The sequence below is a fragment of the Thermobia domestica genome, chromosome 6 (genome assembly GCF_964235325.1).
Source record: "Thermobia domestica chromosome 6, izTheDome1.hap1.1, whole genome shotgun sequence".
In the NCBI taxonomy this organism is placed as follows: domain Eukaryota; kingdom Metazoa; phylum Arthropoda; class Insecta; order Zygentoma; family Lepismatidae; genus Thermobia; species Thermobia domestica.
The window spans coordinates 252,145,240-252,289,418 of record NC_137459.1 but is presented as its reverse complement, the minus strand read 5'-3'; the positions used below and the strand labels follow the sequence as shown (position 1 = coordinate 252,289,418).

The 144,179-nt window shown below is 35.6% G+C and overlaps 1 protein-coding gene across 5 annotated transcripts; it reads right to left on the bottom strand.

The window, feature by feature from the left end:
- Positions 1–27,857: 27,857 nt before the first annotated feature.
- On the bottom strand, positions 27,858–139,068 carry LOC145688479 (store-operated calcium entry-associated regulatory factor-like). 5 transcript variants are annotated; one of them, XM_081762766.1, is made up of 7 exons: positions 138,639–139,066; positions 106,971–107,046; positions 68,209–68,396; positions 58,743–58,853; positions 51,794–52,008; positions 46,406–46,633; positions 27,858–29,258 (listed from the first exon to the last, which is right to left on the bottom strand). In XM_081762766.1, the coding sequence occupies exons 2-7, from the start codon at positions 107,032–107,034 to the stop codon at positions 29,114–29,116; spliced, it is 951 nt and encodes a 316-aa protein (XP_081618892.1). In that variant the 5' UTR covers positions 107,035–107,046; positions 138,639–139,066; the 3' UTR covers positions 27,858–29,113. The 5 variants fall into 5 exon arrangements, with proteins under 5 accessions (XP_081618892.1, XP_081618891.1, XP_081618895.1 ...); XM_081762765.1 differs by having other exon boundaries at positions 138,720–139,065; XM_081762769.1 differs by lacking the exon at positions 68,209–68,396 and having other exon boundaries at positions 138,639–139,068.
- Between the last annotated feature and the right edge of the window lie 5,111 nt (positions 139,069–144,179).

Below are 144,179 nucleotides of genomic sequence, written 5' to 3'. Positions count from 1 at the left end.
TAAAAAAGCGGAGAAGCTCTATTTTTAAATAGTTCAGTATTTATGTACATTTTGTACTACTCAAACGAAGGATTAAATTTTGATGTTCTACTTTCTGTACCAACCAGAGAAAAACAAAGAAAGACCATATTCTGCTACTCAAACAAACGAAGGAATAAGCTCAGAATTTCTATACCTTTTGTTCTATTCTAATAAACGAAGGAACGAAGAAGGATAATTTTATATCCTTTCGTACTAATCAAATAAACGAAGGAATAAACTTATTCACTTTTATAGCAAGCAGAAAAAGCCTTTTTAGTTTTGTACTAACCACGAAAAAAAGGGAAGAAGGCCCATTATAACAAGCTCGGTATTTTATACCATTTTGTATTACTCTATTAAATTTGGGTGGTCTATTTCATTTTTGTAACAATCAGAAGAAACATTAGGTATGAAAAAGCTGAGCTACTAAAAATGGTTCTTTGCTTTTCATCGAATGAGTACAACACCTTAGATTACTCAAGTTATCCTCAGTTTTTCATGGTACAAAAACGTATAAAATTGCTCTTCTTTGATTTTCTTCTGATTGGTACAAAAATAAAATAGATTATCTAAATTTATTCTTTCGTTTATTTAGAGTGGTACAAAATTGTACAGAAATATTGAACTAGTTAAAATGGTCCTTCTTCGGTTTCTCTACAAAATTAAATAGCTCACTCATATTATGCCTTCGTTTATTAGACTAGTTTAAAATGATATAAAATTCGCAGCTAGTTAAAATGGTCCTTTTTTGCTATTTCTGGTTAATATAAATTTATTCCTTTGTTTGCTGAAATAATACAAAATGGTATAAAATACTCAGGTAGTTAAGATGATCTTGCTTCGGTTTTTCAAATTAAATAGCTCACTCAAATGCATTACTTCGTTTAATTGGTTTAGAGTTGACACAAATTATAAGTCACTCAAATTTATTCCTTTGTTTATTTGAATATTCCAAAATGGTGCAATTTCTTTGTTTTTCTCGGTGGTAAAAAACTAAATACTCCATTGTTTGAGTAGTAAAATTATATAAAATAGTCCTTCTTCCCCTTTTTTAGGTTGGTACAAAACTACTGTAAATAGACCACTCAAATTCTGAGGCAGTTAAATATGGCACTTCTCGTTGGTACAAAATTGAGTTGAGTTGAGTTGAGTTGATTTTAGTTTAGCGTCCCTTTCAGCAGCAAGGCTATATGAGACGTGGACCTACTGATTAACGTGGAATCCGAACCACATGAGCTCCCGCCGGGAATCGAACCCGGGTCTCCCACGCCAAAGGCGCGTACGCTAACCGCTTAGCCACGGACGAGCTCGAGGTACAAAATTGAATAGGTCACTTAAATTTATTCTTGCGTATATTTAAATAGTAGAAGATGATATAAAATATTCAGCTAGTTCATTTTTTCTCGTTGGTATAAAAAGTAGAACATCGAAATTATTCTTTCGTTACAGAAATTATAAACTTGTTAAAATGGCTCTTCTTCGTTTTTTATGATTGATACAAAAATAGAACATTCCAGTAGTTCAAAGTTACATAAATTCCGAGCTAATTAAAATAGTCAATTTTCGTTTCTTTAAACAGTACATAATAAGCTAGTTAAAGTACCTCTTCTCTTTTCCAGTTGGTACAAAAGAAAATAATCCACTTAATTTTATTCATTCTTCACTTCTTTTTTTCTAGTTGGTACAAAACTAAATATTCTATTCCTTCGTTTATTGGAGTAGTACAAAATGGTATAAAAGTCTGAGTTAGTTGAAATGAACCTTCTTCGGTTTTTTGTTTATTTGAGTAGTACAAAATGATATAAAATTCTGAGCTAGATAAAATGGCATTTCTCGTTGGTACAAAATTGAATAGGTCACTCAAATTCACCCCTTCGTTTGTTTAAATATTAGAACATGGTGTAGAAAATCTAGACAAGTTTAAAATGGCATTTCTCATTAGCACAAAATTGAATAGACGACTCAAATATATTCCTTCGTTTATTTAATTAGTACAATAAAACATATAATTCTCAGCTAGTTAAAACAGACCTTAGCACAAAAAGGCACAAATTCTGTGCTAGTTGAAACTGCATTTCTCGTTGATAGAAAATTGGGTAGGTTCCCTTTGTTTCTTTAAATTCTCAGCTAGTTAAAATGGCATATCTTTGCTTTCTTTTTCGTTAGTCCATCCAAATTATTTTTTTTCGATTATTTTGAATAACTCAAACAGGTACAGAAATTCTGAGCAAGTTACAAATGAGATTTCTCGTTGGTACAAAATTCAATAGGCCACTCAAATTTATTCTTCCTTCACTTTTTCTGCTTGGTACAAAATTTTCCGTCGCTCCGTTTACGAGTTATTCTGGTTTAAATATTTGACCTTTTTGGGGCATGTAGTTGCTGGTGACCAATTAATTACTAAATGTGGAAACACCACCTCAATATGTTGCTTCGTTTACGAGTCTGATTTTTTACCTCCATGGTAAGTACCTTTAGGACATGTAGTAGTTGATGACCTGTCACTAAAATGTGGAAACCGCCCCTCAATATGTTGCTTCGTTTTCGAGTTTGACCTTTGACCTCGATGGTCATTATTTTTGGAACTTGTAGTAGTTGATGAACTATTACTAAATGTGGAAACACCACCTCAATATGTGGATCCGTTTTCGAGTTATTAGGTTTTAAGTATTTTGACCTTTGACCTCGATGGTCATTACTTTGGAACTTGTAGTAGTTGATGAGCAATTACTAAATGTGGAAACGGCACCTCAATATGTTGCTTAGTTTACATGTTTGATATTTTATCACGATGGTCAGTACTTTTGGGACATGCAGTAATTGACGAATGCTATGTTACACAGGGGGTTGATAAGAGGGAACGAGTACACGCCCTTATATTTTTGCTATGCGCAAACAGGGGTTGAAAAATAAGCCATGCTCTTTTATTAGCTCTATGTTATACGTGCTATGTTAAATAGGTGGATGGAGAATGTGTTATCTGCTCTGCTATGTGTTCGTAAAGTGCTCATAAAAGGGAACGAATCTTATGTATTATCTGCTCTGCTATGTTACGTAGTCTCTATGTAATTTCTGCTATGTTAAGAGTGCTCATAAAAGGGAACGAATCTTATGTATTATCTGCTATGGTATGTGGCCTGTTCGAAAGACCCGATATCAAGAGGTGCGCGGGCGGGGGTCCGGCGCCAGCCAATCAGCGTTAAGGGGGTGGGGTCCGGCACCAGCCAATCAGCGTGAAGGGGCGTGGTCAGCCAATCAGCGTGAAGGGGGCGGGGTCACGTGACCTGTACCAGCCAATCAGCGTGAAGGGGCACCGTCGAGGGCGGGGTCAAGTGACCTGCGCCAGCCAATCAGCGTCAAGGGTTTGCGCATGAGCAGTAGGAAAAAAACAGACCAAGTGTCCCCTCCCTACTTATGTGTTTATGTTTCTGCAAAACGAACTTTCTTCACGTATCGATAAGCTTGTATAATATATATATATATATATACAAAGCGAGTAATTACGAGAAGTTTAAAATAAATGAATAAATAAATAAATAAATATTCACTCCTTTCCACCCTTTCCTGAAAACATCCTTGAGTCTCATATAGGGAGATTTTTTATTAATGTTCACACATTTTTTTAAAATATTTTCAGAACAATTTTAACATATTTTCATTCGAGTTTCCATTTTTAACATGGAGTTTTATTGTAAATAATACGAGAGAAAACAAATAAGTTAACAGTGACTTCTTCATAGGATCACAAATAAATTTGTTCTGAGCTTCATACGGCAAGCGAATCTGTTAATAATACAAGTTAAATAAGAGTGTTCGAGTAAATTAGGGGGTCCTTGGATGGTATAATCACATTAATTATTTTTATTTTAATGGTAATTTTTAATTTGATCACAATTTTAGCACGTTCACACATAGTGTTCGAGTAATTACAAGAGGTCGCGTTTCAAGAGTCATGAGAGCCTTCTGATGGTTTGATACACATTTTAATTTTATTGTATCATAGTTAAAAATTAATTTTAGATTAAAGAAGCTTGTAGGATCATGTTCCAGACAGCAAAGATGTCATTCAACCCTTCCAGGTCCACCTCATCCCTTCTAACGGTCGGGTAATAAATCCTTCCCCCTCCCAGGGATACCGGGCCTTCAGACAAGAGAGTGGTCTCCCCAATAAAATAATTAACAAACAGTAGGCCCACTGTCTACCACTTTACGCTCCCTTTCTACTCTTCCTTATTTATTTCATAAATATCGGTCATCCAAAGTTAAGCTGTAACTCTAAATCTCTCACAGCTTTGATACTGAGGGGTTAAATTCCAAATCAACCGACCAATAAAGAAGAGTTCATGTGAGCGAGGTATATTTCACTATTATGCTACTCTTATAATACATTCGAAACAGTAATTCACTTATCTACCTTTATAATGAACTCAAATTAGGTTCTTCAGATAGCTTAACGCAGAAGGTAGTTTCATGTGTATGATAAGGAATTTAGCACTCTTACCTGCTTAGATGCCGTGATGCCATCAGCGGTTGTACTCGATGTGCAAACCATGTCTTTGAAGTAATTTGATCAAATGCCTCATTCCGTATCGGTTTGTCTCAACGCAACTTAAAATTGTCGCTTTAGTTTTAAGATATTCGAGATCGAATGCCGATTTTCCAGTATGACGTCAATGATGCACATTTTGCGTTTTGGAATCACCTATATCTTCCCCATTTATTTCACAGATTTTCAATCAAAAGCTCTTAATGCGTTCACTACGTTGCGTTGCAGTCCCCAAATTTTGCGAAGACTAATAGGGAATGATACCTTAAGTATGTCCCATTCCTCTTTAAAACTTTCCAAAGATCCTCGAATGCGCGGCTGTCACGATCTAATATTCGTTTCAACAACGGAAACCCTGAAAAATTAATGGGGTATCCATTAAGCAATTTCACAAGAATGCATGTAAAGAATGAATTCCAGTTTCACATGCCATTCACATGTCTTTCCATTCACTAGTGACTTCGTCGTACAACTGGACGCCTTGCCCTGATGAACGACAACGCGAGATGTATTGCTGTCGTATAGGAATGGGGCATCATGACGGTATAGTGGCTCCAAAATGTCAGCTTTCTAATAAGCTGCATTGACTTTAGCTTTTCTGTCCTTTCCCCGTAGTGTAAGTTTGCCATCATAGCAGTAACCGAAAGCAATAAAGCTGGCTCGAAAACTTTCCACACACTGATGAAGTTAGATATATCCATGCCTCATCCAATCACTACCAACTTCCACCTGTCCTCTTCAAGATGTCATACGTACAGCTTCAACTGCTAAGTCTATCTGTCCACGATACATGAGGGAAACTCGAGCATTATGCTTCTTTACGACTTGTAGACAGTACAATTATGCGACTTACGGTTGTGGCGGAACGTTGTACTGCCTTTGCTATTGACTTTAGGAGACCGTAGGTTTTCCCATAGCACCAATGAATGCACTTTTTGCACCATATTGAGGACACTCAGGCCTTCCATATCTACGATGACCAATGTTCGAGATTCCAACAGCGGCAGAGGTGCCTGTTAAGTTGTGATTCAGCAGGGATTTTGATGATCACTTACTTTGATACACGGATTATTTGTCACACATTGTCTACTTATTTGGAATCAATGTCGAAAGGAGTACAAACGGAGCCCTTCCAAAACGACGAAATATTTGCAGCTATATGACATACACAACAGACATCCTTTCTAGAAGTCATTACACAAAGCTTTCGAACTACCCGTAATAACTTCTCAGGCATGTTCACGCGTTCTGCTATCTAGTGATCACATTCGTTACCATAAACCTGAAACGGTCTTCTGTACAAGTGTCCTTGGACTGAAAAAGATAATTGCATTTTTATAGCAAGGAAAAGCGTATTTTGTACTTTTAGGTCTATTCCTTTTCGAAGAAGTGGTATTTCTATTGCCTGAAAGCTTGAACCCAGGAAAACCAAGAAATTCAAATGACAAGGTGTGTAATATTAGTAATATTGGGCTTCATGCAGAGTCGTTTTGACGTATCATTAGCGTCATACTAAAGACCTGACTATTGCAGAAAACATGTTAGTCGAACTCTTTAGAATAGCACTAATCACGCATCAGAACGACGCTGCATAATGCCCATTAAGTTCTGATAGGCATGTACTAAGGCAAGCGAAATAGCACCAAGAGAAAGTTAGATTGCTGCATAGCCCTTTCAGGCAAACAAGATAATGCCAGTATAACTTCATATCAAATATGCAATCCACAAGTACTTACGCTGTAAAGATCCCTTAACTGCACTCAAATTCTACGATACGCTGTAGATACATTAAGCTTTCACATTCACACTCTGAAGCCTGGAAAGTCAGGCATCTGAATTGGTATAATGATTACTACAGTGGAAGCATTTTTTAATCGTTGTGCAATTTTTTCCTGCATTGTAGGCCTACTAGTTGTTTCACTGTAGAAATAATTTCAAAAAGAAGAAAATATTTGAAGTTAGTGGGAAGAAAAGCAATAAGAAAGCTAATCGCACAAAGCTTCTCCTCCAATTTCTTAAACTACATCATGTTGTACTAGTTTTTATTGGATCCTTTTTGTGTGTGTGTAAAATAGGAACAAAATTCTGAGGCGTTTTCGGAAAACTTTACCGAAAGAAAATTCGTTCCCAAAAGTAAAGTGTCCCTTGAAGATTTTTTTTTCTATAAGAAATAACTTATGCCATATGATAAGGTTATTAATGAAATATTTGTTTATAAAATAATAATAAAATCGCAGTCAAAAACAAAAAAAGATCATCCTAAGAAAGGTCATCCTTGTGGAAATGTTCTTATTATAAAACTGATTTATGCAACATTATAATAATAATGAAATATTTACGAAACATGACCAAAATCACGTTTTATTTATTTATTTATTTATTTATTTTTTGTTTGTTTGTTTGTTTGTTTGAGGAAATAGCCTGAAAAGGAACTCATCCCCAAGAGTAAACTACCCTTTGTGATTTTCTTTCGTAAAAAATAATTTACCAAATATTATAGTTATTTATGAAATATGAACAAAGTGATATGACTTGCTATGAAGAAAATCCGAAAAAAAAAAAAAAAAAGCAATTCACCCCAAGAATAAATTAATGTTTTCAGATTTTTTCACGGCAAATGAGTTATGCCAAATTGTCAGATTATTAATAAAATATTTACTTAGGAAATATGAACAAAATCTTATGAGCAGTTTTTCAGAAAATTGTCTGAAAAAACTCAGTCCCAAGAATAAACTTCCCCTCGTACATGTTTTCAATGCAAATGAGTTTATTATGAGTTAATTATGAATTTATTATGAGTTAATAATAAAATATTTATTAATAAAGTATAAACAAAATCGCCTTTTTTTTGTGAAAATTGTACAAAACTGTCACCCCACAAAATAAACTACTATTCGTAGATATTTTAGCACAAATGAGTTATGCTATACTGGCAGGTTGTTAATGAAATATTTATTTATGAAATGTGAAAAAAATCCTTAGTCATTATTGAGAAAATCATCCGAAATATTCAAGAAAAATCACATGAATAACAATGTATACAAGAGGTTTAATACCAGTATTATGAAAGAATATTTAAAAAATGTAATACTGTTTCATTTCTATTGCGGGACACATCTTTACCAAGAATTATTATCGTGAAAGCTAAGTGAATTACACACTGTTTTACATTCTATCGTATGTTAAAAATGTGAAGGAAACATCGTGGAAAAGTGTGTTCCCACAACGAATTTTTGTAGAATGTCAAAACTTATCTTACTGATGGTAACCAAAGACTGATCTCTAGTATTAAGAAAGAAAAATGGGTCATCACTATTCATACGCACTAAGTCAATAAGGCACTATTTTCAATCAGATTTTCTTCATCAATCACTTTGCCTACGCAATGAATCATCATCTTTTCTGTTTCAAATTCAACATGACTACATCGCAAACTTTCCAACTGGTATCGAGATGTGGGATTAGTCTTTAGCGATGCACTTCCCTCCTCTGAAGATTCATGTATACACCAGCAAACGAACCTTATTCTTACCTATATATCAAGTTAAGATAAACGAGTATGATATTATATTGTAATCAAATAATATTATTTAATTGTGAAATCAGTGATTTCCATGGAGCACTTTCGAAATTATTCAACTCTAAATGTAGAACAAAATTTCAAGAAAAATGCACAAAATCTTTACAAAATAACTCACAAAAATATATTTTTTGTATTCTTTGACATAAATAGTTAGTAGGTGTTTCATTAAATTCACATAAAGTAAGTAGATGAACCGAAAATATTTCCGCTCTTATCAGAACTGTCAAGTTTGCTACTCATCTATAAAATTAAAGTGTTTTCCCAAGAAAAAATAGGGGATGACGTTCCGTGAAAATTCTAGACAATGACATATGCTGACTAAAGCCCTGTACACGTTAATAAATATGGGCCAATATATTATTGGCAAATTGCATTTAAGAAACAAATGAAAAAAGAAACTGCAGTTCCATGGTGTACTGTCAACTTCATAGACAGCAGTGTCCATGGAGTGTCATGGAACTGGCAAAAGTGTGTTTTGGGCATTTTTTTTTTCAATTGCGGTTTCGATTATGATTATTATCAAAACATTTTTTTAATGCCTTCCTATTATAAAAAGAAAACGACGCAATACGTATTCTCAATTTAAAACACTATTTTTTTTAAATACCACGAAATTGACAGTCTAAATGGGACATAACTGAAATTAAAACAAACGTGGAGAAAAATCAGGAACCTGCAGCACAATCTAATCGTTTCTCCTCTAACCAGCAAACAATATGTGTGCTTACTCTCAAGCAGGCAACACGTTTTAAGTCACTCTTGCCAGAGAATAAAAATATCAAAATTCCCATTTTACATGAAGCTGACCCACAATTTAGTTAAAGGTATTCAAAATTAAATACCTGAAAACCGAACGAGATAAAAAATATCATCCCAACCGTTATTTTTATTTACCAGATAGCTATAACAGGAAAAGAAGAAAAACACTTTCGTCAGTCTGGATGCAAATATACAGAAATCAATATCTGAAAATAGGTTGGGTTACACGTCATTTCTGACTTCACGATAAAAATAATAATAATAATAATAAAAACAGCCGTGTATGTCTATGTAGAAAGCTCAAATTATCAAAAATCACTTCAGGTCAACTAGAATGCTAAAATATCCATCAATAAGCAAAATTAACGTCAGTTACATCAAAGGTACACTTTCTAGATTACCCACCTATGAAATTTTCAATACATCTGTTTTGTTAAATAAAATGCTTAATAAATACTAATTCATAGACATCGTCCAGGTACCGGCTGAAAATCGTAAAATGTATTACCATGCTCTGAAATTATTTTTCGTATTAGTTCTTAATTACTAATTAGTAATCTGTATACTGAGATCAAAAAGTATTAACGAATTACTATTTCAATTCCTGCCTAAAAATGATGACAAAAACAAGATAAACTGATTCTTACTCTCATATATTTCAAAACTAGCATATATTACCCGCTTCACTGGGTTGAAATGAAAATTTAAACGAACAACTCCGTATCTCATGTGTGTATACCCGAGAAATATGCTGTTTTCGTTTCAAATGGCATCGATTTAACTGGTATCGGAAAGATCATTGATCTCGGCGATCCCGAAAACCATGGATTCGACACTAATATTGGTCATTTTGATCATTTATATATATTATATATATATCAATCTCCCCATGTTGCGGGCATGGCATCAGAAGTGTGGAAATGTCACCGTTCATCTCAGCGACCCCCAAAAATCTGAATTCAGCACTAATATCGGTCATTTTCGATCATTTTTAATTTCTTCCTCCCTTCCCCCAAGTTGCGGGGTTGAATTTGAATTTAAACGGGATCAAAAGTATCACTGTTCATCTAAGCGACCCAGAAAACTATAAATTCGACACTGATAGTGGCCATTTTCGATCATTTTTATATATCTCTTTCTCCCCCTCTCCCAAGTGGCGGGCTGATTTTGGATTTAAACTGGATCGGAAATGTCACTGTTCATCTGAATGATCCCAAAAACTATGGATTAGACACTAATACTGGTCATTTTCGATCGTGCTGCGGCACACGGCATCAGAATTGTCACTGTTAATCTCAGGTACTCTTAAAACTATGGATTCGACACTAATATTAGTCATTTTCGAACATTTTTAAATGTTTATCCCCCTCCCCTTCCCAACTATCAGGCTGAACTTGGTTTGAAACAGCATCGGAAATGTCACTGTTTCTCTCATCGACCCCGAAAACTATGGATTCAACACTAATATCGGTTATTTTTATAATTTTTAAATTTCTCTCCCTCTCCCCTACGTTGTATCATCAAAGTGAATAGCCTAAAGTAATCCCTGCCCCTTTACTCATGTGTGTTGAAAATTTGATTGAGATCGGTCGGGTGGTTCAAGAGTGATGAAGTCACAAAGGTAGTCATTTTAATTATTATTTATTTTTTTTACATATATCTCCCCCTCCCCTAGGTTGGCTCGTCAAAGTGAAACGATAAAGAAACACCAAAGGCCCAACCCTCATATATGTTGAAAATTTGATCGAGATTGTTTTTGTGGTTCAAAAGTTATTAGATTTTATTAGTTTTTATTTATACGTCCCCCTCCCCTACGATCTACCGTTAAAATGAAATTACAAAAATGTTTCCAGATTCGAACCTCATGTATCTTGAAAATTTGATTGAAATCGGTCGGATAGTTCGAGAGCTGTTAAGTTATAAAAATAGTCACTTTCAGTCTTATATAAATTGATTTTTATATATCTCCCCCCCCCCCTTCTTCTCCCCTACGTTGCTCCGTCAAACTTAAATCACAAAAACGATCCGAGGCCTGAACCTCATCTATGTTGAAACTTTGACCAAGATCGGTCGAGTGGTTCAGAAGTTTTATTTATTTTTCTATACCCCCTTGCCCTCCCCCATCTCTCAGTTCTACCATCAAAGTGAATAGCCTAAAACTAGCACAGTCTCCAACCTCATGCATGTTTCAAATTTGATCGAGATCGGTCTGGAGGTTCAGGAGACTTAGGGTTACAAACATAGTGATTTTCAATTTATATAGATTGATAAATTTCTTAATTTCTTCTCTCTCGTTTTTCAGTTTCTATTGCAATATCGTTTGTTTCTACCCGAGGTTACGAAAGGAGTCATGTGCCTGAAGAACCTTGGAGTTTTCCCAGATTATTGTTGAGGAAATACTTCAAACTACAAAGACAATTGAATCAGTGAGTAGAAAAAGGAGAACATTCCCCAACACCTTACTTTTGAAAAACGAAAAGTTAAACTGCTTACTGGAAATACCATTGCTTACGTAAAAATATCTGTATGGGAGATTTGTAGCCTATGTTAAGACCTTTCATTTCCCAAAATTCCAAAAATCATAATGGGATTGGATATTTAGTTATAGAGAAATTGTTATCGCGGAATATTATCCTTTATTTTTGGAATGTTCTTCTTTTTCTCCTCACCGATTCAATTTCTTTGTCGTTTTTTTTTTTTTTATTACTTTTAATTATTTATTTTATTTTAAACTGTTTTCATGTTCCTTCTCCACCATTCTAAGATCTTTCAATTTGCAGTTCACCATGTCATGCAATGTACTTTGAGAACTAAAAGCACTTTCGCAACGTTCGCAAAGACTTCCTTCAATTAACCCAACCAGAATTAGCATTAAAGTTTCCATCTTTTTCAATGTTTTTGTCGGTATACATAGATCGATTTTCAATATCTAAATCTGAATACCAAAAATCCTATTGTAAACAATTGTTAGTTTGAAAATTATGATTTTTTTTTTTTTTTTTTTTTACATTTATTTAACAATACTTTTATTTCATATAACAAATACAATTCAATTTTATATACAAATTTTCCACTTGTGTTACACAAACGCACAAAAGTTGTATGGACCATAAAGGAAAACCATGTGCACAACAGCAACAACCAAAACCAGAAAAATAATTATACAGAATCATTACACTAGTGCCAATCTTTCAAACTATTTTACTATAACAAATATACAAACACCGGTTTTGCGAATAGCTGTACAATGGAGTTGTGTCCATTTCTTGCTTCTATAAAAGTTATATGTCATCGATGGTAACAGAACTCATGATAATTTAGAAAATTTTGTCACACGTTTTCTTTAAGAATCCTCTATTTACGGACAAGTAGATAGTTTGAGTCAAATTTTGTCTCACATTTTCTTTACAGATATTGATATTTATTATCACCTTTTGACCACACAAGATACAAGTAGATTCAATAAGTACCCAAATCACGCAAACAGAGGATAAGACAAAAAGTTACCTGATCATCATATATAAAGGGTAAATAATTTAACATCTTTCTTTTAAATATAAACCTAACAGGTAATTATGATGTAGTAAGATTTTTTTCCTAATTTAACCTTTATGAAGAAATACTATATGAAAATCATCATCATATTATCCTTGGTGTTTATTGGGCCGTTGTAAACTGGTTGTAGGTTGTAAACTTAAACCTGCTTGTTGTCACATGAACATTTTATTGATTGTGTGTATTGTACTGATGATTCTTGTTATTTTCAGCCTTCCAGCAAAGACGTAATAGAATTTTTACTTTTACTAAATTGAATTTCTACTAGTTTGACTACAATTGTGACAATACATTATTTTCTGTTATTCGATACAACACAAATATTCTGTTAAAAGGAGAATTCTGAAATCTCAATTTTACTTTAGTTCAAGGTAAAGAAAACTCATTGCAAAATATGCAAATATTATCAAAACCTGTTCAGACAATACTTCCAAATGTGATGTTTAGTCTTTATACAACAGTCTAAACATTTTCCCTTTCTTAAAAAAAGAAATAAAATTAAAAAAATAATTTTAAAAACTATACGCAGAATTATAGCAAAAACAAAAGAAACCGTTCGACTCTTGAAAACAATTAAATGAAATTTTAGTTTAACGCCCACCATCATGTCCTTTAGGCTAAAGGAGACGGATGGCTAATGAAAGTAAATGATTCAGAAATTAAGTTTCTTGTGCTCCCCTACCCGGAATCGAACCCAGGACCACGTGCACCACAGACGCATATGCTAGCCGACAGATCAGTGGGAAGAGCTCTTCGAAACTTTGATTACAATCTTAAAACTTCAATACAATCTACCTATAAGTGTGAGTAGAAGATTTACAGAAAGTAAATGAACAATTAAGTAAATTACAGTTGTTAAACTTAGCTATCTGGCTACAAGTGAGTTTCCTCTGAGTCCCCCTGAGCAAGCGCAAAGCTATATAATTACGTAAAACACACTTTCATAACTTTTAGCGCAGAATTTACTAACATTATTATAGTACATGTACCAGCTTCCTACCTCATTAGTTTCGAGAAACAACAAAAATGAATTTACGTTTTAAAAAGTTTCAGATTGGAAAGTTTAACTACAGTAAACTAGAGAAAATCGTATGAATGAGTTTGACTATCTACAACCACAAACAATTTAAAAAATGTATATAAAATATGCTACTTCTGTCAATAACTGTACACTCACAGGCAAACCTAACTAAACACATACATCCAAATGTGCAATATGTACAGTGCACACAATTTAAAAATTGGCACATCGTGGTGCTTTAATAGAAACTCCGTGAGTCATAGGAACGAATATACACAATAAACCCAAGTGTAAAACAATCATATGCAATAAAAATGACTTAGTGCTAATCTTTGGTATATTTATTGCTGAAATAAACACCAAAAGCAAAAAGAATACGAAACGTTATAAGCAGAAAATTTGAGAGATGAAGGTACTGTTTAACACAAAGTCAATCAGAAACAAAGGATCCACTTTTTTTTGGAGGGGGAGGGGAGGGTCGAGTCATTTAAATCTCTAACAACGAATTTCGAAGTAATGTTGTGAACGGCCGAAAATCGTGGAAATAGGCAGTAAACAACATTTCATATCGTTAACTATGTCGCTTCAAACTGGGTATCATATTCGATGTCAGAAGGATGGACCATTCAACATGAAAGGCCGTGAAAATTTTGGCTTTTCCCAATTGTAAGAGCGGATCATCAGCATCACATTAAGAGGCATTTATTTTCACATGCGTTGACCGGTGAACGAAATACTCACACGCCCCAAGCTAGGCAAAGGCTAGTTTAAATTATACAACTCTTGATGCCAAAAGTATTCTTAGAAATCGTTAAAATTTCATATATATATATATATATATATATATATATATATATATATAAATGTTAGGTGTTTGATAGTGATTACATCCCAAACGCCGCCTGACTTCAAAACTACTTCTTTGTACATTGTGTACACTTAAATTTCTCTCTTCCGTACCAACTGTTCGTAGAGCTTCGTTTATATCCTTGACAATAATCTTATGACTGAATTAATAAATCTTGCACAAGTCCCGATTTGTCTTCTTGCAGATATTATATATATATATATATATATATATATATATATATATATATATATATATATATATATATATATACATCGTTGATATTCCTCGCATCTGGTTTGTATCGTACTACCCATTTGTACTATATATATATATATATCTCAGTCCATATTCCCAACGAACTGAATATATTCCTGATTTATCTAGTATTATTCGACTCTTCTTGATGGAAACCATTTTTTTGAATGCATTTTTACATTATACAGGGTGCCCCTTAACTAACAACACAAAATTCAGGTGCTAATTCCTGAGGCCCAAAGGAGTGAAAAGATTCATATGAGCATAGGTGTTTAAAAGCCTCTGAAAGAAGATATTCAAGGAAATTGATAAAAGCCCGATAGATGACAGCATCAGAATTGACACTGTTCGAACATTGAAATTGAACATTTGACTCTGATTTTCAGTTTAGCGTTCCTTTCAGCAGTGAGGTTGTATGAGACGTGAACCTAAAGCTTAACGTGGGATAAGAACGGCATGAGCACCCGCTGGGAACTAAACCCGGGTTTCCCAAGCCAAAGGATACTTGTTTAACAGTCGAGAACACAATTCTGTAGAACATGACAAGAACGATGTTAATTATTCTTCCAGAAAACGGCCGTGTAAATTAACGATCTTTTCTTCAATTTTAGTGAAATTCATTGTGGATTTCGAAAAGCACTCAGGGTTACAAATAAAAACTTTCTGTACTTAAGTGCCATGAATGTAGCATTTAAAACTGTTTCCAGCGTGTGTGGTGAGGTGAATAAATGTTTATTTGTTTTACATTTGAACTCTTATGAGGTATTAAAAGACTGTTGCATTAAACGTGATGATGCCATACACAAACGAGCAACTAGCGGACATTCACTGCATGTATGGATTGGCCGATTGTAATTGCCACCAAACACGGACGTTATACCAGCAACGCTTTCCACTCCGTCTAACACTAAATGTACAGACTTTTCAAGACGTTCACCGCCGTTTACATGAATTTGGTCAGGTGCATCAACCACGTCAACATCAAGATCGACCATGACACCACTCCGTGCATCAACAATGTAAGATATCTGCTCTTGAGAGAAACGATGAGGTTATTATTCGACAATTGGAGAAGAAACCACGAAGTATCACGAATATCAGCATGGAGAATACTAAATGATTAGCACATGCACGAAGTTCACATACAACATGTACAAGGATTGGGACCAGATGATTATCTGACTCGTGTAGACTTTTGTAATTGGTTCCTTCAATAATGAGTCCTTCCAGATTTTGAATGCTGAGTTCTCTCTACTTACGAAGCACCATTCACAAGAGGAGGAATCTTCAATATTCACAATCAACACCACTGGGCTGTCAATAATCTCCATGTCATGGCGGAAAGCAGTCACCAAGTGAGTTTCCTCTGAATGTATAGTGTGGCAATGTTGAAACCACTTATTGGAAACATTTTTTTTTTTTTTTACCACGACAGCTCCAAGGGCATTCTTACCTTCGTTTCATAGAAAAATAACTGCCTATGTCTACGGAGAACGTTAATCTCGCAGCAAGTCAACATGCTTCATACACAATGGTGCTCCACTCCACTATTCTGTGCAGTGAAACATTTTCTTGACCTGCGGGGGGAATTAGGCATTAGATTTCTGGGATTTACAGGATTTAGGATTTAGATTTCTGGGCTTTCGGCATCTAAGGCCATTTAGCCATTCACGTTTTGAGGGATGTCGTCCTTCGGCGAGCACACAATCCAGGGAAAGGGAAGGAAGAAGGGATTGGGGAAGGAAGGAAGCGGCCTGGGACCTATAAATTAGGTACCATCCCGGCATTTGCCTGGTGTGAATAAGGAAAACCCAGGAAAACCTCACTCAGGCTGGCTGGCCTGAAAAAGCGTTTTACACTTTTTCGACCGAGTGCTCCCACCGGGAATCGAACCCGGGAAAGCTAATTTCTGGGCTTTCAGCATCTAACATGTTAGCCCGTCACGTATCAGAGATGACGTCCCTCGGCGATCACACTATCCGAGGAAAGGGAAGGAAGCGGCCTGGGATCTATATGCTAGGTACCATCCCGGCATTCGCCTGGTGTGAATGAGGAAAACTTAGAAACACTTCACTCAGGATGGCCGGCCTGAAAAACCTTTTACACTTTTTCGAACGAGTACCCCCAGCGGAAATCCAACCCGGGACTGCTCGCACCAAAGGCGAGAGAGTTAACGACTACGCCACGCAGGGCCACTTCTTGATCTGCGTTATCCCAGACGGTGGATTAGTCGTGGAGGTCCAGTACGATGGCCCCACGATCATCCAATTTGAATCAAATGGATTTTTGATTTTGGGGATATCTTAAGCAGCTGATGTATAAACCCATTCCTAATGTCGACGCCCTCAAGCAACGTATCATTGATAGTTGCAACACCATTCGTCAAACCCCTGACATCTTCGGTAATATACATGTGTCCATGGGAAAGCATGATAAACGTACACTCGACCTAATGAACAACAATTTGAGCATATTTTGTAAACGTAACTAACATTTTGGCTTCATGTGCTCCATTCTTTTCTTTCTTTTGAATATCTCCTTTCAGAGACTTTTAAACACCATGAAGCTTCTCACTCCTTTGGACCTCAGGAATTCAGATCTGAAGATTGTGTAATTAGTTACAGGACACCCTGTATATTTTTTGAGATAGAGAGCCCGAATCAACGACGTTCAAAACATCATGTAAGAATATGTTTAGGATATAATTTTTTGTGCACGATGGGATGAATCCGCTATCTGTATGGGTCGGTTTCCTACACTCACTGTGTATACATCGATCATATTTTCTGATTACAAGTACTAAAACAACAACCATCTACCTTTTCCCTATGTCCATAGTCTTTCTATCCTGATGAATTTCTAAAGCAATTGATTATGATTTTCATGAACACTAAGTTAACGATGAAACATTCAATTTCTTGAGAATGTGCATATATATCTATACTAGCCAAAGGCTAGTCTATCTATCTATCTACTTATATATATATATGCGGCAAGCGGGTAGTGCGATACAAACTATGCGCGAGAAACATCGAAAGTATACTCTGAGGCAAGAAGACAAACCTGGATTGTTGCAATACCTGTTAACTCAAGGTCATAAGATTATTTTCAACAGTAGATACAGAAAAACACGATATTCTACAATAAATTAACATACACGTGCAATGACAAACAACTATTAAAATTAAGCAGTATTTGGAATACAAAATTGTATAACAATAATCCAAACTTGTTGCTACCAACTCTAGAATGTTAACAACTTCTAAGAATTCTGCTGACGTCAACAGTTAGAGCCTTTCTAGTTTAACTATGTCCTTGCTGGCGCTGCTATTGACATGTGATTTCCCGTACCTTCCTCGAACGAGGAGGGACAGGTTGCTGCGGCCGAGATCTTTCAATTGTTGGATGCGGAAGCGTTGCCACAATGAATTATCTCATGGAATTCGCTGTGCTTCGTCTTGTTAGCCACTTTAAGTAGCCTACGATCTTCACTCGTCAAGACCAAACGACTAAATGACAAATTGGCAACACAGCTTAGGTCATTCACTTCTTTTCCCTAGCCAAAGGGAGGGTTTCGTCCGCCAGAGGTTGGTGGGAGTGGAGCCGAAATTTAGTTCGCATAGTTTCCGAGGGCATAGGTGGAACAGACAGACTATACACGATTTAAATATTTTAATTAGTTGTAACAGCTCAAACGATGATAAGTCATGATTTCTCGAAACGTGAGCATATGGATTTAAAGTTAAATTATACACGGACGGTACACCAAAATTGTCACAATTACTGCAGGTTTGGCTTTCTTAAATATTAAGTCATGTTCAATGACTGATAATATTTGAATCACTCCCTATTCCTTCATTCTAAAGAACAATATTTCTGCTACAAAGCGATTTCGGATGTACTAAGATGGTTTCATTATTATTATTTATTCGGACAATATTTTTCATCTCACGAATTCTCTATGTATCGTTTCTCGTGTTTCCACATATTTCTTTTTCTTAGTTTTTCTTGCGTACAATATCCTGAAACATGTAAAATTAATATATAAAAATATATATGTATTTTCTTCCAAGTTTTATATGGTATGCACATTATTTACACATCAGATTTTTATTACTATTATTAACATTTATTTTTAATATATTGAATCTGGGGTGGTTTAGGGTGATATCAGCGTTGTTGCAGAATCTGAAAAAGGCAATATAAAATAAACTCCTCCAATCATCAACAACCATTGTTGGTTGTCATACTCAAATTTATATACAAAGACCGTTAACGTGCTCAATGATGTACTAAATACAGCCGGAGGCAAGATTTTATTGGTTCAAGCCTCCTGCCCATTCTAAACTTGATACTTCACATGAAATCCAAAATAAAATAGCCTTTAGAGAATACTAGACGAAATAAAACTTTTTCCCGTATTTTGCAAGCTTGCACGATCAGCCGTCACTGAAGGGACTTAAACACAAAATGTGTTACTACTTTTTAAAACTAATAAGCAACCGTATTAATAAGAAACGCAAGGTAGAACTTCTTTTCCTGATTTCCAAGCCTAACGATATCAAAAGAAACAGCAACCCCTCGTGTGAAAATGGAGGATAAGAAAATTATACGTACAATCAGTAAACAGAAATGACGAATTGGGATTAAGCAGAATTTGACATACCATGCTTAAGAACAACAATAACCTAACCATTCCTTAAAAGCGCTGTAACTCTTGAATCGTCAGTTACAATGAATGTTAAACAAATGGAGATGGTGAAACAGGCAGAGCCGTAGCTACAGATTTCAGCGCCCGGGGTGAAGTAGAATTCGGCGCCCCCTACACTCACCTTATCAAGCTTTTTTTTTTTAACATATAAGAGAAGTAGCTTTTGTTGTTATGCTACGCTGAGTTTTCATCAAGCTGCTTGGACAGACCATTGTAACAGTCGAAAGCGATCATAATGTATTCCTTTAGAAATAAGAACTATTTACAAGAGGCTTATTTTGGGACTTTTGTTCAATTTGACAAAACTACCTTTGGTTGTTTACAAATCCACTTGGAGAGCAGTTGTGGAAATTTACAACTATTTACAACGTTTCATACTATCGATAAGAAATGAAATTTCAATACGTTAGAAACTATGTGCTTTTAAAATATTCGAAATGAGTGACAGCATTAATTTCCAGTAATAATTGTAAACTTTTGTAATTTTATTTGTATATGGTCATTCATACAAACAGCATTTTAAGTTCGATTACTTTACGGTAAAAAATATTTTGTGAAATAAGTTGAGAAGGGAGCCTTCTTTGTGAATTTCTCATTATTGATCGATGGAGGTGAAGAATATGTTCAATGTTTGTACTTAAAATCCAAAAGACAGTTTGGCTACTTAATGTGTTTGAAATTATAGTAATTACTTAAATTCTTAACGAATGAAAATTCTGAATTTAAGGTCACTTGTTATTAATTAACATATTAAAAATACACTAACATATCCACATTATATATATATATATATATATATATATATATATATATATATATATATATATATAATATGTGTATATATCTTTTGTATGTAGATAGATAGATAAAAATATCACAAAAAATAATACGTATGAACAAAAAAAAAAAAAAAAAAAAAAAAGAAGCCCTAGCGATACAAGTAGTTGATGGAGAAATGATTCCAATAAATTACTTCGAATTGGAAACTTTCAAATGTCAATGGAATAAAAAAAAAATAAAATAAAATAAAATAAAATAAAAAAAAAAAGTCACTAGTACTGATCAGTCTTTGAAAAAGACTAAATTCATTGGGTTAAGTTCTGAACCGTTAAGCCCCTATTCTACAACTGCTTCAATTTCGAAAATGTCATTTTTCCCCTTGTTTATCTTCATTTCTAGTATTCTCGTGCAGACAGCAGCTTGTGTATGTCTCTTCACTTTTCTCATTTTTATACCTTCATTCTTACCGTCGTGATTAACTAACCAAACTCCTCACCTTTAAGCGCAGAATACGTGTTTCAGATTTTGAAAACACTGGTGCGTTCACTATAAGTGATTACTCGGCACCTTGTATATCACATTGTCATTAACAAATCATATATAATAACTTCCTTTAAGTAATAAGTAAAAACTTGTTGTGACTCTTATTGGAATGTTTGGGTTATGATCAAAGTGAGCAAGAAAATATTTATAAAATCTATTTCTTTGCAAACCGACAACACTATTGATTTAATAGGGCGCTAAGACTTTTTCGGGGCGACACATCGTTTACTCATTTCCAACAATTTCTTCTTGCTCGTTCGGCGCCCTTTTGCTATCAGCGCCCGGGGCAACTGCCCCGCTCTCCCCCCCCCCCCCTTCTCCCTCACACACACTAGCTATGGCTCTGCCCAAACAGGCTATCAGTACGTTTCGAACTCCATTTTAATTTTCTTATACACTGTTTTTTATTTCTTTCTTTATTATAATTTCACTTGAATTTCTACGAAAAGAGAAATTATGAACTGCATGGAAAATGTTAAGATAAATCTGTAATATTCAATCTGGAGCTTCCAAATCCAAATAGTGAGAGAAAATCTGTTTGCAACGATCAAATACAAATACAAAGGAAAAGAAATTGATTAAGGAATTATTTGAACAGTAAGAAACTGTTTAGTAGAAGATATGGTGGAATAAAAAAGAGTGACACGAAGTATATTTCAATTGACGCACCATATTGAATAGTTATTGTTACGACAAAACAAAGAGATTCGAAATAATAATAATAATAATAATAATAATAACTGTGACTTACAGACAACAAAATCATCCAAAATAAATGATAATACAATTTGCATATATATATATACTACAATTTGAAACAATGATTTACAACTCTCATTATCTGAGCTTTCTAATATTAAGTAGATATCTTAATAATTATGAACAAAATATTTGCATGTTTGGTATAAATCACATCTATTTATAACCTTAAAGGAAAATTTTACACTTGACGACGCAACACGAGATTGCAATACAGTTGTCAAATGAGGGGTATCATCACTTAAGCCACAGTGAGTAGTCTAGTCTCAAGCAACTAACATTGAAGAGCAATACTAGATGCCATAATGGTAACTATCATTTATGTATTGTAGAAAGGTAAAACCACAAAATCTCTTCATTACATAGTAAAGGATGTCCCCATTTGGGACAGGTTAAAATACCTTTCGGGGATGTAAAGATACGGCTTTACATTTTCTTGACTTTGACATATACAGGAGGCAATGTAGCATGCTCCGGCATCTTTTACCCTCAATTTCCCAAGGTGACTATTTTAGAGGGCCTTTGAGTCGTTTTGGAACACTGCTGCTCTGCCCCGTCCCTCCGGGAATCAAACCTGGGCCGCTCGGTTGATAACCTTACCGACTATACCTCCTCGGCTTTAAAACACAGTACTGAGTCTTTTCAGTTTGAAGGGTACACATATGTAGTTCTATTCAAATAAATTCGTCACCTTTTCGGGAGACATTTATGAAGATAATGTGCGCTTTCTTCCGTCGCTTCTCAAGTTTTCAGTAAAAGATTTTTAAAACAAAGACTGATGGTCATTTACTTCTTTAATTATACATATTACATTTTGTGTCCAAATTATTATGCATGGACAGTTGTTCATGTTCACTAAATGAAAAGAAATATTTATCATCTGTTTGTTCCAAGTATTCAATGCAACGTTTCGAGTTTAAGCGTACCTCGCCAACTGGTATGTTCAGTAAAATACAAAGGGTGACAGGAAGTACGGGTAAATATAATATAATATTAATATATTTTAATATATATATTAAAATGTAATGCGATAATTACACGTAACTTTGTAGTCCTCTTCCTACCATACTGTTTGGAATTAAGAGTTGTCCATAACTAAATCATTGGCATGCCTTCCACTTTCCGAAAAAATATCTATACTTGGAACCGATCATTTGTGCTACTGTCCCCTGTCTAAATCTAAACGAGCTCTATTAATGGTTGCGTACAAAGCATTCCTACTTTTTTTTTTTTTTTTTTTTTAACACACTCCCGAAACATAAGTATTGTAGGAGATTCTTCAGCATTCTAGTTAAATTCTCATCTTCTAACTAAATTACTTCTCCGTGGTGTGAAAACCAAAGTTTTTAATATGTCGTGTAGTGGCGAGTCATCAAATGTAAGTTTCCGTTAACTTAACCTTTCATATACTTATCTATATTACATTTGCACGTATGAAGTTCACTTTAATCGCTGTAGTTGAAGTTCGGAAATATTATGAGTCAAAAGCAGCTGAACAAATATTGAATCACTTCACAGTCTGAAGTTGAAATATTCCGTCTGAATTTAATCACATTTCTCAATTATATTTCAAAAACTAGCACTAACTTGGCTCCCACACAGAACTGTATATCTTGATTTAGAAAACGTAGGTAGTTATTTATAAGTAACAAAAAACTCAAGGAATAACAAGTGACTCATTCATAATAAGAATTTTTCCACCCTATGACTACTACGAAGGCAAGATACTGAAATTTTAGAAGAAAAAACTCTTCTTTTGTCCTGGATTCGATTCTTAGTGGAACTTCAATCTCCAATAAAATACAAAATATAGTCTTACAATGGAAAACTTCAAATAAATATAGTTTTTATTAAAACGATAAATACTGGAAACATACAAAATAAAAGACGATTTGCTCTGAAGCTGAAATACAATATACAATGCAGTAATGACGGATTACTCTGATATTTTTCGATATTATATTTTTAGTGCACCGCGCAAACAGTAGTTTAAGGTATGACTGTGCAATGTGTACTTACATCGCTTTTCGCATGTACTAAATAATATGGCAACCAATTACTCTGATATTTTTCGATATTATATTTTTAGTGCACCGCGCAAACAGTAGTTTCAGGTATGACTGTGCAATGTGTACTTTCATCGCTTTTCGCATGTACTAAATAACATGGCAACCAATCAGGTTTGTTACCTCATATGGAGACTGTATTACGAGAGGCAGACGCGAAAGTACTACTAAGCAATAACTACTTTTATTACACGCCAATGTACTTATTAGTTGAAATTTTGTACCTTCTCTCTCAACGAATAATTACGAAATGTGTAGTTTACAAAGCTTAAGATCATAACAAATACACAGTTAACATCTGAACAATAAATTGTGCATTTACTATGTCTTCCTTTTCATCTCCAAACTGTCATGTTGTTAGAAGCATACCAAAGAAAACATTGAAGCGAAGAGGAGTCGGTGATAAACGATAGTAAAGGCAGTGAATCGAAAATTTCATTTAGCTCGGATTAAGTTAATATTTTTGATGTTAATATGTGAAGTACATGCTATTTTAATTCTGCCTTTTATATATTATCTCTCTCTCTCTCTCTCTCTCTCTCTCTCTCTCTCTCTCTCTCTCTCTCTCTCAATATATATGTTATGTATTCTTTAGATGTTCCCTAGTTTAGTTGTTCTTATTGTTCGAATTTTATCTTATGTACCGGTTTTCTTTCTGAAGCCCGGTTCGGCAAGAACTGGACCAAGAACCATCTAAAAAAATTATCACAGAATTGTGCTCGGAATATTCGAATCTGTGAATTTCATTTAGTATACAATAAATATGAGCAATATTGTTTGTTTGTTCAAGTTTGGCATCCCTTTTTATCACTGAGGCTATACGAGACGTGGACCAGTTTAAAGTGGAACTCAAACCAGTGTACTGCATTCAATGCTTTTCGACCGGGAATCAAAAACAAGAATACGCGCAGCAAAGATATACACACGCTGACCACTATACACTGGATAAAATGGGCTTCAATCCTGCTTTACCCTGGATAAAGCGGCAAACTATGGTTTAGCCCCTCCCTTGATCATATCCTGGATCCGCCACTGTATATATTTCTAATTTTATATACGAAATAAAAATGTTTCTTTGTTCCATTTAAGTAGTTTCTTTTCAAAGAACACTGCTCAATTTTCCTACACCTTTAGCTCAGACACGATGTAAATGGAATTTCATCTCACGACATACATAAAACTAGCATATATTACCTGATGGGTTGAAATAAATAATTTAAATGCACATCTTTGTATCTCATGTATTTTATTGCCAATTATTTATTGCAGCAAGCATGTTTACACAGTTTATGTTAATGTTTGGGAACGTTATGACGTAGTAACAATATTTTCTCTTAAGTTGTAAATTAAGTGTGATTCGTGTTCTAATACTGCAGAAATAACTATTTTTTTCTGTAATTCAATTAGTGTCACTGTTCATCTCGGAGACCGCAAGAACTATAGATTAAACACTAATATCGGTCATTTTTTACCATTTTATAAATATATATATATATATATATCCCCATGTTGCGGACCATGGTATCGGAAGTGTCACTGTTCATATCAGCGACTCCCAAAAATGTGGATTTAGCATTAATATCGGTCATTTTCAATGACTTTTAATTTCTCTTCCTCCCTCTCCCCCAAGTTGCGGGTTTGAATTTGGATTTAAACGGGATCGAAAGTATCAGTGTTCATCCAAATGATCCCAAAAGCTATAGATTAGACACTAATATTGGTCATTTTCAATCATTATTATTATGTATAACTCCCCTTTCCTCCTCCGTGATGCGGCACACGGCATCAGAATTGTCACTGTTAATCTCAGCTACTCCTAAAATTATGGATTCGACACTAATGTTAGTTATTTTCGATAATTTTTAAATGTTTACCCCTCCCCTTCCCCAACTATCAGGGTTCAACTTGGATTGAAACAACATCAGAAGTGTCACTGTTTCTCTCATCGACCCCGAAAACTATGGATTCAACACTAATATCGGTTATTTTTCATCATTTTTAAATTTCTCTCCCTTCCCCTCCCCCTACGTTGCATCGTCAAAGTGAATAGCCTAAAGTAATCCCTGCCCCTAAACTCATGTGTGTTGAAAATTTGATTGAGATCGGTCGGGTGATTCAAGAGTGATAAAGTCACAAAGGCAGTCATTTTTATTTCATTTTTTTACATATATCTCCCCCTCCCCTCCCCTACGTTGGCTCGTCAAAGTGAAACGATAAAAAAAAAAAAACACCCAAGGCCCGACTCTCATATATGTTGAAAATTTGGTCGAGATTGATTGGGTGATTCAAAAGTTATTAGATTTTATTAGTTTCTATTTATACGTCTCCCTCCCCTCCCCGAGGATCTACCGTTCAAGTGAAATTACAAAAATCTTTTCAGATCCGAACCTCAAGTATCTTGAAAATTTGATTGAGATCGGTCGGATAGTTCAAGAGTTATTACGTTACAAAAATAGTCACTTTCAGTCTTACAATAAATTGATTTTTATGTATTTCCCCCTCCTCCAGCCCTTCGCTGCTCCGTCAAATTTAAATCATAAAGTCGATCCGAGGCCTGAACCTCATTTATGTTGAAACTTTGATCAAGACCGGTCGAGTGGTTCAGGAGTTATTAAGTTTTATTTACGTTTGTATACCCCCTTCCCCAAACCCTCAGTTTTACCATCAAAGTGAATAGCCTAAAAATCAGCCCAGCCTCGAACCTCATCCAAGTTACTAATTTGATCCAGATCGGTCGAGCGGTTCAGGAGATTTAGTCACAAACATAGTGATTTTCAATTTTATATATATGGATTATTCCATCCATTCCTCCATATATGATGTTGCTAGAGGAAAGTCAATACTCGTTTATGCAAGTTACTTTTTCAAAAGTTTCGGAGATGAATCGGCAGATTTGATCAAAGCTTACTGTAGCTTGAAGGAAACAACGCTCCATGTAAGCTACATTAACTTTTAAATAGGTGTCTCCATTCTGAAATTAGCAACAGAATAAATTGCATACGCGGATATTTTACTTTTTCTTGACAACTATACATTATGTTGGGAGTTATCTATTATAAATAATAATAATACGTTTTTTAATCTTATGTTGACTAATCTACAGTGTAAAACTAAAGTGTTACCAAAAGCTTTGTTAACGTTAGTACATTAATTTCACACTTAACTTCACGTACGGATATGAAATAAATGTATGCGCGTTACCTTCTTCTGACACACAGTAGTTATGTAATTAGTTATACAAAAATAGTTTTTATTCGTGTTATAACAATGACAATTTTTATTTTCTGTAAGCTTGCGGATATTTGTTCTTACGTAAAACATACAGATATCAACAATGTAATGGAATTTGCGGTGATTTGAAGATTTTCCTCACTGGTCCATTTCGCTTAGTATCTGTAATTATACTCACAACTCTCTTTCGAATTCTAAATGTGTTCATATTTTTAGAGAAGTTTATCTACAATAATATCTCATGTTTTACTGTGACCTCTTGGATAGGTTAGTTAAAATTTTCAGCTTATTTCTTCTTCTTATCACCCTGATGGCGTACCATATTTAGCTTCCTAATGAGATTTGTGGTATGTGTTGTCCTACTTCTGACTTCACAAACAGATGATTATTCTAAAATAACGTAAAGCCAGTGAAACAACAAACTAATGATTTTCAAAATTTATCAACGTGTTATAGTTTCACACCAAAATTCTTATTTATTCCAAATTAAAATTCTATTTCAGTATCATTGTTAGTCACGATCAGGCGGATAACACACATGTTTCGCTTAGTAGACGACAGATAACAACCAAAGCATCTGAAGTGAGTGGACTGAGATGTGTCTCAAGATGGACAGAGCACTTAAGTATGTAAGCAGTCATATTGTTCCCATAAAACATAGGATTTTAATTGACGTTAGCAGATTTCAATGGACTAATGACCTTCCAGGAAAGGCATAGTTTGAGTGTTACACAGTATAAATGTAACACTGAATAGCACTGCGATATTATTCTGTATCTGCATATCCCGATTACTAAAATGTATAAGCTGCAAACAAATGCTTCATCACTAAACAAGCTAAGGCACAACATTCTATATGAAACATAAGCAAAACATACAGTTTACAAGGTTCAGCAAGTGTTTGACCATCACCGTTGACGAAATACATCTTAGTGAATTGGACTCATATGCAACATTACTCACAGAGAATATGATTAAGTAAAATAAAACTAAATACAATTTGTAGCGTGTTTCTACATGTGAGTTTTCTATATTATTGTATTAATAGCAATCTGTTAAGTATTTAACTTTTAGTTACGGATAGAGAAACAAATAGTCGAACTGTATTTCGACGGCTTGTGAATAATAATAATAGATATTCATACTTATAAGACTGCTAAGTTATTATTAGTTGCTATTTCATTATTTTCTTGTATTTGTAACAAAGATATGTATTCCTGATAATAAAATATTAAGTGTAAAAGTGCTTTTTTGTCCCAGTGTAAGGTGTTGCCGGTACCCAATGAAGGTGGCAAATTTTTGCGAACAAGATAAGTTTTTCTGCTATTTTCTTCTTAAGTCTTTGATGGTTTATAAAAGTAACTGCAGTAACTTATGATGGTATTAATTTCAACTAAGAAGATACGTGTACATGTCATTTTGAAATTGACGATTTATTATCTAAGGGGGAAAATCTCGATTATAGGCCGCACCATGATTTTTCAAGCCAAAATTTAGGAAATAAGTGCGGCCTATATTCACGCAAATACGGTACATTTTCTATGGTACATTTTCCTCAAATTTTAAAATTGCTTTAAAAAATGCAATAAATAAATAAAACAAGGAATGAACTGAAATTTGTGGGAATTTGTTCCGAAACTATGTAACTAGAACAAAATAAAGGGGAAAAAAATGAACAAACAACCACCAGAATACAAATCTGATTAAACTGCTTTTCATTAACGTAAATAAATAAATAAAAACACAGAACGACTTAACGCCCACACAGAAATCAGTGAGTCTATTTCTTGTTAATTTACATCCACAGAAATCTATGCAAGGCACAATATTATTTTCATGTTTGATCTTTCAAAAGCATTTTCCAAACCAAAATAGAATTTTCTAAATGGGTAACTAAAAATAATTAAATTATCAAACCACACATTGCGAAGTGGCTGAAGATTTGCCCAGCTGCTTTCGCTTCCCCCTTTTTTTCCCTCTTATAAATTAAAATTTGTTTATGCACTATTCCTGAACAATTTATTAATTGTACACTCATGTCCAAAATTATTGTCGCATATCTATAAATATGTTGTGGTAGAAATATAATTTGATAACGAATTCGCCCGGTATTTCTTATAATGTTAGTATGTGTATAATCGGCAAAGACATGTATGTGGCAAATTTCATGTCAAAAGAGCAGTAAATAAGAACGATAAAATGAAAATAAAACTTTCTTTTCCATTTAGCAACATTTTGTTTTACTCATTCTAATTTTTGTATTTATAATTCTTTTCCTATGAAATTTACCACAAATATACATTTCCCGATTATACACATAGTATCAGCATAGTATCAGCAAAATCATTATCAAAGTATATTCTTACAAGAAGACAGTTATAGATATGCGACAATCATTTTGGACATGAGTGTACATTAATATTAACAAATGTCTTATCTTCTTCTTGTTTCTCCAAAGCCTGAAGCTGTTCTGGTACCTGACGATGATGAACCACCTCCAAAAGAAGTGGAACCAAACGAACTTTCGAATCCTCCAGGTGAACTTCCAAATCCTGGCTGTGCGTAGTTATAACCAGTGCTAGAATAATAATATTAAGCAACAAGATTAGAACCTCTACTAAATTAATACAAGAATCGAAATAAAAGTTATTTTGAATATCGTGAATAATAGAGATAACCATCGAGATGAAGTAGCACATGAAGGGCATGGTGAATAACTACAAATATAGATCAATACTTATATATATTTTCAAGAGCACATATGCTCCAACAGCTACAGACACTGGATTAATACAGAATGCAATCTCCACTGAGGTCAAACAAGCATTTACTTTCGCAAGAAGATGATTACACAGAAAGCGAGTGTCTGAACACTTAACACAAGAAGGCTGGTGCCGGTGGAATCATTAAATAGTTCTTTTTGTCCTCTGTTACTCACACTGGTGACATGTGCAATTTACCTAATTCTCCGTAAAGTTATAACTCCCTTTAAAAAAAAAAAAAATGATGATTCCATGTCCAATTATGTCTCATATGTGTTCACTGTGGAAGCCATTAAAGAAAATACCAGTCTGAACATTCTGAAAGGCATGTTGAGTAATATTGATAACACATGGCTAGGAGTTTAACCTGTAGGAATAGCGTATTGTGCACCTCCTCCAACGTGTGCAGCTTCCTGATATTTCTATCTAGCCTCTCGAAACCTTACAATGGATCCGTTATATCAAAAGATATTGTCTGAACAAAATATGCACGTATGTGTCCTAATAACACGAACTTTATTTTGTAGGTACATTAAATCATAAAATTTATACAACGTGATTGCTACGACCATACCTATTGATTACTAATTTCCAATTATTAAGACACTATCCGCTAACATCCACAAGGTTCACTCTAATCTTACCTAGCATAAGGCACCATGGTCTTGCATTTTTATTATCATAAGCGCACTTCATAATTTTCAATATAATGCTTCCCATATTTTATTCTAGGTATGAATCATACATGTAGTTCACTCCTATTTGTAACATTCTGTTTACGCATAGTCAAACCTTCAAATGTGAATTATTGAAACCATTGTGCAACTAAATTCGTAATTAAGAAATTTAGTGCTGGATTTTTTCTAATACTTTCTAACTGCAGCTTTGATATTTCAAGAACAGAATTTTACGTACAGTCTTGTTAGAAAATAATTGCTTAGCTTCTTTTCAAAACTTCTGTTCTCTCAGTCATAAGTACTATGGCAACATTTTATACGTAGTTTAAATCTTTATAGTTACGTCCTTGCATCAAAACATTGTACCAGAAAGTAAGGCCAGACGTTTCTAAAACATATATATATATATATATATATATATATATATATATATATATATATATATATATATATATATATATATATATATATATATATATATATATATATATATATATATATATATTAATTTTTACATTTTAGTTTCTTTGTTTTTCTAGTAGTGGTGATTTTATTCTCGATATGGAATTATACAATAATTTTATAAATGAATTATAACATACAATAATTTTACAGATATTTTCTTACGCGAACTATATGATTAACAATTTTTATGTACAGGAAAGGTTGTACATGAAGACAGGGCCGGCCTTAAGCCGATTGGATCGATTGCTCCCAATCGGGCCCCGCGCTAGTGCCGTCTGCTCTACTGTCCAGGCTAATCTACTCTCCAGTGCCGTTTTAACAGTGTATTAGACCCCAAAGCAAACAAGTGTGTTGTAGTCCCTATGACTAAATTTTGCTCCTAAAACATATAATTAATGCATGCCATTCTGCTCGCGGGGCCCCCACCCAAGTGGCTATGGTACCGTTAAGATGACTCAGCTACTCTCGCTTGTCAAGTACACACAACATATTGCAATACAGGTACATCGATGGATTCCACAAGGAAGGGTATGGCCTCTCCCTAACAAGTACGTGAATAGTTTGTATTAGGTTTCCGGGCATAAGCAAATATTTTCTGAATTTAATGCTGCAGTAGTTTCTTTATTTCTTTAGTTTACAACTTATGTTGTAAAAATAAATATTATGTCCAGGGAGTATTCTGCACACTTCCCCAAATTTCCTTACACACATCCCTGAGAGTAAAAATATTGTTTTCTTTGAGTTTGTATAAAATATGTATATCGTTATTCTGGGTGCACACCCTCTTTTATTTTGAACACCCCACTAAGTAAAAGTTCTTGGCGTTCTTACTGATTATGTCATGTGATACTACCGTGAATACCGAGATGGTATCAAATAAATCAGCTTCAGTGCGACTTCTTTGTATATTCTTTCTCTTATTATAACTATATTAAAAATACAAAACTAGAGGACAAACTAAGCCCTCCTGCAAACAATCTCGTGAATGCATTTATTTTATTTTATTTATTTATTTTTGAAAAAAAAAATCAAGTCAGGAAAACCGAATGTACTGAATAGGTGGCTACTTATGAAGGTTTTTATCTTCTAACTCGAACAATCCAATGGAAAATATGCCATCCATCTTCCATCAGTACCTTAAGATTTGTGATTGTCATCACCATTTCATTTTGTCTGCAGTGGATAATGATTTCAAGCTAATTGCAACTTTCAGCTACCTACGATGTTCTTACTAGTGTACCTTAGGTTTTCCTGACTTCAATTCTTTTCAAAAAGATACAGCTGTTAAGAAATCTTTGGACCAATAAATTCATGTCAATATAAACTTATGGAAACATAGACTTCACCACTGTATTTCTCGTAAAATTCTAGCCCAATTTGATATATTCATGACCCCTACCTATCTCAAAACAAGTCGAGCGAGATACAAGACGACCGACCATGATGAGCATACCCTTAAATAAATGACTACTTCCTCCTGGTGTCGGTTAATGTGTTTTTGTTTTTCATCTCTTTATCTGTTTTACAAATAAAATACAATTTTCAAACTTGAACACGTTGTTATGGCTTATTCTGGTCAATCAGGTTTTTGGACACTGCAGCCATCTTTATGGACGGAAGCACTTTAAATTTTGCTTACGCTTGTTTCTTGATATCCCACACTTCTCTACCAAGTTTGGTCAAGAAACTAAATTTCGACATCGATAGGTTTTCTTGTAAGAGAAGAAAATTATGAAATACTGGTACAGAACCTTCTTAAAAAATTGCGAACCATAAGGGTGAAATATGTATTTTAAAATACATTCACTGTCTGCACTTCCATTTGACTTATTTCTCTGAAAAATTAACTGTTATAAGCAATGAACAGGGTGAGCGTTTTCACCAGAACATTTGCAGATGGAAAAATGGTATAAAGGGAAATAAATGGGTATAACCATTAGACCTGCAGGGAAAGCGTAATTATATATATATTGATTCAACAGATCTTGGTGCAAGTTAGTTGTAAACCTGGGCACCGCAAAATGTTCCTAATCGGGCCTCGCACCACCTAAGGCCGGCCCTGCATGAAGACAAGAAAGTAAGCAATGTTGCGAAAGGATATGTTTACGATACAGTATTATTTTACGAACCAATATATTATATATATATATACGCATCGTTCTTTCAAAAGCCCTGTATACTTAATACACACTGGCCAACCAAAGCATTATCACCACCTACCTAATACATGGTATGTCCATCTTTGGCCCGCAGGACAACAGCAATGAGGTTCAGCATGAATGCAATGAGGCCTTGATAGGTGGCTGGAGGTATGGTGAACCACATCTGCACACACAAGTCACTTAATTCCTATATATTCCACGAAGGGAGGCGATGAGCTTGGATCTGACGTTCAATAGTATCACAAACGTGTTCAATTGGGTTAAGATAGGCTACTTTGGGGGCTATTGCAGCAATTAAAATCACCATTGTGCTCGTTTAATCACTGCAGCCTTGTGAAAATGAGCGCTGTCATACTCAAAGATGCAATTGGCAGCTGGAAATATGTCCCACATGAATGGGTGTGCATGAACAAGAATGACCTGTCGATAATTAGAGGCCTTCATGGTATCCTCCACACTACTGGGCCCATGGATGGCCATGTAAAGGTTCTGCAAGCCATAATGGAGCACCACTGATCTATCCTATCGTCGTCTTACTGTGCACGTCTCGAACAACTGTTCCTGGAAGACGATAGATTCTGACCCGGTGATCGATGTGATGAAGGCAGTATCGTGATTCATCGGATCATGCAAGGTTATGCCATTGCTTGGCGGTCCAATGATGACGGGCTCGACGATGACACGCGGTTAACAATGGTACACGTATGGGACATCGGCTACGGAAGCCCATATCTAACAGCGTACGGTGAACTGTGTGCTCAGACATATTCGTGCTTTGTCCACTGTTAAAGTCTGCTGTTAGTTGTACCAGTTTGAGTCCTATCCTGTTATATTATAGTCGATGACGTTGGTATTTTTAATTAGGTGTGGCCGCCTCAATTCTTGTGGTTTGGTGCTAGTTTCACCATTAAGTCATGGTATTTCCGAGATGCTCGTTCTCAGCCGTCTGGCTACAACCACTCTGATATATCGCCGGTCTTCCTCATTTTACTTACGCACAAGCATCACATTGACTGATCAAGTGAGATTTCTGTCACCATCTAGCGAGCGATTCTGATGTGCCCCGTGCCTCTTATGTTAGTTCAAAGACTTTATAAAAAAAAAAAAAAAAAAATAGCGGCTGGTTCGTGTAGGTTCATGGGAATAAATAACGAATTTCCCTGAAAATAAGCCCTAGGATAATTTTTCAGATTTTCGTAATAGAAGCCCTACTCCAAGGATAAGCCCTATCCTGAAAACATGGCCTAGAAGTTGCAGGGCTCGGAACGAAATTACTTTATAATAATTTAGTTACATTTCTATGTGCAATTAGTGGAGTTTTTTTTTCTTTCTTATTTCTTTACCTCATTTGAGATTTTATATCTTCAGTTAACATCTAGATCCCAGCCACCTATATCATTTCTTTTGTAACATAGTAATCTTAATGTAAAAATTGATTAAAATGATCTGTTTCTATTATATTTTAAAGTAAATTAATATTGTTATTCCGATAAACCTCTCAACAAAACCAATTTTTCACGTTTCTCGCAACAACGTTATGCTCCTAGTCGGCAGGCAGAGAATTGCCAGATGTACGGCATTTCGCTTATTTTACCTAATCTTTCAAATTAAAGACGCGTTGAGTTTCCTGACGTTAAGCTCAACTAAGCTGAATACATCTTAAAATAAACACATAATACATCTGTATTTTGTGTATTTGAATTGTGAGCTGAATACATCTGTATTTTGGGCAAAAAATTATGTAAAAACTGGTCTTATTTTCGAGAAGACGCCATAGAACAGAAGGCGTAAATGATAAAGTTCTTCTCGGGCAATCAGCCAGGTGAAAACTGGTGGATAGGCCAACGTTTCGAGAGCTGTCATCGTTCTCGTCATCAGGGCAATTATGTAGAGATCAGCGGATATAAGTAATATATACTCTTCTGGGCTGGAGAAAATGCTGGTTCCTGATTGGCTGAAAATGCTGGTTCCTGATTGGCTGGTTCAATCTGAAAAACTGGAGCTGTGATTGGCTGGCTATGTTCCGTAGTCCGTGCTATTGATTGGCTGAGGGTTATCTGGATGTTTGTGTGTCGTTTTCTTTGCTGTGGTACTGATGACCGGGTTCCACAGGGGGCTGAGTTGAAATCCAGTGTCTCTATTAACGTTGTTCGGTTCATGAACTATGGCAAGAGATTCGGCTACTATCCTGGTCCAGTAACTGGTGCTCTTGGTAATGATGGATGTGTCCTTAAATAAAACTTTATGGCCTTCTGTTAAACTGTGTTCAGCTAAACCTGATTTTTCTGGATGGAATAATCTAATGTAAGATCTTTCCAGAAAGTTGTCCAGTGTATGGTAAAACTCACGGATTCTGAAAAAACACAACATTAAGACCATACATAAGCCGCCACCAAAAATCAGGAACTTACTTCGCCCGATCAAAGATGACTTGGGCTTAAAGACACCAGGCGTGTATCGTATACCCTGTGAATGCGGAAAGGCCTATATAGGACAAACAGGACGCACCATTGAACAACGTTGCAGAGAACATGAAAATTACATTAGATTATTCCATCCAGAAAAATCAGGTTTAGCTGAACACAGTTTAACAGAAGGCCATAAAGTTTTATTTAAGGACACATCCATCATTACCAAGAGCACCAGTTACTGGACCAGGATAGTAGCCGAATCTCTTGCCATAGTTCATGAACCGAACAACGTTAATAGAGACACTGGATTTCAACTCAGCCCCCTGTGGAACCCGGTCATCAGTACCACAGCAAAGAAAACGACACACAAACATCCAGATAACCCTCAGCCAATCAATAGCACGGACTACGGAACATAGCCAGCCAATCACAGCTCCAGTTTTTCAGATTGAACCAGCCAATCAGGAACCAGCATTTTCAGCCAATCAGGAACCAGCATTTTCTCCAGCCCAGAGTATATATTACTTATATCCGCTGATCTCTACATAATTGCCCTGATGACGAGAACAATGACAGCTCTCGAAACGTTGGCCTATCCACCAGTTTTCACCTGGCTGATTGCCCGAGAAGAACTTTATCATATACGCCGCCAGGAAAACTTCAAATCTTACTTCAGAAGGCGTAAAGTTTTTAACTTGTTAAAATCTTTCATTGGTACTTACGCATCACAAGATTCTATGGGTAAGTGTATTCCCAAAGAAATGATAATTTTTTTTTTTTTTTTTTTTTCCAAAACACGATTGTACTCTCCTGTCACAAAAATTTAGACGCCTTTCAAAAATTCCGTCCAAAAATTGAACCGAGATCCTTCCCAATTCCCTCGGGTTTCTTCAGATGAAAGCGCATTTTCCCTACATTCTATCACAAAGGGTAACATGCAGGGTTGGCAAAAACCATGTTTTTTTTTTTGTTTTTTTTTTTGTTTGCTTGTTTAAACAAGTTTTTTTTTGTTTGTTTGTTTAAATAATTTGCTCTATGTATTTATATTACATATGGACAGAAGTAAGTTTGTTTCGCCTTGCTGTTATTATGCAACAACAGTGTTAAACTGGAAGGGGTCTTATAAGCTTAAAGCGGGATCCAAACACCTTTCCGGCTTACATCCGAGAGAAATTGTCCTCCATTTGGACTCGAAACCGGGACTAATTGGCCACAAATTCAATGAGTCTGCCGACTCACTCACGAAGGACTCCTGATAAAAATACGTTGTACTGATCTTTACATACTTGTTAATATAATTGTCAAGAGTCATTTCAGGACAGAAAGATAAATAGTTGCACAAGTGAAACCATTATACAGAATTACATATAAATCGGGAAACTTCCGCGTTAGCCATTGGAAAAATCCTGTTATTACTTTAAATGCAAAGCAAATTCTGTTATTGTTTTGCATGTAAAATATAAGGTCAACGTATAATCAGTACGCTAAAACTGAGGTATTAAATTCCAAATTTAGTATGTAGATATCATTCAATAAAATTAAAACAAGTCCAATCAAAGCTAATGTTGGAAGCTACGTACGCAGTCGATAAATTTTGCCAATGTCTATCAATATATTTAGGCAACCTTTGCTTCTTTATAAAACAAACATTCAGGCAAGCAAAAACATACAATTTGGCTTCGTTTCGTATGTTTAGGCTTAACATCTTTATGTGATACCGAGGTTATAGAGAAGACTTTCGCTTTAAAGTGACATCCAAACTGCTACTTGGTTTACACATGAAAGTAGGGTTGTGGTTCGATCGAGAATTGAACACGGAACACCTTGATTAAAAGGTGAAAAAAATAACACAAAAGATTATAAAAGCCAACACTAGCATATTGGGTGATAGACGATCTAAGTCTGCAGACGGTCGTACGATCAAAACAGTAACAGAGAAAGACAAAATTTTAAAGTGGTGCCTTCGTGGTGTAGTAAGTAAGGTTTCGTATGTCATCCACGTGTTCACTTTAGAATGAGTTCAAATCCTGTTCGCAAGCTTTTCTTTTTCTTCTTTTCTTTTTTGAATTACAGAATCTGTTTTACCTTGACAAGAAAATTGCGTGTAGGAATGTAAGACAATTATAAAATATATTACGGTTATGTAATACAGTACATTTAACATATATTACCCTAACAAAATTATAACTCCTTTCCCTTTTCTCCCTAATGTGTCTCTAAATCAATACAGGAAGATGTTTATCAAATGCAAAATAGTACTTCATTCTCTCGCAAAGCAGGAATCATTAAGTAGGAAAATAACTTGCCACAATAATAATAATAATAATAATAATAATAATAATAATAATAATAATAATAATAATAATAATAATAATAATATCATCATCTTCGAAATTAATACAACTATAAAATATTTCGTATTTTACATATTGAACTTCAATTACGTTGGTGTAAGCAAAACAGCCACAATCTGTAATGTTTCTTAGTAATATTGCAGCATTCGTTTATTCCTGATAACTAACGAAATAATTTCATGGTAGGCAAAACCATACCGAAATAATCACGTAGTTATATAAGCTTTTATTGTATAAGGTGCTAGTTTTCTTCAGGCTGTTTCGCTGAGATCAGTTAAAGAAAATAAAATTTTAACTCAAAGTTACAAAAAATCTAAAATGAAAATTAATATATAAGGAGAAATAGATACAATTGTAAGTAATAGAGCAACAGTACAACAATGAAAAATTTGAGCGGAAGCATGAGCCAAATTTGGCGATAACTTTGCCAAAAATACATGACTTTCAGTAAACATGGCATTTGCCTCCTTTGCATTTTTCAAAAAGGTTAACTCGGTGAAGGATAAGGGATAAATTCCTCCTAAGATAAAGCAACTTTCGTTTTTACAAAACAAGGGTAACTTTCGTAAAAATAAATAAATTAATTTAAAGAAACAAAAATTAAACAAATAATAAATACAATTATTAAACAAGGCGAGTATCTCTTTCGACATTTAAGTACTCTTTTGCATGGCTATGAAATAGGTGAAGTGAAAGGACATTAATTCTTCCAACATAAAGCATCCTTCGCTCGCTTCTATTGTCTCTCAGCTGCTGAATGTACCCAAAAGTGTCGTCTCTAAGTGTGGCATAGGTTTAAACTATCAAATGTGTCCGACGTTGATCCACATCAAGTTGATCACAAGTCACAACTCCTTCGCAAGAAGTTACCTGGTACTAACAGGAAGGCATTATCGGCGGATGTCTGCTGGCAACTGGCACAAGAGCTTGCAGCAGTATTGTGACCTTGGGATGTATACCGACGGATGCATACAATTGGTCTCTACGCAAGACCAGCCGTAGTGTGTTTCGCTCACCCTTGCGCAATGGCGGGCTCACTTATGAGGGAGCGAGAAGCATCATCACTTGACCAGGGATCAATAACGCCACTGCTCTTCTACGAGTGACGATCCAGTTTATAGATTGATTTACGACGCATGTTGGTTTGTAAAGAACAGGGGACCCGCTCCATTCCTAATAACATCACAGAAAGAGACCAGTATGGTGGTAGTGTATTGGTGTAAGTGAGCACAATGCTCGATGAACATACAAAGCTACACACCTTCGAGGACTGTACAAAGACGAGATGATGGACCCTCATATTCGGCTGTTTTAGAAGCAATGTGTTCATTGTTCGTATTCATAGATAATAACTCACGATGTCGTCGAGCAAATGTGGTGCAGTAATTTCTTCAGGTGGAAGATATTCAATGTATAAAGTGGGCGGTGCGTTTACTGGACTTCAACCCATTGAACATGAGGAGGAAGGTTGATCTAGACAGTCGCCTTCACGAATGATTTCGAAGCTTCATACTTCCCCTCAAGAGCAGTGGGAACGTCTCCAAACGGGCCTCATTCACGGCCTTATTGCACGCATGTCACTTTACTGTGAAGCCTATGTATCTACCAAAGGTAATCCCATTTCATATGATATTAATGGTCAGCAAATACCGCACACTCCAGTTTCTCCATTTTCTTGTGCGCATAGGTAACGCCCACTTGGGGTAATTTCTTCTTAAACTAATTCCTTGCCCTAGATCTGATTCTTTCTGTTCGTCTTTCACCTGCTCTTTCATACACACATATAGTTTGTTGTGCCTGGAACCGTTCAGGTCTACGTTTTTGCACAAACTGTAATTATGCTATACTTTTGGACACTAGTGTATGAAGGTGTATAAGAGCCAGAATTCTACAATTACGGTTTCATAAATAGCGATACCGCAAATGGTAGTAAAATTACACTCGTTTTGGATTCGAGCTAAGAGTAGCATTTCATCACTTACCTCGACGGCATATAAACTTATGCGACACAGAACGATAATATTTATTGACCTGAATATATATACACAAAAACACGAAATGGATCGTGCAGTAACGAAGCTGCTGCTCCGAGTAAAGTATATAACCGTGCCTTAGGAAATCTTCTTCGGACATTCACCGATAAAGTGGATGCACAATTATGATAAAATGAAGAACTTATGGAGGGTTCCCACTCATTTGGTGAGCACGAATTCCCTGACTTTTTCAGGTTTTCCAAGTCAATATTCACAAATTTCCAGGTATATATATAATATAAAAATACAACTGTATATTTCCCGAACAGAGGGTTCCTGATCTTCTATGCAAGTTTATGTACAGAGTTTATATGTATGGCAGTGTGTAGGTACACAAGTTTTCAAAAACTAATTTATTTTATAAAATATTCCCTACCAAATAGCAGGTTAAGTCAAAAAGAGACATGGATTCTGTGAAGTATAAATCCGTACTTAAAATTCCGTGACTTTTTCTGTTTTCCTCAGCTCTTCAAGATATTCCCTGACTCTTCCAAGACCTTTTTATGAGTAAGCTGAATTCTCTGACTTTTCCAGACTTTTCGGATTTTCCAGGTCGGTGGGAACTCTGTTACGGAAAAAATTGACGCCTGACTCCTACGGAATCAAGAGAGTTTCGATAATAAAATGGACAATATTAAGAAGTGTAATGAAACCATGAACTAAGAATTTTTAAAAATCATCATTTTTATTCATAAAAGTCATAATGGCAGTTCGGTAGGTGAAAATGGAGCGAAGTTTTTTGTAATATCTTAACTGTTGGATACGTGCATAACATTAGTTTTAAAAATCACAAGGACAGTATTTGCAATCAAAAAATCGTTCGAAGAAGAAAAATTGTCAAGAATCACCTATAGTCAAACAACAATGTTTTTCAGTAGTAATTAACAATTCGGATAAAATCACAAAAAAGGATGAAAACAACCCTCAGGGTAAATTGAAGTTCAAAAATACAAATTTTTACATCATTAAATGATAACAATATCTTTCAGAAAATGTAATTAGGACTTTCCTAAGATTTTGTAAAGTTTTATATTGGCTTTTGGCAAAGTAAAAAGGAAAAATAATTAAGGCAAACAAGGACAATAGTCCATATAAAATAACAAAGTTTGCAACTAAAAGATTACTCTGGATTCTGCATTCTGGATCCTGCATCAAGCATCGAAATGGAAAATTCTTTAATAAAATACAAATATAGAAAGAGACCACTGTATGATTAAACCTAAGCAGGATCTGCAATAAGGTAAAGTATGACTACAGAGAACTTTAACTGTCTATTTGCATGTGACATGATATTAGGAGGTCTCTGAAAGTGGCAGGCAAAAATTTGAATGTTTAAGTAGTCAGCTTATTTCTGTTATAATTGGCTTAACATTGAGTGAATATAAAAATTATCTGTTATACCGTTAAGATAACATACTATGTCTGGTTTTGAACTCAATACTCTTGGTTGTTCACAGTTAAATAATTATATTGTTACAAAAAAACACTATACTACCATTGTAAGCTAATTGAGTCATCAATAAAATATTGTCATTCGTAACAATCAGAGATTCAACCATTCGTTTAATTTTACACTCTTAATTTGAGGTACGAATTCACTCTTCCTTTTGTAATTGATATAACACAATTTATAATATAACACAATTTATTTTCATCTTTATTTCTTTAATATTTTAATTCTTTTGGCTTACGGTACAGAAGAAATATGTTTACGATGAAATATCCTCCGTTAAAGAGATACTTGTCACTTTAGACGAGAGAGTGGATCAAAATCAAATTTCCGATCTTCGGATGGAAGTGACTAATCTGTAACCATATAGGCAGGAGGGAGCTCACTGAAAAGTTAGATTAATCACACACGAGGCATTACCGAAGATGAAAAGTCCAGAGGTAATTTCAAATGTTGAATGACCGTAGTTATTCCGATATATGTTGTTGAGAATTTCCGTACTAAAGTACATTATTATGTGGCAAAGCAATTGCATTACCATCATATCATAAATGTCTGAAGATGAGTTGTCTGGCACACAGAGAGAAGGAATAAAAAATTCCCCTCATATATTTTTTCTATTAAATAGTGATACAAGTTACAGATAGTAAGTTCCAGTTCTTTTCTGAAATTTCTGATAAAGCAAAGGTTCTGGAAACTTTAGATATATAGATGTTGAAGTACGTGTAATGTTATATGTACCCAAGCTAGCAAATCTCCTTGCTGGCTATGACGCAGATATCAAGGCCAGACGCAGATATCTGCTACCTGAGTGCGCAGATATCAAGGTAGTCCAGTCAATTTAGGTGAAAAAAGCACTAAACATCAAACTAATTGTAAAAGAAATAAAATAAGGTTGTTTAGACTAGAAATAATATCCCAAACAACACATTAAAAGTCTAGAGAAATCCAAGCACGGGAAAGCGGCCATTACTCGCCAAATCTATAAAATGCAATTATTACACAAACTAACTTCAAATTTGTATCGAATAGAAAGTTTTTGGAACTAAGAACGTTATTTTAAGCCATTTACAAACATTTTAGCCAGTAGCAAGCTTGAGAAAAGCATTTGATATGTTTGTTGGGGTCTTTTTCCTCATTATAATACCATGCAGTTTTGTACCATGCAGAAGATGGGTCATGTACCTTATTACAAGTAGTAAACTAGAAAGTATCAAGGACAAGTACAAAGCGGAAAGCAGAACCGATAGACTATTGGTGTAGTACATGAAAACGGTCGAAATTTTAAAGAATTTCCTTCGGGCAGAGCGTATCGGCGACTGAAATCTACATTTGTTAACTTTAAAGGATATGCTACCATACTTTGCTGCAGCAGGACACAATTTGTACATAAGCACAGTGTATGTACACCTTCAAAAAAAAGTCTCGTGTACGGCGAATTCCAAAAAGGTTGCTCGTCGTAGTAATGAATATTGGGCAAGTCTTTCCAGTGATCTTATCATTGAACAGGCACTGATGAGAAGCATTAAGTCTACAGGAGGGTTAACTAGAGGAAGAGAAATGTCAGAAGCACAGCGACAAGTATGGGTTCAATCCATGATTCCTTGTACAGAAGTCAACAATGCCATGCAAGAGTTCACTGTACTGTCTTGTATAATACCAGTGAACAACACAAAGAAGCTTCATACACCAGACAGACAAGAGACTGCTTAGATATCAAGAAAATCTTGACATTTCTATTAGATTGAAGCCCATTCATTCCTGATGAACCTTTGCGTGATGTGGCACCAAGAAAATAAAAAAAAATGAAATCTTTGAGTTTTACGTCCCACGGTTATGCCGGTTAGGCTAAATGAGACGGTGATGATGAGTAATGAATGAAATCGTGGAATGGAGAAAGTGGGAGGAAACGGGAGAGCCCCGAGAAAACCCACGCACACGGTGTTTGTCCACCACAAAGTTAACTTGGCGGGGACTGGGATCGAACCCGTGACCCCAAGCACCAGAGGTGAACGCTCTACTACTGAGCCACCGCGGCCCCATGTGACACCAAGAGTAATTGCTCATAGTAATGTCAACGCTGACAAAGCAAACAAAGCTGGTGATCTAATTATCCAGTCCATGCAGGGTCAGAACATTTGCAACTATTCGTTCAAACGAAATTTACAGGCTTTTACCATGGGATCGAAATGTCAAAGTTGGTGAAGATGTCGTCAATATTGACCCACAATTGCTATTCCAAAGACTTGCTTTTGTTTCTGAAAAACAGGACATAGATAAAAGGAGCATATTCAATTATGAACTTTGCAGCTATCCAGCATCTTTGTTTGTCGATTCAGTTCTTTTACGCAAAGCATATAAATCGGTTCTGGCCAAATGCCATTTGGGTCAAGGTGGAGAAATGTCAAATGCCCGCAGCATAAACCCACTTTCAGATCTCCTATATGTACTTGGAGATGCTTTACTACATTGATTATCATAGTCGGTTGGTATGCTGTTCTCAGACATCTGCAACAGTTATACAAACTACGTTCTGAAAAGGTATGGTAAATTGTTTGTGATTGTGTTTGATGGATATTTGGATGGTTCTTCCATTAAGACGTAACTCACATTAGGAGAAGCGAAGGTAAAGGTTCCCCTAACGTTTTATTTTCTATACATATATGAAACTGACAATGTAGAAAGTTCTACTTCTGTCAAACAAAACGAATAAGCAGCGTTTTCTGATGATACTTAGTGATAGCTTTGGAAGTATTGGATGTCAGACAATATTTGCACGAGGAGATGCAGGTCTTCTGATTGCCCAGACAGCAGTTCTTGCGTCTGAACAAAGTGATGTTGTTGTCACTGCAGATGACACTGATGGCTTGATACTCCTATGTTTCTATGTTAAAATGGAAAGTAAAAAAAGTATACTTCAGACCAGAACCAAAGCGTGGTGCAGCCAACATCCGGGAATGAAACATTAAATCTGCTAAGTCATCATTAGGATTAAATGTCTGCAACGGTTTGCTTTTTATTCATGCGATTTTGGGATGTAACACCTCGTCACAGTTGTTTGCAGAAAGGTAAAGGTCTAACGAAGATAATGAAAATTCATAATTCATGGAGTATGCTGAAGTAATCAACAATGCAAACAGTCTGAAAGAAGATAATGTCGGGGAACATGCTATTTTGACATGCTATTTGTGTCACGATGAAGGAAAGACATGTGATACCTTAGATGAACTCAGATACAGATGTTTCAATACATAGGTTGTTAATAAAAATATGATTCAAGCTGTTCAAGCCCAGTCACTTCCACCGGCTTCAGCTGCTGCTAAATTTCATAGCTTATGGGTCTACTACCAAGTTCAGAATTGGAAAGGCAATGCATCTCTTCTACCTAAAGAATTGGGGTTGACAGTTACAGGATGGGCAACTCCTTCCAGCACTTACTGATCTTCCACCAGCTCTGCTAGATAAAATAAGATGTAAATGCAAGACAGATTGCAGTACTTCAATGTGTTCATGCAGAATGCATGGTTTGGAATGTTCATCAGTTTGCAGTGAATGTCATGGACTATTCTGAAATAACTCCAATAGTGTACACAACGATGTTTTTTTTCTGATGGAGAGTGATAATGTTGGAAATGACAGAAGTATCTTACTTGTGTTAGTTACTTGTGTTTTGTTAGTATTTTTAAAGTGTGTCTGGTAATTTAAACGAGTCTGTAGAAGTTTAACCATCTCTTACAAACACTAATACCGTATCCTTATAATGTTCATAACTTTACTACCTATATTACTATCATTTTGTAATAAATGGAATATGAATAGAAACACAATTGGATGATTCGTGGTTTACAAAGCCATCCATCATTTGATAAATATTTCAAGTAAATTGCAGCAAAATTCAAAATTTCCGGATTTTGAGAATGAATTCAATACGGCGGCTAATATAGTGCTTTCCCCTACTTGTATTTTTCTAGACTTTTGATATGTTGTTGGGGATATTATTCAAAATCTTAAAACTTTATTTCTTTTACAATTAGTTTGATGTTTTCACCAAAAATGACTGGACTAAGGATGACAGTCCTGTGACTGATTTTGCATTTCAAGAACCTGAAGATGGTTTTCACACTTTTTGTTATTTGTAGGTTACACGAAGTTATGATGAGAGCTTGAGCTACGCACTTATCACAATGTATTAGATTAGACGAAAGTACTTTGAAATTAGACGAAAGTACTTATACAGGGATACGGTTTTCTTTATCGAGATTATATGTCCTCTGAAGTAAGATTTGACAATGAATCTGAGAAGGAAAAAAGCGCCAGCAATAGCAGATTTGTTGTGTATCTCCATATTGAAAATGTTTTACAGTGAAAAGATAAATACAATTAATTGGGTAAGCACGACCTGGATGATTATCCAATAGATTCCAACAAAAACTTTGTATGTTCGTATGGAAAACTTGGATGTTACATTCAGATCCCTAGGGGGCGCGGTGGCTCAGTGGTAGTGTGTTCACCTCCGGTGCTTGGGGTCCTTGGTTCGATCCCAGCCCACGCCGTGTGGACTTTGTGGTGGACAAACACCGTGTTCGTGGGTTTTCTCGGCGTCCTCCCGTTTCCTCCCACTTTCTTCATTCCACCATTTCATTCATTTATCATCATCCCCGTCTCCTTTAGCCTAACCGCCATAACCGTGGGACGTAAATCTTAAAGATTTCATTTCATTTCATATCCCTAGATTCACGTAGGTGACAGTATTTATACCAATATTGTAAGGAGCAGATGCAACATGGCCTGAAAGATGGACCAATGTGCTTCTTTGCGTTTTAATCTCTCGATCAGAAAATTCAGTCAAATGATGATACCGTGTTAGATAATCAAATTGTTACTTGACGTATTTAGATATACAACTCAATCTTAAGTTGGAGGTACATTTCCACCCGACAATTTTCAAGTTTAATTGCTTCAATTTACTAGGAAAAGAAACAGGAAAATGAAGATGACTTAAGTTCAACACAATGTGTTGTTTGGCTTGCAGCAGATGGTACTGATTTTGTTGTATCTTAATACCTTCTTTCACAAATGTCTAGCAGAAGGTCTAAAGTCAATGTATCTGGAAGTGACAACTCTACTAATACGCCGGTGGAGACGCGAGAATTTTTGTCAGTTACCCTCTCTTCATGATGTGTACTGCTATGTGGGCCAGTGGAGGTAGTAGAGCCATAGGCTGTACTTTGTGAACCATGGAGGATTAATTTTGTCAGGATACTGAAACTCAAGATGTTCTGATGTACTACCTACAGTACTCAAGGCTTTTTGAAACTATGTATATGTTTATTCTTATGTATGAAATGTTGTATACTATTAACTAGCACAAATACAACTAAATGTATTTAAATACTAGTCCCTAGACTTACTTTCTGTTACTGCCAAACATGTAGCCAAGCATTCCACCGGTAGCTAGCCCAGACCAAAATCCGCCTCCGCCTCCTTGATGTCTGTGTCTTGCCCCTGAGCAACTTGCATCATCGTAGTATGTGGATCTGCCGAAACCTGAAGAAGGAGGTGCTCCAGGCATTGAACCTCCGAACCAACCATAGTCAGGTCGTCGCCTTCCATCGTCCGGATAATCATTATTTGTCGGGCTAGAAAAAAACATCACGAAAATATTAAAAATATTACAACAGCTACAACTATGATGGACACAAAACTTACCACTAAGTAAAGGTTTAGATATCTGGTGATTTCTTTTCAAAGTACATGTTATGTTGAGAATGACAGCCCATTCGTGCCCAAACAAATGAAAGAACCACGGTTACATACCTCAGCGATACGAAATGAATCCTTTGAGCAACGTTCGGAAATACTGAGAACTTATTTCCGAAGTGAAACTTATGTTGTCGAAATAGTATGAAATTTGACAAGAAAATTCATTCGAAATAATGCAGCAACCACTCCTGCTGTACGCAAGTTTATCCAGAAAGTTCGTGAGATTGATATGTTAAGTGATAACACAAGGTATACTCGTGAATGGCCAGTGCGCTCAGTTCAGAATACTGCTGTTGTTACCGAAAGTATGCGCCTCAACAAGAGAACCTCAACTCGCCATAGACCGCAGCAACGCACTAGCTTGAGGCGAATTCTGCATAAAGACCTCGGATTATTCGCATGGAAGGTTTATCTTATTGAGGAATTGGAACAAAATTACTTTCGTTATCTCTTGCCTGGACTTCAAAGAAGCTCGAAGTTGACGTCGGTTTTGCTCATACAATCATCTTTTCGGATGAGGCACATTTTCATCTCGGCAGATATGTTAACAAACAAAACTAACGTACTTGGAACTCGAAAAATCTACTCGTCGTCGTCTCGAAGCCGATGCATCCTCAGTGTGTGATTGCTTGATGTGGTTTGTGGAATGGTAGCATCAGTGGTTCCTTTTCGTTCAAAGATGAAGATGGCAGGAACGGTCAATAGGATGTGCTACAGAAGCATGCTCACCATTTTTTTTCTTTCCAGCAGTTTTCGTATTAGACATGGGCGAGCTTTGGGTCCAACAACATGGCGCGACATATCACACAAGCCGTCCCACAATTGCTCTTTTGTGCGCTAAGTTCAATACTCGTGCCATCAATTGTTTTGTTGATGTAGCTTAGCCTCCGCGAAGCTACAATTTGGTGTCATTAAATCTTTCTTGTGAAGTTCCGTTAAAGATAGATATATGCTGACAATCCAAAAACAATTCAGACACTTCACCACGACACTGATCGAGGTACTCGTTAAATACTGCCATAAACCATTGAACATGTTCTGCAAAATTAGGCTGATACGATGGGCTACTTGCCAACCGAGGTGAGGCAGTCATTTGAATAAAATTATCTTCCATATGTAATCGAAAGGTGTATTCTCTTCAAATAAAATGAAATTAAATATTTCAGTTTAACGTCCCACGATTATTATTAAAGTTGGTCCAAAGCCACGAAATAGTGTCGTCAGAAGGAAGTACAATTTTACGTTCGCAGAGGGCATAGCTTTCAGTTTTTACGAAACTTACAAAAAAAAAAAAAAAAAAAAAAAAAAAATAGATCGCAGTGTTGTCGAACCCAATTTGGAAGATAGGACAAGACCTTTGAGTTAAAGTTTACCTCCCCTTCTTTATTTTTTTCCTCGCGAAGAATGGGGCAGAGGGTGTGAGATGTCGTTTGTCTGCGACTTTCGTAGGAATTTTCTTTTTCGATACTTCCATCCCTCTAAGTAACCTGACACCACTGACTACTGTCTAGTAATCTGCAGCTTATGCGGAAGAGGAGTTTGAAGCTAATCGTTCCATTTCTTGTAAAGAACGCTGAACAGCGAAAATGACGATTGCTGAGGACACTTTTTTTTTTATTTATTTATTTATTTATTTTTATTTGCAGTATATTGCTTGTTTTTGTTCACGTGATACTGGAATTGCAATTAAATACATTTGCTCAGCAAATCAAAGATGTCATAAATGACAACTCAAATTGAACACAAGAACCTCCAGTGGCGTACACACAACGTTATAAAGAGGAGTTCAAGCACCCAAGTTCATATCGTATACGATTGATCTGCACTTGAATTCTTTATCCAGCATAGGAGTTTTGAAATGCTTTACTTAGTTTTAAAACTTCATGTACTGTCGGTGTGGAGTAATAACGCTATTTAGCAATGAAGACAACATACAAAAGAGAGAGAAAAATGGAAAATAGTTTTAACAACAAGATTAGCAAGAGAGTAGTGTTGTATTTAAGAAGATACAATAGTTATTATCAAATATTTGGAATTAATGAAAGAAGTAGCTAAATTGTTAGTCCATTTTAGAGTGGCATCTTATTTACGAAATATCAGTATATAAATTATAGCAAATCACTTCGTAAATAAATATTTCATTAGATCCCCCACAATATTACATAAGTTATTTCCCATGGAAAGGAGTAGAATACACTTTGGGGTGAGTTTTCTTCTGACATAGTTTTCCGAAAACGTCTATTACGATTTTGTTCATATTTCGTAAGTAATATTCCAGTATTAACTACAGCATGTCCTGATTTAATTTTAAAAATCGGTTTGGGTTTGGGTTTGAAGTTTTGTGTTTTTCGTTCTTATGCAACAATGCAACTTAGAAATTATAAAGAACGGAGCTAACTATTAATTCCGAACCACAAACGGGAGTTGAGTGCTGAGTAATTGGCTAGTGCATAGATAAACATGAAAGATCGATCCTCACAGTGTATTCCATTACCCAACATAATCTCACGTCCAGGAAATATAAGGGGAACGAGACCCGTACTTTTTATTAGTTTTTTTCGGATGAAGAAAACAAGTATAGTGAGATTTCTTGCTAAGTTTATTCTTATATATAAAAACTATACTCTTACATGTTAGAGAGTATATTTTTATATATGAACTCCCTTCCTATGCATTATAAGATGCAGAAAAAGATGAAAGGTGTAAATTCGATTTTTTGTTAAGAAAGCATGTAACGTAAATACATACAATTAAGCAATAGCGGTGGGCGTCAGTGTTGTATTTATGGAGAAAAGAGCTGTTACAGTGTATCCATTTTTTTTTTCAAGGTAGTAATTTAGATACTATATGCCTAAGCTATGTAAACACAAAATAGTCTATAAGCTATTGCCTATTGAATATTCTATTAGCAAGATTGACCCCACATGCAGATTAAATTATTGGAGATTATCAGTGCGGATTTACACGAAATTGATCAACTATCGACCAAATATTTACCATTCACCAAATACTCGAAAAAAAGTTGGAATACAATACCCCGGTACATCAACTATTTATTGATTTTAGAAAGGCATACGACTCGGTTAGGAGAGAAACATTATACAACGCTCTTACAGAACTTGGAATATCGAGAAAGCTAATTAGACTAATTAGCTTATATGTTTAAATGAATCCCAAAGTTAAGTCCGGGTAGGAAAATTTTTGTCCACGAGCTTTCACGTCGAAAATGGCCTGAAGCAAGGAGATGCGTTGTCGCCATTATTATTTAACTTTTTTCTTGAATACGCTATAAGGAAAATCAAAGATAGCAACCAGGGCCTAGAGTTGAACGGTATTCACCAGGTTATGGCATATGCTGATGATGTAAATTTAATAGGGGATGATAGGAGAACAATAGAAAGAAATGCAGAGATCTTATTAAACGGTTGCAGGGACATGGGTTTAGAAGTAAATGCAGATAAAACTAAATACATGGAAGTGCGTCGGGACCGTAATACGGCAAATTATGGATGCGTTAAAATATTAAATAATACTTTTGATAAAGTGGATAGTTTCAAATATCTAGGATCAATGTTAACATACGAAAATCATATTCACGAAGAAATTAAATGTCGACTGAAAGCAGGGAATTCGTGTTACTATTCAGTTCAAAATCTCTTGTCGTCGCGAATTCTGTCGAGGAATTTGAAGCTTAAAATATACAAAATGATAGTCATGCCTGTTGTTCTGTATGGTTTCGAAACATGGTCGCTTACACTGAGGGAAGAACATAGACAAAGTATTTGAGAACAAGATTCCGAGACGAATATTCGGACCCAAGAGGAACGGGAATGGGGAATAGCGGAAACTTCATAACGAGGAACTACATAGTTTATACGGTTTATCCAACATTGTTCGGGTCGTCAAGTCTAGGAGGCTTAGATGGGCAGGCCATGTAGCTAGAATGGAAGAAAGTAGAAACGCTTTCAAAGTCTTGACTGGAAGACCAATTGGAAAACGACCACTAGGAAGACCTAGGCGCAGAAGGGAGGACAATATTAAGATGGATCTCGCAGATATTGGAATGCAAAGTAGAAACTGGATGCAGTTAGCTAAGGATAGAAGTCAGTGGAGGGCTTTTGTGAACGCGGCATTGAACCTCCGGGTTCCATAGGCCATAGAGTTACTTAGTTTATGTATTTGCTTATTACATACTACATGAAAGAAGAAAGAAAACACAGATCATACATGAATTAAAAACTGCAACCGAAAGTAGGCTCAAATCTTGCAAACGGTACGAGATATTGAAAAAGTAATCGAAAAAAATCTCCCCTTTACGGTATCTCTTGCCGATTTTTACCAAGACTTCTTTCACTTGTGTGTGCAAAGGGACATGTACAGATGTGAGGAATAACAAGGAGATTCATGCTCATATATGAATGATGCGCTGTGTAAAGAGCGCAGGTTCTGCTAGTCTATATAATATTTAAAAAGCATGACCATTATTTCTTTATTACATTTTTTAGGGGTACACTGAAAGTGTTGAAATTTATAAAAAGTAAAGCACCATATCTTACGACTTGTACATTCCAACACCACATATATATGGCTAAATTATAACGAAAAACGAAGGATAACCATTTCTCCAGTCTAAGATGAATCTTCATTCTTTGGAGTGTTTTGCCCAATGAACACCGATATCTATTACTTTAAAAGTTAGAAGGGCGTTATAAATTGTCCAGGCTATATATAAAAAGCATAGACTCACATTGTGATTACTAAGTCAATTAGTGATTGAAAACAGCCTTTCTAACTTAAGTTTTCGTCAGTTAAAAAACAAATGTTGGAATGGTACGAGAGTAAACAGAAACTCAACCCTGCTTCCACGATGAACGTGCTCCAAGAAATATATGCACTTACATATTGTAAGGTGAACTGAAAGAAAAATCTAGACATGACAGTGAAAACTAATTACAGTCATTAGATACTTAGTAAAATAGCAGAAATTAAGTATTCTCTTAAAAATTAGTATTAATATTTTGTAAGATGAAAATTACCTTTCCTGAGAATATGGATCTACAGCACTTGAAAGGCAGGTTTTATAGACTGCATACAGAACAAAACACACAGCCGCGATGACAAATAGATGACTGCCCTGGAAAGACTGGTTAGGAGTCTTCTTATAGTAATCGCTCTTCCATCCATAATTTCCACCACCTTGGTTCGGCCGAGATCCATGACCAGAACCCGTGTAATCAATTGTGTATTCCAACTGGAAATATAAAAATAATAAATCAGAATCGAAACCGACAATACGGAAGTGACGATGTTACAATTCAGTAATGACAACAAGGAAGTAGCATTAGGAAAATGCTCTATGAGCAATTTCCCTAACCTCTTCATCAGACAAGGGAAGAAAGAAGTATGAAATGAGAAATATAAGGGGGAAGAAAAACTGACAAACGTTCAGCTACGCATCGTAGTGGAGCGCAGGCTTTTTCCCCCTCTTCTCCCCACATCCATCTTTCCTTCCCTCCCGGATGAAGTGTTTTAGAGAGTTCATAGTTCACTTTTTACTTTCAAGTGACGATAGGAGAGTATGGTGATCGTGAAAAAAAAAATCGAATTCGAGATTATAATGGATTTATACGTTTCATGGCCCCGCAAACTGAAAAACGGATTTATGGATTTTTGTCCGTCTGCTCGTCCGTCCGGTGCTATATAAGTATTCACTCGCTTAGAGGCCGTATCGTTCAAAAAACGTATCCGTACTAATTTTTAAAGTTAAGTTATTTATAAGATTCTCCATTTTTTATCTTTTCTTTAAAGTTTCTTTCTACCTCTAAAATTAAACTTGGTTTGTTGTAAGGTGAAAATCAAAATATGCGATCTTTTCGAAAACAGCTCTAACGATTTTGTTTATATTTCGTATACCAATACTCCATTAGCAACTTCATAGTTCGGTATAGGTAATTTCTCTGGGAAAGATCCAGTAGGTAATTTATTCTTGGAGGTGAGTTTTTCTCGGACGATTTGCTCAAAAACAATTCAGGCGATTTCATTTCATAAGTAACCTTATAATATAGTTTAAATCACTTCTCATGAAAATATTCACAAGGGGCAGTTTATGCTTGGGGGTAAATCTCTCTTTTTTTTATTTATTATTTTTCATTTTTTCTTTTAAATAATTTTCCTAAATAAACTCAACCGATTTTGTTCATACTTCATAAACAAATGTTTGATTAATAACCCCAATAAGCCATTTTTCATGAAAAAATCTACAGGAGACAGTTTACTTTAAGAGGGCAAATTTTGTTCCGATGGGGTTTTCCGAAAACGCATTACAAATTTGTTCGCATTTCACTAATAATTGTTTCAGTACTAGATGCAGAATAACATGACTTAATTTAGGAATTGAAGCCAAAACATTTGGTGTGGTCGTCTGTACCTTTTATTTTCCATTTTCCTTTGCATAAAGGGACAAACTTTAGTCATAGAAACAATGCAAATGTCCTAGTTGCATCGGCACAGTTTGGTTCGTGCCGGAGATTCAGGTTCGATTCTTGGTCCAGGACAAGGATTGCACAGATTCTCCCATATTTATAAGACAAAAGACGATTGAAATAAAATGAAATGAAATCTTTAAGGTTTACGTCCCACGGTTATGCCGGTTAGGCTAAGAAGACGGTGATGATGAGAAATGAATGAAATGATGGAATGAAGAAAGTGGCAGGAAACGGAAGAACCCCGAGAAAACCCACGAGCACGACGTCCACCACAAAGTCCACACGGCGCGAGCTGGAATCAAACCAGGGACCCCAAGTACTGCAGGTGAACGCTCTACCACTGAGCCACCGCGCCCCCAGAAAAGATGATGGTCTTGATGAAAATAGTTTCCAAAAGGAACATCGTAACCTCATACACAAAAATTCTCATTTATCAGCAATGACAGAATATAAAATTTTCTTTCAGAGTTTTGTTTACCAAAATACTCTATGCATATAAGAAATGCGCCAATAGATTAGAGAAAGTAATCATCGATCATCGAAGTGTTCGAACAGACTGGGCAGAAATGATTCACTAATTGGCCAGTAATCGGCGTATGAATATATACGATTAGTTATATACGTAACTACCTTGCACACAGGATATATATATTAGGCAAGAACATGTCACCTAGATTGGGAATTTAAGGAGCAACGAAATATTCCAGCGTAACTCCATAACGTGTGAAGCGATTTGAACCAAACTTGTTAGACACACGTACAACCTTAAAAGAAAGGAAGAAATACAAAGGTAGTAAGTGATCGCCAGGGGTGGGGTTAGATAGAGTGACATGTAAGAAAAATCCAAAACAATTGATATTACTGTGCAATGCATACTTTTTGGAATCTCTCAAATGAATATTGACGCGCATGAGTCCAAGTTCAATCCTACGCATAAAAAGGGGAGGAGTAAAGTAAAATGTCAAAGTGGCTGATATTAGTGCGCAATTCATAGTTTTTGGGGTCGGAAAAAACTGTTAATTCGTTACAAATGACACTTGGAACATAATTAGTACCCACTTTAAGCTGAACTTTCTAATCATATCAGTTTGATCAAAGGGTGTATTATCTAGGTGTAGTTTTTTTAGATTTTATGCCAAAATTTTATTTTTATTGTCACACTTTCTTTAAACAAGAATCCCAAGGGGAAAAGTTTCAAATATTTTCTATTTGAAACATATTCTCTCCGTGCGAATAACGGGCACTTCTGCTTCTAGTTATATATATATATATATATATATATATATATATATATATATATACAGTTCACCGTTATCCAGGTATTCTGAATATGCCGTAAGTTGCCATTTGAAAACACGTAAGCTTCTACCGAGCTGGCGACAATGTATTACTTACAACTTTAGTGATAAGTAGGACCCGGATCTTATACGCATTAAAAAACAGAAAATATGAAATAAAGAGTTAGGGAATACGTACTATAAATAAAATAATATATAGTTAACAAACATCTTATTCATTTTACATTTATTTGTTTAATGTACGCAAAATGAATTTTCACAGTACACTACTAGGGGTTTTTCAAAGTTTTTTTTGGAGACTTCAAACTTTATCTACTGTCTGCTAAAATAAGTTTATACGCCGATGATCTTTCAACATCAACTGACGTGACTGGACAATATTTGTACAATTCTGGTCTCAAAAAGCTAGACTGCCTTCCAGAGTCTAAGTCCAAAAAGTTGAACCTACATCTTTACGTCCCTTGCATATCCTTACAACGGAAATCTATTTTCTCTCTACTCTGTTACAAATTAACATACGTACTTTCTAATAGAAATAGACCATTTGGACATTGCGTCCATGCAAATTTTCAAGCGGCATGTAGAAAACAATCATAAAATATGACAAAAAAAAGAAGATAAAAGTCAGAAATTGACATAGGCCTACGCATGATAAAAGATTCAATCCTGTGGACAGTACTCCGTCAACTGGACAGTAACAGAAACAAACGGAGGATACAAAGTCATGCGCTCTTGGTCTAGTGGATAACATAACAGATTTGTGTACCAATGTTCATTCTAACATGGGTTCAAATCCTGACTACACAAACCTTTTTTTTTTTTTTTTTTTTTTTTTTTTTTTTTTTTTTTTTAAATAATCTACATTTTGCTGACAAAGATCATTCATGATTGAATGTAAGAAATTTATAAATAGACCTATATCACGCTATGTAATATAGTAATTTGAACGTATATATTAAACAAAATCATAGCTCCTACTCTTGTTTCTAACATTTACTCCGGCGCGGAAGGCCCGTGTTCGATTCCCGGCGAAAGCTCATGTAGTTTGGATTCCACGTTAAGCTGTAGATTTAAATCTCATATAACCTAGGTGTTGAAAGGAACGCTAAACTCCAGTAGAGTAGAGCATAATGTTTAGTCTCAAACAGAAAGCAATATTGAAAGATGTTCATCCTGGGGACTAATTCTTTAGTATTTCGCGCAAACAGGGGCGTAATTAAAAGAGGGCGCAAGGCAACTTCCCCCCTGAGTTTAAGATGTGTATACATTTTAATCAATAGTATAATAATATATAAATAAAAAACGTGAAACACTGTATATTGGAGAATCTTTCCTCTCTTCCCCCAAGCAAAACCTGGCGTTACTGTAGGCGCGAGGAGAATCACTGTGTAAGAAACTAAATGGTCGCTAAATTATATCAATACTAACAGGAGTGTTCGTTCTGCGTACGGGAAGAATAAAGTGTACAGGTGTAATAAATATAAATCTGAAATTTGAATATTGTATAAATTGTCCTCCTTTTCATCTTCAGATATGGAATTTTCGAAAATACTGTATCACTTACTTTTAATAAACAGATTGTGTATCAAAGAGCACACTTCCAATTTAAGCAAATCTCATTCTGAATAAAGAAACAAAATTTGGATATTATTAAAATGATCTTTTCACTCTTAGGGACGGAATTTTTAGAAACACTCAAACACGTATTTCCTTATTTTAAAATTAAGTTGTTTTTTTTTTTTTTTTTTTTTTTTACCGAATTTCACACTTACACCTTAAACGAATCCTTACACTCGACACTTTCAAAATAAAGAACAGCAGGGAAATCTGGATATAGAAATGGTCCCCCTAGGTTTTTAACACTGAAACGATTCCTTACCTCAAATACGTATTTTCTTGTTTTTAATGAAGAGTCTATACACAGAATTCCACCTCTCAAATTCAGAGATTTGTGAGATATTCTTAGCAGAAAATTTATTGCTTTTAAAGCCGTCGTACGATACGGATTTCAATAAAATCTTTCTTATATCTTTTGATTTCGTGACAGGAGTATCATGTCCAAATTTCAGTCCATACGGCACGAAATTTACTAATAGTTCAAGAAATGTTTCCACAGCATATCATCTATGGTTTCCAAAACGTTGAATGGCTTCCACGCTTTTTTTTTATAGCTATTTGAACGGTATGGTCTACACACACTGACCTCACATTATAAAGGAATCGCGGCGTTTATATACGGGTCCGTATGTACATTGTAACATGCTTGGAGGGAACGATCCATTAAAGTCTTCGTGTATTTTCTACAGGTACACACTGATCTGTCTTGGTCACAGGGTTGGCTGGTTTAAACCATGGTTTAAACCAGCTGTTTTTTTTTTTTTTAAAAAAAATAATTGGTTTAAACCAAAAAACGAAAAATGTTCTTAAATGTGTAAGTGTTTGTAAAACCTTGATAAACACACATTTGTGGGTTATCACGTTTCACTCCTGTATATTATTCGTATTATATTCAGACCTAAGTTCCCCATTCATTACTCAAAAAGATTATACTAAAAAAGCAAGTTCTTTTTTATAAGTTTATAAATGTTTGTTTTGTGATTTTTTTTATAGTTTGTTGTTATTGTTATGTAACTGCAATCAAAGAAAAATTCTAAATATTGCTTCGTTTCAATAATGTTTACTATTGATAAAATACATCAAAATGCCGTACTTTTTGTGTGTGTGGGGAGGAGGGGCGTCATACAAACCCCACGAGAGGCATTTAGTGAAATGACAAGTATCTTTGGTATCTATTTATGTATAAATGTGTCTGAGCCAAAGTGGACTCAAATAATTCGTATCTTTATCCACTTTTCTTACTGATATGGAAATTAAGTCGTCGTATTTTTTTTAACTTGACTAATAAAAGTCGCTGTTAACTAACTTGGACTAAATTAGTTCTTCTGTACTCTGTAGTACTTTGAAACTGTCCATATGTACTTCTGTATAATGGTTTCACTTCTGCAACTGTTTATCTTTTTGTTCCTCTGAAATGAAAAATGAAATGAAATCTTTAAGTTTTACGTCCCACGGTTATGCCGGTTAGGCTAAAGGAGACGGTGATGATGAGAGATGAGTGAAATGGTGGAATGAAGAAAGTGGGAGGAAACGGGAGAACCCCGAGAAAACCCACGAGCACGATGTTTGTCCACCACAAATTCACTTGGCGGGGGCTGGGATTGAACCCGGGACCCCAAGCACCAGAGGTTTCCTCTGAAATTAATCTTGACAATTATATTAACAAGTAGGCTTAAGTTAAGATCAGTACAACGTATTTTTATCAGGAATCCTTCGTGAGCGAGTCGGCAGACGTATCGCATTTGTGGTCAATTAGTCCTGATTCCGAGTTCAAATGGAGGACAGTTTCTCTCGGATGTAAGTCGAGAAGCGGTTTGGATTCCGCTTTAAGCTTATGTGACTCCTTCCAGCATAACCCGGTTGTTGCATAACACCAAGGCGAAACAAACTTATTTCTGTCCACATATGATATGAATACATAGAGCAAACTATTTAAACCAAAAAAAAAAAAAAACTGGTTTAAACTAAAAAAAAAGTTTTTTTTTCAATAAAAAACATGTTTTTTGCCAACCCTGCTTGGTCATGTCATCCTGTCTGGAGTCATTACGATAGGAGTCACTGATAGAATAACTACCAGAAAAATAAAACAAATTTTGATTCATCAGGCACTTTAGAAAAATAAAATACGGACTGCCTTCTCCTTATTATTTAGTATATGTTCTATTGATAGAAAGTAATGTAACAAAATTACCAATCCTTAACAGAAGGAATCACATATACATTAATCGATGACTAGTTTAATCTCCCTATAGAAAAAATTACCAATAGTTCCTCATAAACAAAGAGAGTTAGATCGTAGACAGTAAGCATGGTGCTACTTATCATGCTTTCCTGAGATTGGGCGTTCAACGTCTCTTTTCAATACCAAGATTATATAAAACGTAGATATTGTTTATCATAGGATATGAACACATACTCTCACAAAAAAAAATCAAACCCGGGTCTACTGCTGAAGGTGAGAATGCTAACCATTTAGTCACGATGAATTGTCATGTACGTAGAATCTGTCTCTATGGATGTATTGAAAAGTAAATAAATAATAAAAATATACTATATCAAAAATTACCATAAATCTCTCCACTTACCCCACAGGATCCTTTTAACACATATGGGTCATCTGGATAATCATATCCTTCACATATTACAGAAATCTCCCCAAATCTGTACGCATTATCCATATCCGTTTGGCATTCCCACTGCAATGTAAAAAGTTGTATTAGTTGTAACGGGAATAAATTTATTAGCTTCTAATACTGGTTTTCAGAGATAGCTCCGTGCAAATCCCCCACTTAAGATCATCCATATAACAGTACACATTAATATAGAACAGTTTCTAAGTTTTAAAACAAAAATAAAGAGAAATATTTAACTTTTATACTAAGACTAGAACTTCCTTAAAATATACCGAATATTTAAAAACACAACATTACTAATGGATTAAAAAAGCATAATATTTTCGGAACGTGAATAATACAATGTTGTAATACTGGCGTTTGGTTATGATTGGATTTGAATTTAGCGTCCGTGTCAATAGCAAGGTTATATGAGACGTGGACCTAGAGCTTAACTTGAAATCCGAACCACATGATCTCTTACCAGAAATCAAACCCGAGTCTTCCACATATGCTAACCTTATAACCATGAGGGAACTCTGCGTTTAGTTACAATTTTAATCCATGGTGGAGTGCTGGGCTCCAGTACAAACCCAAGTAGCGATTTGGATTCCATTGTAGCAAGTAATCTCGTCTCATATAGCCTCGGAGCTGAAAAAAACTTGAAGTTCAATCAATCAAATAAAAATGCATATATCAAAGACGCACTTTGATGCATATTTTAGAGCATATTATTTTATGCAGCATGACTAATGCATAGACATATTTTACTTATATATCGTCCCATGAGAACCAGAGGAATGTAACTCCATTTTCGTAGGTTTACAGGTGAGAGGACAAAAATATTATTTTCTTAGAAAGATGTGTATTTAACAAGATGTTAATTGAACTACATTACAACAGATAATCGACAAGGAGAACAGATGGCGTTACGTTCCATTTGCACCAAGTGCGGCTTTTAAAATTGTGTCCAAACATGAAGAAAACGAAAACAGCATTTTTGGAGTTACGTTCCTCTGGTTCTCATGCGACGATATTACACTTTAGTAAAACCTTGTGCTACCTGTTAGTTAGATCAACTGGAGTAAAATAGGAAATGACAGCGGAAATTAAAGTGTAGCACATTGATGCGTCATATTATGTTTAATCACTTTGTAATGCCATGTGAATGTTAAAAAAACGCACTACAGTCAGCGTTTTAATACTAAACAATGATCAGTATATTAAGCCTATTTACTCCTTTCTACAATCATACATTCAACTTGTGGCCTTTCTTACATTTCCTGTCAGTTTAATGTGACTCCTGCACCAAACCGTATACAGGAATTTATTTCGGGAGGTCCAAATTCAATACCAGAATGTGAATAACTCCTGAAATTAGACTAAATTTACAGAAAAGTCGCGATTTCGTAGGGCCCAAACTCCAGGATCCACCTCCTGTACATCCCAAACTGACACTAATCTTCAGTAGATAGGTTATCATTTGTTGAAGTTTTCTAAAGATATATAAACCTTCCCTCGTATATGGTCAAAATAATACCAATTTTAGCTTTTATGGAGGCAAGGATGCTGTAGTTCGAGGAACTAAGCAGTTAGTGGGACACGACAATCGCCTTAAGATTTTACACATTAAAATTCTTTTGCAGATAAATAATTTTCCGATATCTAAAGACATGTGTAAAGCGTGAAATGGTATACCATTTTTTCTTTAAAGTCACTCTCTACAACAATAAGCCGCACAAGAAACTGAGATTTTCTTCCTCCAAACAAAGGCCATTCATAAATCATAACACACAATGAAATGCAAACGAGTTTTTGCAATACACCAATGTGGTTGAAAGGGCAAAGCGTTTGCAGCGCCAATTGGCCCTAAGTAGTTATTTTGACTCTATGAATAGGGAGACCATAAAAACTTTCAGCCGAAAAGAGGACAGGTTGCGGCTTTCTAAAAATCATGAGAAGTAAGAAACAGGACAGAGCGTAAATTAGTTCCTGTTTACCTTAACAATACATAATACCTTTATATTGTAACTAACATTTGGCTAGCTGGGGGGCTCCGCCCCCCAGACTCCCAACACTACTCGGCTTACGGCCTTGCATTTCTTATCTATTGGCCTATGTGTCATCAGTGAATTTCGTGAACTTACTCTTCATATTTCCTGAATCTGACTATCCGCGGGCTTCACCCCGACACTATCTTTGCTCGGCCTACAGCCTCGCACCACTTGATCCCACAATTCTATCGTTTCTTTTCCTATTTTAACTATCTAAAAGAAAAGATTTTGTATTCCAAGAAAACGCACATTTAAATAGCATGGAAACTTCTTCATCCCCCTTTAGACCACTAAAAATTAAAAATATTCACTTTCGGCAATTTTTCTGTCGGTTAGTTCCGGAAAGCTACAATCATGCCAAATTTAATTATTGTAACCCTACAGGAAGTACTCAATAATTTATGTCAGCTCATGTAGTTTTATATATACGGTGTAGTTAAGACTAGCCTGTGGCTAGCTGGGGGCTCCGCATCCAGACCCACGCGTTTCCTCGGCCTACGGCCTCGCATCTCTTACGTATCAGCATTTCTGGGAGTTTCGCAACTTGACCCTCACGTTTACTCGGCCTACGGCCTCGCACCTCTTAAATCCACAATTATGCCAAATTTCAACCTTTTTTCCTATTTCAACTATCTAAAAGATAAGATTTTGTATCGCAAGAAAACGCCCATTTAAATAGCAATGGGATTTTTTCATCCTCCCTTTAGACTCCTTAAAAACTAAAAATATTCACTTTTGGCAATTTGCCTGTCGGTTAGTCCTCGAAGGCTACAATCATACGAAATTTCATCATTCTAATTCTGCCGGAAGTGCCTAAACATTTTGGGGTGTAGAAGACGCCCCATATAAATAACATGGGAAAGATTTTTCAGTACTCCATAAAACCACTCTACGGTTGGAATTTTTATTTTTAGCGATTTACTTAGTTAACACTAACAAAAACGTATAAACATACCGAATTTCAAATTTTTATTCCAATTCCAAGTACCTAAAATATGAGATTATAACTCCAAAAAAGGTCCATTTAAATAACATGGGGAAACTCCTCATCCCCTCTTTAGACCCTCTAAAAATTTAAAATATTTACTTTTGGGAATTTTCCTGTGGGTTTCTCTCGAAAACCTACAATCATGTCAAATTTAATTATTGTAGCCCTACAGGAAGTGTCCAATAATTTGGGGGTGTAAAAGGTGTTCCACATAAATAACATTGGAAAGATTTTTGAGTTCCCTATAAAACCACTCTAAAGTTGTTTTTTTTATTTTTACTGATTTACTTAGGTAGTGATAACGAAAACGTACAACCATACCGAATTTCAAGTTTTTATTTCAATTCTAAGTACCTAAAATATGAGATTATAGGTCCTAAGAAAGGCACATTTAAATAACATGGGAAATTCTTCATCTTCTCTTTAGACTCCCTAAAAATTAAAAGTTTTCACTTTGGCAATTTTCCTGTTGGTTAGTTTCGGAAAGCTACAATTATGCCAAATTTATTCATTGTAGCCCTACAGGAAGTGCTCAATACTTTATGTCAGCTCATGTAGTTTTATATATAGTTAATTAATATCTCATTAAATGTAAAATTCAACTCGAATATTAAATGCCAACATTTATGCAGGAATCACTTTGTGAAAAGAGAATTAGAAACAGAAGTACATCATTAAATAAGGATTAAATTAGTCAAACTATTTTTTACAATGAAATCAGGAACGCAAGTTCAATTTTTGTAAGATTTATAACACGTCAGTATACACTATATGATTGAAAGTATCGGGACATCCACACCTTAAATTGCAATCAAACTTAGGTCGTTGGTTAAAGTTTAGCGTCCCTCTTCAACACCGCGGCCATATGAAACGTCGACTACAGATCAAGGTGGAATGCAAACTGCTGCAAAATGTTCAAATTTTAAGCCTCTTACACCGGGAATAAAACCCGAATTCCCGAGCATCATACTGCAGTCGAAGTTTGCTCATGGGATTATCTCAAGTAGTGGCATCTAATGAGGAATTGATCTACCATTTGCCTTTGTCAGTCTCCACTTCTCTGGTATACTTCCGATCACGTGGGGAAAAATTTTCTGCAGTAACAGCCCATTCTTCGTGAGAGAAACAATGAGGACAGTCATCTATTAGGCTGTTTGAAGTCTGTCATGTGTTTGAAGCCTACCGTGAAGTTGGAGTTTCAAAACATCCCATACACGTTTAACTGGGTTTAGGATTTAGATTTCTGGGCCCTCGGCATCTAAGGCCATTTAGCCCGTCACGTCACGTTTAACTGGATTCCAATTAGAACTAGGAGCAGTAGAGTCCATTATAGGTATGCTGTTATGAAACAGCTTAGCCACGGACTGTATAGTATGAACGGATGCTCTCTCATGTTGATACATACAATGCTCATTCCCGAACTGATCTCCTATGACAGGCTAATAATAAGCGCTTAGAATCGTATCCCTTTGCCATGGCATTGACATGCAGAGCAACAAAAAACTCAAGTTCTCTCCATCAAAAACAGATCCATACCACAATGCTCTACCTCCAAATTCTACCGTATACACTACACATGACCGTACATGTCGTTTATCAGGCATTTTCGAAACCCATACTTCCATCGGAACGCCACCTGATATACCACGATTTATCATCCTAAACAATGTATTTTCGTTATTCGTGGTTCAGTATTGTTGCTACATTACGTAAGGAAGCGTCTAAGCTTTGCCATCGTGGTATGTGGCTTATAGATAAGTGCTCGGCCACGGAAACCAAGTATACACACCTCGCGTTGAACAACCATGTGCTAGGAGCACATTCCGATATACTGTGTATTTCCTCAAGTGACGGTGGGGATGGATGACTGACAGTTTCTTAGAATGTCCCTCTTCAATGCTCGACGTTCTCTAATGGTGAAAATGTCAGGTCGGCTCGATCTTTTTCTGATTACGAGTATCTCACAATAAAAGCGGAAACAGCAGACCTAGGTATATTTCCCACCTAAAATCTTCCAAAGTGACTTGTTATATCTATGATACTCAATCACTTAACAACGTTGGAGATACATTAGCTCGATAAAATGGCCAATTCTGCTCTCTAGCATTGTCTCGTTACGATTACGGATGCTACACGTGTGTTGTGCGCGGTAGGGAAGAACTGTCTACTATACCAGAACATACTTCGCAAGTAGTGTCCCCTTTTCATCATAGTATATACCTTGTAAGTTCAGTTTCAATCGAAAGATCATTAAACTTTGAGTGGGAAAAAGAAAACCCACTTTGAGGTGCTTCCTAATAATCCCATTTTCATGCATATTCTTAAGTGTTAAGTCTTAATAATTGAAGGTTTGCCTCTTCTGTTTTCCTTTGCAGTAATTTATGAACATACACTAACACTGTCCCCTCCTAAATTATCTTAAGCACCTCCGAATTCCACATTCGAAACACCTTATCTTGTGAGAAATGCGTATTCAACAAGTAATTTGAGAGCTCTGGACCCACCCACTCCCGATCTAACTTCTAGATAAACTACTGCTCCTTTGAATGTGAGGATTTCAAATAGAGTTGTCTAAAAACGATGGTCATATATGCAATCAATGACAAATACTACGCTGTAATTATATTGTGATTTTTAAGGTTCTTCACTGTGATACATACTACTTGTTTAAATTAAAAAAAAAAAAAAAAAAAAAAAAAAAAAAGTGGAAATAATCTATCCACTACTTGAAAACTGTTATTAAATAAACAAATCGATAGTTATTAAATAAACAAGTCTTTTTTTACAGCTCAATAATCTGTGGGCGCAGTTTATGACATCATAATTATCATTATGGAGCTCTTAAATTTGTGCTTCTAAAGAACAGAAAACAACTATTAGCTTATTGTATAGTATTTTATAAGTAATGAACACCTACTTCACACGATCACCTTTGTTTATTGCTTTTGCATTATTGAATATCATTTGAAAATTGGAGTGAAGAAATAAAGGTTTAACTATTTCATTTTAATGAAAGCATCATATAAGGATGTGACGTATTTCGTAACTGTTTACTGCAGCCTGACCAATATATTTGAAGCTGTTAAAATCTCTCTCTCTCTCTCTCTCTCTCTCTCTCTCTCTCTCACTATATATATATATATATATATATATATATATATATATATATAAAAGAGAACGCACAAAATCCTTTGTCCGCTCATCACGCTAATACGGCTGAACCGATTTCTTTCATTTTTGGGGGGTTGTTAGGATTTGGACCCTAGATGGTTTTTATCATATCACTTTAATTTTCAATTACCAGTGTCTTGAGATAATTGACCATTCAGGTGTCCATTACGTACAAATCCTTTGTTAGTTCATCACAGGTATAAAAATAAACGTATTTATATGCAACCCGCATGACCGTGTCACTCGGCGGGTTAACATACATGACAGGCGTTATAATGGTTTTTATCATATCACTTGAAAGCGAAAAAGTAAAAATTATCTAAGTAACAAAGTTTATTGCGTTCGGGGGTGACCGCAGCGAAGCGGGGCGGGTTAACATAAATGACAGGCGATATAATGTTAACATTTACTGCAATCTTCTATGGTTTTTATCATATCACTTGAAAGCGAAAAAGTAAAAATTATCTAAGTAACAAAGTTTATTGCGTTCCGGGGTGACCGCAGCGAAGCGGGGTGAACGCTGCTAGTATATATATATAATTGAAAATCACTATGTTTGTGGCCTTAAATCTCCTGAACCGCTCCACCGATCTCGATCAAAATTGTAACATGGATGAGGTTCAAGGCTGGGCTGGTTTTAGGCTATTCACTTTGATGGTAGAACTGAGGGGCTGGGGAGGGGAAAGGGGTATAAACAATAAATAAAACTTAACTCCTGAACCACTCGAGCGATCTTGATCAAATTTTCAACATAGATGAGGTTCACGCCTGGGATCGTTTTTATGATTTAAATTTGACAGACCAACGTGGGGAGGAGAAGGAGGGGGAGATATATAAAAACACATTTTATATAAGACTGAAAGTGACGATTTAGGTAAGTTAATAACTCTTGAACTATCTGACCGATCTCAATCAAATTTTCAAGATATATGAAGTTCGGATTTGGAAACATTTTTGTAATTTCACTTTAACGGTAGATCCTAGGGGAGGGGGACGAGAGGGGGACGTATAGATAAAACCTAGTAACTTTTGAAACACCCAACCAATTTCGATCAAATTTTCAACATACATGAGGGTCGGGTCTTGGGTGTTTTTTATCATTTCACTTTGATGTGCCAACGTAGGGAAGGGGGAGAAGGGATATATGTAAAAAAAAAATAATAATAATAATAAAATTAAAATGACTATCTTTGTGACTTCATCACTCTTGAGCTACCCGACCGATCTCAATCAAATTTTCAATATATATGAGTTTAGGGGTAGGGATTACTTTAGACTATTCGCTTTAACGATGCAACGTAGGGGAGGGGGAGAGAAATTTAAAAATGATCAAAAATGACCGATATTAGTGTTGAATCCATAGTTTTTGGGGTCGACGAGAGATACAGTGAATCTTCTGATGCTGTTTCAATTCAAGTTCAGCCCTGATAGTTGGGGTGGTTGAGGGTACAACGTAGGGGAGGGAGATAAACATTTAAAAATGATTGAAAATGACTAATATTAGTGTCGAATTCATAGTTTTAGGAGTAGTTGAGATTAACAGTGACAATTCTGATTCATGTGCTGTAGAACGGAGGACGGGGAGGGGAGCTATGTATAGTATTGATCGAAAATGACCAATATTAGTGTCTAATCCATAGTTTTCGGGATCATTCAGACAGTGACATTTCCGATCCCGTTTAAATTCAAATCCAAACCCGCAACTTAAGGGAGGAGAAGGAAGAGATATTTAAAAATGATCGAAAATAACCGATATTAGTGTTGAATCTATAGTTCTTGGGGTCGCTGAGATGACCGGTGACACTTTCAATGCCGTGCCGCGCAACGTGGAAGAGGAGGAGGGGGATATATATATATATATATATATATATATAAATGATCAAAAATGGCCGATATTAGTGTCGAATTCATGGTTTTCGGGGTCGCCGAGATGATCAATGATCTTTCCGATACCGTTTAAGTCGATGCCATTAAAAACGAAAACAGCATATTTCACGGGTACTAAACACATGAGATACGGAGTTGTGCATTTAAATTTTCATTTCAACCCAGCGAAGTGGGTAATATATGCTAGTTGGTTATATACAAAAAAAAAAAAAAAAATTCATTAATACATATCGTAACAGTGCAATTTGTTAAATGAGCTGCCATCTAGTGATGTACTCCAGAAATACTTGTACGTATTCCGAAAATTCATATTGCTTACCTCATAACTTTAATTTGTTTTAAGTGTTACAGTCCCACATAATAGTGCATTATGGTTATTAATGAAGTAGTTCTTTTCTTTCCCTTTATAATCTTATACTTCAGAGCGTTCTGAGCACTAGCTATGAAATACTAAAATACAAGAGATTTTATTTCTAATTTCTGTAATTTTGTTGCGTTCATATAAGCACTGATTAAATTAAAATAAAACTGAACAGATACTTTTAAATCTATGACTTTGGACTTAGTTATCTTCAATAAAAATACATTAAACTTTTTTTTTCTTTTAACTAAACCTTGGAAGTATGTTCAATGTAACTGCAGGATCTGCGTTTCCAGCCTTTGACGAAAGAAAACTTAAGTTTCAGTGAATGATTTTACTTTTTTATGTAACAGACGGTATGAAAGAGAGCCTCCACTTTTAATGTACGAGTAAAATCCATACTACTACTATTTAAGTTTTATCCGAAACGCTGTACCTTAAGCAGGATCTGCACCTCTAAACACGTTCGATGGAAGCTTTACTAAGATATGATGCCACAAGGGTACATCCAGTTAACTCGCTGCACGTTATTTTGGTCAATTTGTTTCTACATTCGAAGTTTCATGTTCCTATTAAGCACGCCAATTACAGTCAAACATTGCTCCCATCGGGAACCAAATTCTTTGCAGAGAAAGGGTGTCTGTATTGTCAACTTGATATAATTATTAATTTTCCTTCATAAAAACTTCGTAAGAACTTGAAAATGAACACCACTACAGTCTAAGAAAGATATTCCACCATAGAAAATTGCATTCCAACTGAATTTTGTATCGATGTGCAACATAGATCGAATGTACTCCAACATTATTGCCTCCGGGAAAACAGACATTCATACTACACTTCAAACAGAACATTAGAAACCTCAATAAAATAAAGCATTCTACTAAGATTTAAAGTACTCCATCTACCATGCCTGTTGACGAACAGAAAGCTATCCTTTGATTTAATCAATTACCTCTCAAAGAAAGAAATACATACATGAACGTTGGAACCATCGGACCCTCGGTTTAAACACTGAACCACCTTTGGTACAAAAGCACTGCATCCTGCAGAGCCTCCGACACATGACAGCTGTGGAACTGGGTTTGAACGACGACCTGTTGTCATTCGATTGTGATGCAAGGTCAAAACTTCTATATCTTTCAATTTTACCTTCTCATATCCACCTAAAATAATAATAACTTAATAACTATTTGAACAAACTGCTAAAATTAACGTACAGAAATTAATTTTTTGTTGTATAATAAGAAAATAGTTAACTTTCATAAAATATACTGTAGTCCCTTTAATCTTAACATGGAGAGACGATAGTTCTGTAAACCTCGTGTTAGCACGAGTAATCTTGGGCAAATTTTACTTCCACAAAAACTGTAGTATCTCGTTCATTTGTAATCGTATTTGAGTGAAAGAGAAAAATCGATACTCAAGGATGCGTACACCTCTCGGCATATTATAACACAATAAATCATGGCATAAACCTTGCCCAAGAAAAATTCTAACCCTAACACATAATAAATGCAAGTATACAACATGAAATAGTTAAGCGTCAGGCGGGAATCAAACCTACGCGTCCCATACTATGATACGATATGCTTATAGAAAACTCTATTTCTTGTGGCTCAAATTAGTTTCCATTACAGTAAGTGAAAGCGAGTTTATTATTATTATTATTATTATTATTATTATTATTATTATTATTATTATTATTATTAATCTTGAGCTGCAAACTCTATACACATTATATACTAAATTAATAATATTCCAATTTACCAAATTATTCAAAATGACACATGAATATACAGCGAAATGTAAGAAATCAGAAACGAGCTTCATATAAACCAAATGGTTTATTGTTTAACAAAGAGTGAATGTATGTGCAATTTTAAAGTGTAATTGTCTATAGGCATCATGAGGGAGAGAGTTCCACTAGCCTGGAGTTTATGCATCGTTGATGATAATTTCCTGCAGTTCGGAGAAGTATCGAGTTGATGCTCCGACTAACTAGTAAACTAACGACAGTAACTACCACAAATTCCGCTTCTAAAATCCAGGAAGTAGTCTGAAGGCTTTATACGAAAAAGTTTGCTGAATAGAAAAATTTACATAACAAACATCTTCGAAACTCCAGAAAAATTTAACAGCTGGAATACTTTCAAGACATTCATAAAATCTATGAAACTTGTCTATTTCACTTCGTACGTAATGAATTACGTAAAGCCTTAGTCAGCACACGTAGAATCTGGACAAACGGAAGATTAGAATGATTATAAAATAGTGTTTGCAGAAATATATTTTCCTCGTTTCTGTTGTACACATTAATAAAAGCACATTTTACCTAAATTAATAACCTGAATTTTAGGTACTGTTACAGTATAACAACACATTGGCAAATGCACGTCGCACGTAAATTACACAATCATTGAAAATTTAAAAAAAAAAAATCGGGAATCACCTAACATTTTTGGTACTGTCACCACCTTTCTTTCAAAACTGAAAACGTACTTCAATATCAAGGACCAACATTGTGCACGTAAGAATGTTCCCGCAGAAATCACTGTGATATGAGAGGCCAAATTCAGTATCTTTTATTGGAAATATACGTAAACTGAAAAGGAGTAAAATTATGATTCCACAGGATTGCTTTTTCCGTCCGAATATATAACAGACATTTACAATTTATCTTTGTCCAAAATTATGGTATACATTTACTTAGTAAGTCTTGGCTATATAAATGAAATTCAATTAATGTGGCGCCTAGCTTTTTCTAAGTGAACACACAAAAATAGTTGGTAACTTCCTACACGACGAAGCTTGGCCTTATCTTCCTTCTTAAGGAGTTTCCTCCTTCAACCAACGTAATTAATTCCATACATGTCTGTAATAACAGAAATATATTATCAAGTGTCTCTTCGTCTAATTCGACACATTCGATCAGTTCGTCAACTGTACGTGGCGTAGCTTTATGTTCCAAAGATTGCATGAAATTGAAAAATTAAAGTTCAAAACATTTTAATCGGGATTCGAGCCTGTGATTTAAACTGATTAGACTACCAGCCATCTTTAGAATCATCAGCTACAAGCTTTTCATCGTCGTCACAAGCAAATTTGGACTTGATCGCCGGAATTAAGGTCTAAGAAATCATAAATCATGCTTCTACATTCTACTGAATTGGCAGAATCCGCATTTTTTGTTACTAAGGTTCTTTTAAGCCTCTTCTCGATTTTCGCTTAGTCAGTCAGACATACCAATTTTTCCATCAAAATATATTTTCGATGTGAATAGTAATGTGGTCGTGTCACAGCCATCAACATCATTTTGGTTATGGAACATTACCTTTTTCAAGCCCAGTGGGGGTTTTCTTCGTCAAGCATAATGTAATAAGAAAGTTTGTTCAGCGTTAAGAAACCCACCTTTCATACATGTGGACATAATCGGAAAAAACTTGAAAATGTCCATCCGGCCTCACTTTGATAATTTCATTTGATCTATTTTCTTTTTTTTTTGAAGTAACATTAGAAGCACAAATTTTATCTTCATGGAACTGTTTTTGAGCCACATGCCCAATTCTAGGCATAGGAAAATGTGTTAATCCAAAATCAGCTGTGACTTTATTTTCTGCAAAGTACTTCTTTCAACTGCAACATTTTTTGCAATATAAAATAACGCTATTCAGCAGTTAATTGCTTGAACTTGGAATTTCTTTTGAATATTTCTTTATTTACATGAATATTTTCCATTTTGTGTACAGGACGAGGATAACACTAGGAGCAATTAACTACTTACACAATTTCACGCACCGAGTAGCCCAGATCCGCCGATGACAAAGTTTATTGACGTTTTTGACACACAAAAATTAAACAACAGCCAGATATCGTATGAATTTACAAATAAAGACATTTGATTATAATTGTTTATTTATGTTTCATTAATCTTTACAACTTTTTCAAATGTTGAGTTGATTTTGGGTTTAACGTCCTTTTCAGCAGTGAGGCTAGATGAGACGGGACATACTGTTTAACGTAGAATCCGAACCACATGAGCTCCCGCCGGGAATCAAACCCGGGTCTCGCACGCCAAAGGCGCGTACGCTAACCGCCTAACCACGAAGGAGCTCAACTTTTTCAAATGCATATCATATTTTCAGACAGAGGGCGTACTTACTAACTTGTAATTGTCTGATTCTGAAAGTGTTCACTGCATTGCACTCAGCAGTAAACGAAAGTCCACTAGAGAAATATTTTGCATGTCTATCATGTCCTAGAATGTGGTTATAAAAACTGCAAGAACTACGAAAAGTTCAGAAAAATACATCGAAAGGTTATAGTAAAAAAGTTGCAGTTAAAAATAATAAGGACCAACCTAATCGCAATTTAAAACAATATTGTGTACCAGGAATGTAAAATACTAATTTTCCAGTTTTTTACAAAGCAAGTTCTCAAAAACATACCAAAAATTGCTCAGTATGATCACCCAACTTTAACCTATGAATGTTCAACATTTTCTTTTACTGATGCACAATATTCCTTATTAAGTTTGAGATGACTGCCATGTAGTGAAGTAAACGTTTCAAATATTCTCAGAGATGTAATGTGAGATAAAAATTTAAAATTCGTCTTTTCATTCTTGTACATGAGAGACTTATTAATAGATATATTCACAACAATACACTCAAGAACACATTTTAAACAATAATCGTGCAATTCCGAAAATGTAAATCGAAAGGAACATACAACAGTTTATTTTTGTAACAATTCATTTTTGTAAGAAGTATTCGATGTCTCGAAAATATTCAAACCAACCTTCCAGTTTAACGTCCCACGATTATGCCCTTGATTATAAGGGAGACAGATAGATAAGGCAGGTAAATTATGATGGAAGAATTGGTGGAATGAGAAAAGGTAGAATACGGCAGTACATCGAGAAAGCCCATGGACACGATGCTGTCCATTACAAACACGCTTGGCCGGGGATAAAGTTAGGGACGCCACCCATCAGATATAAGCGCTCTACTACTGTGCCACCATGCTCCCGATACTCTTTTCAAGACGAAGAAGCACATTGGCAACACGTTTCCGAGATGAGGCTGCTCCAAATCGTGTTTCGTGAGCAATAATTAGTAGTAACATTACGTACTAGTAGAGAGGCAAACCAAAAGTTCCCAACCCCCCCCCCCCCCCAAAAAAAAAGTTCCTAACTCAACATACATTTATAGACTTTCTCAATAAAACTATATTTGTTTAACGGGGAAATGATTGATGTATGATGAAAATTTGATCTTACACTTCATCTATACGCTTTCTTTTATAAAAACAATTTAGTTCTATATATTTTTTTCCCTGAAAATATAGGTGAAAGTATTTTACAATTATTTATCGTCTTTTTCATTGCAGAATAATGCCTGTTCAATACTATATAGACGTAGTGCTTGTAGTATTGGACACCTCTATGCAAACAATTTCTGAATGCACGCCTGGTCTTATATACAGTGTTATGAAAGTGTTAAACTTTAGCAAAATTCAAGCAATTCATTTTTAAAAAAACAAAATTATGATAAAGAAAATGAAATCTTTAATTTTACATCCGCTTTTTTATGTAATGCTTCAGTTGCTTCAATAAAACACTAAACAATTGCCCCACCCACTTACAAAGCAATATCCACATCTTTGATAATAGAAACGAAATCTGGTATAAACTACATGCAACGCAAACTTGAAAATTACAAATTGGCATAAAGTCTGTGCATTTTCCACATGTGCATTTCAGGGCCGACATACCGGTGGTACAAAATGTCACTAGACTCAACATGATGCGTATTTATGATCGGTGGCATGGCAGTCGATGAAACTGACAGTTTTTTGTGCTGCCATGTTTTGGAAACATTTCTGTGCATGTATATGTAACTTGTGCACTTTCATTCACTTTTTATTTTATTTTGTTTTATTTTCCAAAATTAAAGAATTGATTCTCACACTAACTAACTGTTCTTAACTTTGCAATCTTAAAAATTTAACAAGATAAAGCAGGACGATGCTTCCATCTGTGTTAGGTGGAAATGATCTTTGAAAATCGTGTGACTATTTATTTACTTATTTTTTTCAGGTGAAACTGTTATTTACTATAAAGGCATGTAGGATGCTATGATTGGCGTTATAAATCAATTTCGAATAAGTTTTAAAATAATAAACCCCGACATAGTCGGTCTTAAGTTCATATGAAAATAAAATTAAAAAAAAAAAAAAAAAAAAAGAAAGAGATAGAGAGAGAGAGAGAGAAAATATGGGTATGCTCCCCTAAAATTACAGAATAAGGAAGGTAAAAGATTTAAAACATGAAAACCAGAAGAATGAAGCTTTTACGTGTGCATAAGCACATGAGGCAATCCTTTCGCCATGCAAGAGTAATCCAATCTGTATGCCAATCTCCTGCCCACTCAAATCTTTTAAAAAACGGAAAACAAAAAGCTGGACAGATCAAAATTGCAACAAATTTGCGAGGAGACAGTTCATTATGTACTAGTACATGAAATGTGAACTGCAACGGAAAGAAGTGTCAATTAGTTCAAACAATCAGGGAAACAAAAGTAAAATTCTAGCTTCGACAGAAACACAGAAAGGAAGGAACACTGTGAAGTAGAAACGAAAAAAACAGGAAGAGCATATATATAATGCATGATTCACAGATACATTATAAAAACACCGAATTCAGAAATAATTTATCCGTAAGAGAATTAATGTTCACTATAGAAGAGCAGGAAAACCCTTTCATACTGATAAGTGTACATGTTCCTAACGAAGATGAAACAGTAGAGAAAGAAAAATTGGTTACGCGAAACAATGCAAAGATCAGCTGAGAATATTGACAATTGTATTGTAATAGAACACATCGATGCAGAAGTTGGCAATAAAGCGTAGAAATGGTAGGGGACAATAGGAAGACATTAAATCGCTACATAAGGAGACTATTTGACTCTTACCTACTAAACGACTTTAAAACCCTATCATCCAGGTTTTCCGTCTTTATATGGTCCTAATTAAAAGTAACGGCGTTACTTAATTTAAATCTTCAGCATTTTCACATATGGACTATCTTCTGTAACACCATTCTGTAAGCTCTTTCTTGTAGTCAAAAATACTAGTTACGCCACGGTATGAAGTAAAGTTGGACTTCATTCAAAAAGGTAATTCCCCAGGTAATTACCCAGTAATTACCCAGATTACCCAGGTAATTCCTTACAGTGGAATCAAAGACGCGAGTGTGCTAACTAGTAGATCTGCTAGGATAGCTCCATAATAAAACGAATATGTGACATTATGCCCTATATAGGCTTCGATCATCTATCACCCATTGAGGCATTTTTCGACTTCTCTTTTTTTAAACAATGTTTGTATATTTGTTTGAGTCAAATTTTGCAACTTAAATTTAATGTACTTCCATAGTCGAAATTTTGTACTGGCATACATTTATGATGACAATAGTTTCACACAATTATTACTCTAGATCAGAGTTTCTCAAAGTGTGTTCCCCGGAGTTCAGGGCTTCCGCGAAGTGTTCCTAGGGGTTCCATATAAATCGACCTCAAGGGAGCGAATAAAAAATTCGCAAGTCTCTATCTCATCTAAAAGTTGGTTTGAATTTTGGGTCCTTCGGAATTTGTTTCACGAACAATAACTGATTTCATTCTATGTTGTACATTTAGCAACAATGCACTGATCAATAAAAATGCTTAATCAAATTACATTTAGTTAGGTATGGTAGTTGATTCCTGGCTATATCATTTACTGAATAACAGTATCCCACGCTGTCGTATATGTGCATTAAGGTAGATTATAATCTTTTCTTTGTAGAATTTGACTAAAAGAACCTGTTCTACTTCTAAATGCTTAATAACAATTTTATTTACACAAAGAGAGTTCTAACACATACAAGATGATATTTATGATGCTATTTGTATATCTGAGTTACTTGTCACAAAAACTAATTACGCTAGGAAACCAAACTTGAAAAGCTCAGAATGCCTTTCTTAGCTAACTTTTACAAGTGATAGCAACAGGAACTCACATGAGTATATGGCAACCAGTCACCGGAAGTTCCAGGTTAGTTTCTTTGCACATGGCTAAAGAACGACGTCTCTGTTGCCTCCGTTTTCACTGCCCCTCTGCCAGCCTGGATCCTCATTATATTACCAAATTTTATCTGTTTTTAACTTCAAATTAAGAGCTTTATGATTTTTTAGCAATTAAAAAGTTTCATTAGTTTTTATCTCCGTTGTCCCTTAGGACAAGTTATTATAACAAAGGAAAAACATATTAATGATTTCTCTTTTCAAGGCTTTTTCTTATAGTTCACTTAAGCACTATCACTTTTTTTACAAATTATCATATCCATTTATTCCTCTTTTTCTTTCATAAAATCTGTTTTCAACATAGCACTTTCTTTTTCCCTAAGAACAAAAAATATCTGCAGATTTGTAGCGTTCGGTTTTAACTGTCCTTTCAATTCAACTTGAATTTCATTGCATTCAGTTCTGAATTTAATCTCAATCAAGATGGATCGGTGGCTGAAAACAGGGTCATTAAAGTTTTCAGTTAATAGTAGCAAACCTTCAACATCTCCTAATGTGGTTGAAGTAAAAAATGTGCCCGACGAAAAGGAAATGAGGACTCAAGACCCTGCTGTGCAACAGAATCACTCATCATTCCAAAATGTGGATAGTCCAGCATCCAAAATAATACATGTTAGAAAAAAACAACGTAAATATGATGAGAGCTATTTAGGCATGGGCTTCATGGATGCTTAAAGCTGCCCTCAGTGTGTAATATGTGGTAGAGCTTTACCTAACTGTTCCATGGTCTCTACAAAATTACGGCGTCATTTTGAAACCAGGGGGCGCGGTGGCTCAGTGGAAGAGCGTTCACCTCTGGTGCTTGGGGTCCCGGGTTTGATCCCAGCCCCCGCCAAGTGAACTTTCTGGTGGACAAACACCGTGCTCGTGGGTTTTCTCGGGGTTCTCCCGTTTCCTCCCACTTTCTTCATTCCACCATTTCACTCATCTCTCATCATCACCGTCTTCTTTAGCCTAACCGGCATAACCGTGGGACGTAAAACTTAAAGATTTCATTTCATTTCATTTTCATTTTGAAACCAATCATCCTGAGTTTCAAAACAAAAATGTTAATTTCTTTGAGAGAAAACGTTATAAGTTACTAAATTCACAAAAGAGACGTCATTCAGTGTGAATGAAAAGGCAACAGAAGCATCTTTCATTGTAAGTTATAGATTAGCACGTGCACTATAGCCGAGAAACTGATAAAACCTTGCACGATTGACATAGTTAACTGCATGATAAATGATAAATCGGGTAAACAAATCCCTTTAGCCACTTTCAAATGACAGTCGCTCGTCGTATTGAATATATGCCAGGTTACATAAAAGTTGAACCGTCGGCTCAAGTCATCTCCCTTTGCACTATAAATAGATCAGTCAACCGATGTAGCAGGTCTGGCTGTTCTGCTTGTGCTTGTACGTTACCATTATGAAGAAACTGTGGAAGAAGATATGCTATTATGTAAACCTTTGAAAAAATGCTTCTGGGTCAGAAATTTTTAAAATTATTAATGAGTATTTAGAAGAAAATCAGATACAATGGGACAACTGCGTTGATGTTTGCACTGACGGTGCGATGGCAATGGTAGGAAAAACAGCTGGAGCCGTTACAAGCATAAAGGAAGTGGCGAAAAATTGCAAAAGTAGTCATTGTATATTGCGCCGTCAAGCACTGGCCTAAAGAGAATGCCACAGCCCCTCAAAAACGTCCGTGATAAAGCGGTGGCAATCATCATCAAGTCAAGAGCAATAAATGCAAGGTTCTTCAAAATTCTTTGCGACGACATGGGAGGCCTTCATCTGTCTCTCCTTCTCCATTCAGAAGTCTAACTGCTTTCTCGCTGAAAAGTTTTAAGCAGGTTCTTCGAACTAAGAGATGAGGTAAGTTTTCTTCATCAATCACCACTTCGAGCTGGAAGAATATTTGAGTGATTAACAGTGGCTATATTTAGTTGACATTTTCGTGAAAATGAATGAAGTCAATCTGTCCCTTCAAGGAAAGAACGCAAATGTATTTATAGCAGAAGACAAAATCATAGCGTTTAAGACGAAGTTACAGTTGTGGAGCAGAAGTGTCACTTACTGTATATGACGTGTTTCCTGCCTTAAAAGATTTCCTTGAGAAGAATGAAGGAAATCTCGGAGAATTCGATGACATTAGTAAAGAATTTATTGAACATCTGGAGAATTTGCAGCACATTGTAAATCAGTATTCTCCAGAAAAATGAAGTGAATATCAACATCAGCGGATCAAAAATCCATGTAACATCCAAAGAAAGCATCCTTGCCTCAACTTTGACGAATACGAGAAGCTAATGACTTGGCGTCCGATTCATCCCTTTAACTTCAGTTCTTGAAGCTGCTGTTGATAGACTTCTGGTTCAGTTGAGAAAAGAATACTCGGGGTTATCGAAGAAAGCTATTAAGGTGCTACTTCCTTTTGTAAGTACCTATTTATGTGAAACTGGATTTTCTGTGTATGTGTCCACCAAAAGCAAATACCGAAACAGACTGGATGCAAAACCAGACATGAGATTGCAGCTTTTCACCATAAAACATAAAATTAAAGAACTTTGCCAATGTATGCCAATATCAGGAACGTGACTCCCAGTTGGGCAGTACAGAAGTCCAAGGATTTTTTCTAAGCACAAATACCAACTGAGAGACGTTTACGCCAAGTCTCGTATCCCCATCAAGGAACAGCAACAAAGTTACGAATAAAATGTTTCCTTTAGGTAGATCAGCACCACTATAGTTCATCTGACAATACATTCAGCATGAGAAGAGCCGACCCAATTTTGAACTTGACACCTGGTGTTTAGGAAGTGCAAAATCTGACATTATATCATATATTCTTTTTGAATATTATAAGAGATTTTAAACAATAAATCAAGTGATATTTCGTAGACAGTCCTATGTCAAAAGCAAGTGAAAAAAAGTGCAAATTCTCTCCAGAAATGAAGAGAAAGTTTAATTGCTTTAAGAAAGGAAGAAGAGAGACAAAGTCGAGTGTTTAATATGCAAAACCGGAACATTTATTTCAGTCACGAATGGAGGACTTGCAAGACTTTAAAAAAAAATTTAAAAAAAAAATCAAGAAACAAAATGTGTGTGTTCCTAATGTCGCAAATACTTCAAAATTAAGTGAGCATTTCACAAAAACTGTAGTGCGCTCAAGTAGAAGAAGCTACTTTAGCCTACCGTATGATTGTTCATCTTAATAGTTGTAAAATTATGGCCCGCGTTTCAAAAAGCCAAATTATTCCGTAATCTGGAAGTTTCAAAAAGTATTTTGTGCGCTCGAATAAAAGCAGAAGAAATTATTAATGGTATGGTCGGACCTTATTCTATTTAGAGCGCTATTACAGCTGCTAATGACGTTAATTATATTGATTTTTCTATAGATAGTTCAAATCATGGGAACATAAAAATATTCCCTATTGTAATTCAATATTTCAAACATTCGGGCTGTGGAATTCAAACGAAATTCATAGGTTTTGAAAGTGCTCCCAATGAAATAGCAGCGACAATTTTTGGTACCTTAGTGGACGCTTCACGATTTAAAGGTATTCGAAATAAGTGTATTGCTTTCGGAGATGACAGTTGTAATACTAACTTGAGTGGGAGAAATGTTATCATCTCCCACATAATTTATTCATATTATGTTGCAATATTTTAGTGTATGTGTTACATATCCATTTTACCATTATTATTTGAGTGAATTTGCATTAGAATTATTACTATGACTATAATAAACAAATATATATCATCTAATTATGGACTGAATAAACATTTTATATCAGTGAATGCCATGTTAAACCAAGTGTTTGTGTAAACATCAGAAAAATGGTGCCGGGACATGTGTCGAATCAGTAACTTTTTTTTTTTTTTCGTAAATTCTCAGTTTTCGTGTTAATTGGTGTAGACTATGTATTCTAGACGAGTCAAATTTGCTGCGTAATATTTGCCGCCATCTTGACGTCTTGTGAGGTGCATAAAAATTTCGTGGCGATATCCACATCCATCACCTTCATCCTAAGTTTAAGAAACCTAAAAGTCCTTTCTAAATTTAGAGATTTTTTTTTTTTTTTTTTATCATCATTAGCAATTTTAGATTTTTCGAAGAAAAATGAAATGAAATCTTTGAGTTTTACGTCCCACGGTTATGCCGGTTAGGCTAAAGGAGACGGTGATTATGAGAGATGAGTGAAATGGTGGAATGAAGAAAGTGGGAAGAAACGGGAGAACCCCGAGAAAACCCACGACCACGGTGTTTGTCCACCACAAAGTTCACTTGGCGGGGGAGATTTTTCGAAGAATTAGTTAAATTGTTTGTGTTAGCAAATTTGTTGTATTTGCGTCGTCATGGCTGAAGGCGATCTTAGAACGGTAATTCTCGCAATGCAGCGGGAATTGACTGCATCGATCAACGAAGGAAAATCAGAATAAATTAAGCGAAAATCAAGTGAAATTGCAAAGTGATCTTAAAGATGACCTTAAGGAATTTCGTAGTGAGTGTCGTGAAAATATTACCCAGTGCAAAGAAAGTCTAACTGATGAAATTAACAAGGTGAATAATGTTATGCAAAGTGAAATCAAGAATTTGAGTGAGGGTATTTCAGCAGTGCGTCAGGAATTAACGGGACAAATAAAAGCAGTAGAATTGAAATGTTTCAATACAAGTGAAGAAGTGCGTAGAAGTGTACGAGAATTAGCCGAAGCGATACAGGATGTACGGGGCACAGTTGAAGAAAACACATGCCAAGTGAATGACCAACAACGGCAACTAAATGAGTGTCATAATAAAGTGTGTGATTACGAAGAGAGATTGCGTTTGGATAACTTTCACTAAAGTAGATTAAAGAAGTGCGAAATAAGGCAAAGCAAATATAACGCAGCAGTTCAGGAGTGCATCCAAGTGTGTAATGAACAAAGAAAGTTAAGTCACCAGTGTTACGAAACTTGTTTGTGTGCTAGTGAGTTAGGCGAACATGTCGAACAAGATATTGATAGACTAACAGAACGAGTGTATCGCATAGAATTAGTAAATGAGCGCCATGATACTGAAAGTCGTATGTCGCAAAGAAATAACGGCTCCGTGCGCAGTGTAAAGCGTGAGAGGAAATCAAGTAGTGGGTCTCAAACGGCGTCCGATACGGAAGTGGAAAGTGATACCATAAGGAAGACGGTGTCAAGGATCAAAACAGAAAAGGAAAGCTCGTATACTAAGCGTGCCAGAAATAGTGAAGTTAGTGCAAGGTATTGTTCGTTACGGTTGGCCGACATCAAACAACTCTCGACATTTTCAGGTGACATGAAAGAAAATGCAAGTGCATTTTTAGAGAGTTTCGGTACAAAAATGTCCTTCGCTGGAGTGCCGCAAAGTTAATACCTAACAATTATGCCGCTTATTCTTAAGGATAATGCATTGAAGTGGTATGATTTACACGGTAAGAAGTGTCAAAGATTCCAAGAGTTTGTGATAGAGTTTCAGAATGCTTTTGAAAGTCCGATGGTGAAAGCTAGGCGCCTGCGAAATTTACGTTCTATTCCGTTCGATCCAAAGCATTACAGTAGTGTTGTTGATTTTGTGACGGAGCGCTTTAGTCAAATTCAAGCTTTGGAAGAATATGAAAATCCAACCATTACGTTGTCACACACCATCACTCTCCTGCCCAAACGGTACCAATTATCTATGATGGGTTCCATGTTGAATAACATTAATCAGTTTATTGCGAGTGTGCAGTCTATTGAAGGATTGCCAGGTATAACGAATATGTACGACAATCAGCGTAATAAGCAGAAACAGCAAGGTGGTGCCAGTGTTAATGTAAATGATGTGAAAGCAGAACGAAGCAGTGAAGTGAGTAGTGATCAAAATTCGCGTCCGAATTTCAAACAACGCTGAAAAAATTTATAAACGTGGACGCACAAAAATAATAATGCGAACGGAGGTAATGGTTCACAAGGCAATACGCAAGAGAACGTAAGCGCAAATGAAAATAGAAGTGAACGGCAGGTTACGAGAACGCAAGAAAACCAGGGTAGTGCACAAAATCCTACAAGTACTTCAAATCAGAACGGTAATTGGTTTCCTACGTTTAACAAAGGGCCTAATGTGAACAACGCTAACAATCAAGAACGACAGTTTACGTACCAACAAGGTGGATTTTACCCACAGAGCGCTATGCCTTTAAACTAGTAGCGCCCTCCCACTTGGTTGCAAAGGGGAGGGACTTCAGTAGTGTAAACAGGATTACTTTTTTCCACACATGTGCAACGAAGAAGAAATGCAAGTGGACGATGACATAGATAATATTAATGAAGAAGAAGTAATTACGTGTGAATTAGGTCGTAATACTATGAGAGTGAAAAGTTTGTTAAACGAACAACCTAAAATTTGCTTATTAGATACTGGATCGAAATTGTGCTTGTTACGATATAACATATTTCGAAAAGTGACTAAATGCGTAACGAATGTGCATTTACAAAAAGGAGAGCATATTGTTTTGTGTGATTTTCTTGGGAGAAAGAAAAAAAATGTGAAAGGAATTGAATTGAAAATGTTGAGGTGCCAGTTGAATTTCTTGTATTGCACGAAGACGTGATATTTGGTGCGAATTTCCTTGAGAAATTAAAACAGTGTTATAGATTTTAAGCGAAGTAGCTTGCGTGTTGAATTTCTAGGAATTAGTGGTGAAGTGCCGTTGATACAGAGAAATAGTGAAAGTGTCACTGTAGCTAATGTTAGTGAAATTAAGTGTGAGGTAGCCCCTATTGTTGTGTTGTCCGAAATAAAGGACCTTAGTGAGTTTTATGCGAAAAACAGCGAATGTGTTTCGCAGTGGGTGCGCCGAAACTGTAAAAGAAAATGAAGCTAGTGACAAAATGGAGGACTTCCCACCAGATTTATACTTTACCGCCGAGAACGAAAAAGAAGAATTATTTCAGTTGCTATTGAAACACAGAAGGGTGTTCGCTCGTTTTCCTGGCTTGTGTAATAAATTACAGTACAGATTAGAAGTAGATACAATTGAACCTATTGTTGCTCGTCCTTACGATATTCCGCACAAATACAAGGAAGGAGTGCGTGAAGAGATCCGAAAATTGTTAAAATGGGGTGTAATTCAATCTAGTTCATCGTGTCATCTGTTACCGTTGCACGTAGTGTTAAAGAAGAGTGGAGCACTGATAATAGTAACAGATTGTAGAGCTTTGAATGTGCACATTAAGAATCCAGCTCTCTGTGTAGAAAAGTTATCCGCCCTCTTTGCTAAATTTAGTGGTAAACGTGTGCTAGGAACTCTTGATTTTACCAGTTCGTATCAACAGTGTGGAATTACAGAAGACTCTATGCAATATTTAGCTTTCTTGTTTGAAGAAACGTTATTATGAATACACACGTGTGGTTTTTGGAGTGAAAAATGGACCATCTGTATTACTATTGTGCCTGAATAAAATATTTTCATTGCCATTACAAGAAAAATTAATAAGATACATGGATGACGTAGCGCTTGCTTGTAAAACAGTCTCTGAGTTCATACAGCAGTTAGATGAAGTGCTTAGTTTGTTGAGTGATGCGAATATGACGTTAAATTTATCGAAGTGTATTTTTGGTGTAAATGAAATTAACTATTTAGGCTACTATGTATCCTCGGAAGGTATACGAAATCAGCTGAAGCAATTGAGAAGTTACCAGTGCCGAAAAACTTAAAGAAGTTGCGTTCATTTCTTGGTGGAGTTCAGTGGCATTCAAGAACGATCAAAGGTCATGCCGTTATTGCTCAACCTCTTTATGAAATTTTAAAGAAAGAAAAGAAATAGAAGTGGTAGGAACATCAAAAGGCATTTGAGTTATTAAAGGCTGAATTAGTGAAAGACGTGATATTACACCATCCTCAGTTTGATAAGCCTTCTACCTCGAAAATGATGCAAGCAAACTTGGGTTGGCCTGTGTGTGTTACCAAATTATAGATGGTAAAAAATGCGTGTTAGAATATGCTAGCGGTACCCTTAACAAACACAAACGGAACTATGCAATTATTGAACTTGAGTATCTTGCGTTCGTGTGGTGTATTCGTAAGTGGCATGTTTGATTGAAAGGATCAAAAATATACATATACGAACTGATCATAAAGGTTTGGTACAGCTCAGACGCATGCGTAATTGGAATGCTAAATTGATTCGGTGGTCCCTTGAACTCCAATCTTATGATTATGAAATTGAATTCATCAATGGCAAATCTAACACGTTAAGTGACTGTTTATCTCGTATGTTACCAACTCAAGAAGATTTAATGGTGAGTGTGTATCCCATTCAGGCTGTTCAATCAGAAGTGTTCGATTTAGATCCGTCTACAATTGCGAAATTACAGTGGGAATGTGACGAATACCGACCTATCATTAGTTACCTACAAGGAAACGTAAGTGAAAGTAGTGCAAATAAAAGTTCTTTCCGTAGTAGTGCGAGAAATTGGAAACAAAACTACACTCTGGAAAACATTTCACGTATGTTCTATTGGAAAACCATGCGTAGTGACATCAAGTCGTACATTTTCGGTTGTGAAGTCTGAATGAGAACAAAGCTTGATCATCACCCTGTGAAGTGTCTAATGCAATCTGTGCCAGCAAGAAATGTTCGTTATTTGGTCTCGGCAGATTTAGTGGGCCTTCTTCCTCGAGATAAAGATGGTGAAACTTACCTGTTAACAGTGTGTGACGTGTACTCTCGTTACTTAGTGACATATCCGCTTCATCGTGCAACAAGTGCAAGTGTAGCGAAATGTCTCACTGAGTCATACATGCTTCATCTCGGTATTTTCATGAACACCTTGGTTGATAATAGACCACAATTTATTGGCAAAAAATTTGTACAAGCCATGGAAGCGTACAATATCAAAATACATTATACTACACCTTACCACGCACAAGGAAATGTTATCGAAAAATTCAAAGCTGACTTAGAAAGAATTCTGCGTGTATTGTGTTGCGATTCTCATTCGTCATGGCCAGAATCTATTGTGCAAGCTTGTTTGCTGTTGAATTATACTATTAGTACCAGTTTGGGAATAGCACCGGCAGAGTTACATCTTAACATCAAACCAGAAGAGTTTACTTTATCACATTTTGGTATTGTGCAGAACAACGAAGCGATTGACGAAAAAGAAGCCATAGATTGGAATGGAAAATTAATCATGGCTGACTTACGGCGGAAGAAAATTATTCAGCAACGAAATGAAAAATTAAACGTTTCTCAAAGAACTAGAAGAACTTTGTGCGAAGGTGATTTAGTTTTCTTACGTCAGTATAACATCACTAGTTTAGGGGACAAACGCATAGCTAAACTGTGTGAAGTGTACCGTGGTCCGTACTTATTGTGCAAGAAAATTGGTGAAAATGTATTTGAAGTGGTAGATCCGCACAGTGGTAAATATCTTGGATTTCAGAATGTTTCAAGAATGAAGTTGTGGAGACCGATACCAGCCAATAGGGAGAAATGGTTTGAACTTCTGAAGAAGCATGTGAACGAAGAACAGTTCAGTGATATTTTAGAGAGAGCTGAAAAGGAAGCAAACGGAGATTGCATTGATCACGAAGAAGAAAGCAAAGAAGACCAATTGTGCAGTGTGAACATTGAAGATCAAGTAGTAAAAGTGCATTCTAGCTTCATCGATGAAAGTGTTCTGTGGTATGTGCGACACGGTTATTTAGACGAACGAAAGTTGTTTAGTCTATTAGAGAAATACTACCAGTAGTGCTTTGAAGAAGTAAGATCGAATTTATGGAGGTATATTAGAAGTTATTAGAGTATGTACCCATTTTATTGGAGTATTCCTTTTGTTGTTAGAGGAACATTGAAGTTTTACCTTGAAGACCCACGACCACGTTTCGCCATGAATTTCATGTGCAATCTTTTTTTTTTTTTTTTTTTTCTATAAAACTCTATGAGGTTTCCTTAGCATAACTTCTTTTTGTTAACCACATCTCTTGTGTCTTCGTGGTCGTACTTATAGTGGGTAGTTTTATTTGGTTTTTGTGGGTTGGCTCTTCTTCAAATAGTCGTCAGACCATCCCTAAGATGGATATAGGTTGGCATCTGTAGACATCTGGCATTGCCTCAATATAAGACTCCATCATCCGAATTTATATTGGTTTATTTCCATCTTCATATTAATATCCAGATAATAGTCATCATTAAGATTATATGTGTAGGCTTATTATGTTATATATATATATATTTCTATTCAGCATCATATCCCGTAAACGTATATTTTAGTATCAAATATCAATATATTATGTGCCATGTGTTTATCTGGTGAGGTTGCATATAGGCGACGAGAATTGGGTCACGTTTATCGTGTTTGATGCGCATGAAGAGAGTGTAGCAAATGAAGAAATACTTACATTTCTTTTGTTAACCCATCCCAAGTCAACTTCCTTTTAACCATGGTCAGGCTAATTTACCCTTATTGTAATAATTACATGTAACACGTAAAGAATATACACTTGCTATACATACACAAAGAATACAACACAAGGAAGAACACACGTAGGTCCAAACAATAAGAACACATATTTCATTAACATTCCATTTAACACGAATGCAGGAGCAACAGCAGTTTTTTTTTTTTTTTTTTTTTTTTTTTTTTTTTTTTTTTTTTTTTTTTGTTTAAGTGAGATGCAAATCATACGTTGAATAAGTCCATGCGCAATAAAGTATAGTACAGTAAAAAATTAGCATCTCAATAATGGCGCCCCATATTCAGAAAAAGGGAAGTCCTAAGCTAATATAGGACTATGAGGAATGCATAGACTTCAAGAACTTCCACCGATGGACCTAGCCCTATCCAATCGGAAGAGGATAGTAGCAGAAGATTCAGTCGTCGAGTGTTCATTCAATGGAAAGAGAATGAACGAAGAGGATACTCCATTGGACCAGATAGTGTGGACAGTGAATAGTGGATAATCTGGAAAGTGTTGCGTGTGCAGACAGTAAACAGTATAAATTGTGTGTCCCGATCGAACAATGAAGTGTTACTTTTCAAACTGATAAATATTTACATATTTATTTTAATATCTAACTTTTTATTTTTCGATTAATTGCAACGAAGTGATAAGTGTTTTATAAGTTGAAGTTAATTCAATATTTGAAGTGTTTTCTCATTTTATTCATCTTATGTTGCAATATTTTAGTGTATGTGTTAGATATCCATTTTACCATTATTATTTGAGTGAATTTGCATTAGAATTATTACTATGACTATAATAAACAAATATATATCATCTAATTATGGACTGAATAAACATTTTATATCAGTGAATACAATGTTAAACCAAGTGCTTGTGCGAACTATGACTTAGCCAGTGTATACTTGAATACAGTGTGTCTTCATCATACGCAAGTACAAACAATAAGTGCTAACAGGGTTCTTAGGGTAAACGCATCTTAACAGAAATTTAGCTATTAGCTGTTCAGGAGCCATTTTGTTATAAACTTATTTGTGCATCATTTTTGGTGTGCCCAGTCCAGACAATTTAATCCTTTTATTTTAAAATTCTGCTACCTTTAAACAAATAGTGTAAATAATCGTTGTACGTTCTCGCAACGGATGTATATCAGCAACGAGCAGACGAAGCAGCCAGTGGCCTTGACAATCAACGACAGCCAATCAGTCGTACTTGGGCTTACGTCACTATGGTAGGTGGGACTCACATGAGCAGCGAGAACAAGGATAAAACGCGAGAAGCAGCCATCATTCGGCGCCAAGTAACTTAATACGACGAGACTCACCTTCTCATTGCCGCTAAAACAACGCACATAAAATGTAGTATTAAACGCATACGTTTGTATTTTTACAATGTAAAAATATCAACATTTTTAGTTGTCATAATATTACCTTTTAGTTGTAAAGACATGTAATCTACGATTTGTGCGTATCATTGACGTTATTCTGACCTAGATACTCTCGCCTCATGGTTGTACATGGTGCAGAATATATATTAATGCTAGCAAATTATTGTTGTAAGTTGTATTTCAGATTAAATGATGCTGAAATTTTGTCCTATTTGTAAGTTTAAGGTTATTTTAATTTTCGCCTATGTGTAGTTAGGGGTGAAAGAAGCTATTGCTTTGTGATATCTTGTTTCAGCGTTAACGCTCGGGTGAGAAGTTCGATTAACAACTATCGATTGTAATGTTTGCTCTACTTGGATTACCATCCTATGGAGTAAACATCACACACTAGTTTGTTGAATGATACGCCACTGCAACATTTTTGAGAAATAATAACGATGAATTCGAAGCACTGAAAATATGTATATAGATATATATACGTATATGTGAGGAAAATTATTCATTTTGCACTTTTATAAAATACTATTGATGACATCATTCACTATTATCGCAAGCCTTATCCATTACTTTTTTTTTATCTTTTCACTTAGCCAGCTGGTCTTTTCACCTGCATGTTAAGCCACTTATGTTTAAAGCAACTTTTATATATAAAAATATTGTTGTTCTCTCTTAAATGTCCTTTCCTTTATATTATTTCTTTTTCTTTTCTCTTTATATATATATATATATATATATATATATATATATATATATATATATATATATATATATATTTTGTGTGTGTGTGTTTCCTCTTTTTTTTTCACTGTTTCTCTCTTACGAGGAAGGTCCATAAACCGTGAGTTGAATTTTGATTATGAAAATTAGTGACAAGATTCAGTTCGAGATGCTAAGTAACCTAGTAATAGTCACTCGATGCGCAAATGCTTCGTTGAGCTGCTACACAGACGCAATCTTGAAATCCAATAGGCAATGTCCAAGAATACCCCTTTGGCTCAAAAATGAAAAAGCTTTTGGTAGATCTGACTTCAATATTGTAAACCGGGATAGGGCATCTATATGTGGGAGTACTTCCAGTGCATGATCGCCATCTTGAAAGGCGCCATATTGAATCGCGGTCAAATATGATAAATGGCAAGGGGGTCATGTGGGTATCAAATAGCACTGGAATTTACTCCTGAATCTACTTCCGTAACCAAAGTTTACGTATCTGTTTTCTCTTTAGAGTTAAGAGCTCTCTCATCCACAGGAACATATAAAAACTTTGCAAGTTAGATTTGTGTTATGAAACGAGGTCGTGCGAGCACTTGCAGTGTTTTAACTAATGCAGTAGTAGTCACTTGACCTACAATGGCCATTATACCAATCAGGTCTTGAGCCTAGTGGGAGAAATCGTTAATTAAATTGAAATGAATGTAGTAAAAAATGGAATAGCAACACTGTAACAAATTATACTATTTCAAAGTGCGATGGAATAGACTGGTGGTCGATGAAACACATGTTTAATAGTACTGACGAGCAGATAATATCAAATTTATTGTTCGGATATATATTAGAAAATCTACTATAATCAGTAGGTCCACGTCTTTTTTTAGCGTAGGATGCATAAATATGGGATGTTCAACTGAATCAAACCAAAAATTTATTTTAGGTAATTTTACACGGTCCATTATATTGTATTAAGTTTTTTCTCCAATTTTGAAACCTTACGCAAAGACCATCATTGTTGCAGAATATTGCGTTCTTTTCCAATAGTCATACTTGACAACCTATAATTTACCGTGCATATTACGAAGTTACGAAGATACTTTAATGTATTTATTGTCAGTTTGTCTAAATACAATCGTTTTATCGCTGATGCATTGAACAATGAAGGGGATTTAAATTATCACTTCACAGCCTATTCTTAGAGTATACACCTGGAAACTTAGAATTCACTTTTTCTTGTGTCTGTTCTGCTATTAGTGATAAGAGAATGCATACACACCTGCTAAGAATAGATGGCAATAAAGATTATTACAATATTCAATATCAAGTTGCAATTCATATAACAAACCTCTTTCTTGTTTTTTCCTTCAATATTAAATAATTAAATATCTGCATCTTCCCATCTTTAACGATAAAACACTCGCTTATAATAAGGGCAAGACTAGTTTTCATATCAAAACTGTGATAAATAACTAATTGTAACAGGTGTTTCGAGGATTTATTTATTATTTAAATCTCGTACTTGACAACTCAAGAAATTTATTTTGGGACTTGTTTTCATGTGCTTTAACACTCACAATGATATATATTGCTCTTTTTTGTGTTTGAAATACTCTATGGGAATGTGGTGAATTCCCTCAATATTGTACTCCGTATTATTAACAACTAACAAAGTAGTAGAGTTATTAGTTCTCTTGACTTTAGACTATTGTTTAGGGTTTTAAGACATAGCACGCAGAATTTAGAGCGTTTTCCTACAGGCAATTGCAACATGAGTGTGCAGTGAGGTGTGTCTTCGAATGACAAACGGTAGTAATACAGCAAATTTGGTGCGCGCAGGCGTGTGACGTTCGGTACGAACGCATTTGTTGGACCAGTGAAACATTCGTTCCGTGCATAAAATGCGAACAATTAATCCGATAAACGTAGTCAACATTTTAAATGAAGCAATGGTGGAAAAATATAGTGTCGTGAGTGAGAATGGGGTAGAAGATAAGACATTTGCAGGTACATTGTTTGTAATGATAGCAAGCAAATATGATGGTAACGTTTCTCTAACAGTTAGTGACACATTAGATGTAGACACTGACACAGAGAGTGAGCATGAAGATTCGACAAACTAAATGGATTTGGAACAGATAACTAGTCCATCAATTAGTGACAGTGAGCCTTCTACGAGCGAGTTTGAGATGTCATCTCCAAGCCGGACCAGCTGTCGTTAACAGATACAAACAAATTCAGGAGCACTATTGAAAAAGAATGCTAAACGTAACACCGTTGCAGCTGAAGCGAAGAAATTCAAATGCAATACGACGTTTGTGTATAAGGCTTTGAAATTCCATACCAAACCTTCTCACTCTTATGTCATGTCACTACTAAAGTACTAGTACGAAGTACTAAAGACGTTCAACACTAATAGCACTAAAGGACTTCCGGTACATTATTATCATTCAAAAGCGTGGATGTTACTGAAAGCGAGGAAATTGAACTATCCATTCATTGCTTCTCGTGGTTTCATTAACAAATTTGAAAAAGAGCACAGGATTCGCTCACGAACGATTACTCAATTTGTAACGAAGAAAGATGTTGAAAACGAAGCTGAATTACTTGATAATGCCCAAATTTTGTGATTAAAATTAATAAAATAATACATGAGAAACCGTACAACAGTGAATGCATCTTTAATAATGATCAGTCTAGGTTTGAGTACGAAATGACCTCTGGTAAAACTCTAGTAGTCGTTCAGTCTTTGGCCTCAAGTGTTTCATACATATACCATTCAAATTCACATTTCCCCAGTACGGCTAGGCACATATATATGTTTCCAGGAGCCTAAAGGCAGTTCGGACCCAAAGTGAAACAACAGTTAGCTAGACAAACACTTTTCAACATTGTTATTAATGCGAGAAAATCAACTAAACTCACTCGCAAACACGTCAAACGGTGGCTAAAAGACGTGTTTATTCCTGATGTGAAAGAGGATTCCCCGCTGTTGCTTGACTCGTGGAGTGGACAGATGGGTGAAGACGTGCGAGAATTGTTACATGGGAAAAACATTCTTGCTGAAGTTATATCCCCAAAGATCACCAAATTTATTCAGTCTCTTAATGTATACTTTTTTTTTTTTTTTCAATATAAGCTGGTAATTCGGAGACTTGAGGATTATTTTCCACAAAAATTCATTGTTTGTGGTACACCGAACAAGTTATATGACAGAATTTTCATAATGAAAATGCATTCTGTTGTGTATCCAATTTTATGCGCCAGTCCTAAAGGACATGCTTGCATATGCATGCCAGAAATGGTTCATTTACAAATGTTCTGGAGATTATATTGCAAGTAGAAAATAGTGTCTGTGGTCATGAAGATTGTGACCAAATTGCATTTGTTAAGTGTTTGTACTGCTCCATGATGATATGTGCTAATCACTTTGTTATAGATCTCCATCATCACAACTGACGAGCAAAAGGTTAGTAGGTTAATATTTGCTTAGGTGCACCAGTTTATATTATTTTTCTCATAATTTTTCTATTAATTTTCTAATAACTTCAAGACATATCCTTGTAAAGTCATATGCGCAGTTGCACATAACTTATATTACAGCTTTAAATCCTATGCATAATAGCAACACACAGAGACTCATATATCTAGCGTACTTCAAGCATTCATGGTTTCAAGCATTCCCATCTTCCTTTTTCTTTCAGCAATTCGCATATGTATATGCTTTCCGCAAAATTTTCAATAATAACATTAATATATGTAGAAAAATCAAAAAGGCACACTAGAAATATATCATTAACCGTAGAAATTGAGTAACATTGACAAGCGTTATATAGTTACTGATTACTGAAGAAAAATAAAAATTTTGTTTATGCAAATATATATATCTACTCATTTTCAAAATGTAATAATCAAACGTATTTCTTTTCTAAAATGACCTATATGTACATCCTGACATAAGTCATTCGGACTGATGAAGATTTATAGATACATCGAAACCTAAAATACTATACACAAATTAAGCTATAAATGGGCAAGAAAAACAAATCGATTGAAAAGGATTATATTCCATACCTAAACCATGACATAGCAAAAATGTTATCGATAACTATCGTTATTAATTTCCTAACATTACGCTATTAACTATCGAATACATGGATATATTTCGGCGCCCATTAAATCTGTTATCATAAATGCTTTTAAACTGACTAAAGTCCTACATAACAAGAATGAAAATATTGTGTCTTATTAAACTATACGAAAATTTCTATCAAGATATATATATGGATTTAGCGAATATAAGGATTTTAAATGACGCAAACAATATTTGTTAAACATTCTTTAAACATAACAGCTATTACTTAAACTATCACATGCACATTCATTTATCAACATTTATCTTTAATTGGTATATCATTATTTATCTAAATTTTTATTAATATCTACATATTATACTATTATTAGACATTTCTATTAAATTTATTTCTCCTTTTCGTTATAACATGAAATTTCACATTTCAAATGTGCCTCTTTGTACTGTAAGTTTGATATTTTTTTTCTCCAATCTCACAGCACGAAGCCGAGTCCGATAAAAATAAAGTAAAAGTAGGTTAGTGTGTTGACCTCTAAAGTCAATAGGCACAACAGACTCGAAATGCCCATAGCTGGAGTTTTGCAGTAAGCGCTGACCTTTACTGACTCTTAGGAATTGAGTGACTCCTACAATAAATCCTGGGATTCCCTTCCCCTTATAGTCATAAATTGGTACCTTCCCATGTGAGCTATTAACAAAACATCGTTAAGCGATGATATACGAAAAAAATAGAAGAGGACGTTATAACAACAATGAAGATATTTTCCCCTGAAACGTGTGCGATACACTTTCAAATGGAGGGTAATTGATAACACCTCCAAAGCTAATAATTGTTCGTTCTTAAAATAACCATCTTCTCACAAAGAAGTAACGCGACTTGTCCATACGTGCTAACGCAATTAAGTCTTTGCACGTCTGTACTATAACAATAGCAACTCTATAAAATTGGACACTAGTCTATAAATGTACATTTTCTTTCCTCAATAAGTCTTATTCGAGTTCATTTACGTCTAAGCCGGTAGTTCAGTCTCAATCTAGTATTTCTATCCCGCCGTTATACTATTTGTCTACACATTTTAAAATTATCTTCACACTATATACATATTTTAACATTTTATTTTATTTCGTAATCACATTTAGTTCAATTAACTTCTTTAATATAACAAGGTTTAGTTTATATTGCCAAAAATAATCATGACCGAAAAAAGTAAAATTGTTATAGAATTTAGATAATTTAGATTGACGAGTTATAAACAGGCCCGTAGTCAAGAAGGGGGCTAGGGCGGGCTCAGCCCCCCTAAATTTTTTGCAGCCCCCTAACTAAAATCATGGTTCGAATTAACGGAGGATGCCGGGGAAATTCCTCTTCGATAGAAATTTATGTCCAGCTCGTATCACAGAAGTAATATAACATCCCTGTCTGTGATAAATTTTCGCCTTCTACATTTACAGCAACAATACATAAGCATCCCCCTCTCGTTCGAAAGTTTAATTCGAACACTGACTGAAATGTTGGAAGAAATTGTATTTCCAAATGTACTTTAGAGTGCTAAATTAAAATTTATTATCCTTATTTAAAGTATTGGCGTATTTATGCGCTACGCTTCTTTGAATTGCTAATATTTCTTTGAGCGGGAGACTGTTTTAATGCTTCATGTGCAAACGACCCTCGCTGCAGGAGAAATGGTTATTCTATCGGCAAACATGCATTTGTGTTCAGAAACAACATACGTTTACCTTAATCTTACCTTTAAGAGTTTACTTTTTCCTGTCCTTTTTTGGAATTTGCAACTGAAAACATCCTTTTGCTGTGAGTCATTGGCTTTCGGTCAATATGCGAGAGATTGAAAAGACAGCATCCCTCAACAGGGGGTCGCAACTGTTTCGCTCTAAATCACACAGGCGATTTTGACTACGTTTTATGTCACGTGATAACGGAGTAAGAAAAGTATCCTTTTCTGAATTGTATTTACTCTTGTTCTGTTGAGTTGAACATGGTTGTAATTGAAAGTTGATCGATGCTGGTTTCTGAAGATGCACCGAAGTTGAATTAAAGAATGAGAATTGTAGTGTAGCAGCAACTTGATTATTTGTTAAATAACTTGAAATAAGTAAGCAATATTGTTAATATATCTTTAAACTAAAGATAAGTTCGATTCACTTAATCTTTATCGGGGATGAATTATTAGATACTTATATTAAAATAATTAATTGTTGCCAATCTTTGGTGCCAGAATCAAATGTTCATGCAGATCATCAGACGTAAGCCTAATCATCCAAAGTTACTATTTTGTAAAAGAATGCCTTGAAATTTTCTGGTATGTAAACAAAAAATGCATCGGACTAAACGGAGGTAGTAGTTGCAATTATACGAAAAACAGAATTTTCAATTAAAAATTGAACCTTATTGGATGATAATATGCATAATTCTTTATAAATTTGAAATTTGACCTTTGACTTAAAACAGAGTGCGTTAAGGAGTTTAGCGTCTCTCTTCAGCAGGGAGGCTATATAGCCACGGGACTTATAGCTTAAAGTAACAACCAAATCACTATCGGTTTGACTCCGAGGACTACCAGTACGGTTTGAACCCGAAACCAGACGCGCCGAAGGCGAGCGCTGTACCCATGAGGCTACGCGGTAGCCCACAAAAGTAACAATTTGGTAATGTAGTTTCATTTTGAAGAAGAGACATCTTCAATAGAAATAAGTAAATAGCTGTTTAAATCATTAGTTCTTAACTTAAACTTTTTTAGTACCTACGAAACCAACTGATCACGAATTCTTATTTGTACCAGAGATGTTCACCCTCGCGAGGGTGGCCCTCTCGAGGGCATCCTCACCCTCAAGTTCCCTCGCCCACAATGACGCGAGGGCGAGGACAAGTTTTGGCCGCGAGGGCGAGGACAAGCTTCGATGGCGAGGGTGAGGGTGCGCGAGGGCGAGGACAACTTTTGGCCGCGAGGGCGAGGACAAGCTTCGATGGCGAGGGTGAGGGTGCGCGAGGGCGAGGACAACTTTTGGCCGCGAGGGTGAGGGTGCGCGAGGGCGAGGACAAGTTTCGGCCGCGAGGGCGAGGGTGTGCGAGGGCGAGGACAAGCTGCGAGGGTGAGGGTGCGCGAGGGCGAGAACAAGCTTCGACGAAGAGGGCGAGGGTACGCGAGGGCGAGGACAAGCTTCGATGGCGGGGTGAGGGTGCGCGATGACGAGGAAAAGCTTCGACGAAAAGGGCGAGGGTGAACGAGGGTGAGGGCCAAGTGTTACTGCGGGAGCGAGGGTGCACGATGGCTAGAGACAACTTCCTTCAGGAGAACGAGGGCACGCGAGGGAGGAGGACAAGCTTCCGTAAAAGCAACTGTTTTGGAGTTTGCTGTTTGACCTCTTTTGGAGAGAGGCAAAATTTAAAATATCATCTGCCATGTCCCCTAGATGAAAAGTTAGTGTCATAGCAAGGTTATACATTAATCGAATTTTTCCTTTCAATTAATTGCAGTAGACAATTTCTCGTGTGTGCGTACATAATTATTAAAAATAATAATGCAAATAAGAATAATATTTGACTTTTCCCATGAAAGTTTCCGGGTAGAAATAGCGCTACATTAAGAAGTAAGTGTGCCTCATTGTTGCCCTCCCTGTGCTGGAGACGTTTTAGATAAGAAGTGTCTACTACACTGTCATGTTTAAAGAGTGTTGGTAGACAGACTGACAGTCACTCACGTCATTCAGCAGTAAATGACAAGAGCGCTGATATCTGAACAAACACAATCAATGGGAGAACCATCTGAATGCAGTAGATCAGATGGAAAAAGACTTGATGGAATGACTTTGGTTCATAGATGGCCATTTTGCTCTGGACTCTGTCGGACTCGGGCTCATTTTCTTCAACTGGGCTCTCGCTCATTTATTCCTTTGGGAATCGTGCTCGGGCTCACTTCCCTCAGTTGGACTCGCGCTGACTTATTTCATTGGCGCTCGGGGTAGCGCTTAATTATTGAACCCGAGAACGGTTGAGCGCGAATGCCGAGCTAGCGAGCGTTGGGCTCGTGAGTTTGGATGCCCATGAAATGGGCTGATTAATAGCATACATCCTCCTCCAATGTCCACCACTGATGAAGTTGTTACAATTAATCGGAATTTTTAACTTTTCATAGTTTTGTGACAGCCCAAACTATTATCTGAATCGATATTTGTTAAAATAATGTCAGTCACTATTGTATCGATTTTCATTGTTTCTGCTTTTATAATCTACGTGGGTAGAGCTATCATTTAGTTACAAAATAAATAATATGTTTTTTCTTGTCCTTAAATAGAAAGATCTGACACGTTAATACTGAAATTTTGTTAAAAGAGCTGCTTTAACAAAATAAATTTAATAAGTTCCACAAGACATAAGTTGTTTATGCAGCCGAAATTTGCAACTGTTGACTGATTTCCGTTTAGCGTCCTCTTTCGTCGGCAAGGCTATATGAGAAGTGGACCTATAGGTTTAACGCGGAATTCGATCCACTGTCGTTCAATGTTCTCCCACTCGGAATTGTCCCCAGGACCTCATGCACCAAAGGTTCGCGTGCAAGCCAGTGAGATAGGGTTTGTATGTTGTGTTGTTCAATGATTTTTATTAGGAATAAAATACGTCACAGGATGATATACTGATTGTAAATATTATAGTGCAAGTATTGAACGATTGTGTGGTAAAAGGAGAAATATAAATTTGGACAAATTAAAAAAAAAGGCCTGAAAAAAACTGTAAGATATATGAAACATATAAAACTTAGGAAAAGCCACTTCAGCAAAACGAGCAGGATTTTGTTGTGGGTAAACAGTTTAATCATATTATTATTAATTTCGCACAAATGTGCCACACATCATAGCATGGGCGGCGATTAGGGGGACAAAGGGGGACAGTTACCCCCCCCCCACTCTTTTGAAATGACCCATTAATGTCGCTATATAGTTGGAAATATAAAGTTTTTGTATGTATTAAGGTTCATAAAATGAAAATGGTGCCATAAAATATTTGCCGTTCCGTGAGTACGTATTAGTTGTCTTCCCGTGCAGTTAAGAAAGCTACAGGAGTTGCGTTTTAATTGCCACGAAAAATGGCTCAAAAATTAACCTATCCGAGTGTACTTTCATATTCATTTCTTCTTACAAGAGCTCGATATGTTAGTCAGCCGGTTTGGAACTAATTGAGATAACATTTCGCAGAAAAAGAAGTCCTTCATAAGCAGTGTTTCTTTCAGAAACAATGTTCTGGGGGGGGGCGATACTGCAGGTACTATTCTATTCATTATTATATTATAGACGTATTATTTTGGTCTCCTTCGGGGGGAGGCTCTCAGAGCTTCTGGGGACAGTACCCCCCCAAACAAATGTCTCGAAGAAACACTCTTCACAACTTATTCTGTAATTGCACAAAAATCGACAGTTCCTGAAATGTCTTTTCTTCCTTCTAATAGTAAGGAATATTTGATTTGATTTTTTTTAATATCCCTTCAGCAGTGAGACTATATGAGTAATACTATGTAACAAGCCGTAACGACTACATATTATCAGGTGCAACATTTAATCAATCAACATATAACATATAAAGCTTATAAAAATTTAATTAGTCAGCTGGATTACATCTTATGAAAAAAGTTGAATAATTTCCACATGTTAGTTGTTTGACGCAGCGGCGGCTGCTGAGGGGGAGCCAATGTGCCAAGGCACTACCACAAATAATACGAAAAATAATATAATTAATAATTGCATCTTACTAAATAACAAACTTTTTAATTTTATGCACAATACTTTCCTTCCAACGTCATCATTGTTCACGAGAAGCTGGTTTGAGTCGCGCTTAGTGATTGAATGCGCTCAGAATTACTTGCGCGCTAGCAGTACACAAGCCTACATATATCTCTACTCTGTTCGTGCCAAGTTCTCCCGTGCTCTCCCGACTGTTCTAAAAATGGTTTGTGCGCATGCTCGTTAGTTGGAGACCAGGAGGAAAGTACGGAGAAATAACTAGCGTTTTGTGCCACGATCGAAGGTGGCTCGAAGCGGGAGATTTGTTTCGTCTTATATTTTGATGCTCTAGGAAAGGGGGCTCTGGTTTGGAGTTAAAGTCGCCTGGAATTCTAACACGTGACTTCTGATTCACTTGTTCCCATTGCAGTGTTTCCAAACTAGTTACTTATTACATATCAATATGTACATCTACATTTGACCCTCCCAAAAATCGATTTGGAATTTATTTCATTATTGTGTTGTCAACGCAGGTATGATTCCCCCCTGATTGAAATATAAACACATTGTGCACCTGAGTGTTTGTGGTGTTGAATGTGATATGTGTATGTAACTTGTCAATTATATATTTTTGCGAAGTTTTGATGCTGAGTATTTAAGTGTAGTGCTGATTTCTTCTTTCTCTATATTTGTAACTACTTTCCGTGAAATCAGGACAATACATTACGATGAATGTGGCAAGTAATTTACTGAGATATCCGTTTTCGTCCCTATCATATAACGACAAACTAACTGTTAAAAATTTAGGAAAGTCAATGCCTAATTTAAAATTGTGTGTTAAGCAAGTGATCCATAATAAGGAAAGATTGCATCAATTTAACATGAACATATATTTGAAAAACAGTTTGAATTTGTGGCTGTGATGTAGCCAATGCTTTATTTTGTTTTCCGTGTGTGCTGTTTGGGGGGGGGGGGACGCAAGCTGGACAAAATCTGCTTCATGTTCATAATAAGTTTACTGTAGACACAAACAACTTCATTCTAACTAACTAACTAACTATATATATATGTGTGGGTGTGTGTGTGTGTTACTGTAATAAAATAATGTTATTTGTGCCTTTACATGCACGTTTTTTACGGATATGCGCTTTTTTATTGTGTACGTTTTGGCACTACCATATCATATACTTACGAGCCGCCACTGGTTTGACGTAACGTAAGCATGAAGGTAAGCTTAGATCTTTGTTCGAAATTCACATTGAAATGATATTCGCAAAGAATCTTCAGTATTCTGAATCTCTTTCGTTCCAGGTTGGCTACAAGACTGCGATAATCGTAGGACGTAAAAATGAAGATTTTATTCCCCAGTCAGAATTTTTAAACTATCCTATCTCTTCAAGTCAATAATTGTCTGTTTTGCATTATTACTTTTCAACCACAGAGCAAAATAATTCAGTCACTCTACTCCTGTTTTAATGATGTATGGCAGCGTGTAACAAATTGTTGCGAGGTCCTGGGCAAGAAAAGTTTGTGATCGCCTTTTCAGTTTTTAATTGCTAATTATAATAAAATTTCTGGAAATCAATTAATCTACACATTTAATTATTTGTGCTAAAGAAAATAAAGGTTTGTTCTCTTACTTTCCCGTTCCACCATTTCTTTCATCATCATTCATTTGCAATTTCATACATCTCCTTTAGCAGTTACATAACTCTGGGGCGCTAAACTAAAGATTTCATCTTTTCTTTCATTACTACAATCTTAAAGTTTGCACGTATTCAAGTTTGCACGACATTATTAATTGTTGAATTGGTGCATTTATAAAAGTCAGTGCTAAATCATTTTAGGCTCGATAATCTTTCCAAGGCCCCTGTAGGCGCTAAGCTCTGAGCGTGCCATTTAGGGAGGAACGGTGGCTCAGCGATAGAGAAATTACATTTGTTCGAAGGGTCGCATGTTCGATTCCCGTCCAAGTAAGTTCGTGGTGGAGGACATCGTGTTCGTGGGTTTTCTGGGGATTCTCCAGTTTCCTACCACATTCTCATTCAACTATTTCTTTCATCATTCACTTCTGTCTCCTTTAGCATTTAGCTTGCATAATCGTGGGATCTTAAACTAAAGATTTCATTTTTGATTTGCCTTTACGTATTTGTAGTGTAAGGAATTCTTGAGACAACGTTTGAAAGATATCATTTCATAATTGTGGAAATTACTGAAAATAAACTTTCCAACAATGATAGCTGCCAAAAATGAACCAAGACCAAAGTGATAAAGTGCACAAATTGGCCCCTAGGGTAGTTTATTAAGACAAAGTTTCATATTTATGGCAATTATTGAAAAAAAATAAAAAATTTAACATTGTTAAGGTAGGACAAATGTATCTCTATTAGTGGTGAATATTAACAATATTTGAGCATCGAAATTAACCTTAAAAGCACATTGACACATTTCAGTTTATATTTTAAAATACCAATTAACTTAGATTCACATTCAAATCAATGAAGTCATTCATGTTATAGGTTAGAGTGGGTATATATTTCCGAGTGATAATTCAACAATAGTGTTCTGAAGTATTTTATTTGTTTGCTGACGGAGTTTCACAATTAAGCTCTTTAGATCTTTCCCTTTGAATTTGTTCAAATTCCTCAGTTACGCTACATACATCAGGGATGGCCAACGTGTTGACTGTCAAATTCTGACAGATAGTCCGCGGCAGTCACTCTACCGCCACTCATCAAACCTTGATTTCACCCTCACCCTCATGAGAGCCGCCCTTGTGTGGCTGAATACTTATGCTTGCATCGTAGTTCAAGGAACATTTTCAAGTAAAGGCATTGGATACTGTTGATAAATGATGTAAACGTCACTATCGACCGAGATCTCCATTGTAACAGTTGTTCCATTTTTGGTGTTCCACAGTAAGTTATACGATGATATGTTTAGTTTCCTTTCTTTAGGACGTATGTTAAGCAAGGGCGGATCCAGGACGGACTTCTGGTGGGGGTGGTGGGATACTGCTACTTAGAGCTACTTTTAAGAGCTCCAAACTCTGGGATGCGTTATATTTGTATATATACAATAAAGAAGTTTCCTCTTCTGGGGGGGGAGCGATCGCCCCGATCGCACTCCCCCTGGATCCGCCACTGACGATAAGGAAATAATTCAACAAATAGGTTGAATAATTGATGCTCTGATCCTCACGAAGGAGGCCCTCTCGAGGCCTCCTCACCCTCAATTACCCTCGCCCTCAATGATATGAGGGCGAGGGCGCGCGAGGGCGAGGAAAAGTTTTGAGCACGAAGGCGAGGGCGAGCGAGGATAATGGACAACTCCTATCGCCAGGGCGAGGGTGCGCGAAGGCGAGGACAAGCTTCGATGGCGAGGATGAGGGTGCGCGAGGGCGAGGAAAAGCTTCGACGAAAAGGACGAGGGTGTGCGAGGGCGAGGACAAGCTTCGATGGCGAGGGTGAGGGTGCGCGAGGGCGAGGACAAGCTTCGATGGCGAGGGTGAGGGTGCGCGAGGGCGAGGACAAGTTTTGGCCGCGAGGGCGAGGGTGCGCGAGGGCGAGGACAAGCTTCGACGGTGAGGGCGAGGGTGCGCGAGGGCGATGGACAATTCCATTCGCGAGGGTGAGGGTGAACGAGGGCGAGGGCCAACTGCTACTGCGAGGGCGAGGGTGAGTGAGGTCGAAGTAAAATGAACATCTATGATTTGTACAATGTAAAGAAGAATTTCATGTATACTTTGATATGAATTGTACTATACAAAGAAAATTTAATGAACTGTTACTTCTCTTATCAATTTCGTTTCGAGAAAGAAGGTAACTGCGCTAGAACAGGGAACTTTTTTGGAGTTATTTCTTATTTGAATGCTTGAGTACCAAAACATAACAGATTATTTTTACTTAAACATGACTTTGGTAGCAATCCTCCTAAATGATTGTTGATAGTATGTTCCAAAGAGTCTAGAGCAGTGGTTCTCAAACTGGAGTCCTCGGACCCCGGGGGTCCGCGTGACCTGCCTATGGAATCCGCGACGTCTAAAAATTGAAATGTGTTGTGATAAAATGGAACTCACGGCTTTTATGCCAAAATTATTTTTTCAGTTACAAAAAAGAAAGCAATTAGAAATTATACCTACGTTTGTAAATTTGAATATCTTCTTTACTAAATTTCTGCCCTGAAGCCGGTCAACCGTTATATAGGACTACTTCAGGTGAGAGGAATTCCTTCTTTGTTAGGGCATTTTTTTCAAAAGGAGTTGTACATTAACTGCACCGTGCTGATCTTGTTTTGTTGAGTTACAACAAGGACATCACCAGAAACCTCGATCTGGACACAATTGTTCTAAGATTGGCAGCATCCAAAACAAGGAGACTTATACTGTGATTGTGTTGTTAGTGATTGTTCAAATGTTCAATTTGTTTCTACTATAGTGTGCTAACATGAGGAGTGTGTATATGCGTGTTGTGTTTGTGTTTCTTAATCTTATGAAATTTATAAATTTGTAGATAGCAAAAATCCATAAACATATCATTATTTCTTTCGAACATCACCATAAAAAAAACTGATCAAAAAATGTTTAGAAGTACAAGTGTAAAATAAAGCGTGTGATATTTGAAGAAATATAAAGTTTCATATCTAAGGAGATGTAAATAATAATACAGGTAAGATGTTAATTTCATTTTTCCAATATGCATATATTTGTTTAGGCCACATGTATTTCAAAATATTGATTTAAGATTTTGATACCCTTCTCTGTAGAATCTCTTTGAAGGTAGTATTAAATGTCATTACTCTCTACATGTCATTTCTTAAAGTTTCACAAATATTTTTTCAGTCGATCAAGAATTGAAAAACGTATTTCCAGTACTAATTCTTTGGAAATTTTAATGATTGGTTCGTTCAGCCAACTACTTTTTTTTAAAAAAAAAAAAACAATATTGTTTTTATTTCCTAGAAGATAAGAAAACAAAAAAAAAATGTTGCCATAACAAATAAATAAAAAGGAAACACATAGTATTCTAGCTTTCAGGTACAGTTGTACTAACGCTATAGGGGAAAATTTTAATAATAATTCCTTCACGCTGTAGTTTTAGTTTTAAGAGCATAAGAAATTACTCATCATCACACACGGAGATATATATAATGTCTGTCTCTCTCTGTGTGTGTGCCCACCCTAATTTACATTTAGCCCCCCCCCCCCTAAATTTGGAGGCTGGCTACGGGCCTAGTTATAAAGCCAAATTCTCGTCATGGTCTTAGGACCTGATCAGACGGCCAAGTGCTGATCCACCCTTTCCTTAATGGGTGCCTATAAGGTTTTAACCTTACAATGATATTAATAATACACTCTCTTCTTTTTATCTTGTAATAACATGATAACAAGTGAAACTAACTTATTGTCTGCCATGACCTTTTAACAAACTTTGCACAAGCATAATTTACTCTTGCACCAAAACTTTGCAAATGAGTAACTATACATTTTGTTTACATTTACTTGCATATAATTTCATATCATCTCATCAGAAAAATATTGACGTCATATACAAAATGTAATGACTCAAGTATGTATGTTTTCGTTTAACCTGCTGTGGATTTAAATGAGACACTATTTTGAATGCGTATTACTCATGACACATACATCCGAACACACTGCCGTTTGCACTGTTTCATACATTATGCTCTCTGTTATGCGATTACAGGCAGTACGTATAAGCTGAGGAGACAGTCAGCGGGAAATATACAGCCGTCGAAAGCGGAAGTCTATCGGACTCGTGTTCGAGATTTCGTGCTGAGGAATGCGGGATTCTCTGACGCTGAAGCCGTGAAGAACTTTCAAGAAGGATTGGGCAACTGTGTACAAAACATTAGAAAGAATCAAAGATGGGATTTCAATGAAAAACCAGAAGCGGCAGGAAAGAGAAAAATAATTATGACGAAACAAATCAAAAAGAAGACTGTGTCACTGATGGATGCGAGCGACGAGTGTATCATTCGAACTGCTGCATGTGCATTAAAAGTAAGTCAAGTCGTGATGTTATGAGCAAGTAGCTACTGAAACTGGGAATCAAAAGGAAGACAAAAAAGGATGCTCCATACGCAGGTGAGAAACAAAAAAAAAAAAAAAAAAAAAAAAAAGTCATTTTGAACAGAGACGAGTTTGGTGCCTCTAATTATAATAGAGACGTAATAAAGAATTATGAAACATATATTGATTTGAATGGGTATGATTTTAATGAAAAAGTGTCGTACTTTGAATCTGATCACATTCCTGTCGCTGAATCCGTAAAATTTAAGTTCGAAACTAAATTTCCACAGAAATTACTCATCTGGATGGCAATAAGCAGAAAAGATCATTCTCGGCCATATTTTCATAAGCAATCAATGGGTGCAATTAATCAAAATATTTATCAGAATGAAAGTATTCGAAACAGACTTATCCCATTTATCAAAGAAAACTATTCAAATGGTGATTACATCTTTTGACCTGATTTAGTTTCTTCTCACTATGCAACAGGGACGCAGGAACTGCTGGACCGGGAGGAAGTGCAGTTTTTGCGCAAAGACTACAATCCACCAAATGTGCCACAAATCCATCCCATTGAGAAATTCTGCGCTCATTTGAAAGCAAAAATATTCCAGGAACCATGTAAACCAAAAAATATACCATGTTCGGAAAAACGAGCCCGAAAAATAATGTCAATTCAGTGCAAACTGCTTCGAACAGCTGACGGGGAATGTGGGTGCAGAAGTCAGAGCGGCAGCTAATCAAGGTGTTCTTTTTGTCATTAGCTGATTGCATATGATTGTAGAATGTCTATTGTGTCATCAGTACAAAAACTCTGACTTTTCATGTCCAATAAACAAAATACTGCAGTTCAAAAAATGTCTCTCATTTGAATCCACAGCATGTTATATGGTAAAATACAGAATGTTTATACGTGTGTGTATAATGATTATAAAGTTCAATTAATTAAGGTATACCATTTTGTCTCAAGTCTTTAAAAGCTTCTATTTCAATTATGATTACTTTTATAGAGCATGATTTTATTTAATAATATTTTATAAATTTTATACACTATATTTTCAAAAAGAAAAAAATAAATTTTAGATATATTCTAGGTGAAATATACTAACTCTAGTCCAAATTATAGATGCAAATAGCCAGTTCTTTTTGGGATGAAGCTTTTTTTCTTCAAAATTCTAACATAAAAAGCAAAAAGAAAAGAAAAAAAGAAAGAAATTTTCGCCTTTTTATGATTTTCTTATTCAAGTACCACTTTCGTTTATCTGTAGTGAATTCTAAAATTTAAAAAGGGGCTTTTTTCAACATTCGACACTTATTAGTCACATGTTCGGTGAGGGACTAGCTATCTTTATTTCTTTCCAGATTTCTATTTCATCGGTGGCAAGTGTAAATTATGCAACCCAATATATTATAAGCGTCACGTTGGTTGCGTAAGTACCTCATCATTTCTGAAAGTTATGCATCTTGTGTTATACGGCTTGCCTAAATTTAACCTGCCATACAAATAAAAGTTAGAATTGCTGATGTAGAATTTTGCTTACATCTTGTTCCCCGTTCAGGAAATAAATATGTAAGCTTTAGGAATACTATTAGAATCTAATATAAGTTGAGGTTACAAAATTGAAGCCATGAACGGTTATTCTAAGTATAATCTTAATATAGCAGAATAAAAGTTCATTATTTACATATTTTATTCTTTCTTTAGTCATATATTGTGTCAATGTATTTAAATTAGGAAAATTGGGTATAGCGTTTACAACCTTCTCCCCTTCCAATTCGACTTCCTCAATAAATGCTACGTAGATAGATACATAGATATATTTGCTCCGCGTAACCACCTACATTTTTTTCTCAAAAAAAAATAAATAAAATAAATAAAAGTTTCTAACTGAAGTTTTAGTTTGACCATTAATTCTAAATGATAACTTTGTTCTACTAAGTCTAACTATTACATTTTCAGAACACATTGCTAGCACTATTAAATTTTTACTACAACATGTTGTCCTCTATTAGCTTCACAAATAATTCGCTCGAAACAGAAAATCCAATGCGTCCACCGATCTTTCCCTTTTCATTCCTATCGAGTGATCGACTACATCCTTCATTAGAACTCGTTCAATTTTTTCTTCAGAATGCGGTAACTAAATATTTCTTTCATCTTATACTGCGAAAAGAAAGGTGAAATGTACTGTTACTTCTTCACTAAAGTTGGATGTTCAAAACAGCCCGAAATTTCCAGCTGGTTCATTCGTTCTCAAGTTGAGCAATAAATGACAAGCTTGATGGTGTATCTATTATACGCCATGCAGAAAGCTTTTAACGCTGATTAGTAGATGCTTTACGAAATCGTATTGTTCTATGTATTTCTTTATTGAAGGATCTTAAAGGAGGCAAAGGTAATGAGAAGTAATGTACAATTTCTAAGTTATGAAACAAATAACTTCTTTAATACAGAATATATATATATATATATATATATATATATATCGGGTGTTCTAAAAATGGCGCCCACGGACCACAGACCATTATTCGACAAGTCAAAATAAAGCAATATATACCTTTTGAGTCCTCGTCTGGAAATACAAATTGCACTATATGGTAACGTCGCAAATAAAGAACATAGATTAGATTTACCAATCTATCAAATAGTTATATACATTCTTTCCAGACAGCAGCTAAAGTTGATATTGATTGACACTGGTATCACTTAGTGTAGCAATCGATTCAACTGCTTGTTGTATTCGTAGAGTAATGCTAATGGCTCCAAGTTAATCTGCGATGTTGCAACATTGTGAAATTTTGATTCTCAATAGAGGCTGCAGGAGGCCCCGGAGGGCATATCATCATATAACATTTCCGCTTTACTTTGGCCTGTACAATAGTGCCCTGTGATCCGTGGGCGCCAATTTTAGAACAACCGATATATATCATGTTAAAAAATATGATAAAAGTGCAAATTAGGAGTATTAGGTTCAAAATGATTGCATATATACGCTCAGAAACTCGACGAACAGATTGTTCAGTGTGGTGGTTAAAAGAATATTATTATTAATTATTCATTTACTAATTAACCATAATTAATAACACTCTGATATATCACCACCTCTCCTTCCTTGCATTCCATCCTATGGTTCAAAGCTCTAGCTTAAACCGACAGCTGGATCATTTAAATTACATAATATATTTTGTATTAGAATGCTGTATTTTAATGTTCAACCTACCCCAACAAAGGCAAACATCTAAGACACTCAGTAGTAGCAAATGGACAAGATACTTGAACTCCATAGTCGTAGATACCTGAAAAGAAATTCAACATAAGGTTTAAAAATAAACAGAAATAAGTCCCTATGCTTTACATGAAAATATGAATTATGCTCATTCCTTATTTAAGTAAAACAATATTTAAGTGTAGTTTTTCGTTCATTAGCAGCAGCATATACTACCTTTCGTGCGTTGTATGGTTTCGGTTGTCTCAACATTTAAACCGAGAGAGACTGCTAACCAATTTGCTAGTCTCTGAGGTAGACGAATCTTTTGGCATGAAGCGTGTGTTCTTTGTGTAAATTACGTCGTTATGAAATGTTTCCTTTCTGACCTGTGTAAATCTTTAGAACAAACAATGAGCATGTTTTTCTTATTTCATAATTTCAGAATATATATATATATATATATATATATATATATATATAGTCCTTAGGGTGCATTCGAACCTTCGACCTACCTTTGTTTTTGTGTGTGTGTGTGTGTGTGTGTGTGTGTGTGTGTGTGTGTGTATGTGTATGTGTGTGTGTGTGTGTGTGTGTGTGTGTGTGTGTGTGTGTGTGAATAATATCGTTCTGTTGATAGTTCAAGTAGATAGACTGTGAGCAGTGACGGCGATTATGGGGGGTCATTCCATGTCAAATGCTAAATTAATTTTTTTCCGATTTTTTGGATGAGAAATGGGCCGGGGAGATTTTTTTTTTTTAAATGTGATTTTGCTTCTATTTCACTTTCTGGCACTCAGCATCATGGAACTAAAATTACAGTAACTTCCTTATTTTTGAAGTTATTGGGCTCATCCAGATGTCAAATGAAAGCTTAACTTTTGCTCTTTCAGTGGATTCTAAGAAACCTTGCACAAGGTTACACTGTCAAACATGAATGGGCATACAAAGTAAATTTTAGGGTTCTTTACAAATTGTGCCATTGCTCAAAAGTTACAAATATGAAACTTTTGAAACATTTTTTTATATTCATCTTAGCACGTACATGGTATGGTTAAAAAATAAAGAGGGTGTTATTTGTATTTGAGTAATTATATATATATATTTTTTTTTTTTTTTTAATATTTTACACGTACGGAAACGTACAGTTTTAAGTTTTGTTACAAATTGTCATTGCTCGTAAGTTACAACTATGAAACTTTTTTAATAGAATCATCTTAGCACATACATGATGTGGTTAAAATTTAACAAGGATGCTTCTGGTATTTTTGTATTAATTTTACACGTACGGCAATATATGATGTTAGGTTTTGTTACAAATTGTGTCATTGCTCATAAGTTACAACTGTGAACTCTTGAAACCTTTTTTATAAAATCATTTTAAAATATAAAAAGGGTGCTTTTGGTATTTTTGTATTTATTATTTTTGTACGCCAAAGCGCAATTCATGAATCGCTCTGGACCTTCTGTATTCTACTGGCCAGAAAATGAAGACTTTTGTTGGGTATCTTTTGAAAATATCATCTGGGAAGTTCCTGTTCCATCTCTTCAAGCCAATCAGCCCGGACTTACACAACTGAAAGCAAAACTAAAAGACGACATCATATGATCAATGAAAAGAATGAGCTGTGAAATATAGAACACAATATTTTGTACATAAATCTATGTTATTCTAAGAAGTATTACCGGTATGTATGTTTATTGTTTTAATCTATGTACATTAGTCTATTATTTCTTATTTCTGTTGATAGGGTTTGTAATAATCACTCAATCCCTTACATTGCTAGGCCTATATTTTCCATTCACAAAACTGCAAAATTATTACAAAGAAAGGTATCCCTTTTTGTTATTTAATCATACCTAGTAAATGAAAACTAATACTATAAAAAGTTACAAAAGTTGTAAGCGATGGTACAATTGGGAAAAAAAAGTTGAAAGTTATAGTTAAAGTACAAAAATATAATATTATGGTAATAGCAAAACTACACATTACACCAGTTATATTTTTTAGCAAACCTAATATTTACCAAGATGATTATTTGAAAAAGTTTTAAAGTGTGATAGTAGTCACTTCAGAGTAGGGATGGCCAAAATTGTCCGGAATATGACATTTCCCTTTCCGGAATTTTTCCGAATTCCAATTTTCCCAAATAGGAATTTTTCCGAATTCCGAAATTTTTCCGATTTTCTTTCCGGAATCCGGAAAGAGCCATTCCAGGTCAAATCAACACAATTTGAGAACAAAATTTACCTTATCATCTCAGATTGTCATGAAATTTTGCACAGGGTTACTATTCATATAGACTAAGAAAAATACCAAATTTCAACTTTATATATCGACCGGTATTGAAGATAGGGCTATGTAAAGTTTGGAAAAAATGCCCAAAATAGCATGGTCAATGTATTTTGAAATTAGAACTGCAGCTCTCCTGATTGAGCTAGCGAGCTGGTTAAGGTGTCATTTTACAGCATTTTTCATGCCCTTTCTTGTGATATATAACATAAAATAGGCTAATCCAAATTTTTATTTTCAAAATCAAAATCAAACTTTTACTTCAATTTTTTTTTTCAAAAAAGTACTGATTTTAAAATTCTGAAATTGATTCCAGTATTGTTGTAAAGCACCTGGCAAAATATGAATTTGGGATGATAATGGGTTCATTGTTTAAAAAAAATAAAACTAACACTAGTTTTCATTAATACCCTGTACCTAGATAAAAAATACACGAATGCATTTATTTTTTTTTTTTTTTAACTTGTGGGAATAAATCTGAACACTAACATGAAGAGTACAGTAATGGGTCTAAAACATATCATACCGACTTGTAATCTGCTGGCTATACTTATTACCTCATACTTTAAAAACTAACTTGAAGCAAGTTAAAGTAATGATACTTTTGAACTTTAAAATAATATTAATACAAGTTCAAATTAAAAATGTTACTGTAAATAAACATGGTTTGTAAAAAGTATACATATAGCACTGGTACAACAGCAGGGTTGGTTGGTTTAAACCAGGTGTTTATGTATATATATATATATATATATACATATATATATATATATAGAAATAACAATTGGTGTAAAAAAAACCAAGCAAAAATGCCACAAATCGTAATCACAAATGCCACGTGAATTTCATAGTGACGTTTTCACATATGTCGAATCATCTGTAAGTTGAATCCAATTTTTGCCTTGTAATTAAGGAGCCCGATGAACCCACAAAATTTCTCCCAGGTGGAAATTCAGTACTGGCTTAGATGCCGCTTCAAGTAATATGTCCAATCCTTCATAACCTCGCTGTTACATAAGGATGTTGAGCGTAAATAAACCAAACGAATTGAAGCAACTTTAGCGGGTAGGCATGAGTTCATTGCCAAGCAAAAGGGAGCCTTCCTTAACTATACAAAAGAAGATTTCAAAGAATCAGAATTTGCTGTCATCTGTGATTTTTCTGAAAATTATAGGACAGCGATACAAGATAAAGCATAGAGTTACTACTGGACAAGCTAACAGGTCACAATCCATCCTTTTATATTTCAATCAGAAAAATAAAGTTGAAGATGTTAAACATGTAGTTGTTTCCGATTACCTGGAGCACAATACAGTTGCTGTTTACACCTTTCAAAAAAAAAAAAAAAAAAAAAATCATTTCTGACATCCAAATTTCAAAAGCTTCCAAACAAGGTTTTTTTTTTTTTTCCGACAGGTCTACCGCGCAATACAAAAATAAGAAAAACTTTTTGAACCTCTGCTTTCATGAGGCAGGTTTTAAAGTGAAACGAGGGTGGTACTTCTCGACTATAGCACATGGAAGAGGGCCTTGCGATGGAGTAGGTTGTTCAGTAAAGAGACTAGCAGCTTGTGCTAGTTTGCAAGAACCCTATGACAATCAAATTCAAACCCCAAGACAACTTTTTGAGTGGGCAGTAGAAAACATTACCAAAGTAAATTTTGCCTACTCAACCCAAGAGAAATATACTGAAGCTGAAATGTTCCTGGAAAGTCATTTCGATCAAGCATTGACTATCAAAGGAACCCAACAGCATGATGCAGTCATTCCCAAAACTACATCAACATTATTGGTGAAACACTTTTCAGATAGTTTGCAGGGTTGGGAAAAGAAAGTGTCACAATCCCCAAATAAACTTCAATTAGAAGACATATCAGGCTGTCACCGCTGTCTATGAAGAAAATTGGTGGTTCGGGTATGTTTTACAGAAAAATGAAGAACTTGATGAAGTAAAAATAACTTTTCTTCATCCACCTGGCCATTTCCATCATTCTCATATCCAAGAAACGCTGATGTTCTGTGGATGTCTGTAGTGGACGTTCTGACAAATGTGAATCCTGTAAATCCCGATGGAAGAAGTTATATGTTCTCCTTGAAAGTGATGTACGCCGAACAAATGTGACTTTTTCAAATTTCAAGTGATAAACATGTCCTATTATTTATTGAAGTTTTACTATGAAATCATCTGTACTCTTTCTTCAGATTATGTTCATTTCTATTTTCACAAAAGTGTAAAACTTAGTATTCTTCTGTTATTACCATACGTGCAGAGTATTCTTGAAAAATAAGTATTAGTTTTATTTTTTTTTTAACAATGAACCCATTATCATCCCAAATTCATATTTTGCCAGGTGCTTTACAACAATACTATCTATTCATGGAATTAATTTCAAAATTTTAAAATATGTACTTTTTTGAAAAAATTTGAAGTAAAATTTTAGTTTTGATTTTGAAAATAAAAATTTGGATTACCTTATATGATGTTGAATATCACAGGAAAGGGCATGAAAAATGCTGTAAAATGACATCTCAACCAGCTCGCTAGCTCACTTAGAAGAGCTGCAATTCCAATTTCGAAACACATTGAACACGCTTTTTTGAGCGTTTTTTCCAAATTTTACATGGCTCTATCTTCAATACCGGTCGATATATAAAGCTGAAATTTGGTATTTTTCTTTGTCTATCTAGAGGGCATCTATGTACAAATTTCATTAAAATCTGAGATGGTAGGGTTAAATCACTGTGTTGAATTGATATGGAATGACCTGAAAGTAACAATTCCGGAACTGGCCATCACTACTTCAGAGGAAAGGCATAATCTGTTAACAAAAGTAAAACTGTATATTTCTGTACATTTAAAACACAAACCGCACAAGTACTGTACATTTACGGTCAAAGACCACCAATAACTCACCTTGATTCTAGAGAGATCAATTTGTGAAAATACTTTTATATAGGAACTTTTTATAATAAAAAACTGGTAGTGGGAGTCGATTCCGGACGCTCTTTTTATTAACTGCTCTACCCAAAGATCCTATATGAGACAAAGTTTTACAATATATATATATATATATATATATAACTAAAATTTGCTTTGTATGCCCATTAATGTTTGACAGTTTAACCTTTTGCAAGATTTCTTAGGATCTACTGAAAGAGTTAAAATTAAGCTTTCACTTGACACCTGGATGAGCCAAATAAGTTCAAAAATTAGGAAGTTATGGTAATTTTAGTTCCATGACGCTGAGTACCGGAAAGTGAAATTGAAGCAAAATTCACATTTTTAAAAAATTTCTTCCCGGCCCATTTCTCATCCAAAAAATCGAAAAAAAAAATAATAATAATTTGGCATAATTTCATGGGTATTTATGTAAGAAAAAAATTTGAAGAGAGTATGAGACATTGAAGCACGGTCATGTTTTAATATTAGATGATTTGACATGGAATGACCCGGGGGCAGTTGCCCCTCCACACTTTTTTTGAAGTGATGTATATAGTATATACCATCATTAGGAAATAAAAAAAAAAAAAATGTATGTATTACTGGTTCATAGAGAAAATGGTGCCATATAATATTTGCCTTTGAGTAAGTGCGTATTGGTTATTTGTCTTCCCGTGGAGTAAGAAAGCTACAGGAATTGCAATTCAAATCAATTAATATTGCAATTGCGTATTTCTTTAAATATCCTGGCATATACTAGTAGTAATTACTCTTCTTCATTTTCTAAGAGTAATAATATACATTTAATCGCATGTGTGGAATTACAAATATAAGTTGTTCATTAATTCCCAGTTTCAGTAGGGCTCATAGTGGTCTGGTCTCTTGTAAATAGTTGAAAAGAGACCAAAAGCACACGAAAAATTAACGGAAATCTCATCATACCCCCTTTTTCCTTTGTCAATTTCTCCATCACCTCTCTCTACTTGTTGTTTTGTTTCATCTTTTCTTCTTTACTTCTTCTTTTTGAGCTTCCTCCTTTCTTAGGTTTTCTAATTATGTTTTGTAGTTACGGTAAGCAGACTTAGCAGATGTAAGAAGCTTCTGAGTAAGTGGAACCAGTTCTGGCCTATTTCCGAATTTCTTCATCCTAAACATTATATTTAACTTAGCATTGAGAGTTCTCAAAGCCGTGAAATATTCAAATTCATCACCTACTCTTAAGAAAAAAATACAAGCACAACACAGGACGAACATGATGAACCACACAAACACACACACACACAACGTTGAGCGGAGCGTTTACTATTACGAGAGAAAACTAAAAGACGATTATGATAGAAGAAAGAATAGACACAGAAGGGTTCTCAACCTCACCTTGAGAGCTTAAGCATCCATCCACCAACCATCCACTGTGCTTTATAAAAAAATAAAAGCTGAAGTGAGAATAAAGTGCTGTTTCACATGTGGCAGTAAGTGCTGAAGCTTTCAGAAGAGTAATGAGTAATAAGTTTCTGCCTTTTTCCATTTATTCTTATATTTTTCTTAGAAAACTGCCAATACAAAACATAAATCACACGAAAAAGTTACATTACCTCCCAAACAAGTAACTTTTAGTGACAAATTAAAAAAAAGAGTAACTTTTAGTGACCAACTTGAAAAAAGTAACTTTTAGTTTAAAAAAGTGTCTTGCTATGAGCCCTGATATACTTCGCATTTGCTTTGCAAATTTGCTATTAAATTATCTGATCCCACAAATTTCCAGACAGAATTTTAAGATGTTCATGAGAAAGGAACCAAATCTTTTATACTTTTAAACAACGAAAGTGTAAGAAAAGGCTAGTACCTACTTGCGTTGCTCGTGTCAATTTACTTAATAAAATATGAAATACGATATACAGTATTTTAATTGAAAAAAAGATGGTATCCTATTAGTGATACAACCTTTCGTGATACAAAGTGTGAAAACAACCAGGAAAACTAACACTGACATACAAATATTCAGATCACGCCCCCCCCCCCTTACTTTTAACGTCCAATCGCCGCCACTGATTGATTGATTGATTTTGAGTTTTGCGTCCCGTTCAGCAGCGAGGCTATATGAGACGTGGACCTACTGATTAACGTGGAATCCAAACCACATGAGCTCCCGCCAGGAATCGAACCCGGGTCTCCCGCGCCCCGCCACTGACTGAGTAAAGCTTGCAGTTCGTCAAAACCAGGTTCCGTTTTTGTTTATTTACTTTATATATATGCGAATCCATGCTTAAATAGAACTATTCAGATTCTGCAGACAATGTATATATTTACTTTATGAGACAAAAAGAATGTTTGGGAATTCATTAAAGAATGTTAAAATGTTGTTTCGATGATGTGTGAGCACAGAGTTGGAAGTTATTATCAACTTTAAATTCATACAGGAGAAAGCATTGTATTAACAGGTGCAATATAAAAAATTGTTTGACAACAGTTAGGTGCCACGTAAATCTCACTGGACTTATATTAAACTTTCTGTGTGAGCCGCAATAAAAACCGAAATTACAAACAATACAAATAAATTTACTGAACCGTTTCCAGAAAACCTTTCCTCGGGGTTCTGTCGGTTTATTCTACTGAAAAAACAGGGTTGGCTGGTTTAAACCAAAAAACGAAAAATGTTCGTAAAAGTGTAAGCGTTACTAAAATCTTGATGAACACATATTTGTGGGTTATCACGTTTCACTCCCGTATATTCGTATTATATTCAGACCCAAATTCCCCATTTAACACTTAATGAGATTATGCTGCAAAAGCAACTTTTGTTCTTTTTATAACTTTATGAATGTTTCTTTTGTGATTTTTTTATATTTGTTATTATTTTTATGCAATTGCAGTCAAAGAAAAATTCTAAATATTGTTTCGTTTTAATAATGTTTACTGTTGGTAAAATACATCGAAGTGCCGTACTTTTTTGGGGGTGGAGGGTCATACAAAACCCCACCAGAGGCATTTATTGAAATCAGAAATATCTTTGGTATCTATTTATGTATAAATGGGTCAGAACCAAAGTGGATTCGGATAATTCGTATCTTTATTCACTTTTCTTACTGATATGGAAATTAAAGTCATTGTATTTCTTTAACTTGGACTAATAAAAGTCGTAGTAAACTAACTTGAACTAAATTAGTTCTTCTGTACCCTACAATATTTTGAAATTGTCCATATGTAATTCTGTATAATGGTTTCACTTGTGCACGGTTTATTTTTTGTCCTTGTGAAATGGCTCTTGACAATTATATTAAGAAGTATGTAAAGATTAGTACAATGTATTTTTATCAGGAGTCCTTCGTGAGTGAGTCAGCAGACGTATCGCCAGTTAATCCTGGTTTCGAGTTCTCTTGGATGTAAGACGAGAAGCGGTTTGGATTTCGCTTTAAGCTTATGTAACCCCTTCCAGCGTAACCCGATTGTTGTATAATAACACCAAGGCGAAACAAACTTATTTCTGTCCATATGTGATATAAATACATAGAGCAAATTATTTAAACCAAAAAAACTGGTTTAAACCAAAAAAAAGGGGGTTTAAACAAAAAAAACTGCTTTTTTTAATAGAAACCATGGTTTTTGCCAACCCTGGAAAAAACTCACCAAGATCGACTGATGATCTTTTACAAAAGTAGCAACATATGGTAGAAAAGTTGGTCTCATAGGATACATGCAGCCTTTACAGAAATTACGCTGTAAGTTCCGCGGTGATTCTCTTGTTAAAAAGAAAAGGAAAAAAAAACTCACCACGGAGGTACGCAGGTGGTAGATCCTCAAGTCTAAATTCCTACTACTTTTCTGCAAATTTTGTCTACTTGTAAGGGCGATTTTAGGAAGTTTAATACAATTTATCCTCATATTGAATTTGGTTAAGTCCGTTAGGCTAAAGGAGACGGTGATGATAAGAATGAATGAACAAAGTGATAAGAAACGGAAGAACCCCGAGAAAATCCAGCACACAGTTTGTCCGCCATAAACCCATTTGGCGCGAGCTGGGAGCGAACCAGACCCCCAAGCTGTGCGCGCTATCAATATAAGTTTTTCTCAAAGATGATTCACTTGGAATTTTTTGTTTTGAGTATTTTTCGAGGACCTTGCTAGAGGAGGAAGTTTCTAAGTTCCATAAAAGAATGTCTGCTTCAAACAGGTCATTCCTAAAACTGTTAGTTTATACGCGAAGCTGAATTCGTGAATGTTCCAAGAAGATTCTGAACCTTTTCAACAACTGATGTCCATTTCCTTACAGATTCGTGTTCTGCAGTGCTTATATGGTGTGTGACAAAACAACGCTTCTCAGTGGAAGCCACAGCTTAAAATAACTTGCAAAACAATACAGAACCATCTCTTGAAACCACGATACAACCCAACTAATAAAATTTTCCATCTTCTCTTTCCTAGAAAGGCCTACCATTAGCATTTTGAAACACTTAAACGCATACCAACAGCAACTATGTATCACGCACGCCAGCAACTCATAAACTACCCATATCTGGCTTTTCTTTAAAATAAGCATCGTTTCTCTTTATCATTCATAATTCGAAGAAATGAAGACACACTAGCACTCCCCTTCCACTTGCCATATTCCAATGACAGTAGATTGAAGTTATTATTAGATACTGCGATCGCTTGACCAAGTAACAGCGAGCCAAATCTTTGGTATATTCTCATTTATGTGTGGATAAAGAGCACTGGAAGAAACAATGGAAAACGACAACGAATTGCTTCTACATTGTGAAATTGCATTCTTCCTGAAAATTGCAATTCATGATATTTATGACGTTTTGCCACTAATTTCGGCCTTTAATCATAATAATGAACAATTATTATCGAAAAATCCGGGACGCCAGGTAACCATGATGACTGGATATACGAGTCAGGCTTTTTTTTTTTTTTTTTTTTTTTTTTTTTTAATGTCAACATTGACAATTTCCATGTGCCAGTAGTTATGGTTTTCATGTGCTTAGATGGATTAAAAATTAGTTAAAATAAATTTGTTATAAAGTTCGAATTTGAAAGAAAATGGCCTCGGACCTTCACGTTAGACACCATCCAGGAATTGTCCTGGTGAGAATGAGAAAATGCAGGAAAAACCTCACTCAGGATGACTGGCTTGAGACACTGGTGCCCCCCCCCCCCCCAAAGGTCTGGTTTTTCTTCCAGTATTTATCGTTGGAAAATACAAATATGGTCTTTTCCCGACAGATTCACTCTAGCAGAGTCTAATCAAAATGTGTGGTACTTAATAGTACTTAATACAGACATATTTGAAGTGTGAATAGTTCTGTCCTTAGTTACTTGAGGCGGTCACTATAAGCCCCAAAGGAGCGAGAATATGATTCATTCATTGGACCAACAGCTGTAGGAAGGAGGGTGACGGCTCACTCTTTGAACTAAAAAGGTATATTTTAAAATAGTGTCCTAGAAAAAGGATATGGAAATGGATTTCGGGTCCTGAAACTTCAAGTATCTTTACCTTGAATAAAGAGAAATATAGAATCTTCAGCGCTCCTTACCGAAAAGCTCTCTGAATCCGAGACTTTTCTGTTGGTTGATTGATTGATGTGTATTTACGTTGTTTGTCAAATGCGATGCTTTACAGAACGAGAACTAGAGTTTAAAGTTGGATCTTAACCACTGTAGTACGTTCGATGCTTACTCACCGGGAATCAAAACACACAATCTCATGCATCAAAGATCAAAGATACGTTCACTAGCTACTAGATCAACAGAGAGAGCCATGACTCTTGGGGTTCAACACGGAAACATTAGGAAGGAACCAGGGATTCATTGTGACTTTTAATGGCATTTCTTCTTTCCTTGGGAAATAACACAAACCTTTATATGAAAGACGAAGTCCTGAATGAATAACTGATCGCACAGGCCAAACCGCTCAAGCAAGAAACTTGGAATTCGGACAGTAGATAAGATTTGTGACGTAGGGTATTACTAAGGAGGATTTCTTGGAAATTCGAAGAAAGAAAGGGGGTGGCCATCTCTCCGAATCCCTTAAGGATGGAGACTTGAAATTTGGTATTTGGATTTCTCATTTTAAATAACGCGTTTCAACGTATTTTGATACTTTAGTAAAATTGAGGAAAAAGAGGTGAAAAGAAAAGGTTACGGAGATTGCAATTATTATAATAATATATCAATATCTAAGAATTTTTAAAGGTTAGAAACATGAAATTTGGTGCATGGACTTCTCACTCAAAATAATTCAATACGTATTTCAGCGTTTTTGATATTTTACCTAGGAGGAAAGAAAAGGGATGGAAATTATTACTATTATTATTATTAAATGCCCATATCTCGGGATATCTTACAGTTAGACATATGAAAGTTGGTAGTTTAATTTTTCATTTAAAATAATTAAACATGTATATGAGCGTTTTTGCCACTTAACGTAGACGGAAAGAAAAAGAGGTGTGGGTGGTTCACTAAAATGCCTTTCGAGGTGTTTGGATCTCGTAACAGAGTTTTAGCTCAATCAAATTCTATATGAAAGAGATGAAAGGAAGAACGCGAAATATTGTGCCACAATAGCACGTAGGTGCATTTGTTATATCGTGCTAGGCCGTATGTAGAGCAAATTGGCGGTCTGGGGGCGAAGCTCTACCTAGGCGAAGGCTAGTATAACATAATTTTATTGTTGTTGTAAGCATAGCTATAATTATACTATGTTTCTAAGAACTGCATTTAAGAAATTACCTAATAGAGCCAATTTCCTAGTCCTAGTCTGGTCTAATGCTTTTCTTCTTTACAAACTCAATTATACCACTGCAATAGGGGTGTATTCGGACAAAATACCCTATTATAACGATATTGTGCATTCTACATGTAATTTTAAATATCATTTCTTGTATTTACGGGCAATAGGTGCTATTGAAATATGCACAAGCTAGTAGAAGAAGAAGAAGAAAATATGAAAAGAAATTAATTTCTTTTCTGATATTATTATTGATGTGTGTTATTGGTTGTCATAGAAACGAAAAACATGATATATAACAGAAGATCCATTTCGTAGAATCAACATGTACAATATTTAAAAGGTGTAAATGTTTAATTCTTTACGTATACTCTGTTCACTATCCTCTTATACAGTTTCAGAAACTCAAAGGCATGGTCCCTTTCCCCCAAAAACCGCAAAACAGCACTCCAATAACATCAGCGGACAACTGTCCCGCTGGCAAAACCGATCCATCAATGCTTGTACGACGTTGCCTTATGTCTTTTCAAATTCTAAGGGATGGTCAGTGACTGTTTTTCCTTCTTCCTTTTTTTCCTTTTTGTTCGGTCTTTTTTTAAATTCACAACACACTTTTCTTTTACTTTCTCGATAAAGTAAACTCAGATAAAGTAAACATTTTCCTGGAAACTAGAGCAATGTAACACTAAGCATAAACGTCCCCCTTGAACACTGATTATATACTATAGCAATAGAATAATTATAAGCGCTATATAAATAGTAACTATTGACTGTAGCAAAACCTAAGGGACGTACTGTAATAAAGCACTCTCCAATTTTGATAAACATTGAATCCTATTGGACATTGATAAGGGGCCGCGGTGGCTCAGTGGTAGAGCGTTCACCTCTGGTGCTTGGGGTCCCGGGTTCGATCCCAGCCCCCGCCAAGTGAACTTTGTGGTGGACAAACACCGTGTGCGTGGGTTTTCTCGGGGTTCTCCCGTTTCCTCCCACTTTCTTCATTCCACCATTTCATTCATTACTCATCATCACCGTCTCCTTTAGCCTAACCGGCATAAGCGTGGGACGTAAAAATCAAAGATTTCATTTCATTTTTTGGACATTGATAAACATTGAAAAAATGGACAAAATTCTGCTCTAGTTAAAATTGAAATTTGAAGGTGTAGTACTACAATTAATGGACCCTCTGAAACAATGGATTGAAGTCGAGATACGTTAATACGTTAATAATATATTTTGCAAGGTGTATGCTAAACAAGTAATATTTTCAAAGTAAGTATGTTTGATTTTAGAAGAAGACATTTCCATTTTGTTCAATAGCAAAAGCTTAAACTTCAGCAGCACCCTATTTATTGGCCTTTTTATATAGCAGTTGCAAGTCTGGTAAGGATTTCTACAAGTATGAAACAACCCAGGTGCGGATATATATATATATATATATATTTTGGTCTAGGAATTAATTCGTGCGGTTGGTACGCACACATTGAAGCTGTAGTACAAATACAAAATACATAAATACCTTAAGAAAAATATTGTCCATCGCTAGCCACCACTTTCGCCCATCTGTCAGGCAATGTACGGATTCCGTGGCGAAAGAAGTCCTCATCCTTGGAAGCGAGCCAGTCAGAGACCCATGTTTCGATATCTTCTGAAGAAGTAAACCGCTGTCCAATCAAATCGTTGTTCATGCAATCGAACAAGTAGTAGTCCCAAGGAGCAACGTCTGGTGAATACGGCGGGTGGGGTAAAACTTCCCCTCCGACATTTTCTAAATAGGTTTTGACCGGTTTTGCGACATGTGGGCGAGCGTTATCATGTTGAACAATAAGTTTATCATGTCTGTTCTCCCATTCTGGTCGTGTTCTGGCCAGAGCTTGCTTCAAACGCATTAATTGTCGTCGATAACGTTCTCCATTCATAGTTTCACCCGGTTGCAGCAGCTCATAGTACACCACACCTTTCATATCCCACCATATGCACAGCATAACTTTTGCACAGTGAATATCTCGTTTTGGTTGTGATGGACCTGGTTCACCTGGTTTCACCCAGGCCTTTTTTCGTTTAGGGTTCTCGTAATGGATCCACTTCTCATCACCCGTAATAATTAGATGCAGAAACCCCTTTCTGCTCTGTCGTTGAAGCAGCAATTCGCAAATGGTTTTTCGTCTTTCAACGTCTCTGTCTTTCAATTCATGTGGAACCCAATGTGACATCTTTTGAATCATTCCCATGGCTTTCAAGCGTTTGGAGACTGTTGTTTGATCAACGCCTAATGCTGCTGCAAGTTGTTCCTGCGTTTGACACGAATCCTGCTCGAGCAATGCTGTCAATTCTTCGTCTTGAAATTTTTTTGGCTGTCCAGCTCGCTCTTGGTCTGCCAGGCCGAAATCACCACTTCTAAACCGTGCAAACCACTTCTGACACGTTCGCTCAGCTAGAGCATGGTCACCATACACTTCCACCAAAATACGATGACTTTCAGTCGCACTTTTCTGCATGTTAAAGTAATGCAGCAGGACACCCCGCAAAAACACTTTATCAGGCACAAATTGCGCCATGTTCACTTCACTACAAACTGGTGTTGTTGACGCTTTAATCCACTGCCCTATACTACGAACGATACGCGATGACAGGGGTTTGCAACACATGTGTGGATACACGGAACTGTGGGACGCTCCGTTCGTTGCACCATCTCTTGTCCACCCGCACGAATTAATTCCTAGACCAAATTATATATATATATATATTTGATACTCGACAGAGTTTATCCCAGCGAAACCTTTTAAAATTTATTTCGAGACGAAATGAACAACCCTTTTGAAAATAAACTCTACAATTAATTTAAATATTTGCTTTACAAAATCTAAAACTTGTCGCAGCAGTTATTTTTGAGATAAGTTTCCGAGTTTTCCTTTAAGGACTTTATGAGATTATTTAAATATAAGCTTGTGTTGCTTTGATATGCACCTCATTCTCTCGAAACGAAACTTACCTACTAAGTCTTCTGTTATGTTTTCGATAACTTAATCTTCTTCCCATTCATACTCTATGTCTCGCTCAAATCAGTTTATTCCATTTAAAGTATCAATATTATACATTGTAAATTATTGCTGTTTGAAACGCACAATGTTACGTTAGAAGAAAATATTCTAGGATTAACACATAATTGGATAAAGAAAGTAATTTCAAGTGGATTTATTTTCTTTTAAACAAGAACATAATGTTTTGAATACAGGCTTTTAATACAGTAAAAATTGCCTTCAACAGGCCCCTTATTAAACTGAAATATTTCACGTCCCACCTCCCCAAAAATGTTGAATTCTCTTGATTAGTCGGAACCTGTGTTGCGAACAACGGATGTTAAAATATACCTTTTAACGGAAATTTTCAAGTTCCAAATGCAGCGTTTACAAAAGTTTTAGACATTCTGTGAGAGGTTAGGTATATTAACTACGTTGTCTGTAAAGATCTTCGTTTACTTGTTACCCTACATATTTAATCTTTAGTCCACCGCCATATAAGGCCCTAGATAAAGTGCAACTTTTTGAACGAAGTGCAATTTATATACTAATTTCCAAACCAATAATTATTTCTCTAGCTGGTCTAGAGACATGAAACAAGAAGCGTAATATACACAATAGATCAAAGGGAGCCAAAAGTAGAGGGAAGAACGCTGAAAAGTTCATAGCATTTACTTTTTATCTTGGCCTTGGAAAACGTATGTAGGCTTTTGTTTTACTTTATTTATTTATTTATTTTTTGTTCACTAAGTTTTATGTGTATTAATTTGTAGCATAACCAAGTACTGTAATTTAATACGGTATGTATAACATTTTATTTTTCTCACTATGTCCATTATTTATTTATTTTATTTATTTTTTATTTTATTTTATTTATTTATTTGCATAGATCTATCTCAGTTAACTTTAAAACCTTTAAGGGAAATTTTTACGAATCCTGTTTAATTTCACTAGTCAGGTTTTCCTATATGCTTATGCCAGAAATGTTTATTTACTTCTGTGAATATATTTATTCACAGGTACTTGGCGCATTCTATATATATATGGATGTAGATGAATTTTAATTTCACATTCTGAGCTGTTTCAACCCGAAGAAACCAAGTATATTCAAGAAGCCATGGATACTTGCGGAGTGAAAAGATTAAAAGCGAACTTGTGTTTATCAATACTAATTTCAGTTCAATTTCAAAGATCATAGAAGATAAGAGGAGCGATGACTAGACTTTGTAGTACATTTGAGCTATTTGATTCAATAACGAAACACGCTCCGCCAAGACCAATCGGACAAACATTTTTTCGAAAAGCACAGTCAATCGACGAGAAAAATCCTGACACAAAATTCTTGTGTAATGCAAATAAAGTGTTCCTGGGAACAACGACGCACGAATTACAGATTTATCGGCAAATAACATTGCTTCTTTGAAATACTGTCCCTTAACGACCTGTGACAAGGAAGGAACATTTTCGATGTACAGTAATGTTTTGACTGACAAAAGCAGACTATTGCCAAAAACTACCGAGAACTAGATAGTTGTCTATTGTAGCATGAAGGCATCATAGCTGTACACCAAGTATATGTAGTTCAAGTAATATAACTTTTTCCTTTAAAGATAATCAAATTTCTCATTTAACTTTAGTTTTCGATTGGTGCATATTTATCCTTTTCAGTGCATATTTTCGTGATTTTTAGCGCATATTTGCATGCATATTTTGCCTTCTTTAGTGCATATCGATCCGAAGTCTAGTTATGATTCATGTATCAATAAAACAAAGTTTGAGAACTAAGACTGGGATAAACTAGAGTTTCCCACCAGACTCGTGAAATTTATCGTCTCGTCTCGATTCTAGTCTCGAAAATGAGACAACAATGATCATTTTTCTAATCTCGTCTCGAATTTAAAAGATATTTCTCATCTCGGGAGCAACACTAGTCTAATACTATATATCCTAACAATAAATTACGCTTAATTAGCCGTGTAGGAAAGACGTAGAATTAAAGCAACACTAGGAAAAATTCTAGGAACTAGTGAAAAAATATAAAATAAAAAAGTTCCAGTAGCATTTGGCTGAAATATATATTAGAAATGAACACCTGCGTGCATTCATGTTATTGTACTTTTGTTATAATTATGAAGGTTTATTTCCTGGTCTGCACAATTCCAATTGCTTGTTTCTTGAAGTCATTACGGATTCATTAGTTAATAAAAGAATCATATGTGCTCATTTAAAACCTACTTAGGGAATCTGTAGGACAAACGTAATATTTAAATATGGATAATAATAATTATTATCAATCACTAACGACTTCTCTATATATTAGCAGTTTTGCAACCGTTGTATACAAAATTCCTTGGTATTATGTTTTAATTTTTTTTTAAAAGAAAAAGACCTCTAGAAAATAACACAAAAGGGAAAATGTGGCAACAACAGATCTGTCACCCTCACTGACTTTCCTTCGACCAGCCATAAATAAGCCCCCATACTGAGTTTGGTGACATCCTACACCACCCGCGGTGTGTCGGCATCGGACAGCAACTGTATACCAGGATAGCGGACGTACTATACTATAATAAAAAAGGGTAATATCAAGATGGAGTGTTTAAGTGGATTTTAGTAAAAAGTAGCAGGCTAGATTATAATTATTGGGACTGTGGGCTGAAGTGTAATACTGAAAATACAAAAATAAGTACAGTGCTTAAATTTTATGTGGTGGTTCCTTACAAGGATTTTTGAAAATGAAATGAAATCTTTAAGTTTTACGTCCCACGGTTATGCCGGTTACGCTAAAGGAGACGGTGATTATGAGAGATGAGTGAAATGGTGGAATGAAGAAAGTGGGAGGAAACGGGAGAACCCCGATAAAACCCACGAGCACGGTGTTTGTCCACCACAAAGTTCACTTGGCGGAGGCTGGGATCCAACCCGGGACCCCAAGCACCAGAGGTGAACGCTCTACCACTGAGCCACCGCGCCCCCAAGGATTTTTGACTAGTTGTGTTGAAGTATAGTAGGCACACTTCAAGAACGAAATAACGTTACTTAATAGACTAGTCTACTGACCAGGACCTTTAGATTGATTTTAAGATTACGTAGCCTTTTTAGCAAATCAAGCAACACGGAGTATATTTTCTTAAGGAGTAAGAGAAAAATTTACAGAAACACTAGCTGAACCTGCGCTCTCTACACAGCGCATCATTCGCATATGAGCATAAATCTCCTCATTCCTTACAACATCTGTACATGTCCCTTTACAGACACAAGTAAAAGACGTATTGATTAAAAAAAGGCAAGGGGTATCATAAAGGAGAGATTTTTTTCGATTATTTTTTCCCAATATCTCGCACCGTTTGCAAGATTTGAGCCTGCTTCCGGTTGGAGTTTCTAATTCATGTATGACCAGTATTTTCTTTCTTCTTACATGCAGTATGTAATAAGCAAATACATTACATACACAATTAATTGTAATGTCAGTTATATATGGTGTTCATTGTCCAAAACACTCCCCCCCCCCAAAAAAAAAAGGTTCATTTTAGACTGGAGAAATGGTTATCCTTTCTTTTCCATTTATATTTGGCCATGAAACAAACGCCTGAGTCATATACAACCCCTATATACAACAGTGTGATGTTGGAATGTATAATGCTTAGGATGTGATGCTTTAGTTTTTTTTTCAACACTTCCAATGTACCCGTAAAAATGTAATAAAGAAATAGTGCCCATGATTTTTAAATATTCAATTAGAACTGGACAATCTATATGAAATTTGCAATCGATCAGTGAAAACGTCATCTTTCTAGAGCCTGTAGTTTCCAAGATCTCATTTTCGAAAGGACTGCCCATAAACATATAAACGTAGTTTAAAAGAGCTCCAAAGATGGCAGCACAATTCATTTGCATTTATTTCGGAGAAGGCTTATTAAAGGCAAAGGCCTTTGAACAATAATTTAAAAGGATAAACTTTGTGCAAAATACTTCTTTAAGTAATTTATTTAAAGTACACTCTTTTAAAAATATTTCTTTTGTTATAAACGTGAAATCACAAATAACCGCAAATCAAAGGTTTGAAAGCTAAGGTCATAGGTTAGAGCTCGGTTGCTCTTAATTGGTACTGTAGCATTTTAATAGATAGATTAAAATGAGTGTTACCGGAAGTGAAAGTATACATGAAGAAGGTGGTAATATAGAGTTACCACGTACGATTTCAGCAATGAATGTGGCTGATCTTATAAAACAGTTAGGTCAGCAACTGGCCTACCAAATGGAACAAATGGGTCAACAAATGTCGCAGCAACAGAAGCAAATGGATAACAAGCTAGAACAAATACAACAAAATATACTAAAAGTAAATGTGTGACGGAGGACTTAGGCATTAGGAGAAAGGAGTTAAACCGTGGCAAGAGCATACACGATGATTTCCCAATTGTGGCTTTGGTGAAAGGTGAAGAATTTACGAAGCAGGCGATCAGAGAACGTCCACCTATTGAGTCTCCAAGTCATGTAGCCTGTCGCCACTCATCAACTTCGAGAAGTGACGGATGAAGAGGTGCAAGGCCTGACGAACACTGAGTCCGATGTGGCTGATCTAGAAATAGGATTGGATTCATCTCGTCAGAAAATGGAACAAACAGGATTTCCATTTAGTTCGACTGAATTATTAATTGAAGCAGAGTTAGACATTCAGTTGGTGGAAGACCGGGATAACGATGAGGAAAATAATGAAGAAGCTTCTTCTAGGCAACGTGGCCCAGGATCTTCACAAACTTCATGCCGCTGGATTGATGAGGAACACTTAATGGACAATGACACTGAAGATGAGGATGTAGAAACGAAAGATCCTAAGTTGATTCATTCATTGTGGGAAACATGTATGAACAGCTTACCTTATTTGAAATCACGAACACGAAAATGCTTGGAGCATTTACCGAATACGGAGCAATGCATTATCAATTGTACCGGTAATGTAACCGAACCTAATTACAGAGGAAACAGAAACCGTGGTATGACAGACTACCGTGAATATCGTGTAAGGGAAAGGTACAGCCCTGTTAGGAGTTACGACATTTCGCCACCAGTAAAACGAATGAGAACTGAACCTAATTTCACCGGTAATAGAACTGAACCTAATTTCAGACGCAACAGAAATAGTAATCGCACAACATTTAGAAATCAGGCAAACAGTAGATCTAAGTTCCGTCGAATTGGATTTCGTAATAGTTTCCTAAATGGCAGAAATTCTCGAAATAAGAACCAAAGTACTATTAAAGTAAATGACACGCCGTACTACATTCGTAACTGTGTAATTCAATGCAACCTAACTGAACTCTTTGGTAATGTAACTTAAGTTACTGTTGTAGTATCCGAGAAAACCATATTCAATTGATTTTGTGTTAGTTTACTGTAAATATTGCAATGATTTCATTTGTTATTCATATTTCGTTTGAATTCTATACATATAGTCCTGCATATACGAGGGTCACTACGTAAGTTTTGAGAGACGCATTGTTGTGGCACAGTATTTGAATTCCAAAAATTGCGTTCGGTAGTGGTATCCAGGGCGAAGAAGCAAAGCAAGTTTCAACTCGCCTCGCTTATCGGCGTGGCCGTATCGCCTTTACTTGTTTGTTTATGTGAGCAGTATTCGGTTGTCTAGAATGGAGCTCGAAAGGGAACATTTTCGGGCAATGATCCTTTACGATTTCAAAAGCGGTTTGAACGAGACACAAAGCCTTAACCGTTTACAGGGGGCATTTGGGGACCTTGCTCCTTCCCGTGCTACAATTTTTCGGTGGTTTGGTGAATTCAGAAAAGGCCGGACATTGCTTAAAGATGAAGAGAGAGCTGGACGTCCGGCAACAGCTGTGTCAGATGAAAACATTGCCGCTGTGGAACAAATGATTCGAGAAAATCCTCGAACAATTTTCAAGGACATTGAATCTACAGTGAACATTGGATCGCCAGCAGTAACAAAAATTCTTCATGATCATCTTCGGCTCAGGAAGGTTTTATCTCTTTGGGTGCCTCACACTGACTGAACAGCAGAAGCGCATGCGTGTAAAATGGTGTGAAGAAATGCTTGCAAGATTTGATGGAGGCAATTCTCGACGCGTCTCTGACATTGTTACTGGTGATGAGACTTGGATCTGTCAATTTGACCCTGAAAATAAACGCCAGTCTACAGTTTGGATTTTTCCAGACGAAAATCCACCCACGAAAGTGAAGCGACCGCGAAGTATGGGGAAGAAGATGGTAGCAACTTTCTTCTCTAAATCTGGCCATGTTGCAACTGTTCCACTTGAAGAACAAAGGACTGTTACTGCTCAGTGGTAAACCACTGTTTGCCTAACAAAAGTGTTCCAGAAGGTTCGGGAACGGCGTCCAAGAACTGGATTGCGTGGGATCCTGCTTCATCATGACAACGCGTCCGCACACACGGCCAACATCACAATTCAGTTTTTAGAATCTACAGAGGTCAAACTTATGACCCATCCGCCGTATAGCCCTTACCTGGCCCCGTGTGATATATTTATGTTCCCCAGGATCAAAGATCGCATGCGTAGGAAGAGATTTTGCAGCCCTGAAGAAGCTGTAGTGGCTTACGAGAATAAACTTTCAACACTTGAAGAAAAAGACTGGCAACACTGCTTCCAAAAGTGGTTTTCGAGGATGCAAAAGTGTGTACAGTGTAATGGTGAATACTTTGAGAAAATGTACGTGTTAAATTGATTTGAAGTATGTAATTTATTCCACTTCTCAAAACTTTCGTAGTGACCCTCGTAAAACCATATTTATGTATTAAACAAATCAATCCTAAGGTTTTCGAACTAATGGATGTGAAAACTGGTAAACTTTTGGGTTTACGTAATATTGATGAACTAAAATTATGGCGTCCCTCAAAATATACTAAAAGTAAATGAATGCAGATAGTTAAGACATTGGTTCCTTCTGAAGTTGTATCCAAAATTAACATGAATGACATTTAATCTTTAAATTAATACTTAATATGATGATTTCTTTATTTGAGTTAATTTTTATGATGTTGATTATTTTATTTCGTTCTAAACATTGTCGGTATTTCATTTATAATTTGTACTTCGTTTGAAGATATCTATATATATTGTATTTAATCTTCTCTCTCGTACAAAAGAATAATTATATGAATATCACGGTAATATCTTTTTCAAAACTTCCTAATTATGCCCGAATGAATAATATAGCTTTTGTTAACTTGTAACTTGCAATAAGTATTCATGACATCGAAATGAAAAGCTTAATTAGGACTCAAAAGTAAATAACTCGTATACCATATTTTGAATGCACCTTCTCATTTCGTCGATGAATTTTATGAATAATTTAAAATAAAATTAATTATGAAAGTTAAAATAAATATGAAAATATTATTAATATAAAATGAATATGATATATAATTATATGAATTGTATTTTTTATGTATATGAGGGTCATTCAAAAACTTAGGTAATTATTATGTAATATTTAACGGTCCAGGATTATTTTTTTTTAATTGTAAAAAAAGGTCCTATTGTTCGAGCGCCATTATATATAACGATATTGTGTATTCTACATGTAATTTTAAATATCATTTCTTGTATTTACGGGCAATAGGTGCTATTAAAATATGCACAAGCTAGTTAGAAGAAGAAGAAAATATGAAAAGAAATTAAATTTCTTTCGTTTTTGATATTATTATTGATATCAGACATGATAATCTGATGATATGTGTTGTTGGTTGTCATAGAAACGAAAAACATAATATATAACAGAAGATCCATTTTGTAGAATCAACATGTACAATATTTAAAAGGTGTAAATGTTTAATTCTTTACGTACTATAATAAAAAAAGAGTAATATCAAGATGGAGTGTTTAAGTGGATTTTAGTAAAAAGTAGCAGACTAGATTATAATTATTCGTACTGTGGGCTGAGGTGTAACACTGAAAATACAAAGTACGGTGTTTACATTTTACACCGAAAGAACATTTTCATACAGAGCATCATTCGAAAGAACATTTTCAACACTAAAAAGGTTAAAGACATGGCTACGATCCCGGATGGGTGCAGATCGACTTAGCGGCCTGGCACTACTATATACGCACCGAGACAAACGTAAATTACGATCGTGTCATCGACAGATTTTCCAGGAACAAGAAAGGACGTACTAGATTTGAATTTGTGCTGTAACTTTCACAGAGATGGACTGCAAGGTGACTAAGGCCGTTGTGTGATTTCCACCCGTCATGGTTTTGGCCCGTAATTATTTTCAATTCCTTGGGTATTCCCCAAAAGTCATGAGTATGAGTCTAGCGTTGAACTCCTTCTATGTATCTGAATCCCAAACAAAAGCAAGAAAGATGAACAAACTCGAAAAAGTTTTTGAAATTGCTTTTTTAAAAATATTTAACTGAAAAAAAAGGGCACAACTACAATCGCAAAAAAAATGTGTACCGGTATATAAACTATATTAAACTTTTAATACACAATACACATGATATTTGTTTAAGGTCCCATGGTTGTGCCAGGACGGCTAAAGGAGACGTGGACCTACTGATTATAGTGGAATCCGAACAACTTTTTTCGTTCAACTGTAACCCCACGGGGAATCGAACCCGGGATCACTCGCACCAAAGGCAAGCATATTAGCCATTAGATCAAACCCTATTATATCTGAGATTAAAGAAAAACCACAAGTTTGTTTTTCTTTCATCTCAGATATTTTTGTACTTTATTCTCCATTGGCAATTTCGTTTAAAGGTGAGAATTTTTCAAAATTAAATTTTAATTTGCATTTTTTTTTTTCAAATAGCCTATCTGATATTGTCAAATAATATCGCCAGTCGGAATGTTAAAGGAAATATAGTTTGTGTGCAGTAATGAACAAAAACATCACTTTGGTTTTACATTTCAGATCTTGTTTCCTTCATTTTGTTTTTTTACTATTTATCATTATAATGGCTTATATTGTCATTCTATATAATTGTAATTCATATTTTAATTCATGTAAAATTTATACACATTTCGTGCTAGATCATCTGACAAAATTTCCGTTGAATTTGTGTAAGAGAAAGTTTAGTATTGATATTTTTATTATTACATTATTTGCAATATTTTATTGAATAAATTGTGCATTTGCCTTCGTAGTAATTTATATGGTTAAGAAGTACCTGCAATATATTATATTTATATAGGATTTATATTCACAATTCATTTCTTTATATGTTATGCTGTAGTTTAATTTCAAACTGTCGCTCTGGGTTACTGCTGGTAGTACAGTACAAGGTTTAGATGCAGTGAGGATTAGTATTATGTATTCGGAAATGTATCCATTTTATTCTCCTGTACTCGATCAGTGCCCTAAAGTGCGCAGGCTAGTTCTTTTAAGGCAAAAATCATAACATTCTTATTTCCGGGGAAAGCCACGAAATTCATATTTCGGCAATCACTACTACGGGGAATAATCACGGAACCACTAAGCCTACTTGGAGTTCAGTTTGATTTCTTTTTAATTTTCAATTTGCTGAATTATATCTGATATTAATAGAAATGAAAGCAATATGTGAAGATTGCTTCCCTATATTTTGGCCCAGTTGGAACAATGTGTGCCATATACTATTAAACATCACTTTATTATTAATTATTGTATTATTTTATTATACAAAGAAATTTACATAGAATTATCATAATGTCTTTTGTTACTTGTTGACATTTATGCATAGTATATTTTCAATAATAAATTAAGACACAGAATCTCATAAACATTCAATAAGTATACATTTACATGGGTCAATTCATATACGATATTGCATAATAGTAATGTAGTAGTATATACACCTATATTTATATATTTATATTAATCGACATGCTCAAAAGAAAAAGGAAATCAATTTAGTTAATCAAAAGGTTACAAAAATATATTTTTTATATTATTAATTAGTAGCAATTGCGTGAGTTTGGTGAGAGGAGGGTGGTTACAGAAGGAAGATTTCTTCCAGTGCCTTTCCCGGTGGAAGCGTTCCTAGCATCGCTGCTACGTTCCCTCTTTGCACAGTCATACTTAATCTCTGTATAAGAAAGGCTGAAGCTCGAGTGTCGCCTGTTTTGAGAGTTATTCGGCGCCCAACTTCTTTAATAAAATTTAGTCCTTCATGACCCCAGGACCCACAAGTTTCGATGGCGATGGTGATGAAGTGGTATTTTTCCAGGAGGTTGTTATATTTTCGTCTCTTTTCAGATTCTCTACGAGTTGCGACCATCCCAGCTTTTGTGGAAGAAGTAGGAAGATTAGAGGGGGCTAGAGTATCGGCACAAGTGAAATCCCATATTAAAGCCTTCCCTCGTTTCCATGGCACCAAAGACATTCCATCAGGTCTCTTGCCGTCAGAACGACTACACCCCATTGGCTCTCTCACGGAAGGCGTTCCAGAAGAGATGAGGGCTCTCATGATGAGGTCATTAACATCTGAGTGGCGAGAGTATCTGCCAGCACTGTGGAGACATGAGAGTCCATGTATACCCTTCTTATCCACTAAACTTCCGCAAGCAAGGCACCGATGTTGTTCGCAGACATCTGCTCCCAAACGTAACGCACAAGCGATTCGATAACTTATGTTGGGAAGATGCAGCCCTTGGGATGGAGATGGAATAGCCTGTACCCAGGCACCTGCTTTAGGGGATGAAGTAGCTAGAAGACGTGCCTTATCCTCAGGATTGCCGGAGGACTGAAGAAGAGAAGAAAATCTGGAGTTGATAAGAGAAGCGTCCCATGAAGATTGTAAACTTCTCTTCTCAAGATCAGGTAGAGCAAGTCCGCCGCACGATCTCCACTGGGAGATACAATCATTAATCTCAGCTTCAGAATCTTGATGAATATGCTGGCGAAGAAGAGAAGTGATCAATGGCATAGAGCTATGAATGGAAGAAAGGAAAGACGGAGTGGCCAAATCAAGGACTCGACGAATACCTAGACCTCCGTGATCCACTGGGAGAGATGCCTGTATCCATGGCCTATCCGTAAGAGAGCAGTTGAGAAGACATTCTAGGCCAAGTTGGATGGAATTATCGTATTGATTCAGAAGATCTGTCTCGCGCCAGGATGGAGAACTACGAAGGAAATATAACACAAAATGTTAACATTTTGTATTACTCTTTATTCATGTATATTTTTGTTATATATTTTTGCGTAGACCGAGTCTGTTTTTTCATCTGTTGTCCCGCAATTGTTATTCAAAATATAAATGATTACAGAAAATTGCACTCTATTTCGTTAAAATGACTGCCATCGTCAATACAATATTTTTTTTTGTGCAAGTACTGGGTAAGACAGCGCATCTGATACAGTGTGGTGACTAGTGAATCATGACACCGCCATGCCTCCGAAATGAAAGCGCGTATTTAATTTAAATCTATAGAAAGAATATACTTTTATTATTATTATTTAAAAAAAACACAAATTCGGGTACCAAAATGGAATATTGGAATCATTGAGTTGAGTTGATTTTGAGTTTTACGTCCCGTTCAGCAGCGAGGCTATATGAGACGTGGACCTACTGATTAACGTGGAATCCGAACCACATGAGCTCTCGCCGGGAATCGAACCCGGGCCTCCCACGCCAAAGGCGCGTTCGCTAACCGCTTAGCCACGGAGGAGCTCGAATCTTGGAATCAGTTTTGCACCCCCCACTCTCCAGTCCCGCATTCATAAGCCTCCGATTCTTGCAAAGAAAAATTCTGGTTACCTTGAGGGTGCAATCATCTTTGAGGAAGAGAACCCCCCCCCCCCCAAACGATCTTTCTGGATCCGCTAGTGGCTTGAGAAGGCTTTATATCTGTCCGACCGAGTGTCCCCATCAGAATCCAACCCGGGATCGTTCGCATCCAAGCGAGAGCGTTAACCAGTACACTAGGCTTCTTTATACATTTGTCCTCTTCTATAAAGTTACAAGATCTTACTCGTAAATCTCCCCAATCCTAATTATTATTCTGAACTATCATAATGTGCCAAAACTAGGGTGCTGGTTAAGTTTAGATATACATCTTGAAAAATGTACATGTAAAATGTAATACTCATCATTCAGACATGTTTATAAGGAACAAATTAATGCTGCTGACGGCAGGATTAAATAGTAGGTATTACAGCTTTACTTTATGTTTACAGGTGTAGGATTACTAATGTAAAATCTTTATAAGTACTTAGCAATGGTTAAAACAAGTGAATGCATATGAAGGATGACTGTATTCGATAGCTGATAATTAGTACCTACTCCAATCTTGCACATGTAAGGTCTCCAGTGTTACTTACTTAACAAAATATAGCTGAACGAGCGAAGGAGGTTAGAAGCTTTGCAGAGCCACTTTTTTTCCTACCTCTATCACAATTTAAACAAAAACAAGATACTCGGTTCTGGAGCCACGAAACGAGTTGGGGGAGATACTAAATGCCATTCTTACCGCTGGCGGAAGGCAAAGTTCTAGAATACAGGTCCCCCAGCTGTAATAAAGACAGAAAACAAAGTACCCAGCGGGACTCTAACCCACCATCACTCGCTAACGCTAGCTCGGCAACGCTATCTAAATTAAAAATTAAACTTTGGTACAGAAAGGAACGAACCTGACTACTAACCTATAAAGGGGGACCTGTGTCCTAGAACCATTCCCTGGTGGAATATTTTTGCACAGTATACAAAAGCAGTATATTATGTTTCAGGGTTGGCTGGTTTAAACCAGCTGGTTCTTTCAACAAACGAACAAACAAACAAAAAACTGGTTCAAACCAAAAAACGAAAAATGTTAGTAAAAGTGTAAGTAATCGTAAAATCTTGATGAATACACATTTGTGGGTTAGGCCTATCAGTTTTACTTCCGTATATTATTCGTATTATATTCAGACCTAAATTCCCTATTCATTACCCAAAGAGATTATACTACAATAGCAACTTTATATATATACCTATATATATATATAAGTTTATAAATGTTTCTTTTGTGATTTTTTATAGTTTGTTATTATTGTCGTGCAATTGCAGTCAAAGAAAAATTCTATATATTGTTTAGTTTTTTAATAATGTTTACTATTGATAAAATACATCGAATTGCAGTACATTTTTTTTGGGGGGGGGGGGGGGAGTGAGTCATACAAACCCCACGAGAGGCATTTATTGAAATCAGAAGTATCTTTGGTATCTATTTATGTATAAATGGGTCAGAGCCAGTAGACTCAAATAATTCGTATCTTTATTCACTTTTCTTACTGATATGCAAATTAAAAAAAATGAAATGAAGAGTTCTACGTCCCACGTTTATGACGGCTAGACTAAAGTAAATGGTGATGATGAGAAATGAATGAAATGGTGGAAAGAAAAAAGTGGGAGGAAACAAGAGAACCCCGAGGATACCCACGCACACGGCGTTTGTCCACCACAAAATTCACTTGGCGGGAGCTGGGATTGAACCCGGGACCCCAAGAACCAGAGGTGAACGTTCTACCCCTGAGCCACCGCGTCCCCGATATGCAAATTAAGTCGTCGTATTTCTTTAACTTGGACTAATAAAAGTCGTAGTGAACTAACTTGGACTAAATTAGTTCTTCTGTACTTTGCAGTATTTTGAAATTGTCCATATGTAATACTGTATAATGGTTTCACTTGTGCAACTGTTTATCTTTTTGTCGTTCTGAAGTAACTTGACAATTATATTAACAAACATGTAAAGATTAGTACAACGCATTTTTAACAGCAGTCCTTCGTGAGTGATTCGGCAGACGTATCGCATTTGTAGGCAATTAGTCCCGACTTAGAGGACAATTTCTCTCGGATGTAAGCCGAAAAGTGGCTTGGATTCTGCTTTAAGCTTATGTGTACCCTTCCAGCATGAACTTAGGTAATTTCGTCACCAAAATATTAGCATGTAGGTAATTTCGTCACCTAAAATTTTGACGTAGTAAATTCGCCACCGGTAATTTTGTCACCTAAAATGACCAGTGTCTTATTGAACATGACACAATGAATAAACTCGAAAAACTTTTTGAAATTGCTTAGATTATTAAATTAATAGTTACATATTATTTTAAATATTATGTCTGAGATAAGAGAGAAAATTTTCGGTAATTCTATCACAGAAATATTAATTAGCATGGAAATTTTGTCACGGTTATCTTTTCATCTTTCTTGAACTAAGTAGAGACAAACCAAGTGACCAAAAAGCTTACCTGATCTTAATCAAACTTGGAAAGCAATTCAGTTGGTATTGTACTCTGCAAAATCGAAGTTTCGGATACTCGACGCAAGAACAAACACCAGTAGAAGATCATAATGCCAGCTTCAGTAAATGTTAAAAGCACAGGCAAAATGGGCCCCTAATGAGTTTGTATATTACTATTTACAAATTTTATGTTTTGCCAATATCAAAATTTCTAAACAGAAAATAGTAAAGAAAATGTAAGTCGTTATAATACCATAAGCGTTTTACATGTTCATTTTCTACTGTGCATCACATTAAATGAAACACCAAGCAAAAAAAATCTGTCAAACTTTTAGTTCCAGCGTTATACGCTAAACACAAAGACTGGAGCCGTTTCTGCAAAGTCTGAAACGATCTTTTAGTTTTCTTTTTTGGTGGTGCATCTTGATGAAGCATAGTTGAAACTGTTGCTTCATCTTGTTGAATTCCACGAATAAACCTCCAAATAGTTGGATGGGATATTCCTACTAGTTGATGAAACTTCTGGTTCCATGATTCACAAATATTATTTGTCCTAGGATTTTTGTTCAGGGTGGCTTGGTGAACATTCCAGGTGTCTGGGGGATAAGGAAGGAGCACATTACGTAAATGAACATTTCCAGATCGAGTCTTAACACGGCGATATGTGCCGGACACGTAAGTACTATCAAAATAGTCTAGAAGTTCCAGCTCTTCCTCCGAAGCTTCCTAACTTAGTATTTGTATTCCTCGATGCACATCCGCTATAGGAAGAAATCCGTTCATATTTCCGCAAAACAGACGAAAATTTTCATCGTTCTTCTATCGTTCTGTGAGTCCAAATTCTTGAACCTATGGCCATCAAAGCCTATTGCCATTCTTGGACCTATGGCCATTTGAATCTATGGTCCAAATTCTTGAACCTACGTACATATGGCCATCAAAGCACATTTTTTCTCCTCCTCGTGTAGTAGGTATAATCTACGTGCCTCAAAATAACTTCAATCTAATAAAACGATCACAATGAACTACACTCTGTATAGAACTTCACTCTACACTGTGAGCATTTCTGTTCTCGGTAATAGTTAAGAACAGCTACTTCTCATCTCCCGTGCACGAGGATACATCTTACTGTTGCAGTACCTAAACACCCTAAGTACAAGGGCAAGAACTCAGTCTATTAAATACTTTTTAACATCCTAGATAGTCATTGAATAAGTCCTGAAAGTATGGCGTTTCTCGTCCTTCCCTAAATGGGAAGTACGGCTCCTTAACTATAACCCTGTTCTTAAATAGCAAGCAGAGCAAACACACCTGAAAGATGTGTAATTGGCTGAAACTGGGAAACATAAACAAATCTTTGTCTCTGATTGGTCGAATACCTGTCCACGCTATTTAAAGGAAACTTCCAGGTATATTTGTTTTATTTTTTCTTCCTTTATATAAATTTGTTCTCTTAACAGATTTCCAATTACTATTTACCAATGTTTACTCAGAGTTGAAATATAATATTCTTTCAATGGACTCTTTTCACCTGATGTAGTCAACATGGAGGAAGGTCCAAGAGCTTAGACTCACAGAATAATACAAGAACGATGAGAATTTTCGTCAAATTCTGATATTGGCAAATCCTAATATTTGCAAATAATGATATAAAAACCCGTTATAGGCCCATTTTGCCTGTGCTTTTAACATTTGCTGAAGCTGACATTATGTTCTTCTACTGACGAAATTACAGTGTAAAAATTTCCGTGACGAAATTACCTACATGCTAATATTTTGGTGACGAAATTACCGGTGACAAAATTACCACCGCCCTTCCAGCATAACCCAACTGTTGCATAATAACACCAAGGCGAAACAAATTTGTTTCTGTCCATATATGATACAAATACATAGAGCAAATTAATTAAACCCAAAAAAACGTTTTTTTTAATAAAAACCATGGTTTTTGCCAACCCTGTTATGTTTGCAAGTGTAGCGTTACTATTACTATACGAATTCGTATCATTGCGAAACCCCGTATGTTGTTGCAACTTTTTGCTTACTTGCACACCCGACAGTGCTGACGCACTTACTCCCTTCGAACTTATCCCCGCATTACCGTGCGGTCCACTAGCTACGCCCTACCCTGATTGGGTTACACAGCATTTGTGTTTTAGTGGCCACCTAGCACAAGTTTTTCTTTTGCACAGTGATTTATATGCATATGTCCGAACGTTGTATTTATACGCAAATCGTGAAATAATTGTAATATTCAAATAATTTCTCAATCTATATCAATGTGGTGGGTATTGTCATGTCGCTCAGCGCAAATGTTTTGGAGGGCAATAGGAAGAAAATTAGTGAACGACTATTTCCAACAACTATTTCTAGTAGTGTGCTTAAACTTAAGCCGCATAAAAACCATTCTTGAAACATACCATTCTACATCTCCATCCAAACTACCTGTTTCAATTTTTTCTGACTGTATTAACTATAATATACTCTTACTCACAATGGATTAAAATAAAAGGTGGTTCACTTCAAAACTCAATGTAAAATAACGTGTACCGTCACAAATTAGATGAATACGTACAATAACCAACTTCCACCTCCGAATTGAACACTGTCACTGATTCGATACACTATATATGCAGAATGATTGTTTTCAAAACAACTTGTACAACTGGCGTATTAAAAAAAAGAACTTGTTTTGTGCGTCAAATCATCAGGAAACCATTGACTTTTGAACACGACAGTCCTTTCGTAACAACTCAGCTGGATTTCAATTAGTTTCGTCAGAAGTATTAATGATAAAGCCCATAGTTACCAAGTCACAAACTGCAAAATCCGAAACAAATCCGTTAAATGGAGATTTCAGTTTTAAGTATACTTTAATATTTCTTTAAAAGATTTCGACCACCTTTGGAGCAAAATACCGACAAATATGTTATTTAATATAAGGAAAATGCTATGCTATTGGTCCACGTCACAGTTGGTAATTCATTCAACATATCGCACAAAATTTGCATCTATAATTAATCATATCATCAATTTTATTTATTTATTTATTTATTCAACACAACAGGCTCTAGGCCCGGTACAACGTGTTCCTTTATAAATACATTTAACCATAGTTATATGTTTTTACAAGATTAAACCTTTTCGCACGCCCGTATTTAGGTAAGTGCTATTCTGTGCTCGAATACGGGGCGGCAAATTTTTGGATTTTTGTAAGATTCATAACAAAGTAATATTTAAAACTACACTGTAAAAAATCGTTGTGTTATTTCAATGACATGTCTATGTGTTAACACGATAACACAAACAGGTGGTTAGAACAATAATTATTATCAAAGGCGGACTGGGAGTACAAGGGCCCACTAGTGATTGGTAAATTCTCGGGAAGATATTTTTAGGAATCTTCCCGGAATTTATGTAGAATCACAGAAAATTGCATTCTATTACAATATTATGATTTCAAAGTTAAATTCGTTTTTCTTATCAGTATATTATTACAGTTGTCTCCAGAGGATTCTTTAAAATGTATATTCTGAACGGAACTATGTTACTTTACTAATATCTTAACTACAGTGACTAGCAGAATTATTCGGACACTGTAGCGTTTGAACAAAAGATGGGATTTATTTCAAAGAAAAAAAAAATGTAAATCATTTGTTATCGTTTTCTGAGACATCAAACAAACATAAAAAATTTTACACTTTGAAAATTAAGAAACTTAACAATTAATGCAAAGTAGTGAGATTGAAACAAACACAATACGAATTCGTTTGTTGCAAAATTATTCGGACACCTGACCTGAAATCACACTTATCGAGTAAAAAATACAAAACTTAATATCTAGTAGGCAGTCCTTTCTGCTTAAGAACTGCGTCTAATCTATTTGACACGCCGTTCACAAGTTTGCGAGTGTATGCAACAATAATCTTAACCCATTCTTGACGAAGCATGTTCTTCAGATGCGCCTTTGAGGTTATGGATGCTTTTCGAACTTGTTTCTCTAGTTTATCACACATTTCGAATTTGTTTCTCTAGTTTATACCACATATGTTCAATGGGGTTCATATCTGGAGACTGAAGAGGGAGATGGAATATCTTTGGGCAGGGGCGGCTTGCCTATAAGTGCTGCAGAGCTGCAGAACTACCAGCTATTTTAGTGGCATAGATGTATTTTCAATTGACTTGAATTGTGTTTAATTTAATCAAGGTAATAACATGTAATGATGATATTTGGTCTAACGGTGTCCTGAAATTGTACTGCTGGATATGCTACATATCGTAGTATTATTGGAAACACCTTCTGAAGCTTAATAATATTGCAAGAACTGTGCACGGATTGCCCTATGCTTTAGCATTGAAACCAAAATCTTCACCAGCCGCACTGTATTACGTTTTCCTTGTCTCTTATATAGGATTTACTAGAGCTGCACTCCCAGCAGCTCAAAACTCACGAATACTTCCGAAGAAGCCGAAGACACACGACCTGATGTACATGAAGCTCCCTTCTCTTGTTTTTGATAACGGTGTTCAGTGTAATTGCTGTGCGCTTTGAAAGTAATAGCATTCCATGTTCAAGTTTGTGCAAATTTTCTGAACAAACACAATTTGTGTGACAATTTTAAGGAAACCGCAAACCTTTTGGAAATTCTTCAATTACCCCAACGACAATAGCTGAAGCAGAACGTTACTTCTCTAATTTTAAAATAGTTAAAACATTTTCGAGAAGCACAATATGTCAGGAAAGAATCAATGCTTTGGCTGCCTTATCAATCGAGCGTGATTTCATATCCACCATGCCGAACTTTAATGATAGAGTAATAGGACATTTTGTACAGCAGAAGACACGTCGGATAGACTATTTACAAACGATAAAATATTTATAATTCAGCAGTATTAATACAATTTCTACTTGTAGACATTACGTGAATCCGAAATTGTTATGGTATCTGTAAACAGTGTTTCTTACGATATGGTGTTTTTAAAGTTTGTTACACGCAACGGTGGCGTATTTAGAGAGGAGCTATAAGGCTCAAGATCCCCCGAAATTCATTTAAACTTGTAGGCATCCCAAAGGAAAAATTAAGTGCTTATTTATATGCTGTGCATAGCTCCTCCCGGAACAAAATCCTAAATACGCCACTGACACCCAATAAGCAAAACAATAGGGTTTTGGTTGCGATACAGTAAAGTTGTATATATATTTGTTAATTTCAATTATAATTGTCATTTACGTATAACGATTAGAGTGCTAAAATATATGCGGTTCGTGTAGATTTTATAATTAATTACTGCAAACGGGAAATTTAATATACAAAAAACACACTGTGCAGAACTACCTCAGATTATGGTATCGAGCCGCTACTGTATTTGGGCAATTGTATAGTAACCACATTTTTACAGTATGAGCTGTATTTCGGGTTGTTGTCTAGATAGAATTTGAATGTATCCAATATCCCCATTTTCCTGCGTTCTTCTTTAAATTATCTCCGAGAATTTGCAGGTAGAGGTGTTTGTTCATTGACTGTTCGATGAACACCAGCTCACCTACTCCAGACGCTGACATGCAGCCCCATACCATTACGCTTCCTCCGTATTTTATTGACGGCTGCAGATTTTGTTCCTCCAGTTCTGTATTGGGACTTTTCCACACCATTATCTTCCAATCAGAACAGAAGATATTAAACTTGCTTTCATGAGAAAAATAACGTAGTTCCACCAGTTGGCACCCATATACTGGTATTATTTCGCAAAAGAAGTCTTTTCCTTTGGTTTGTTTTGTTGATATGAGGCTTTCTACATGTTACGCGGTCATGAAAACCATTTCTTCTCAGGACTCTTCTAATTGTATCGAGACTAACGTCGACCCCCATTTATTCTCCAACCTCGGCAGCGATTTTTGGAGCACTTGTTTGTTGATCCTTTTTTTACTTTCCGGACTATTGCGGATTCCCGTCTCTCCGAAAATGTGTTTGGACGTCCCGTGTTAGGGAGAAATTCAACTATATCTTCAACCTTGTATCGCTTGATAAGATCACATACTGTACTTTTTCATTTGCGACATTTCTGTAGTTTTTCTGCAGCTTTTTCCTTTTTCATGGTGTAAAATTGCTAATTGTCACTGTTCAAATGTCGTGTTCTTTTCTCTTCGACCCATTCTTCATGTTGACAACGAATTGTTACCACAATAACGACTGCATTACTTAACACAACCCTCAACACCAGCGCCACCTTTCGTAGTGCTCACATCATCTGACAGGTGTCGTACTGTCCGAATAATTTTGCTGGGACAAATTTGGGCATGGTTTTCATTGCGATTATTTATATCCTTACTGTTGACAGCAACTACACGGTTCATTGTGTTTTTCAGGTATGCATATATAGCTCCTTTTTCTTGTGTATTGTTGTGTACAAAATATGTTTTCATTTCGCAGCCACAGTCCGTTATATGTATTTTATTGGAATTGTCCGAATAATTTTGCTAGTCACTGTATATATAAAACTACATGAGCTGACATAAATTGTTGAGCACTTCCTGTAGGGCTACAATGATTAAATTTGGCATGATATAGCTTTCCGGAACTAACCAACAGGAAAATTACCAAAAGGGAGTATTTTTAATTTTTAGGAAGTCCAGGGGCAGGGAGGGGCATTTGCCCCTCCCCCTGAGTTTGAGATTTATATAGATTTTATCAGTAGAATAGTAGTAAGTCAGTGAAAAACGCAAAATTTTACTTATATCAAGCGGTCTTTCCCCCCCCCCCCCAAGCCAAATCTGAAATGCCGCTACTGATCTAAATGGGCCTTTTTCTTTTTCTTTTCTTTTCTTTTCTTTTTCTTTTTTTTTCTTTTTTTTTTTGAACTTATAATATCATGTTTTAGGTACTTAGAACTGGAATAGAAACTTGAAATTTGGTACGCTTGTACGCTTTTGTTAGCACTACCTAAGTACATCAGTAAAAATTTTAAAAATCCAACTTTAGAGTGGTTTTATAGGGGAATGAAAAATCTTTCCTATGTTATTTATATGGGACACCTTTTACACCCCCAAATTATTGAGTACTTCCTGTAGGGCTACAATGTTTAAATTTGCCATGATAGGAACTTTTCGGGATTAACCCACAGGAAAATTCCCAAAAGTCAATATTTTTAATTTTTAGAGGGTCTAAAGAGGGGATGAAGAATTTCCCCTTGTTATTTAAATGGGCCTTTTTAACCTATAATATCATGTTTTAGGTACTTAGATTTGGAATAAAAATTTGAAATTTGGTATGCTTGTACGTTTTCGTTAGTGTTACCTAAGTGAATTATCAGAAATAAAAATTTCCAATCCTAGAGTGGTTTTATGGGGAACTGAAAAAATCCTTCTCATGTTATTTATATGGACACCTTTTACCCTCCAAAATGTTTAGGTACTTCCAGCAGGATTAGAATGATGAAATTTGATATGATTGTTGCCTTCCGGAAGTAACCCACAGGAAAATTGCCAAAAGTGAATATATTTTTTTTTTAATTTTAAGGAGTCTAAAACGGGATGAAAAAATTCCCATGCTATTTAAATGGGCGTTTTCTTGGAATACCAAATCTTAACTTTTAGATAGTTGAAATAGGAAAAAAAAATGAAATTTGGTATAATTGTGGGTGTAAGAGGTCTGGCCCCCAGCTAGCCAAAGGCTAGTATATATATATATATATATATATATATATATATATATATATATATATATATATAGGGTGTTCAAAACAACACCGTCAACGTTTGGGAGATGATTCCTGACATCAAGATAAGAAAAAAAGTATAGACCAACTTGGGTGCACAAATGCTTCCTTTCGGAGTTATAGGCTGCTGAAAACATGAAAAAATAAACTTTAAAGGTCCATAGCTCCAAAACTATTGAACCTACCATAGTCGGGTCAAGACTTCACTTAGGATCTAATATGTGTCCAATCCAAATATTCATGTTTCAGAATCCTGCGGTAATTCCGCAAAATTTTTATAGAAGGAGTTGGTGAATAGGAGAGACCGGGAACAATTGTA

Bases quoted from the DNA above. Each gene is read 5' to 3' on its own strand.
- LOC145688479 (XM_081762766.1), bottom strand. From the start codon at position 107,034: ATGGAGTTCAAGTATCTTGTCCATTTGCTACTACTGAGTGTCTTAGAT. The intron at 58,854-68,208 runs GTATGTATTTCT...TTTACATTGCAG, and splicing joins CCGATGGTTCCAACGTTCAT to TGGGAATGCCAAACGGATAT. The intron at 46,634-51,793 runs GTAATTTTCATC...GTTTTTTTCTAG, and splicing joins GATCCATATTCTCAGGAAAG to CCCGACAAATAATGATTATC.